The 144,179-nt window shown below is 37.5% G+C and overlaps 1 protein-coding gene across 3 annotated transcripts; it reads left to right on the top strand.

The window, feature by feature from the left end:
* Positions 1 to 48,859: 48,859 nt before the first annotated feature.
* Positions 48,860 to 131,547, top strand: UHRF2 (ubiquitin like with PHD and ring finger domains 2). 3 transcript variants are annotated; one of them, XM_036021655.1, is made up of 16 exons: positions 48,860 to 49,344; positions 55,300 to 55,533; positions 66,745 to 67,004; positions 91,811 to 92,029; positions 99,795 to 99,904; positions 103,194 to 103,380; positions 107,518 to 107,641; positions 108,169 to 108,276; positions 110,731 to 110,835; positions 114,983 to 115,089; positions 118,572 to 118,734; positions 119,415 to 119,555; positions 121,788 to 121,890; positions 122,246 to 122,403; positions 128,906 to 129,004; positions 130,520 to 131,547. In XM_036021655.1, exons 1-16 carry the CDS (start codon positions 49,192 to 49,194, stop codon positions 130,664 to 130,666), a joined length of 2,418 nt encoding a protein of 805 aa, XP_035877548.1. In that variant the 5' UTR covers positions 48,860 to 49,191; the 3' UTR covers positions 130,667 to 131,547. The 3 variants fall into 3 exon arrangements, with proteins under 3 accessions (XP_035877548.1, XP_028384786.1, XP_035877549.1); XM_028528985.2 differs by having other exon boundaries at positions 121,788 to 121,899; positions 130,520 to 131,532; XM_036021656.1 differs by having other exon boundaries at positions 48,861 to 49,344; positions 121,788 to 121,887.
* Positions 131,548 to 144,179: the final 12,632 nt, after the last annotated feature.

Raw genomic sequence — 144,179 nt, 5'->3', positions numbered from 1 at the left:
CTCAACGCATTGAGAGCAGTAAAGAACATATCTATTTTTGTACACCATTGTATTCTCATGCCTGGCTTAGGGTAGATATTCAATAAATACTTGTTGAATTAATAAATCTATATCATATACTTCAGATATCAAGTGTTTGATCCAAAAGATTATCAACAGCATGAACTGGTTGGCAAATTTAAAATGCCTTTAAAGAAAGCATTTACTTCTCTATTCAAAGACAATATAAGACCCTACTATGTGTCAGGCATTGTGCCAGGCTCTGAGGGACAGAAATTAATTAGACATTGGGCATGCTCTCTAAAAACAGATTTTCAAATTGTTACAATTCACTTCAGTAGGTGCTAAAACAGAGAAAGTCTGTGGGAAAAGGGGTTCATCTCTGTCTTAGTAGGTTCAAAAAAATTCATAGAGACAGAAAATCTTAGGGGATTAGTAGGAATTTGCTAGACAGATAAAAGTAGAACATTCCAGATAATAGCCAGAGGAAGTAAGTCATGAAGGAATGTAATACAATGTCATGTTTCAAGTAATACCTAAATAAACCATTGTGGTTAGAGAGAAAAGGGTAAGTGGTGAAAGATAAGGATGGAGAAATAAGCAAGATCACAAATAATCTTATGTGCTAAATCATATATTAGTGTTAATCCTGTAGGAAATGGGAAGGAATTGAACATATTTAAATCAAATTTGTGTTTTTGATAGATCACTCTGGTCACCATAGAAATAGATTCAGACCTAAAATTTAAGAGGTAGAATCTCCAAGACTTAGTTAGAAAACAACTGCATGGGCAAGAGGGATGGATAGATTTGTGAGTTGATAAGGGTATAGAATTGAAAAGACTTGATACTAACAATGCTGGAGCTGCACTTCTTTTTTTTTTTGGCTCTTTTACTGGGTTCCAGCATACCTGCATCAATAGCAATGGACAGCAAATAAATGCCTCCATGAGCAGGTGGACTCTGAATTAAAGATTTCCTCCAGATCTCCTTTCTTTCACTTGCTTCTACCTTTCTGATGCATTGCTTACTCTCATTCTGCAGTCTATCTACCTTCACACTTAGATCACCTCTGCTCATCTAGCCCTATTTGCATTTTGTAGCCTAACTTCAGTCTATTTAACTTTAACTTTGCCACATCAGGATACAATTTCCAATAATTCTTGGAATATGTGAGCCCCTCAAAGATGCTCCATACCCAGGTCTGGCTCAACCCATGAGAACCACTGGCTGGGAGGGATATTGGAAAAATATTACCTGAATCTCCCAATTTTCTTTGTCTTCTATCACCCAGATGAGTGAAGGAGTAAAGATGGAAGGTAGAGACAAGGACTGAAAATTCTAATTCCCACAGAGACACTCCCAGGCAGCTGACAAGGAAAGGAGCAGAGTATCAAGCCCTTGTTTATTAGCATCATAACAATACCCCGTCATGTTGCTATCATCACCCCCAAAGAAATTCACCAGCAATTTCTGGAGGCTACCTTACTTCTAAGCTCTAGACTTGGGAGAAACTATATTATATACCTGCTTGCATAGACTGAAAAGAGGTAAGAAGTGATCAGTGATCCAGAACTATATAGCTCTTCTTACAGTGCTATGCAATGTGCTTGATAGCCCTACCCATGAAGGGGACAATGACGCCACTTGTTGATACTGTTAGGGAATGAGGTCAGTTACACCTGTGCCATGGAAATTCAGTTCTTGACCATAAAGTCCAATATAAGAAAAAAAATGAGCTCTGACTAGTGTTGCTCAGTGGAATGAGCATGTGCTGTGAACCTAAGGGTCACTGGTTCAATTCCCAGTCAGGACACATGCCTGGGTTGCGAGCCAGGTCCCCAGTGGGGGCCACGTGAGAGGCAACCACACATTGATGTTTCTCTCCCTCTTTTTCTCCCTCCCTCTATCTCTCTCTAAAAATAAATAAATAAAACCTTTTTAAAAACTTCAAAAAAAAGAAAAAAATGAGTGTCACTCTATGAAAACTATGGGGCCTCAATACAGTCATCATTTGAGACCATGTCCCATTCATACTGACCAGATCCATTGATAGGAGGCTCGGTGATGGCACGACTTCCAGTGCCTACAGGTTTATTCAAATAAGCCAAATGATAAGTGAAAGAATGCCTTCCAGATGATGCTGGAATGGCTAGCCAGTATGAACATATATTATGCCACTCATCTCCCAAAAATTACTAAGCAAGTCACTAAGACAGTCAAAAATGTCTGACAATTCCTGAGAGTTCACCAGGTAGTTTAAAAGTTCATTCTCTTTTTATCTATACTACTACTCAAATAATTGACCACCTCAACAAGGGAAGTGGATTCTTCTGGAATATAAGGTTTTGGTCACCTCAACCCAAGTCATTGCTACCTGGCCTCACCCCCATAAGATCCACACTGATGAATCCAATATGGTGCCACATCTCCAAGGAGACCTTTCTCTTCTTTCTCCTACTTCCAATAACTTGCAGCTAATTGGAAAAGACAAGGTTATCTAACTTAGAGGAAAAATTTATACACTTGGCTAAGCCAAACTTTCTTTCTAGAATATAAGAACTAAGAGATGAAAAAAAAATCAGATGGGAACTGGCCTATACAGCCATATAGATGGGGATTTTGTTGTTGTTGTTGCTGTTTTTGGAACATACCCAAGCACAGAAGATGATCTACTGAAAGGAGACCAGAGCAGACATGCAGAGTTGCCATGGACCACCTAGACTCTACCCCTAGCCAGGGCTGAGAGCAGGATACAATTTCAAAGAAGTGAAGGTGAGCTGGTTGTTGATACCAAAACTTAACCACCACATAAATTCTCTCTAATACTCCTCAAGTCTCATATCCATGCCAAAAAAGAAAATAATCACCCTGGTTTTTAAGGTGACAGAAATCACTTATTCCCACTAATAAAGTTATGGGTCAGAGTGACAGTCTGGGGAAACATTGGGCAAATTAAGGAATCACTGGCACCCTGGCCAGAGAAGAAAAGGAAACTCTATTCCTAAAATGTTGTTAATCTTTTTAATCGTGAAAGAGTTTATTTGCTTACTCAACAAATATTAAGCATCTATTATGTTCCAGGCACATTTTAGATGCTAAGAGTTTGGCAGTGAGCAAAATAGACAAAAAAAAATCCTTGCCTTCATGGGGCTTAATTCAAAATTAAATGATAACAAAACAAACACCCATGCATCCACCACACAACTTAAGACCTAGCATAGCTATTTACCAGTGACTATGAACACTTCATAAAAAGTCCTGGTGAAACTGATTCCTTCTTAATTACAAAAGTTTGGCTTCATATCATAATTAGCTTCTCCTTTGTTTCACATTTTAACTTGGTAGTGTGGCTTCAAACATCCTCATATTGACTTAGAAACTGTGTTGTAACCCAGGCTGCCATACTCCTGACCAACTGCCTACAAAACTTTAGGGGCTCTTACAACCTTTTCAGATTCCATAATTCACTGAAATGACTTGCAGAACTCAGGAAAGCACTATACTTATGATTATAGTTTTATTATAAAGGATATAAATCAAGACTAGCCAAATGAAGAGACACAGGATGAGACCTGGGAGAAAATCTGAAGTTTCCACGTCTTCAGCACACATTGCTATCCCAGAACATCAATATATGATTACCAACCTAAGAAGCTCACTCAAGCTTCAGGTGTCTAGAGTTTCTATTGGGATTTCATTAGATAGGTATGATTGATTGAATCACTGGCCACATAATTGCCTCTACAGAGGTTGGGAGGTGAGGTTGATATCATGTGGCTCACATCCCCAAACCTCTAATCACATAGCCAGATCTTTCTAGCATGACCAGCTCTCACCTACCCAGGGCCCCATCATGAATAACAAAGAAACTCCTATTATTCAGGGAATTCCAAAGGTTTAGAAGCTTCCTCCAAGGAAGCAAGACAAAGACCAGCCAAATTCTTTATTATACAACAAAATCAGGCAATAGAAAGCTGCTTTAACAATAGAAAATGGTCCCCTAAGCTGCACAAACAAGCAAAGGGTACAGTGCCTACAAGCCACCTATTAAATACTTCTTATAATTTAGCTAGCCAACATTCCTCACCACCACAAAAATATCATGTAATAATTCACTGAATTGCTCTACCACCCAAAATACACTATTCTATGGCTCTTCTAACTTTCAGGCCATCATTAACTCCAAATTCCCAAAATACAGGGTCCAGAACAAATAACACCCTTTTTTATTACAAAATCTTTTATTACAAAATCATAAGTATGTAATTCTGTAACATAACAATACCACATTGAAGCATACCATATGACATTTTAGGTGAAATGTTCAAATTAAAACTATAAATTATGACACCCATATTATTACCCTACCAACCACATTCAAGAAGGCATTACTTCTGCTGGTCCTTGTATATGCTAATCATTAACAACACCTTCATTGTTGGCACCCAGAAAAGCCATAGACTACAAATGGAGATATAAAATACCTTCAGATGCACCAATGACCATTAGGTTGAGACAGCACTAGAGATGGAACATCTTCTCCATTCAGCACTGCACAAAACTGGACAATGTCTCTCTTAGCATATTCAAAATCTTTACCTTATGAAAGCTCACATCAAATTATTCCAGTCCCTGCATATTCATCTTGCCTTCCACTAATCCTTGCTGAGCCTGGTCCATCTAGGCTTTATCCACCTTCATGTGTTACCTTCCAGTCCCAAAAACCAGGGCTAGGAAGCCAGAGCATATAGAAGTAGTAGACACCTCCAGGTTGATACCTGGGCTGCTTCTACACTTAATACCAGGGAGAAGTTATGAAGTCCAAAAAATGGTGATGGGTGGCCATAAAAAAGTAGAAAATTTTACCCTTTGTGACAGTATGGATGGACTTACCAGTTTGAGTTGATTATGCTAAGTGAAATAAGCCTGTCAGAGAAATACAAATACCATGATTTTACTCATATGTGGAATCTAATGAACAAACTGAACTAACAAGCAAAATAAAAAGACTCAGAGAGCAGGATGACAGCTAAGGTGAGGGGTAGTGGGTGGAGGGATTGAGCGAAAAGGAAAAAGGACTCATGGACATGGACAACAGTGTGGTGATTGTGGTAGGGAGGGGTATATAAGGGGACTAAATGGTAATGAAAAAAATACAATAAAAATAAAATAAAATAAAATAAAAACATAATAATAATTAAATTAAATTTTTAAAAAAGGGAAGAAAAATGGTGGTGTAAATCAGCTTCCCATGGAGGTATCCTGATGGCATTGGGGAGTTAAGGAAAGTGGGATGAACATTTGCATCAGCCATTCTGGACACTCCCCAATTTATTCCTGGCCTGTTGTTAGTCTGAATTCTCCTTCTTCCTCTGAACTCTACTCAGACTCCATCTGACTCCAAACCCTTAGTTCTCTATACACCAAATTTTGAGTCTACCTCTGGCCCTGTGGATCTGGTATTCATACCAAGTGTTCTGATCAAATGGCTCATGTCTTTTCCTACTGGACTTTTTAAAATGTCGTTTTCCTTTTGATCTTGGACTCTGATGTTGTCTATGAAAGCTTGATAAACTCATCTGAACCATACAGGAAAGGAGATGGGTGAGCCACACATTTGGAGTCACCCAAGACTGGCTACTTTACAATGTGTATAGTTGCCAAAAAGGCAAACATTTATAGAAATAAGAGCTAACAGTGAGATGTCACTTACTATGAACCAGAAATTACTCTAATGCATTATATGCTTTAATTCATTTAATCTTCACTGTAGCTCTTTAATGTAGGCTCTTTATTATTCTAATTTCATAGATTAGGAAAGCAAGATTCAAAGAGATAGAGTAACTTTCCCCAAAATGTACAGTTAGTAAGTGTAGAGCCATCTACAAGTCAGGAAAAGAGATCTCACCAAAAACTAACCTTACCAGCACTTTGAACTTAAGAAATCCAGCCTCCAGGACTGTGAGAAAATAAATGTCTGCTGTCTGAGCCCCTCAATCTGTGCTATCTTTTTATAAAATTTCCTCAAATTTTTACTCAAAAGCCACCCCTTTTAACAAACTTACATACAGTCTTAACCACCATATCCCCATTTTTGGCTTTAACACTATATATCATGGATTATATTTTTGCTATTTACCTTTCTTATTGTCTGCCTCTTCCACCAGAAATGTAAATTCCACAGAGGCAGAAATTTTTCAGTCACATTTGTTCACTATTATACCCAGTTTCTAATGCAGTGTCTGGCACATAGTAAGTGTTCAATAAATAAATGACATGAGGGAAGGAAGTCCAGGAACTATCTGGGTCCTCCTCATATCTCATCCAACTCCATATGACAAAAAGGAGGCAGAGCAGAGCCAGTAAGTGAAACCTGACTTAAAATGGAGTCAGCATGATGACAAATATCAACTTCAACAAAAGATCTGGGTAGCCAGAGTCAGAAAGGCAAACTAAGTCCAAACCAAAAAAGCATACGAAGTCATTAAAAACTTAAGGGCATTTAGGCAGACAGTGACTAACCCTGTCACATACCTGGTTGTTAAGCCTTGTGGCTTTTACTTATGCTTGGTTCACCAGATCATGTATCTGTTTAACAGGCTTCTCACTCCTATTTTTGCACTCTTGTCCTCAGCCCAGGCAGGACTGGTGATCTTAGGAATGATAGGAGAGTTTACTCAGTGCGTTCCAAAGTTACCTTCCCTCTCTAGTGCTTGAGAAACCTAGAAAAGGAAATGGTTATAGCACTCCCCCAGGTAGCACCTGGTAGTGTCTCCAGGCTCCTCTGGGAATCTCTTGCTCTGGCCTAGCTTTCCCCACTGTCTATTCTAGCCTAGCACTTGGATTTCACCTCTTTCCCTGGATCCTTTTCGTGGCATCATAGTTGTAGTATAATTCCTGAATGTGACCTCTTGAATTCCCTCTAGCATTTAGAAGTCTCTGAGCAGTCAAACCTAGCATCTGAGGATTCTGTTGTTGTAGGAGTGTTTAGAGCAAAGGAATAGAGACAGAAAGATTAAGACAAACTGTTACACACCACTTCTCACAGCCATCTCCTCCCACTCACAGCTTCTCCTCAGCACTAGGGATACTACTCACACAGTCATTTTACCCACTACTGTCTTTCTTTTCACTCCTAAACCTCCACTATCCATATCACTTGATGAAATGCTTATCATTACAACCTAACTCTATGATCCCCTATGAAATATGGGTAAACCTTGCACCAGTTCCTTAATTGTTCCTTAACTATTAACTAGGATTTTGACCTTAACTTGTAGAACCTACCTGCAATATTGAGAAGGGAGTCAGGAGACTTTTTTGTTCTTTACTCTATAGAGTACCTGACAAAGTTCATGTATATGCTTCAGGACCAGGCAAGTATAGAGAACTCCTTGTTCTTATCCAAAATGAGAAGAGACAAATTCTTCTTGGAAGAAAAAAATTATCTGTGTCAGTGAAGGGAGAAAGAAGAAGATAAATTATTATGGTCAGTGGATGAAAACGTAAGGAAATGTACCAGGAGCTGCTCTGAAGATGATCAAGAAAGAATTCTCAGCTTCTCACAACCCATCATCTCCTAGCTCCCAAACTCTGAAATCCTCCAGCTCCACATCTTATGTTATGGGAATTGCATGTTCAACTCTCTTTTTTCTTTTCCTTTTTAAATTGATTTTGAGAAAGAGAGAGAAACATCCATTTGTTGTTCCATTTATTTATGCATTCATTGGTTTATTCTTTTTTTTAATATTTTATTTATTTATTTTTAGAGAGGGAAGGGAGGGAGATAGAAAGAGAGAGAGAAACATCAATGTGCGGTTGCTGGGGGTTATGGCCTGCAACCCAGGCATGTACCCTGGCTGGGAATCGAACCTGGGACACTTTGGTTCCCAGCCCGCACTCAATCCACTGAGCTACGCCAGCCAGGGCTCATTGGTTTATTCTTGTATGTACCCTGATTGGGAACAGAACTCGCAACCTTAGCATATTGGGACAATGTTCTAACTGTTGGGCCATCTAGGCAGAGTTGCCTGTGCAAATCTCAAATCAGAGGAAGATATATTGATGTCTTTGAGTACTGTTAGGTCTATAGGACAAAGAGAGATTACATGTCCTTTTTGCTTGAGAGCTTTTGTGTATTGCCTTTTGATCATTCTAGAGATAAAGAAACATGTTCCCTTCCTTCTGGCTAGGTCTCAAAGGATTCTGAGGTCATTGACCAAAAATTCCATTGATTCCTGTAGAGCCAAAGCAGAAGTGTTGCTTCGAAATCTAAGAGAAAAAGTAAAAGTAAGAAGGAAGTCTAATTTTAGCTTCTTTTTTGCATTTTGGTCATGAGAAACACTAAAGCATGCCTGATAAAAGTATACTTCTTTACCAAAGCTCAGAGATTTTAAGTTTATCTAAATTCAAATTATTAAACTGTATTTTAGCCACAGGGTTGGTGTGAGGGGATGACTCATGCAGCCTTCTCAGTGAAGCTGAAAGTCTAGTTACTAAGTGAGCTATAGCTTATTGTTTATATGCAAACTAGCCAACAAATCATATTTATCCTTTTTGGGAGATAGACACAATGCACTTAACTTTTAATACATGGAAATATTTCCAAGAGAAAATATACATGATTTGAAAATAGCAAGAGATGAAACAGGCTTTTTCATTTGATGCTTGGGTAATAGATATTGTTACATGTAAGAACTGTCCTGCAAGTATTTAAAGAGCATTCATAAGTGTGAAGACAGTGACAAAGTCCAATAAACCTTGATATCATGCATTTGAGGATATACTATGTGCTAAGGAGTTTACATCTATTATTTTCTATAATGCTCACTAAAGCTCTTTGGGGAAGAAATTAACACTCCTATTTCACAAATGAGAACATTAAAGCAGAAAGATTAAGGAATTTGCTCGTCTTAGCAGCTTGCAAATGGCAGAGTGGACATCTGAATCCAGGTGCATTTGACTCAGAGCCAGGCTCTCAGCTAAGTTGCTGCCTACCAAATGGCAAAGGTCCTGCTGCCACTATTAAACATTAGCCACTATTGCCAAGGATTGCTCAGGGGCATCTTTATAGCATAAACATCAAAGTGCAAAACATTGCCAAAGGTTTTCTCCATAGGAAAGAGAGCACTTGCAAGAAGAAGGTGATCTTGAATATTATTGCTAATAACAAATCATTAAAATTAATCCATACTTTTGTGCAGGAGATGGTCTTTAAGCAAGTATCTTTTAGAAGTAGAATATGAATAATGTAATCTGCATAAAAACAGGCATAGCCCTGACTGCCATGACTTAGTGGGTTGGGCATCATACCACAAACTGAAAGGTCCCTGGTTTGATTCCTCGTCCAGGTACATGCCTGGGTTGGAGGCCAGGTCCCTGGTTGGGGACACGTAAAAGGAAACTGATTAATGTTTCTCTCCCTTTCTCCCTCCCATCCCCTTTCTCTAAAAATGAATAAAATCTTTTAAAAAACAGGTATAATGTATTGTAGAGCTATAGGTGCCCTGCTTGGGGGAGCTGGCAGACAAAGGGGCACAGGCATGCACATATGCACATATACACACACATACATGCAACTTGGAGAGGGGCCTTGCTACCATGCCACAGAAAGAAAGAGGCAAGGTATGTGTGTGTATGATAATTCCATCTCTAGCCTTGTTCAGAGGCTTGCCACCATATTTTTTGGACCATGAGATGCACCTAGGTTTTAGAGGAGGAAAATATGAAAAAAAATTTGAAGCAAAATATGTGGTAAAATATTTAATAACATAAATAACATAATATTTCACCAATGTAAACAGAACTCAATAGCAGCATTAACAACCATTATTCCTCCCAAATTTTGCAGGGGGAGTACGTCTTATAGTCCAAAAAATATGATAATATTGGGAGGTTCAAGCCTGGTGACCTGAGCTTGCTCACTGCATAATACTCTCTTGAGGCTATGGTTAAACTGTGGGTAGAAGTTTAGGTCACTTCTCATTTTCCCAGGATAGCCCATGAAGCTTTAGAGGTATAGTCCTTCCTCCTGGCAGGTGAGCAATGTCTATCAGTTCTTGTGGGCAGACTTTTGTTGCTCTCCATTTGAACATGTGAACAGCCATTTGAACATGGCTGTTGGGATTCAGAAGCAGAGCTATAACCCTCTATGTCTCCTAAAATTCAATATGTTAGAAATGCAATCAGTTTGTACCCACCAAAACCTCATCCATCCCAATTTCCAACCAAAGCTCTGGATATTCATGAATCATTATGACTGCATAATTTCAGTTCTGTTGAATTGCCTCTAAATTTCTCTGGATGAGTGAATAGGGGTGGGTTTAACTGCCCAGAGAAGAAGCTGCTAGCTCCAGTATCTGTGAAAGCAGATTTGTACCTACATCCCAACCTCCACTGGCTGGGTGGACCCAGCAGGAGCTTGTCCTCAGGGCTCTGCATTTTCTTTCTGTAGTGTCATATTCCCCAGGCCCAGGGACTAAAGAAAAGCAGAGCCATTGCCCTGTTGCTAGGACAACCAAGCAGGTGCTCTGAATCCAGTGGTTCATAACAAAACACTAAGTTGTTCTTGGCTGGGAGGCAGAGGTTGTTCCAGTTAGGGTAGAAGTTAGATTCCAAGTGGTCAGAACTGGAACAGTGTTTGCCATGTGCCATCAGGAGGTCAGACAAGCCAGCTAAATAAGCTTACATTGGGGAGCTGGCAAGACAAAGAGTTAATATGTAACCCAAAGGCCAGAGGTTGGGATTACAGAACCAGGACTTGAGAATCAGGCAAACTGGAATTCAGTTTACAAAAAGGTAAGGAGCAAAGAAAGGTGTCCAAGGGCACTGCTGCAAAGAACATCAGAGTGTTTAAAAGTGAAATCAAGACACTATGAAACATCAAAGGATACATGGGTAGATTTGTTAGCTTCACAGCAAAATTTGCAGCCTTCTACCTCCTGCCCAGTTTGGGGTAGAGTTGGAACATCTCCATCCATTTGTCTCCATTCACTTACAGGGCCAGGGGTATACATCAGTGAATCATACTATAGAAAAGCTCCTTCCTCAGAGCTGTTCACCTCGGCTCCAGTCTGGTGACTTCGGTCTACTTTAATCCCTGCTTGACCACAAATTAGTTGAAATCTCATGTCTTCTTTCAGAAGGTCTCCTGTCCCAAAACTTTCAAATAAGTCTCAGACAAGATTCCAATCAGCTCCCACTTAAGACACTACCAAGTGCATTCTGTCTAACAAACCAACATACCAACAACAACAACAAAAAAATCCAAATACATTGTCATGGTTTTCCAGGCTTACCTCATCAATTTCATCTTATTATTACAGCCTCCCATGCTTACCTCGTTCCAGCTTCACCAGTATTTTTGGTCCTTGACCATGCCAAACTCCCATACCACCCCTAGACCCAGGGTCTGTTCTGAGTCCTGCACATTATGTCCCGTCTAGCTTTCTTTCATACGTGCCCCTCCCTAAGGTGAGGTCCACAGACCAAAAGACAGACACCCAGTACTTACCACCCTTCTAGATCACACTTGGGATTCCTGGGACCTCAAAAGGCCCTGTCCAAACAGCCTCAAGCCTGATCCTAGAGTCTGTAGATCCATCCTCCTAATGGGACCATTCCCATTGGTATGTACATCTCTAGACTTCATGTTGCATATCACAGGATACAGTGACATAGAAAATAATTATTGAACAAAGAAATAAAATTATTCATCATGTTTGGTTAGGTCTGCCTAGAAAAAAGAGGGGAGTTTAACTTAAAACAGTGCTTTCAGATGTGTCCTGAAGGTCAACTCATTAAGGCTTTGCTAAACCTGAAAGCCAGGGAACCTCAGAGCTGAAGTTTCCCCAAAGACAGGTTTAGTTCTTGCTTCTTTTGATGAAAATCTGGGAAATTGGTCCTACTCTTCCAGTATACTCAGTGCCTCAGAGGTTTTATGATTAAACCCAAAATTTCACAAGTCCACTGATAAACTAGTGCTACAATACAAATTTTATCATTGATGGTCAAGACAGTTTCCTTAAAATATTTTCCAAGTCAGAATGTCAATTATATTTGGATTCCAGTGCAGGGATTAGAATATGTAGCACTTGCAATCTTGAGAGAGTCATTCATAGACACTGGCTTTCTGACACAAACTAAATGATAAATGTAAATAAAAATGACCAGATGATATATGGCTGTCAAAAGGTCTACAACTCTAAGCAATACTCATTTTATTAAGGAATAGTAAGTTAATTTATAGTCTAAGATAGCTGGCTGGTTATTACAGAGGTAAACAGAACTTAGGTTTCTATTGTGCAAATATTTTTAAGTGCAATCTGTAGTTATCTTTTAAAAGTAATCTATTTAACTTTGACTTTATCTTCTCCATTAATGTTCATAGAAATAGTAAAGAGCAGCTGTCTTTCAAAACTTACAGCTGCTTACCTATGTATTTATTTCCCTTTCTAAATTCAACCATGTGTTGTTGGGTATAAGAGAATATGGAAGGTCATTTTCTTAGCTCAGATTTCTTAGGAAGCAACATGAAGCAAAACTCTGTGCCAATTCTTTATTGAAGAATCAGTCCCAAGGAGGCAAGAGTCAGGGGTAGGGGGAATACAAGTGAGACAAAGAAGGAGAAAGAGGTAATACAATCTTTTGCGTATTTATGGAGCTGGCCATACTTTTAAAAGAGACTTAACAAGTTGTTTGGTAATGTGGGATATCTCCAAAAAGAAATTTGGAATTACTACATCTTGGAATCTTCGAAAGGCAAGAATTTATCTTTCGGCTTTTTTCCAGCTCCTCTTTCCCATTGGTAAAAATTTGACACATAGGACATTAAATATTCCATGATGTTTCTGCCATGTAAAGGCAAACAAATATTGATTCCCCTAGAAGAAAAGCTTTCATTAAGCTGATACCTGCATTGTAAATGCCAGACAATAAATTGCACACTTCTTTAAAGATAACCATATCCAACTAACAGGGAGTTCTAGCTAAAATGGAGGCATAGGTAGAAACACTTCGCTTCCTCGCACAACCAAAAGAAGGACAACAACAAATTTAAAAACAAACAACAACCAGAACTGACAGAAAATCAAACTGTGTGGAACTCTGACAACCAAGGAGATAACGAAACATTCATCCAGACCAGTAGGAGGGTCAAAGACAGGCTGGGCGGAGAGGAGGTGTGGCAAGGCAGTGGACCACACAGGTGAGTCAGGGGCTGGTGGATCGAGTGCTCATACATTCATGGGAAGATAAGCCAGGAGGAACAACTGGGGAGCAACAAACCAAGAAACCTAGAGTTTCAGAGAAGGAAACGGAAGACTCAAAACCTCTGGCTGTAAATTTCTGTGAGGGTTGTGGAGGCAGGAAAAACTCCAAGTCTCTCAGGAGAGTTCATTGGAGAGACCCATAGGGTCCTAGAACATACACAAACCCATTCACCTAGAAGGGCACAATATGCTTGTGGGAAGTGAAGAAAGGGACAGAAAGTGGGGCAAGAGCTGAGCAAGTGACATTATTCCCTCTCTGACCCCTCCCTCACAGACAATGCCACAATGCAGCACAGAGGGTTACCCACCCTGAGGAATACTTAAGGCTTTGCCCCTTACAATGTAACAGGTGTGCAGAGACAAAGAAATACAGCCCAAATGAAAGGACAGATCAAAACTACAGAGAAAGGACTAAGCAATGAGGAGAGAGACAACCTATGAGATGCAGAGTTCAAAACACTGGTAATCAGGATGCTCACAGAAATGATAGAGTTCAGTTATTAAACAAAGGAAGAAATGAAGGCTACACAAAGTGAAATAAAGGAAAACATATAGGGAAACAACAATTAAGGGAAGGACACCTGGACTCAAGTCAATGAACAAAAGGAAGAAACAAACACTCAACTGGAACAGAATGAAGAAACAAGAATTCACAAAACGAGGAGGCTTAGGAACCTCTGAGACAACTTTAAACATTCCAACATCCAAATCATAGGGGTGCCAGAAGGAAAAGAGGAAGAGCAAGAAGTTAAAACCTTATTTGAACAGCCAAAGGGTCTTCCTGCCCCTATGACAGCTGCTTGGAGGCAGCTCCTATATCATAGGGCCATGCTTCCACGAACTAACAATGGCAGCAGAGAAAGGCAGAAGAAACCAGCTGACTGGCAGGTGTAACCCAGTGTGGGAGGAGTCAGAAATGGGGTTACAGGGGAAGATCCATGCCAGGATTTAAACTCAGGTAAATCTGCAAAGACTCTGATTCAGACCTATGTCAGACACTGCCTGTGACTGGCCCTGGTAAACCTGTTAGGAGCTATCCACAGTTTGTGACTCCCTCTACTGGGCTTGAGGTGCGCAGAAAGAGACAAGCTGTATGCCAAGGCTGGCTTTTACCAGTACCCTTGCCATTTCTTTCTCTACTTCCCCAACTGAACTGTTTCCTTTGGAAGGAGTGGACAGTGCTATGCTTCAGCTTCCCCTGGACCTCAGAAGTTCCTTGTATATTGAGGCTCTATTAATCTTGTAAATTATTAAGTTCCAGCCAAGATGGAGGCATAGGTAGAAATCCTTCGCTTCCTTGCACAACCAAAAGGAGGATAACAACAAATCTAAAATCAATAAACAACCAAAAGTGCTCGAAAATCAAACTGCATGGGACTCCGACAACCAAGGAATTAAAGGAAAAATCAACCAGAACAACCAGACTGATAAGGAGGACTGCGCTGGTGGACTCAGAAAAATTGCTGGGAGGTAGCTGGAGGGCAGGACTGACTGCCGGGCTCGGAAGAGCTGCATGGGAGAGACTGACTTAAGGGGGAAACTGAGACTCAGGGCTGACTATGGGCTAAGGTGAGGGCTGCTACGGCAGGAGATTCCCCCAGTCTGACAGGAGAGTCTGTTGGAAAGTGTGCTAGAGACTAGCAGGCAAGCTACATTGTTCTCTCTCTGGCCCCTCCCACACAGGCAATGCAGCAAAGAGGATTCCCCTGCCTTGGTGAATACCTAAGGCCCGGCCTCCTTACAACTTATCAGCCGCACCAAGACAAAGAAATATGGCCCAAATGAAAGAACACAGCAAAACCTCAGAATTAAGCGATGAGGAGATTGCCAACCTATCTGATGGAGAATTTAAAGCCCTGGTAATCAAAATGTTCACACAACTGATTGAGCTTGGTAAAAAAATGAAAGAACAAATAAAAGATACCCAAGATGAAATAAAGCAAAATATTCAGAGAACCAACAGTGACAAGAAGGAAACCAAGATTCAGAGCAACAATTTGAAACAAAAGGAAGAAATAAACATCCAACTGGATCCGAATGAAGAAACAAGAATCCAAAAAAATCAAGAGAGGCTGAGGATTCTCTGGGACAACATGAAATGTTCCAATATCCAAATTATAGAGGGGCCAGAAGGAGAACAACAGCAAGAAATTGAAAACTTATTTGAACAAATAATGAAGGAAAACTTCCCCAATCTGGCAAAGGAAATAGATTTCCAAGAAGTCCAGGAAGCCCAGAGAGTCCCAAAAAAGTTGAACTCAAAGAGGAACACACCAAGGCACATCATCATTAAGTTACCCAAGATTAAAGACAAAATGAAAATCCTAAAAGCAGCAACAGGAAAGGAGAGAGTTACCTACAGAAAAGTTCCCATAAGGCTATCAGCTGATTTCTCAAAAAACAAAAACAAAAACAAAAACCCTTACAGGCAAGAAGGGGCTGGAAAGAAGTATTTGAAGTCATGAAAGGCAAGGACCTACATCCAAGATTACTCTATCCAGAAAAGCTGTCATTTAGAATGGAAGGGCAGATAAAGATAGGGTCAAGTAAAAAGAGTTCATCATCATTAAGCCCTGGCTGGTGTAGCTCAGTGGATTGAGCGCGGGCTGGGAACCAAAGTGTCCCAGGTTCGATTCCCAGCCAGGGTACATGCCTGGGTTGCAGGCCATAACCCCCAGCAACCGCACATTGATGTTTCTCTCTCTCTCTCTCTCTCTCTCTCTCTCTCTCTCTCTCTCTCTCTCTCCCTCCCTTCCCTCCCTAAGAATAAATAAATAAAATCTTAAAAAAAAAAAAAGAGTTCATCATCACCTAGCCCTTGTTATATGAAATGTTAAAGGGATTTATATAAGAAAAAGAAGATAAAAATGTGAACAATAAAATGACAACAAACTCATAACTATTAACAAATGAACCTAAAAAAAAGAAAAATAATGAAAACAAAAACCAAGCAAACAACAAGAACAGGAACAGAATCAGAGAAATGGACATCAGGCAGAGACAGTTCAGTGGGGAGAGGAAAGGGAGGAATGCGGGGGAAAGGTACAGGGAAAAGGAAGCATAATTAGTGGACATAAAATAGATGGGGAGAGATAAAAACAGTATGGGAAACAGAGGACTCAAAGAACCTATATGTATAACCCATGGACATGAACTAAGGAGGGGAATGCTGAAGGGGTGGGGGGGGGCAGGATGGAAGGGGGATAAGGCAGGAAAATTGGGAAAACTGTAATACTATAATCAATAAAAAATACTTAAAAATAAATAAATAAATAAATTTAATTTTCTTAAAAATACTTATTTGAACAAATACTGAAGGAAAATTTCCCCAATCTGGCAAAGGAAATAGACTTGCAGAAAGTCCAGGAAGCTCAGAGAGCCCCAAAGAAATTGGATCCAAGAAGAAACACATCAAGGCACATGACCATTAAGTTATCCAAGATTAAAGATAAGGAGAGAATCATAAAAGCAACAAGAGAAAAGAGAGAGTTACATACAAAGGAGTGCCCATAAGACCATAACTTGATTTCTGCAAAGACCTTACAGTCAAGGAGGGGCTGGAAAGAAGTATTTGAAGTCATGAAAGGCAAGGACCTACATCAAAGATTACTCTACTCAGCCAAGCTATCATTTGGAATGGAAGGGCAGATAAAGTGCTTCCCAGATAAGGCCAAGTTAAAGGAGTTCATCATCACCAGTCCCTTACTATATGAAATATTAAAGAGACTTACCTAAGAAAAAGATGATCAAAAATATAAACAGTAAAATGACAACAAACTCACAAATATCAACAACTGAACCTAAAAAAAAAAACTAAGCAAACAACTAGAAAAGGAACAGAATTACAGAAATTGAGATCACAGGGAGGGTTATCAGTGGGGAGGGGGAGAACAGAGGAAAAGGTACAGGAAATAAAAAGCACAAATGGTAGGTAGAAAATAGACAGGGGGAGGTTAAGAATAGTGTAGGAAATGGAGAAGCCAAAGAACTTATATGTATGACCCATTTGCATGAACTAGGGGGGGAATGCTATGGGGAATGGGTGCAGGGTGGAGGGGGATAAAAAATTGGGACAACTGTAATAGCATAATCAATAAAATGTACTTAAGAAAAAGAGATCCGTATCTTACCCACCAGCCATGACTAGGACTGTCACCAGACTGAAGGTATGGTGGCCCACCATCATCTGGTTTTGAGAGAATGGAGAGGTAAATTGAGAGTAAATACAATGGGGACCACCCTGCCCACAAACACATCCTTCAAGTCCGATAGTGGCACAAATTGCTGCAATCCCTTCTGGGGTGAGGCATTTTTTTCTAATTTACAATCTTGATAGTGGAACAGGGTGTCAGTTTCTGGCCCTTCCATTTGGCCTTTCTGAAAACAATGGCTTTTAATCCACACAGTGCAGGTAACCTGTATAAGAGTTCTGGTATCTACTCCTGCTGATACCTATTCCCCGTATATTCAAGGAGGAAGGAGATAACTATAGGCATGCCTGCTGACTTGTGGATCTTACTGTGAATTGGACTTGGGCTAGCACCCCATTTATCATATAATACCATAATTCTCATTCTAACCAGAGACCGAGATGGCATTTTGGGTCTCCTCAATACCAATGTGAGTGCCAGCTCAGATCTCGTAAGTAACGGATTTGAAAATCCTAAGTATTGTCCTTTCCCCTGGCACACTCTAGTAAATTACTAAAGGTTCCCTTAGGGGAGGATCAGAGAAAACATTTATTATATACACTATGGTGGCATTTCCAGGTTTTTTCTTAAGAGGACCCGGTCTCCCTTTTAGTCAATGAACTCTGGGTTTATATACCAAATTAGTTCTAGAAACTGGGTGACTTTTTCATTGCACTACTGATGTCAGCTATCAAGCTCTCAACTTTTTATTATACAAATCAAACAGCACCCTGATCAGAGCTCCATCTATCTTGCCCCTAAAGTTACCATAGATCTATGTAGGCCAATGGGCTTTAATTGCTACTCTGATTTTGATGTCCTTCACAGTAATTCTGTCCATTTTTCCTCTGAGAGTTAAGATTTGCCACTGGCCTTTCATTCTGAAACCTCATCGTCCTCATTTATATGAAGCAGCCTAATTTACATATCACATCTGCAGGCATGGCCTGCAGAGAACAGGCATCACCGAGCTTCCTGAAGAAATGGATATACCCCCCTGACTGGTGTGGCTCAGTGGATTGAGCTCTGACCTGTGAACCAAAGGGTTGATGGTTCAATTCTCAGTCGGGGCACATGCCTGGGTTGTAGGCCAGGTTCTCCAGTGTGGGGTGTGTGAGAGGCAACCAAACATTGATGTTTCTCTCCCTCCTATTTGCCCTCTCTTTTCCTCTGTCTAAAAATAAATAAATAAAATATTTTTTTAAAAAAAAGAAACGGATATACCCAGCACTAACATTTTCTATTGCCTCAGAGATGGGAGTGAGCTCTGGGTCTGCACAGAACATAATCAGTGATAGGTTCTCAGGTTGTACAATAGCAAATCCATTCTAACATTTCTGCTTCCCTGACTCATAGTTCTCTTTGCTCAACAAAATGTCAAGATGACTGCCAACTTTACCTCACATATTCTAGACTATTGTCATGAATAAGTTCCAAGGAGGCAAGCTGACAGTGTGTTTAGACCAGCTCTAGGTACCAAAACATAGAATCCTGAGTCATGGGAGAATACCCCCATACCAGTGAATTTTTCCAGCCTTATATTCCCCTGATCTATCATCAAAATCCACTCCTACATATATTCCATTGCCTGCTAGTACACAGTAGCCAGATTCTGCCATTTGTGTGATAGGTAGTCTAAGCAGACACTGCTCCTTCCCTCTCAGGCTGTGCCAAAACATGATCCTGGTTACTGTCTTGAAGGCAGTGAGGTATGGTGGAGGCAGGTTTGAGGAGAATAAGTATCACCTTGTTAGACACCTGTTTCAGGGAAGGCCATTGCACAGCCTTTAGGGAAAAGGAGGCTGATTTCACTTGGCAAAAGAAGCAGGTGGATTCCACTGGCCCAGGAACATTCCAGGGAATTTTCCAGTTCAGGATTCTTAGGTTGATCCACTCAAATATCTGCATCTCTTTGCAGATATTTGTGCCCTCTTCCCCATCCAGGTCCTGGTTTTAATATAATATATTCATGAATGCTACACATTTAATTTCCTTCATATCTCTATTGTCCTTACAGTTATAATCTAGATCTGATTTTCAACCCATCCCATCCTGAGGCTAGGCTGCCATGGACAACTGTGGTTTGCAGAGGATCCCTTAAATTAGCAATTTGCTGCCCTGTATCAATCATTTTCTTTTTATAAGACTTCTACTGCCACCAAAAGCAGCTACAAGTCTTATAATGATCATTTTCTTTTTTTTTTCTCCATTCTTTTTTTTTATTTAAATCATTGTTCAAGTACAGTTTTCTCCCCCCTACTCCCGTTCCAGCCCCTCCACCCAACCCTCCCCCCTTACCCCCATTACCCCCCACCCCTACTTTTTGCCCATGTGTCCTCCAAATTTGTTCCTGTAATCCCTACCCATTCCCCCCTGAAATTCCCTCTTCTCTCCCCTCTGGCCACTGTGAGACTATCCCCTATTGCAGTGTCTTTGGTTATATTTTGCTAGTTTTTTGTTTTGTTTTGTTTTGTTGTTTAGATTCCTGTTAAAGGTGATATCATGTGGTATTTGTCTTTCACTGCCTGGCTTGTTTCACTTAGCATAATGCTTTCCAGCTCCATCCATGCTGTTGCAAAGGGTATGAGCTCCTTCTTTCTTTCTGCTGCATAGAATTCCATTGTGTAAATGTACCATAGTTTTTTGATCCATTCATTTACTGATGGGCATCTAGATTGCTTCCAGCACCTAGCTATTGTAAATTGTGCTGCTATGAACATCGGGGTGCAAAGGTTCTTTTGTATTGGTGTTTTAGTGTTCTTAGGATAGAGTCCCAGCAATGGAATTGCTGGGTCATAAGGCAGATCCATTTTTAGTTTTCTGAGGAAGTTCCAAACTGCTTTCCATAATGGTTGTACCAGTCTGCAGTCCCACCATCAGTGCACTAGGGACCCCCCTTTCTCCACATCCTCTCCAACACTTGTTGTTTGTTGCTTTGTTTATGATGGCCATTCTGACTGGTGTGAAGTGGTATCTCATTGTGGTTTTAATCTGCATCTCTCTGATGGCTAGCGATATTGAGCATCGCTTCATGTGTCTTTGGATTTTCTGTATGTCCTCCTTGGAGAAGTGTCTGTTCAAGTCCTTTGCCCATTTTTAATTGGGTTACTTGTCTTCTTAGAGTGGAGTCGTGTAAGTTCTTTATATATTTTGGAGATTAAACCCTTGTCTGAGGTATCATTAGCAAATATGTTTTCCCATACAGTTGGTTCTCTTTTTATTTTGATACTGTTTTCCTTAGCTGTGCAAAAGCTTTTAATTTTGATGAGGTCCCATTTGTTTATTCTTTCCTTTATGTCCCTTGCTCTAGGAGACAAGTCAGTAAAAAAGTTTCTGCGTGAAATATCTGAGATTTTCCTACCTACGTTCTCTTCTAGGACTTTAATGGTGTCACGCTTTATATTTAAGTCTTTTATCCACCTTGAATCTATTTTTGTATAAGGTGTAAGTTGGTGCTCGAGTTTCATTTTTTTGCACGTAGCTGTCCAGTTCTCCCAACACCATTTGTTGAAGAGGCTATTTTTATTCCATTTTATGTTGCTGCTTCCTTTGTCAAATATTAATTGACCGTAGAGGCTTGGGTTTATTTCTGGGCTCTCTGTTCTGTTCCATTGGTCCATGTGCCTGTTTTTATGCCAGTACCAGGCTGTTTTGATTACAGTGGCCTTGTAGTATAGTTTAGTGTCAGGTATTGTGATTCCTCCTACTTTACTCTTCTTTCTCAAAATTGCAGCAGCTATTCGGGGTCGTTTATGGTTCCATATAAATTGTTGAAGTGTTTGTTCTATGTCTGTGAAATATGCCATTGGTACTTTAATAGGTATTGCATTGAATGTGTAGATTGCTTTTGGTAGTATGGACATTTTAATGATATTAATTCTTCCAATCCATGAACACGGTATATGTTTCCATTTGTTTGTGTCTTCCTTGATTTCTCTCCTCAGTGTTATGTAGTTTTTCTGAATACAGGTCTTTTACCTCTTTGGTTAGGTTTATTCCTAGGTATTTTATTTTCCTTTTTGCTATTTCAAATGGGATTTTTTTCTTGATTTCTGCTTCTGCTGTTTCCTAGTTGGTGTACAGAAATGCCTTTGATTTCTGGATATTGACTTTGTATCCCGCTGGTTTACCAAATTCATTTATTAGGTCAAGCAGTTTTTTGGTGGAGTCTATAGGATTTTCTATGTACACTATCATGTCATCTGCAAACAGTGACAGTTTTGTTTCCTCCTTTCCGATTTGGATGCCTTTTATTTCTTTTTCTTGTCTGATTGCTGTGGCTAGAACCTCCAGTACTATATTGAATAGAAGTGGTGAAAGTGGACATCCTTGTCTTGTTCCTGTTCTTAGTGGAAAAGATTTTAATTTTTGCCCATTGAGTATAATGTTGGCTGTAGGTTTCTCATATATGGCCTTTATTATGTTGAGGAATGCTCCCTCTATTCCCACTTTACTGAGTGTTTTATCATAAATGGGTGCTGTACCTTATCAAATGCTTTTTCTGCATCTATTGATATGATCATGTGGTTTTTGTCTTTGCTTTTGTTTATGTGATGTATTACATTTACTGATTTGCGTATATTGTACCATCCTTGCATACCTGGAATGAATCCAACTTGGTCATGGTGTATGATCTTCTTAATGTACTGTTGGATGCGGTTTGCCAGTATCTTGTTGAGGATTTTAGCATCAATGTTCATCAGCGATATTGGCCTGTAGTTTTCTTTCTTTGTTGTGTCTTTATCTGGTTTTGGGATTAAGATGATGTTGGCCTCATAAAAAGAGTTTGGTAGTCTTCCATCTTTTTGGATTTTTTGAAATAGTCTGTGAAGGATAGGTGTTAGTTCTTCCTTAAATGCTTTGTAGAATTCTCCTGTGAAACCATCTGGTCCAGGGCTTTTGTGTGTTGGGAGTTTTGGGATTACTGCTTCAATTTCTTTTGCTGTTATTGGTTTGTTCAGGCTTTCTGCTTCCATTTTATTGAGTTTTGGAAGGTTATATTTTTCTAGAAATTTGTCCATTTCATCTAGGTTTTCAAATTTCTTGGCATACAGCTCTTTGTAGTAATTTGTTACAATCCTTTGTATTTCTGTGGTATCTGTTGTAATCTCTCCTCTTTCATTTCTGATTGTGTTTATTTGGGTTTTCTCTCTTTTTTTCTTGATGAGTCTGCTTAAAGGCTTGTCGATTTTGTTTACCTTTTCAAAGAACCAACTCTTGGATTCATTGATCTTTAGAATTGTGCTTTTAGTGTCTATGTCATTTCATTCTGCTCTGATCTTGGTTATTTCCTTCCTTCTGCTTGCTCTGGGCTGTCTTTGTTGTTGTTCCTCGAGTTCTTGTAGACGTAGGGTTAGGTTGTTTGTTTGAAATGTTTCTAACTTTTTTAGGTGGGCCTGTATTGCTATGATCTTCCCTCTCAGGACTGCTTTGGCTGTGTCCCATAAGTTTTGGGTTGTTGTGAGTTCGTTTTCATTTGTTTCCAAAAACTGTTTGATTTCTTCCCTAATATCATTCTTGACCCATTCATTGTTTAATAGCATGCTGTTTAATCTCCATGAATTTGAGTGTTTTGGGTTTTTTTCCTTGTGGTTGGTTTCTAGTTTCAGTCCCTTGTGATCCGAGAAATTGCTTGGTATGATTTCAATTTTTTTGAAATTGTTGAGGCTTGTTTTGTGTCCTATCATGTGGTCAATCTTTGAAAATGTTCCATGTACATTAGAAAAAAATGTGTATTTAGCTTCTTTGGGATGGAGGGTTCTGTAAATATCAGTAAAGCCCAGTTCGTCTAGGGTATTGTTCAATGCCACAATATCTTTGTTGATGTTTTGTTTGGAAGATCTGTCCATTTTTGATAGAGGGGTGTTAAAATCCCCCACAATAATTGTGTTGCTGTCCATATCTTTCTTGAAGTCCTCTAAGATTTTCTTTATGTATTTAGGTGCTCCTATGTTGGGTGCATATATATTTACTATATTTATGTCTTCTTGGTGAATTCTTCCCTTGAGTATTATGAAATGACCTTCTGGGTCTCTCTTTATGGATCTTCTTTGGAAGTCTATTTTGTCAGATATGAGTATTGCTACCCCGGCTTTTTTCTCCTGTCCATTTGCTTGGAAAATTTGTTTCCAGCCCTTCACTTTCAACCTGTGCAGATCTTTTATCCTGAGGTGGGTCTCTTGTAGACAGCATATGTGTGGGTCATGTTTTCTTATCCAATCAGCTATTCTATGTCTTTTGATTGGAGCGTTTAGTCCATTTACGTTTAAGGTTATTATTGATAGGTACTTATTCATTGCCTTTTATGTACGTGTGATCCTCTCTCACTCTCTCTTTTCCTTTCTTTCCTTAAAGCAGTCCCTTCAGCATCTCTTGCAGAGCTGGTTTAGTGGAGGTGTATTCTTTTAGACTTCTTTTGTCTGAGAAGCTTCTTATTTGGCCTTCTATCTTAATTGAGAGCCTTGCTGGGTAAAGTAGTCGTTGCAGGCCTCTGGTTCTCATTACTTGGATTATTTCTTGCCATTCTCTTCTGGCTTGGAGTGTTTCCATTGAGAAGTCAGCTGTTAGCCTTATTGGGGCCCCCTTGTATGTTACTTCCTTCTTCTCCATTGCTGCCTTTAAGATTCTCTCTTTGTCTTGAAATTTTGCCATTTTAATTATGATGTGTCTTGAGGTGGGCCTCCTTGGGTTCCTCTTGATTGGGACTCTCTGTGTTTCCTGTATTTGTGTGACTTTTTGTCTCATCAAATTAGGGAAGTTTTCCATCATCACTTGTTCAACTAGGTTTTCTATCCCTTGTTCTTCTTCTTCTCCTTCTGGTATCCCTATTATACAGATATTATTACGTTTCATATTGTCTTGCATTTCTCTTAATCCCTCTTCATTCTTTCTGAGCCTCTTTTCCCTTTCTTGCTCTTTCTGGGTGTTTTCTTCTATTTTGTCCTCTAGCTCGCTGATCTGATCTTCTGCTTCATCGATCCTGCTTTTCATTCCTTCTATTGTGTTCTTCATTTCAGAGATTGTATTCTTCATTTCCTCTTGGCCCTTGTTGAGAGTTTCTATTTCCTTTTTTATGCTGATGTAGTTTTCATTGAGTTCATTGTAGCTTCCCTGTAGTTTCCCGTAGCTCATTGTGAGCTCATTGAGCTTCCTGACAATCACTGCTTTGAATTCAATATCTGATAGTTGAATTGCCTCTGTTTCATTTAGCATTCTTTTTGAGGCTTCCTCCTTTCCTTTCATTTGGGGAGTATTTCTTTGTCTTCCCATTGTTTGTGAGACTCTTCTTGTTCACCTCAGCTTCTTATATTGATCTGTTCTGGCTCCCTCGGTTTATGATGTGAACTTCTTTAGTGGAGTAGCAGTGAGTTTCAGTGGTGCTGTTTCCTTGACCCCCCAAGCTCGCTGGTCTTGGGCTGTCGTTTAAGTTGGCTTTGTGTTTGCCTTTGGGTTTTGATTGTTGTTGAGTCTTTCTTTGGTGGTTCCTTCCCGCCAGCTGGTTAAATGTGGGTCACTCTGTCCACCACCTTCTGTATTTTGTTGTGCTGGTGAGGGCAGGTTGTGTTGAGGCTGGTTCTTCTTGATGCAGCACTCCTCCTAGGATCCGTTCTTTGTTCTTTCGGTTCTGCCACAATCCTTGGTCCTCCATTCTCAAAAATGCTGAAATATGTTGGTTGCTTGCCTTTCCACTCCAAAGATCGGTCAGGACTCTCTCCCCTGAGCAGAGGAAAGCCAAATCTGCTCCTTCCTACTCCGACGCCATCTTAGATCCCCGAATCGATCATTTTCTACATAACAATCTCTTCTGCCTTGCAGTCTGCCTTGTACCTCCTCCCACTTAACCACAGGTAAACCTTCATTAATGTGATCTCACTCTTAGAGGTTATTATTGCTCCACTTACCACCAGCAATGTGGTCTCTATTGCCTATAGTCAAGTAGGCAATCCAACTCCAAAATTCTATCCTGAGAGTCTGCTTTTTAGGACTAATTCTGGAATCCATATTTATAGCCTCTGTTCCCTAAAAAAACAGAGCTGAGGCAAAGTTTTTGTGCTAATATTTTATTGGGGAGTGCAATCCCAGGAAAGTAACAGTGAGAATAAAAAGAAGTCAGTCAGGGAAGGAGAGAAGGCAAATACTAAGCTGGCCATAGCTTCATAAGGCACATAATGAATTAGTTTTTCTGTGTCATGGGACCTCTCTAGAAAGACACTGTTTTGAAATTATCTGTTAGGGAGAAGAAGGGTGGAAAATTTATCTGCTGATTCCTTCTTGATTCCTGTTTCTCTTTGTTCAAGTTTATGCCATATGGAATTGATGCCCTTGTATTTCCACATTTCCTCTGACCATCCACTGGTTCCAGACAGAACAGACAAGGCCCTAGAGGGACTGTGATAAACAGCTAAGAACCTTGGAATCCATGGGGTTGAATGGATCTAGAAAGCACAGAAGCTAGGTCTGGTATAGCTATAGAATAAATGTGGTGGGGAGTATCGCACAATAAGAGCCATTCAAACTTAATATGAAGACTGTCAAAAAAGAACTTTGACATTAGTTAAATTTTTGGCCAGACATTAATTAAGGCAATAAAGGCAGTTTTACTCAGTAGCTTCTGCAGCACAGAAGAGAGTCCAGTGTAAAATAAGCTCAACATTGATTTGTGTAGAAGTGACTATGTGTCTTGAAGGGGGAATGTGGGGATAGGAAGAGAGAATAAGTAATTCAACAGAGTTAAGGAAGTGAAAAACTACAAAAAGTATGTAGGGAGGTTGGTCAATGTGATTAAGCCATTGGAGTTTTCCAACTGGTGTTTATCAAAGTTATGCTCCTGCCCTCATGCAGACACTGGGATACAAGTGTTAACTGAAACAAACAGTAAATTCTTTGAGCAGACTTGAGACCCCAGACAGGAACTTAAATGGTGCTTGATCATCCCAGGCATATGTACTTGAGTTGTTAGGAACAGGAGGAGGAGGCAGGCATGTAATGAAATTGTTTGTGCTGAGAGTCTGCAGTCTTTATAGGCCAAGGTTGAGGTCTAGGCAAAAAGAGCATTCAGAAGAGCTTGCATTTGGTCAAGAAAAGAGTCTTTGTGAGTTTATCCATGAACTAAGGACTATGGCGCCTGATACATATCACTATCTGATATCAGCCAATTCTCTAGTCTAGAATATTGCATACTATTGATGCAAAAGCAAGCTTTATAAAACTGTTGCCTTCTACTGCAACCCTTTTGTCTTTTAGTTGACCCATTTTTTATCTGTTTGGAGGGATGATGATAATGTTAAATAAGAAGATGTATTGAAGTATATAAGAAAGCATTCCATAAATGTTAGTTCCCTTACCTGTTAAATTTTACTAAAACACCATCTGATTACCAGCTCTTTGTTCCCACAGGTGATTCCCTCAACAAATGTGCTCTTCAGTGGAGCCCTGGACTTTCAGAATAATGCTTATATATATTTAACCCCACAAGTCTCTGATAAGGCTGGGTTTTTTAATAGTTCCTGCCTTACTTACCAATGGAAGCCTCAGATACCTTAAAATAAGAACCCTGGTTCAGTCAGCCTCCTAGAGACACAGGAAGTCTCTCCAGATTTCAACTTCACACTGACATCTGGGCATTTTCATCCTAATATCCATTGGATCTAGCAAGCCAGCCCTTGCTGTCCAGGCTAACTCAGTGTTCAGAAGGAAAGTTCAGAAACATTCATGCTAGTAAGAAAACCATCTTCCTTTGCACCTGAGTACCATTTCGTCAACCCTGACAAAATAACAAGAAAACCCGATGAATATCCCCTCATCCCCAGTGTTCTGTGCAAGACACTGGGTAGCTAAACTACAGTTTAGTCAGAATTAATTAAGTCCCTAAACCTTTAAAGGTATTAACAAATTAACTCTGGTTTTCTATTATGCAAAAGAAATAAGTATTTTGCAGCTACTGCTGCTGCTGTTACTGTTCCTACTGTTGTTGTTGTTCTTTGGGGGACAATAAGTATTACTCCTGCTTATTAAAACTTCAAGTTTTAGTACCATTGACTTATTAGAGACATGATATTTAGAGAACAAATTCCTTCATTTACCTGTCTGTGAGTTTATTTAAATTCAGCTTAATAGCAAAGTGACTAGCATAAAAACTAAGTTGCCCCTCTGAAATTGTTTAATACAGTGTATAGCCAAAAATCTGAGTTACCTCTGAATTCTAATCCAACTCTGTTAAAAACCCACTTGGCATGCTTAATAGGATCAGCCCCCTACTGCTAAAATATATCAGGACTTTTCAAATAGTTAGCTTCATTTTTAAAAAGAAATCTGACTATTTCACTGTCAAAATCTCTATCATAGAAAAGCTGAACCAACAGAATTCTGAAAGAGAGAGAGAAAAGAAAGAGAGAGAGAGAGAATTGTTTTCCTAAGAGTTGTTTTTCTAAAAGTAATAGGTTGGATCAAAGAAAAGAAATGACCTATATGGGTTTTCTGTTATCTTAACCAAAGTTTGTTAGAAGACTGTGGACAAATGAGAATCTAGAATCTCACCTTTGAGTTAAATATTTTGAATGATCTCTGCCCAAGAAATACTTGGTAGATATTTTTCAGATTCTTTGGATGTGCCCCAGATCAGAATCTATTAGAATGGTGTGTCAAGAACCTGCCTTTTAAACAAGCTCTCCTAGTGATTCTTATAGCCACTGAAGTTTGAAAACTAGGATGGAAGGAGATGAGAACTTATATACACTGGAGATCAGAGAGCAAGTCAATAGTACTTTATTGGAAGGCAGTCTGGTAGGAACTCTCTCAATCAACCCTGAATTAAGTAAATTTATAGATAAACTGGCAATATTCCTTCTACGAAACACTCTGCTGGCCAGGACCCATCAAGTCCTTGATACCAGTAGGTTAGTGTTTGATCTGCTCTCCATTTTTTAAATATCTCCTCACCAGAAGTCAGAGCTTTCTAAAAAAATTTTTATGATCTGGGCATCAATCCCTCCCATTGAATTGCCAACAGCAGTCAAGGCTCAACTACAACAGGAGAGTGCACACAGCCTACATGGGTAGGGGGTACCTGGAACACACCACTCAGGTGACTGGAGAAGCTTCACCACTAGGCCCCACAGGACACACACTACATATGGCCAAAGCTGGGAGATGCAGCAGCTCTACTTAATACATAGAAACAAACACAGGGAAGCAGCCAAAATGAGGAGACAAAGAAACATTCCCAAATGAAAGAATAGCACAAAAACTCACAGAAAAGAACTAAATAAAATGGAGATAAACAATCTACCAGATGCAGAGTTCAAAACACTGATTATAAGGTTGCTCAAAAAACTTAGGGGAAGAATAGATGAACTCAATGAGAATTTTAACAAAGAGATAGGGAACATAAAAATAGAGATAAAAAAAAAAGAAAGAACCAGTCAGAAATGAAGAATACAATAACTGAAAGGAAGAATACACAAGAAGAAATCAATAGTAGATTAGATGAAGCAGACGATCAGATCAGCTATTTGGAAGATAAGGTAGCAAAAACAATCAATCAGAAAAGAAAAAAGAATCCAAAAAATTCAGGATAGTTTAAGGGGCCTCTGAGACAACATCATGCGTATCAACATTTGCATCATGGGGGTATGGGAAGGAGAAGAGAGAGAACAAAAAATGGAAAACCTATTTGAAAAAATAATGGCAGAAAATGTCCCTAACTTGGTAAAGGAAATAGACACACAAGTCCAGAAAGTGCAGAGAGTCCCAAACAAGGTAAACCTGAAGAGGCCCATACCAAGACATATCATAATTAAGATGCCAAAGGTTAAAGATAAAGAGAGAATCTTAAAAGTAGCAAGAGAAAAGCAGTTAGTTACCTACAGAGGACTTCCCATAAGACTGTCGGCTGATTTCTCAAAAGAAACTTTGCAGGCTAGAAGGGATTGGTAAGAAGTATTCAAAGTCATGAAAAGTAGAGACCTATAGCCAAGACTGTACCGAGCTGGGATAAATTTTAAATTTCTAAATTATTTCTGGGGGACCTTCTGATAGTAATTTATCCTTTACTTAAGGTATTTTGCTATTTATAATCAGTAGTAAGTTGTAATCTTAAAAGTAAAGAGGGTGATGAGAGGATTTCAAGTTCATGAGTATAGCAATATCCTGTGAACTGTATTGTGTTTCCCTCTTCCCAAAATTCATTATGTTGAAGTCTGAGATAATAAAAGAGAACTCAACCAACATTGGAGTCATGATGGTCAGAAGGGAGAGGTCTCTTGCCCTATCAGTCATTGTGGGCTATGTCAAACAAAAAGAGTGGTTCCTTGCATCTCTCCAACAGGAAAATGTTTTCTATTCTACTACCCCAGCAGTAGAAAGGAAGTTTTCTCCTCCACTGGAACCACTGCCCAGCCAATGAAAAGCCATTACATTTCAAACTCCCTGTTTCCTCTAATGAACACTTTGTAACAGCTTCTCCCAACTTCTCCTTCCCTCTATAAAATAATGCACCTCTCATTTTTTCTCTAGATTTGTGTATGGTTTTGTCCCAAATTGCAGCTCTCTGCTATTCCTGAACAAACTGTTTAATTTTTTAGGTCAAGAATCCTAGCCCACAATGTCACTATGTTTAGACATAGGGCTTTTAAAGAGGTAATTAAGGTTAACTAGGCCATAAAGGTGAGACTCTGATCCAATATGACTGATGTCCTTGTAAGAAGAGGGAGAGACATCAGAAATGCACACATACAGATAGAAAACATCATGTGAGGACACAGCGAGAAGGCAGCCATCTGCAAAGACAAGAAGATGGGCACCAGGATATAAGGAACCTGCTAATACCTTGATCTTAGACTTCTAGCCTCCAAACTGTGAGAAAATAAATTTCTCTTGTTTAAGCCACCCAGTTTACGGTATTTTGTTATGGCAACCCTAGCAAACTAATACAATATCAAAAGCATTTAAATCACCATGTATTTTTAAGCCACAGATAAACAAATGTCCAGCAATGAGAATACAAAATAATCACTTAAAGAATCTCCCAAATTATTTACTAGAAAATAATCACTGTTTCTAAACATAGGATCAAGTAATATAGAATGACCACATGAGCCTAGATATTTTAATGACTACACCATAGTCTGCTACATTGCAGCTACATTGGAAGTGACTGCTCCCAAACTGGGCCACATTCAGAGTTACCATCTTAATCACTAGGTATAGATTAGAACGAAGCCCAGAAAAGATACAGGGAAGTCATATTTTCTCTGTGTACTACACTACCTCCAGTATTGTTCTCATTGGACTGTCTACTTCAAAAGAGACATTCAGTGACATTTATTCTATTTCTACCTAAAATCCAAGACTACAGGATGTATAAAAATCTTCTAGCAATATTGTGAGAGTTGCTTTGTTGAAGTTATTGGATACAAAATCTGACAAGAGTATGCCCTTGACTCAATTACATTTACTCCACTTGAGTTCATTTTGACCTTTTTAACAATCAAAATTCATTTAGCACATTTGCTGATTTTGGATAAGGTTGTTGAAGATATACACAATTTTAACCACATTCATTTCTAATCCACAGTTTTTCCCCATTGATCTATGAATAATTCAGAATAATTGAAATCTTCAAGCAATATATTTTAAATAAAACCTCACTTTTTAATTTGTATCTCACTTCAATTTGTCCCCATAATCTCATGATATCAAGAAGCTAAATGAAAATGAATTTTAGCTTCCGGCAAGATGGAGGAATAGGTGGACGCACCGTATCTCCTCGCACAACCAAGAACAGAACCACAATAATTTACAACAATGATTTGCAGTCATAATATCAGAACTGTCAGAGGATTTATCTAAATGGAAGTTGGACAGCCAAGAAGTTGAAGTAGACCCGTGCATACAGACTGGTAGGGGACGACAAGCCGAGCGGGCGGGGGGCTGGCACGGGTCGCAGGCGCGCATAGGTCGGGGGAAATTTGGCGCAAAATCGGCGTGACAGCAATCCGGGGCGCAGGAGCGCAGCGGTGCAGCAGTGATCCCTGAGTACGCAAGCAGCGGCTGGGGGAATCAGTAGGGCAGCGATTGTGGACCAGGGCAGAGCTCACGGCCCAGAAGCCCAGGGAAGTGTCTGGCTCCAGGAGAACGGAACTGTCGCCATTGATCCCTCCTGTCCCCGCTCCCGCCCCTGCCCCCACGTATAACGTCACAATCTAGCAACTGGGGTGCCCAGCCCCAGTGAACACCTAAGGCTCCGCCCCCTACCATAACAAGAGTGACCAGACCGGAGAAGAAATAAATAAATAAATAAAATAATAGGAGAGACAGGGAAAGACAGAAGACATGTTTCCAGCAGAACAAATCAGTCCCCCAGGACTCATCCTTTTGAGTGACCAAGAAATAGCCAATCTATCAGATGCACAGTTCAAAACACTGGTGATCAGGAAGCTCACGGAACTGGTGGATTTTGGATGCAAATTACATGAAAAAATGCAGATTACCATAAAAGGGATGCAGGAAGATATACGGAGGAGAGCCAATAGTGAAAGGAAGGAATCTGAGTCTCAAAATAAAACAGTGGACCAGAAGGAAGATAGAATCAACCAAGCAGGAAAGCATGATGAAATAAGAATTCAAAAAATCAAAGAAAAGCTTAAGACCATCGAGGACACCTTTAAACGCTCCAACATCCGAATTATAGGGGTACCAGAAGGGGAGGACCAACAAGTGGAAAAGTTATTTGAACAAATAATAAAGGAGAACTTCCCCAAACTGGCAAAGGGAACAGTCTTCCAAGAAATCCAAGGAGTGCAGAGAGCCCCAAAGAAGTTGGACCCAAAAAGAAACACACCAAGGTACATCATAATTACTTTAGCCAAGGTAAAAACGAAGGAGAGAATCCTAGAAGCAGCAAGAGATAAGGGGACAGTCACCTACAAAGGAGTTCCCATCAGACTGTCAGCTGATTTCTCAAAAGAGACCTTACAGGCAAGAAGGGGCTGGAAAGAAATATTCCAAGTCATGAAAGACAAGGACCTACATCCCAGATTGCTCTATCCAGCAAAGCTCTCATTTAGAATGGAAGAGAAGATAAAGTGCTTTTCAGATAAGGTCAAATTAAAGGAGTTCATCATCACCAAGCCCTTATTATATGAAATGTTAAAGGGACTTATCTAAGAAAAGAAGATAAAGAAAAGACATGTATAGTAAAAGGACAGCAAACTCACAATTATTAACAACCACACCTAAAGCAAAACCAAAAGAAACTAAGCAAACAACTAGAATAGGAACAGAACCACAGAAATGGAGGGCACAGGGGGGGCTAGCAGTAGGGGTGGGAGGAGGAGAGAGGGGGAAAAGGTATAGAGAATAAGTAGCATAGAATGTAGGTTGAAAATAGATAGGGGGAGGGCAAGAATAGTACGGGAAATGTAGAAGCTAAAGAACTCATAAGTATGACACATGGACATGGACTAAAGGGGGGGAACGTGGGTGGGAGAGGGGGTACAGGGTGGAGGGGAGTGAAGGGGGAAATGGGACAACTATAATAGCATAATCAATAAAATATATTTAAAAAATGAATTTTAGCTCTTTATTTTGGATTTTAAAAATTATACACATGAGGTATTTCAACAAATGAAAAAAATCCAATAGGTCTCATTCTTTTCTATCTTCTCACTTATGTGTCATTCCAGTGTCTTTATCAAAGACACTAAACCACACTGTAAGCCAAGGGTCTGCTCACTCTCCCTCACCTTTCCCACCCCTGCCACACTTCAGAAGTTGGTATGCCTTCCCCTCCTGCATTTGTCCATGTTACAGCAGCTTCTATGTTGTTACACAGCCCCTAACCACCTCTACCACGGTGGGGTTGGGTTCACTTCACTTCTGATGGCCTTGAGAATTCTAGGATCACTACCCTCCTCCTCTTTAGACCCAGTGGTTACACTTACATTGGCTTCAGGGAAAGATAAGGTGGAAAGGCTGCTCTTCCAGTTTTTCTGCCTTATCTCTTAATTCAGTGCCCATTGATCCCACAACACTACTAATATAAAGCTGAAGAATGGCTAGTATGCTTTTCTGAAGGATTGGGAGAGACACAGCATGAATTACAATGTAGGAAAAAATAAGGAATGGGATGTTAAAGGTCCAAAGGAACAAAAATAAGGGTCCCCTTAGGCAAGTACCACACTTTCTAGACTTGCTTCCACCACCCTTCTCCAAAGTTCACTTTGCCCCAGAGAGCCCTTCCTTTCCCTTCCACAGGGAAGGGGTATTTCTAACCCTACTTTAGAAACATCCTACTCCCTAAAACAGGAGTAATGATCTAGTCCTAGGCTCTGTGCTCCATCTAGAGCAATTCATCTAAAACTGAACATCTCCCCATATGCATTTATATCCACAATAATAGCACTTGGGATCTTCAGCAAAATTTTAGTACTCAAAGCAATATATCCTTTCATTGAAATATTTGCTAATTTAGAGGGGAGTTATACCTCCTTGCTTCTCCTATAGAAATCTAGTAGAAAAAGCACATGCACATATATTATCACCACATACGCTCACAAAGCATATACATATACATGGTCACACACATACGTACATATTCACACACATGCATGTGCATGCACACACACTACCATACCTTTCAAACAACGAAAGAAAACAACCAACCAACCTCTTATCAATATCTTTAATGCAAGAACCTGAAGAAGCTTTTAAATTTAGCTTTACTTTCAATGAGACCAAATTCTTAACAGGCTTTCTCCCTAATTAATCTCTGAAAGAAGAGAAAGAAGAGCAGAAAGCTTTGTATTTCTCTACACAGATCAACCCTGAGGCCAGATATAGGATTTATGTTTTCATTTATATCATTCATATATATATATATATATATATATATATATACATATATATATATATATAAAGTCTACTTTTTCTAAGAACATCTATATAATTATGAGTATAGACATATACAAACATTTAATATACACAGTAAAGTGTACATAGGTGTATAGTTCACTATTTTCACATGTATAAACTCTCTTGTGTCCACTATCCAGATTGTAATATAGAACAGCAGTCCCCAACCATTTTGGCACTAGGAAGACAGTGCCATGGAAGTGGCAATCAGTTTCATGGAAGACAATTTTTCCATGGACTCAGACCAGGAGACGGCATTATAGCTTGCCACCAGACGCAGCATAACTGGCACTTTGCCACTCACTGATAGGCTTTTTTTTTTAAGATTTTAAAAATTAATTAATTTACTTATTTTTTAGAGAGGGGAAGGGAGGGAGAAAGAGAGGGAGTGAAACATCAATGTGTGGTTGCCTCTCGCATGCCCCCTTACTGGGAACCTGGCCTGAAACCCAGGCATGTGCCCTAGACTAGGAATCAAACCAGTGACTCTTTGGTTCACAGGCTGGCACTCAATCCATTGAGCCACACCAGCCAGGGCTCACTGATAGGGTTTTGATATGAGCCTGCAAGCAATTGATTTATCATGATCTCTGTGCAGTCAAACCTCTCTGCTAATGATAATCTGTATTTGCAGCTATTCCCCAGCACTAGCATCACCACCTCAGCTCCACCTCAGATCATCAGGCATTAGATTCTCATATGGAGCATGCATCCTAGATCCCTCTCATGCACAGTTCACAGTAGGGTTTGTGCTCCTATTAGAATCTAATGCCCCCACAGATCTGACAGGAGGTGGAGCTTAGGCAGTAATGAAAGCGTGGGGAGCAGCTGTAAATACAGATGAAGCTTAGCTTGCTCACCCACCACTCACCTCCTGCTGTGGGGACCTCTGATATAGAATATTTACTATCAACCAAAAGTCCCTTTTTTTGCTTTCCCCAGTCAACACTACCAATTCCTCCACTCCCCAAAATTTTGACTTCTAATAATATAAATTAGCATTTTGTTGAACTTTATATAAAGGGAACCATACTGTATGTGCTTTTTGTGCCTGGCTTCATTTACTCAGCATAATTATTTTGAGATACATTCTAGTTGTGGCATATATTAGTAGTTCAATCCTTTTTTTATCGCTGTGTAGTATTCCATTGTATGTCTGTACTGAACTTGTCCCTCCATTTTCCTATTTTTAACATTTAGGTGGCTTCTAATTTGGAGCTATTATAACTAAAGCTACTATGAACATTCTTGTATATACTTTGTTGTACATATACACTAGTTTCCATTGCATACATACCTATAAGTACAATTGATCCTAGGGTAATGGGTATGTAAAAACTTCACAGCTTTCCAGTTTGATTGAATCAATTTGCACTTTCACCAGTGATATATGAAAGTCCCATGTGCTCTACAGTCTTGCTAATACTCAATATTATTAGTTCCTAAATCTTTAGTACATTCTACTATAACTTGTAATAAATTTTAAGAAATTAAATATTACTGTGATATTCTTAAAAGCAATTTTATTGTTATGGATTTAAAAGAAACAAAGTAATAATTTCTAATGTCTTATAGATTGCACCATGGTATATTCTGATGGGTCATCAAAAAACTATATAATTTTTCCTTAGCTGGGATTAAATAAAATTATAGTAGGTCACAAGTTTGAGGTAGACCAAAGTTTACTAGCATCAACTGGACGTGTGACAAAAAATCCAGCCTGAACCAGCAAATACATGAAGCACAATTACAGCAATAATATGTGGTCAACTGAGAGATTAGAAGAGTATAAGAAATATAGTAACAATATCACTAATGCCATAAAAGGTCACCAATGGGTAATCTATTACAAGTAAGGTTAGTAGGAGATTATGTTTTAGATTACCTACAAAATGGCCATAATTATTTCCCTTTCTACCTCTTTACAATGAGTCTGCAGCTCCTTCTTTTAAGAACGAGAGCTGGGACTTCTGGCCAAGATGGAGGTGTACATAGATGCATTGTGCCTCCTCGCACAACCAAAACTGAGGACAACAAAAATTTAGAAACAAAAAAACAACCAGAACAGAGAGAAATGGACCAAACGGAAGTCTGACAACTGTTCATCCAGACCAGTAAGGAGGGACAGAGTCAGAGGCCTATGGAAAGGGGTCGAGGGGTCCTGGCAGGAAAAAGTGGTGGCTGGCAGACACAGGTGCGCAGGGTGCAGACGTCAGTTGGCGGACCCCAGAAGTGCAGGGGCAGCTGACAGACCCTGTGGCAGACCCTGGGCATGGGAGGCAACGAGTAGACCCAGTGAGGTGCGCAAGGCAGCTGGCTGTCCACAGTCACACATTCACATGCAGATAAACTAGGGAAAAACCGGCAGCGACACAGACCGCCCAACCCAGGGACCCAGCGCCAGGAAACAAAGCCTAAAAGCACCGATTGAAAACATCTGTGGGGGTTGAGGCCAGGAGAATCTCTCAGCCTCACAGGAGAGCTCCTTGGGGAGACCCACAGAGTCCTAGAATGTATACAAGCCCACCCACCCGGGAGCCAGCACCAGAAGGGCTCAATCTGCTGGTGGAAAGTGGCAGAGGGGACTGAAGTCCTAGAGAGAGCGGAGCAGGTGCCACTGTTCCCTCTCAGACTCTGCCCCCACATACAATGTCACAACCCAGCAACTGGGGTGCCCTGCCCTGGTGAACACCTAAGGCTCTGCCCCTCATATGTAACAGGTGCGACCAGACCAAAGGGGGGTGGGAAAGATGGCTCAAACAGAACTGAAAGCCCCTCATCCAGTACTTTTAAGCAAACAAGAGTTAGCCAACCTACCAGGTGCACAGTTCAAAGCACTGGTGATCAGGATGCTCACAGAATTGGTTGATTTTGGTCACAAATTAGATGAACAAATGAAGGCTACAATAAGTGAAATGAAGAAAAAAGGCACACGGAATGAATAGTGATGGAAAGAAAACTAGGTCTCGAATCAATGAAGTGCACCACAAGGAAGAAAGGAACAACCGAACAGAAAAGAATGAAGAAACAAGAATTCAAAAACATGAGGAGAGGCTTAGGAACCTCCAGGACATCTTTAAATGTTCCAACATCCAAATTATAGGGGTACCAAAAAGGGAAGAGGAAAAACAACAAGTGGAAAAGTTATTTGAACAAATAACAAAGGAGAACTTCCCCAATCTGGCAAGGGAAATAGACTTCCAGGAAGTCCAGGAAGCTCAGAGAGTCCCAAAGAGGTTAGACCCAAGGAGGAACACGCCAAGGCACGTCATAATTACATTGCCCAAGGTAAAAATGAAGGAAAGAATTCTAGAAGCAGCAAGAGATAAGGAGACAGTCACCTACAAAGGAGTTCCCATCAGAATGTCAGCTGACTTCTCAAAAGAGACCTTGCAGGCAAGAAGGGGCTGGAAAGAAGTATTTCAAGTCATGAAAGGCAAAGACCTACATCCAAGATTGCTCTATCCAACTAAGCTTTCATTTAGACTGAAAGGGCAAATCAAGTGCTTCCCAGATAAGGCCAAGTTAAAGGAGTTCATCATCACCAAGCCCTTATTATATGAAATGTTAAAGGGACTTATCTAAGAAAAAGAAGATAACAAATATGAAGAGTAAAAAAAGACAGCAAACTCACAGTTAGTAACAACCACACTCAAACAAAAGCAAACTAAGCAAACAAATAGAACAGGAACAGAACCACAGAAATGTAGATCACATGGAGGGTTAGCAACAGGGAAGTGGGAGGGGGAGAGAGGGGAAATGGTACAGAGAATAAGTAGCATAGACAATAGGTAGAAAATATACAGGGGGAGGGCAAGAACAGTATGGGAAATGTAGAAGCTAAAGAACTTATGACACATGGACATGAACTAAAGGGGGGAATGTGGGTGGGAGGGAGTGGGTGGGAGGGGAGTGAAGGGGGAAAATGGGACAGCTGTAATAGCATAATCAATAAAATATATTTTTTAAAAAAAGAACCAGAGCTGGCTCAGGCCAGAGTGGTTCAGTTGGTTGGGCATCATTTGGCAAATTAAAAGGTTGCTGGTTTGATTGCTAGTCAGGGTACATGCCTGGGCTACAGGCTTGGTCCCCAGTCGAGGTGCATGCAAGAGGCAACTGATTGAGGTTTCTCTCTAACATCACTGTTTTTCTCCTTGTCTTTCTCCCTCCCTTTCCCACTCTAGAATCAATTTTAAAAAAGAAGGGGAGGTGGTTTTCTCTCTTCTTGAATTTGGACTAGGCTTATAACTGGTGAATCAACACTGTGCCAATTCCAGGTCTAGGCCTCAGAGAGGCCTTTAGGCTCCACCGGCTGTCTTAGAGCCCTGCACATCCACCATGTGAATAAGTCTAGGCTAGACCTATGAGGAACAGTGACAGATCATCTCAGGTGAGACCGTTCTAGACCATCCCATTATAATTTGAGAGCTTAAGAACTGCTCAGTGGAGACCAGCCCAAATTGTTAACATATAATATAATGAGATAAATAAATGGTTGTTGTTTTAAGCCTCTAAGTTTTAAGGTGCCTTGTTATGCGGCAAAAACTAACACATACAAGTATAGCACAAGTACTTGATGGAGACAGAATTCTTAATTATTATTATGAAAAACTCACACATAAATTGCTTGAGTCTTGCCAATAGCTGCTGCTGATAATGACAGTCACTATTCACTAAATGACATTAAGTAATTACATGTAATATCTCATTAATTCTGACAACAAACTTATTAGATACCTAATAGATTACAATTGAGCAAACTGAAGTTTGCTTTACACAGTTGACTCCAAAGCTAACTCCAAAGCTTAAGCTCTCAACCATTGCATCACCAGTTAAGAGCTAGTGGTTTACTCTAATCCAGTACAGGCATTCCTTGTTTGATTGCACTTCGCTTTATTGCGCTTTGCTGTATTGTGCTTCACAGATGTTGCATATTTTTTTACAAATTGAAGGCAAGACTCTCCATGAGCAAAATGATTACAACTCACTTTATTGCTATAATTGCTTTATTGCTATACTTGCTTTATTGCAGTAATCTAGAACTGAACTTGTCTCTGAGGCATACCTGTCCCACCTTTCCTGCATATCTCTATTTACAGATAGACAATTGATAGCCACAAAAGCTACAATTTGCCCAAAACAGTGCCTTATAATTCTCAGTCTAATGTAGTCATTTGCTAAAGTGCTTTGTAGTTTATAAAAGCTCATGATAAAAAATCTCTATGGCAGTTTGTAATTTTAACTGGAGTAGGGAGGGTCTGTAAGGGGATCTCTGGTGCCCTGCCACTCATTGTCAAATACAGTAAACAGAAAGAGAGGGACTTTCCACTTCCAACAGAAAGATGTATTTCTACTCTACCACTAAATATCTTAGACAAATTCTCTTTCAACAACCTAGAAGGGATAACAAAATTTCCTCACTGTATGAAAACCTTATAAAATGCAATTTTAATATGTAATTTTGGAAAGAGTGCATTAGATGAATTTGGTTTATTTGCATTGTGTAAATTTCATCTCAGGTAACAGAGAAAATGAGACCTATGTTGTTATAAATATTTTTTGCCATTGGATTGCGACTATTATTATTTTGGGCTTTATAAAGTTGTTTTAGGTGTTAAATTTGGGGTCTGGGAGTGGGCAGAGAGAAGGCAGACAGAAGATCTTCAGAGTTTTGGAAATCCTCTGGGATTTTATAAAAAGATAGAAAGCTGTTTAAAGTGCCTTAAAACATTATGATTTGCCTGTTGAACTAATAAAACACCAAAATAATTTAGATATGTAAGTTTGCCAAGCAGAAATTAGCACTTTATAATGTATGTCCATCTTGAGCTGAGCTGATTGGACCCTATAAGAAAAAGCTTCCTCAAACTCATAAACCCAAAGCCATAATAAGATACTTTTTTAAAATGACAACAATGCTTCCCATTTGAAATTCTTTATTGTCTCAAATCACCAACAGAAAACCAGAATAAGTTCTATTGATTGAATGCACTAAGATATTGCAACAAAAATGGAGAAAAGTATGCATTATTGAGTGGCTATGCAATGAGATTTGGTCTTATTTAGTTCTTGTGGCACTATGAGAGGTATTATTATACCCATTTCAGATACAGAAGTCAAGCCTCAGAGAAATTAAATAAGTTGCACAATGACATAATGCTGATAATTAGCAGATCCAAATTAAATTCAGGTCTGACTCTAAAGCCCATGTTTTTTCCATTGAGCTACACATTTTCACTAAATCTTCATTAAACAAATGAATTAGTAAATGGATGTAGATAAGTTATATAGGATTTCTTGTTTGTGCAAATCAGCAAAATAACATCAACATGGGTTTTCAACAGAAAAACCTAGAGAAAATACCTTTCTATAGAATGTATTTTAATATCAGTAGCCTTTCGTCTTCATAGGCAATAATCATAGTAGCAAACTAAATATTATACTGGTGAAACTGGAAGATTAATTAAACAGAAACCTAATTTTAATTGGAGTTGGGAGGGCATGTAGGGGGATCTCTCATGCCCTACTATTCACTGTCAATTACCCTAAACAAGAGGAGACAGACTTTCCACTTCCCACAGGAAGATGTTTTTCTACTCTATTAGTCCAGCAAGAAGAATGAGGATCTTCTCTTCTCTCTACCAGCACTTTGAACCAATGGAAGACTGTTACAACTCAGCCAATGGAGAGCTACTGTATTTCAAATTCTGTTTCCTCCAGTGGACCCTTTGTTTATAGTAGTTCCACTGAACTTCCCCTTTCCTCTACAAAAGAATGTTCTTTTACCAGAGACAGGGAAATAAAGAACAGACTGACAGTGACCAGAGGCAAAAGGAGAGGAGGATAACAGGGTAAAGAAGGGGAAGGGTCAAGTCAAAGAACTTGTACAAAGGACCCATGGACAAGGACAATGGGGTGAGGATTGTCTTTGGGAATGGGGATTGGATGGAGCAGGGGAGAGCAATGGGGAAAAAAATGGGGACACCTGTAACTGAAAAACAATTAAATAAATAAACAAATAAATAAACATCCTTTTGTTCTTTGAACTTGTTCATGGTTCCCTATTAGACCACAGGCCCTGATTGCAATTCTTTGTTGTTCCCAAATAACCCTATTCTGTTGGAGAAATATTTGACCATTTGTTTAAAGTCAACAGACTAAAACATTATATTTTCCCTTTAAGCTGGTCTGGAAAAAAATCTATTTTTAATTACCTCAGTTTTCTTATCCTTCTTCATAAATAGTAATAGCTTTGAATGTGTTCAACCCCTTAGAATCTGGGGATTGAGATTATAAGAAAATGTACAGGGAAGTGTTTTCTATGCAATAATCATGGTTATCTGTATAAAAGAAGATGTGATTTATCTGACTCCATGAAAAGAGGAGGTGGGAGGGCATGGTGAAATGCTCTAAAGTAAGAATGATGAACAGAGTGCCCTCTCCACCTTTAGAGGCCTGCAGAGGCCTTCCATCCCACATTTGTTTCTTGTTCCAAGTAGACACCTGAATAGATTCTAGTTCCTCCCTCCCTCTCTTCTATCCTTCAACACCATTTATTAAATGTATCTAAGTACCAAACTCTGAGGCTTGCATTGGAAAGAAAGATAAATAGAACACATCTCTGTCCTCTAGAGAACCAAAAATGTAATGGGGAAGACAGTCATGTCAACAAATAATTATAGCTCAACATAAGTGTTACAGTGGAGCTATGGACTAAGTAGGGAAATACAGAGGAAGCATTTCCTTCACCTGGGAGGTATCAGAAAAAGCATTCTGCAGAAAGTGGCATTTGAAGGAAATCTTGACATTTGAGTTGAAGTTTCTACGCTGAGACGGCATGGTAAGAGAGAACCAGCCCAAGTTCAAAAGACAGTGGCTACAGGGGTCTAAAGGCAGGAGTTACTCTTACCCTCAAGAATAAAAGATAGAAACTGGAATCCAATGAAGCTTTTCACAAATCAAAATCTAGAAAATCTTTCAATTTTACTTTTAAATCAGCGTTTCTCAAAATTTCTTCTTAAGGCAGAGGAGCATGATAAGGATGGGGTTAGGGATGGGTTATAATCTAAAGTACCTTTCAGAGAACATAATATATCTGAAATGTGATAAATTTTCTACCAGAGGTGGGGTCAGTAAACTATGGTTCACAGGCCAAATTCTGTACTCTGCCACCTATTTTTGTTAATAAAATTTTATCAGAACACAGGCACACCCATTCATTTACATAGTGAATAGAGCTACTTTTGTACTTCAACTACAGAAAAGTAGTTGCAGCAGAGATTCTCTGCCCACAAAAACCTAACATATTTACCAACTGAGCCTTTATGAAAGTTTGTATTAGAGCTATATAGCAACATGAATATATCTCAAAAAATAATGTTGAGTTTAAAAAATAAGTTTCAATGTTATAAAAAATCATGTTAAATAAAGCTTTAAAAACACCCTAATTTCACATGTATTGAGATACATGTACATGTAGAGTATTGAAAGTATAAAAACAGGCATGCCAATAATAAATACCCAACTGAGGACAATGTTTATGTCTTTGGAAAAAGGAGAGAAAGAAGAACATATGCAAAGAGGGGTTTTAACTATTTGAAATGTTTCATTTCTAAAGAAAAGTGGTGAATAAAAAAGTGTTCATTATATTATGCTTCATACTTTTTTGTGTGACTAATATATTTCATAATTTAAAAACTCTTTGGTCACACAAAAAAATTACATAGAAAAAAATTAGATAAAGGAGTTGTGCTGCATATTCTATTTCCTAAAAAAAGGTTACAACAATATCTTCTATCCCACATACTCTTCTTACAATATGACTTTGGTACCCATCTAATTGAGAGGTAGGGTCTCTCTTCCTCCCCCTGAAACTGAGTGGGCTTTTGTGAATGTTTTGGTCAAAAGAATATGGTAGAAGTAACACTATATGACTTTCAAACTAGTCCATAAAAGGGAACACAGCTTACACTTTGTTCACTGGAATTATCACCCTCGAAGTCTTCAACTACTGTGTAAACAGCCTACTGAGGTAGCCATGCTGTGAGAAAGCCCAAACTAGTCCACAGTGAGAGACCATGAGACTTCTTAGGGAGAAATGCCTACCTAGTTCCCAACTGCCCTGGTCCCCCTTCTTCCAGTTTTAGCTGCACCCTACTGCAATGGGTTGACAGATTCTGAGCCAAACTCGGGATTTCCAAACTAAGCCATTTCAAAATTCCTGTCCCACTATGAACAAAACTGTGAGAAATAGGAAAGTGATGGTTGTTATTTTAAACCTCTAACCGCCTTCGTGGGAAATATGAGCTGAATTGATCCAAAGACCCTCAGAAAGGTTCAGCAATAGGAAGGACCAACATCAGAAGGCAGAAGAAGGCATGTGACTGAAAACAGAAATAAATTGTAAGTCTTTTTAAATTTAAAATATATTTTATTATTTATTCTATTACAGTTGTCCTAATTTTCCCCCCTTTGCATCCCTCTACCCATACAACCCCCCCCCCAAAACACACACACACACACACACACTCAGGTAAACCCTGCACTGTTGTCCATGTCCATGGGTCATGCACATATATTCTTTGGTTATAATGCCTATGCTATACTTTATATATTCATGACTATTCTGTAATTACCAATTTGTATTTCTTAATCCCTTTACCTTTTTCATCCATCCCCCTAACCCCACTCCCATGTGGCAACCATCAAAATGTTCTCTGTATCTATGATTCTGTTATGCTTGTTTCTTTTGGTTTTTAGATTCATTTATTGATAGATATGTATTTATTGCCATTTTATTATTCATATTTTTTATCTTCTTTGTAATAAAGAAGACCCTTTAACATTTCATAAAATACTGGTTTGATGAACTCCTTTAGCTTTTGTTTTTTCCTCTGGGAAACTCTTTATCCTTCAATTCTAAATGATAGCCTTACTGGGTAGAGTAATCTTGGTGGCATGTCCTTGCTTTTCATCACTTTGAATATTTCTTGCCAGTCTCTTCTAGCTTGCAAAATTTCTTTTAAGAAATAAGCTGACAGTTTCATGAAAGCTCCTTTTAGGTAACTAACTGCTTTTCTCTTGCTGCTTTTAAGATTCTCTCTTTGTCTTTAAACTTTGGCATTTCAATTATGATGTGTCTTGGCGTAGGCTTCTTTGAGTTCATCTTGTTTGGGACTCTCCTGGACTTGTGTGCCTATTTCCTTCACCTCCTTAAGGAAGAGTCCTTACATATCCTCATTTTTTTTTATTCTTATTTCTTCTTGCTGTTCTGATTGGGTGTTCTTTGCTTCCTTATAAGGAATAAACTACAAGCCTTTAACGAAAATCCTAGGTCCCAAGTCCTACCTGAGCCATCAGGTATTCCAAAGAACCAGGGGCATTTACCACAGGAAGGATGAGGATTATTTTCTGGAAGAAGTGAATGAGGAAGCCTCCAGAGAAACAAAAGAGGGGCAGCTGAAGGGTAAAAAACATTGGCTGGAGAGGAAGGACATGGGGGATTTAAGTTCTTATACTGTCACTCATTGATTGCATGTCTTTGTCTAATCATTTTTTCATTTAAAGAGAAGCTCAGATGAGAATGATCTTTAAAGTAGATGTCCAGAGTAAAAATCTGTGATTCTATTAAGAAGAAAGAGCACACACTTGAAAATGTTGCTAGTTTAAGTAATGAACCACAAGATGAAGTGCTTTTTAGTCCATAGACATTCTAATTTGCTTTTTATAACATGTAGTTTTTTAAAAAGTAGCATTACAGATTACAACAGAAAACTTCCAGTTAAGCTACTTTAAAGTTTCTACCTCCCTCTCCCAAGGGACCAATTAGAAGGGTGTGGGCCAAGTTATGGGGAACTGATGGATTATGCATGAATCTAGGAATATAAAGTTGGTACAGTGCCTAGACCCAAAGCAAGAAGAAGAGGAAGAGGTTTCCCAAACATGAACGAGTGAGTCATGTAAAGCAGGCAACTTTAAGAGGAATGAGTAGTGACAAGGCAACAGACAACCAGGAGTAACCTTTCAGGGAGAAAACCAGAAGAATAAATACACTGACCTCATTCTCTTCACATCCTGCATTTTTGTCTGTGCTTCCTCTCCTCCAGCCAAACTCAGTTGGAAGCCTTGCCCTTGGACTCAGGACAGAGAGCAGGTTGAGAGTGGCCCTAGAGGAGCAAAAGGAAGACAATCAGCATAGATGTTCTAGTGAAAAGTTGGTAATTACAGCTTTAGAGAGCAGATTAAAATTAATTTTATGTATATAGACACATACATATATGTGTATATGTGTGAATGTATATCACACACATACATATATGCACACATATACACACTGGAGATATTCTGAGGTGTGATAAGATTCTAGAATAATTAGTTCTACGATCAATCTTACCTTTCTGTTTTGCCTATTGTGACTTCAACAAATATTAGATCGTAACTGGTGGCATAAACTTTAGTATTTGCTCTGCATTCATGTAAATAATTTATTTTTTACTTCTCTGTTCACATCCAAATTGTTTCAGCTCCACATCTGGTAATAAGGCATGGCATATCTAACCTGTCAGAATTGTGGTTTTTGTCATAGAATTTTTATCTTGTTTCTACAACTGGGAAGTTTGCTAAGCAGACCACAACAGTCTTGGAGGGAAGGAGAGAAAAACGTTAGTTTGTCTTTGCTTAGTTACAATATGTACTGTGAGGGGAAACAGAGAGATGCATTTTGTTACATATAGAATCACTGTTTGCAATTACTTCTTTGTATCTTAAGTAAATTACTATATACCTGAGTTTATGTTTTCAGAAGTAATTAACTTGGTCTACACAGGACCAATGTGTCTTTTCTGAGTCTCACATCTCTAAACTCTGGCCTGCCATTCCTTTGAGATATATTTTGACTGGATTAACACAGATCCTATACAGTCCCCGTAGATACCTAATTTTTATAGTAGTCTCCCCTGTCCCCCTACCCAAAGAGTTCCCCATTAAAGACCCACCACGTTGGGAAGAAAAAAATGCCACATTTTTTTCAGAACTTTCCTACTTCATTTTAAAGCTTTGAGCTTATATTTTCATCTGTCAGATATCTCCATCTAGATATATTTTGAATGCATTTCAAATGCAACACAGCTCAAATGGGAATCACTGCATTTTCCCCAACTTGCTTTCTCTTCTAGGTCAGTTAAGAACATAACTATCTCCCTACCCAAGCCATTAATTTCAGTTTCCCAAACTAGAAACTTGGGGATTATTCTCAGCATTCCATTTTCCTTATCCCTCATATTCACACATTACAAGTGTGATAGGCTTGATTTTCTAGAATACTCTGCAATCTACCCTTTCTTCTCTTACCTTCTATCACAAATTTCACCAAAACTGACACAATCATTTCTTCTTTAAGCTTTTTGACATCTCCCCTGCCTCTCCTTCCCTTAGTTTTTCCCTAAGGCATCCTTCCACACTCTTCCACTGTCTTCCCAAAGGCTTATTTAATCTCATCAGTGAACTCCTTTAAAAGCCTTAGTTTCTCCCTGGGCCCACAAAATATTCTGCTTTGAATGCTAATCTTCCCATTCTGCCCTTTTAATTTAGTCAGTCAGCCTTTCTTGGATATGAAATCTCTTCTGATCTGCAAAAATGCATATCTTTTGTCTTTGCTTCAGCACTCTCCCCTTTGGACATTCTCTGCTAAATCCTTTCCATAATAATGGCCTGAAAATTTGTGTACTACCAAGGGATAGGCACTATGCTAAACACTTGACATTCATTATATTGTTATGAGTACTATTTTCCATTGAGGAAATGGAAGCAAATAACTTGTCCAAGATCACAGTTTAATTAAATAGTAAAACTGGGATTACAGTTCAGGTTCATCTCAATCCACAAACTGAACATTTAAATGCTGCCCCCATTTCGATATACCTTCTAACTCAGTTCAAGTTGTACCCTTATCCTTAAAACTTCCAGATCATTCTAGTCTTCCATCTCTCATCTCTAATTGCTGTTTTAACCAACAGCATACTTTTTAGCACTAAATTATTCCTTAATATTTTCATTTTTCTAAATCTTAGTATTGTAAATTCTTAGAATGTAAAATCATTGTGTACAGGGAATTACATTTTTAATATGCCTCCACAAGAGCATAGCATATCCTTTAATAGCAAATAGCTATCTCAGCTGGGCAGGCGAAAAGAATGCTTTACATATCTCTATCATTGCACTTACACGTGTAATAAATACTCAATGTTTGCTTTACTTACATAAGGGGAAGACAAAAGAAATTATATTTAGAGGATATAAGTGAATGCAAAATTTTTGGCAAAGGCAGAGACACGATATATCCTTTTTTCCCCGCCCTCCCCCCCGCCGCCCCGCCCCGCCCCGCCGCCATGTCAAGTCATCTTTCTTTCTTTCTTCTTTTTTTTTCTACAACTAGATTTCTCTGTACTTGAAATTACTTTAACTGTTTATTACAAAAATGATGCTCTATTACGGTAATAATTTCGCATTGGTCTCAAAATTCAAGTTATGTAAAGTCCCAGTATGTATGCGTGTGCGTGTGTGTGTGTGTGTATTTCTACTTTCATATGCTCGTTTCCTTGTTCTGAAAATATATTTTCATTTGAAAAAGCCAAGTTAGGTAATGCTGCGATGGACCTATTTCTGAAGATTTATTCCTAGTAGGACCTCTGGAGTTCTTTCTTTGGAGGTGTGTAATTTTTCATTCTTTAAAAGTGTTTTCCATGACCCTGCAACTCAGAAGCCAAAAGCGCACTAACACGAAAGGTCCACACGCGGAAACGTTGGCTTCTCAAGTGACCCTCCTGCTGGCGGCACTCGCACCACCGGGGCCCGAGGTCCGGGCGTGAGCGCCCAGGGCCAGGAAGGGCGATGGCAGCTGGACCCACGGCCTATGGGCCTGGAGCCCCCGTCTCCGCCCAGCGGCGGGAAACTCCCGGTAGCGGTTTCCGAGCGCAAGTAGCTTTTGGGCCAGGCGGTAAACGAGTTGACGAAGCAGAAGGGTCCAGAGAGCCTTTCCAGGGCGGCCAAACCCACCAGGCCGCATGGCGGACGGTGTCCTTGTGCGCGTGATAGAGCGAACTCATTTCCTTATGTGCTTTCTCAGAAATTTAGGCCGCGGCCACCCGCACTTCAGTTTTCATGATCATATATGTGCACCTCAGATTCTCTTATTTTTGGTGTGTTTTTGAAACCACAGAACTGTTGTTGCTCGCCCCCAGAGTGCCGAAACAAAGGCCAAAACGGCAACCAGTGTGGGTGGCCTCGTAACCGCTCAAAATCCGAAGGCGAGAGGGCGTGTCAAAAACCCAGGTGTAAGCGAACGAACGAGCAAGTAACGGCTCTGGGCAGCCCCGCCCCTCCGCCCCGCCCACCTCGACCCGCCCATTTAGCTCCCTCTGGTCTACAGTCACTTCCCCGGCCGCTTCCTCTTTAAGGCGGAGCCCGGTGTGAATCTCGCGAGATCCGGGTTGGCGCCGTGACCTCCATGTGGGAGCTAGAGCTCTATAAGTAAACACTCCGCGCGGTGCAGACAAGGTTTCTTCCTATTTGTGAGGCGGTGGCTGTAACAGCGGCGCCTCAAACTAGTTCCGGTTTCCTTTCGTTTGAGCTCCGCTGCGCGGGTGCGCGGTCTAGGAGTTGCGGCCGCCTATCGGGCCCGACGTCCGAGCGGTCTTCTTCGCTTGTGCACGCGCTCGCCCGCCTGCCGCGGAGAGCGGGGAAGCGGCGCGGGCCAGGCGGGGCGCGGCGCCTTAAGCGCAGGGGGAGACAAAGCAGAGCCGGCCCCCTTTCCCGGCGCCAAGATGTGGATCCAGGTTCGCACCATCGACGGCTCCCAGACGCGCACCATTGAGGACGTGTCTCGCAAAGCCACAATCGAAGAGCTGCGCGAGCGGGTGTGGGCTCTGTTCGACGTGCGGCCCGAGTGCCAGCGCCTCTTCTACCGGGGCAAGCAGGTGAGGCGTGCCCACCGCAGACCTCGGGAAGCCCGGGGCGAGGGCAGCGGGGCGCCCCTAGGACGCGTGGGCTGGGCGGGCCGGAGGGCTTGGTGCGCCGCGTGCGCAGAGCGCACCTGGCTCCACTTGGAGTGGGTAGCCCGCGAGCCTCAAAGTGTGGGCCTGGGCCCGCTGAGGGGGCGCAGCAGGGTTCCTGCCAGTGCCGAGTGCAGGTGCGCCTGGCAGGGTTGAAAGTGGGGGTGCCTAGAGCACTGAGACCTCGTCTCCCTTTTACAGCGGGGCTGCAGCCGCAGGCACAGTGGCCAGAGCGCGTGGGTTCTTTCGCTTCCCGCGCTCGTCCGGGTCTGGGGCCCCTGGAGGGCGGGGAGGGCAGCGGGCTGTGGCGGCCATGCCACAGTGCAGGTGGGGAGGGCCGGCGGCCCCAGCTAACGGCTCTCGTCGCTTCCGTGGCCCTTCCGCGCTCTGGTTCCCTAATAGAAGAGGAGGAAACTTACACACTGGTCACAAGAACCCTAGCCCTGCCTCCTCAGAGTGGAAAGGATTTGTAAACTGGGAAAGATTCGCAGGGTTTCTAGAACTTCCAGAGTTTCCCGTCTCTCACCCTCCTCTCTTTCCCAGAATTGAAATCTGTCTTGGGGAAGATTAGAGACCTGGGCTGAAGGAGCTATTGATGTAACCCAGGGCCGTGTTTAAACTGCCCAGTATAGGCCCTAGGGGTTATTCCTAGAAGGGAAAGGAATATAAAGGACTGTTTTGCTCCTCTTGCTAATAGTCCCCTCACCGAAGTTTTTTAACACGGCAACTGGAGCATAGCCAGCGGTACTTATTGAAGGCTGAAAGTGTTTTTGGCGGTGAAGGTATCTGTGGGCGTCTCCGGTAGTTGTATGGTATGGCCATGCACTGGCCCATTGTAGGTTTTTCCTATCCCACAAGTCTCTTGGTCTAGGCCCACAGACCCAGACCCACCCTATTTTTCTTGTCTTTTTTTAAAAATGTAATCCACTAAAAAAAAGTTGGCATCCTCCCGTTGATAGACCACAGTTTGGCTCCAATCTTGTGGTTTGAAATAAATGTAGCTCTCTTGGATTTGATGGTAGCCGTTTTCTACAACCACAAAGGATTTGAAAGGAATATTTTTCTGTCCTTAAGATGCTTACCCTTCTAAAACTGTCCAGACATTTCAGAGTAAGAAGATTACACTGAGAAGAAAGTGAGCCATGAGATGTTTTAATGTGTTTTTAAATAACTGTTATAACATCTTTGCTATGTTCTTGCAGCCAGTTTATATTGATCTTTTAGTGTTTGACTTGTAATAAAAACAGGTGTTCAAATTTAGTTGTAAACTTTGCTTTTGAAATGATTGCATAAAACACTACATAGATTTATATTGCTGTGCTGCCAGTGGCTGATACTTTTTATATTTTGGTCAAAGGTGAAAAGACTATAACCAGTCTTCTGAATTTCATTTTTACATGAATGCGTGGGGTACTTGGGTGACTTGAGCATCAGTAATAGAAATGAAACATGAGTACGTATTCCTGGGCAACACCCCTAAAGTCTTATTATCTTTGGTGTGCATCAGAATCACGTGTGAATATTTTAACTACAGATGCTCAGTTCACCCCAAAATTGCAAGTAGTTGAATTTAACAAGACCCCATGAGAAATTCTGATGAACACCAGAGTCTGAAAATGAAAGTTGAAGGATAGTCAGTTTCCTACTAGTTTCTTATTATTCAAAGTATGGTCCTTGTATTAGCAGGGACCAGCAGCATTAATTTCATCTGGGAGCCTCATGCCAGACCTACTGAACTAGAAATCTGTATGTTAACGAGCACCCCAGGTGATCTGTATGCAAATTAAATTTGAGAAGCGTTGTAATTGACACCACTTTTTTTTTTTTTTTTTTTTTTTGAGGGCCAAAATGGAGAGTAGCAATTCAGGGTTGTTAAGTTCTGGTTAGGGCAGGGTAACCTTATTTGGATATCCTTTTGTGGGGGGCAGTGAGTTTGAAGCACCCTGAACATTGTTTTGTTGTTTTTTTTTTTTTTTAAGAAGTTGTGTTGGTGGATATCTAAATATTTTGAGAATCCAGAGCTTTTCCTACTTTGAAAAGATTTTCTGCACTCCTTTCATTCTTTCCCCTATACCACTTAGAGATAACCTTAAAATAGATTGTACATATCAGAGCTGAAAAAAAAACTGACTAGTTAGTTACCTTTGCCTGTGGACTTTCTTTTTACACAGAAAACAAAAGTAAAAGTGTTTGCCTATTCTTAATTTTTATTTATTGAATTAAAGGGAGAAACATCAATATGTTCTACTTAGTTATGCATATAGGCTGAACCCACAACCTTGGCATATGGGGACTATGCTCTAACCAACTGAGTTACCCAGCCAGGGCAAAGTGTTTGCCTATTCAAAGGCGCGCACACGTGTGTGTGTGTGTGTGTGTGTGTGTGTGTGTGTTATGTATTGCACATATTATATATGAGAGTCACATGAAAGTTGCTAACTTAATCCTCTCCGTCTGTATGCTTACCATTAGCTTCTTGTTAATGACTTTCCCACTGCCTTCTCAGTCACTGCCACTTGTATTTGCTTTCTAGTTTCCCCTTGCATTACTCTTAATGATCCTTTCTGTTACCTCAGTTTCTTTTCTTCAACCCAGTAAAAATTCAAGAGTGTAGCCTGGCAAAACAGAAAATTCTGGGACCATTCTTGCCTCTCTAGCATTATAAATGTTGCGGCCCCATCTGCTAGGGTGGCAGTTCTCAAACATTTTCACCTGTGAGACATTGATGGCCTATATACCTGAAACTCATAGGTGTTTGTAATTTCTAAGTAATCCAATCTTTTTCTCCCCACTTGGAGCATAATTTAAGTGACAGGTAGCTTTATTTTTTGTAATGAAAATTTGCACTTCATTAAATTTGGGAGAACTTCAGTACTTTTCAAGTAACAAGTCATTCCAACATTCTTCACAACTCTTCACAATGGCTTAGCTGTGTGGAACTTGGTGTGCAGTGGACAATAATTGTTTTAGGAACACTGGACGGGCACCTATGAATTAGGGAAGGGAGTGGATAGTATGGGTAAAAGTGGCTATCATAATAAGCATGAGTAATTGGAAAGGTCATTACAATGTTAATGAGAGACTAACTTCTGTTTTAGAGCCTCATTCCTTGAAGTGCTTAGTGTTTAACTTTCACTCAGACACTGCTTTTCCTTTCAGACCAAATATCCTTTGAAGCAGCTTGAATTTACTGACAGTTGGTAGAAACTAGTCAGAGAGGTTGAGTATAAGAACACCCTCAAGTTTCCTTTAACTCTTATGCCTCAGAATTTCAGTGGAAAACTGTTTATGGGAACATGTTGGATTTCCACATTATTTTACCACTTTAACAGCTCTTTTCATTTTGGTGAATGCCCTACTAATTTGCATGCTCTATGCTATTAGAGAGTTTATTTTTATTTTCTACTTTAAACACTTCCATTTTCTATAATTGTCATAATATGCAACAGTTGTATGTTTAATCAAGTTGTGCTTTTTCACCTGCTGCAAAATTAGTGCATTCTGTTTCTTTTTTTGTGGGTGGGGAGTCTCTTGGAGAATGTCAAAATGAAGATGTGAAAGTATAGGGTTTTTTTGTTCCTTGAGATATCCCCCCCCGCCCCCCGGAGTCCAGGATTAGAAGGAGTTCTTGTTTATCTTTTAATAACATAAGTAAAACACACAAATTATCTTCTACAGGATGGGCCCCTTGTAGTACAGATTTCCCCCCACTAGATGAGTGTTTTAGGAACCCATCTGTATCAGTGCACCAACTGGCATTGTTGTGAGGGGCTGTGTTTGGCTTTAGTGAATTTTTTTTTTTTTTTTGAAGACTCAAAAGTGTACCTGCCCACAGTGAGCTGAGTGTTCAGCAGTTTTTGAGCAAAAACAGCATGACCCCTATCCCCCACCCTCCCTATTCACCTGACCTTGCCCTGAGCAACATTTTTTTGCTCAAAGGGAAACGTTTTGCTAATGTGGAAGAGGTGAAACAAAAAAATGGCAAAGGCACTAAAATTGACAAGTTCAAGAATTGTGTTGAGCAGTGGAAAAACTGTTTCGATAGGTGTATTGCATTAAATGGAGAGTACTTTGGGCCTGTAGCTCAGTGGATTGCGTGCTGGCCTGTGAACCAGAGGGCTGCCGGTTTGATTGGCAGTCACGGCAAGTGCCTGGGTTGCGGGCAAGGTCCACAGTAGGGGTCATATGAGAGGCAACCACACATTGATGTTTCTCTCCTTCCCTTCCTCTCTCTAAAAATAATAAAAATTTTAAAAGTAAATTTTTGAAAAATAGAGGGGATTTTGAAGGTGACTAAAGTTTAAACACATAAAAATAAATGCACATTTTAAATAAATTTCCATTTTTAGGGGGTGGGTCCCACCTTGTATTAACTTTGCCATCCCTATAAAGGCATATCTGTTTATTGACTTTTGGAAAATTCCTTAGGTTTATTTGGAATAAGCATATTAATTAACCTGTGAGATAGTGTGTAATTTAATTCATCCACTGAGAAATTTATGAATTTCTTGATTTCTTTTTTTAACAATTGCTAACACCTCCAAGGTGTAGGATTGTGCTAGGTGTGTTCTTGGACCACCATTCAAGGATAGACTTTCATTCTTTGACTTCTCAAACATGGTCTTATTGTGATAGAGAGTTGTTGGTGATGATATTACACACACAGAGGGGAAAAATGACTGAGTAAATTGGTAATGGTGCTGGGGAAATGACTGTTCTAATCTTGAAGTTTAGTTTTCTTATTGTAGCATAGTGAAATGGCCAACTGAATTTTATAAAGAAACAAAATGGAAACTTAGTTTCATAGGGCTTTGTAACAAAGTACCAAAACCTAGGTGGCTTAAAAACCACAGAAAATTTTGTCTCAGGTTCTGGAGGTCTAAGTCTGAAATCAAGAGGTCAGTAGGGCCCTGCTCTGTCTGATAGCTCTAGGGAAGAATCTTCTCTGTTTCCTTGAGTTTTTGTGTTTGCTGTCAATCTTTGGTGTTTGTTGGCTTGTCAACGCATCACTCCAATCACATAGCTGTTTCATCCCTGTATGCCTTTCCATCTGTCTGTCCAAATTTCAAATTTGTGTAGGAATACCTGTCACAGTAGATTAGGGCTTACTGGTGTGACCTAGTTTTAACTTAATTACCTCTGAAAAGACCCTGTTTACAAATGCCACATTCTGAGATACCTGGGATTAGGACATCAAATATTTGGGCAGAGTAGGAGGGGATGGATACCCTTCAGTGTATTATAGAGACCTTGCCAAACTATGGGTAAGTTGCAAGATAATTTATTCGCTATTCATCCTGAAAGACTTTTCATGGAACAACCAATAACCTTTAGAAATGGATGGAATCAGAAGTTTAGGCAAGTGGAATAGTATGAACAAGAATTGTAATTATTCTTGTTTGAGTGATTTTTTTCCTGCTTTATTTTTTTAAAAAAATTTCCGGCAGTCTTCAGAAAGATGAAATGCTTAAGTAAAGTCTTTATGAACACAAGGTCATAAACCAACTCATTTTCAAAATCCACCTTTTGTTTTTTGCAGTGGATTCAGGCACTGTTCATTGAAATAAAACTTTGTGAGAAATCTAGAGTTTTACTGCTTAAATGGTGAGGTAACAACAGCAGTGATGGTTTTTTGTTTTTGTTTTTTATTTCAGTGGCTATCAGTGTACCCTGTAGTTAATGTGGAATGATTTTTAATTTAATGACATTTTGAGAAGATATTGATAACAGAGGCCATAAAGCAGTAGGAATGGTTTCAGAATCACTACTAATTGCAGTGCTGTGAATTTTATTTTAATAATTTGGCTAGGACCTTTGGGTAACTAAAGATACAGAAAGATCAAGTTTTGAGAGAAATATTTTGATCTTTTTTATTTCTAGTTGGAAAATGGATATACTTTATTTGACTATGATGTTGGACTGAATGATATAATTCAGCTACTAGTTCGCCCAGACCCTGATCTTCCTAGCACATCTAAACAGACTGATGTACAGGCCAAACCCTCTTCTAATACTCCACCTAAAGTGAAGAAAGCACCAAGGGTGGGATCTTCCAGTCAGCCATCTACATCAGCTCGTGATTTTCTCATTGATCCTGGCATTGGACTATATAAGGTATGTTGTCTTCTTCAGAATTCTTGTTAGTTATGAGAGTACAGATATCTGTTCTCTCAGGATATTGTGAACAAGTACGTTGATTGCCATTTGAAAGTAAAGGGCTGTTGATACTTTATAAAGTCTTTTTTAAAATTGTAAAATATAGCCCTGGCTGGCGTAGCTCAGTGGATTGAGCACGGGCTGCGAACCAAAGTGTCGCAGGTTCGATTCCCAGTCAGGGTACATGCCTGGGTTGCAGGCCATGACCCCCAGCAACCGCACATTGATGTTTCTCTCTCTCTCTCTCTCTCTATCTCCCTCCCTTCCCTCTCTGAAAAATAAATAAAAAAAAAACTTTAAAAAAATTTGTAAAATATAGCCCTGGCTGGTGTGGCTCAGTGGATTGAGCACCAGCCTGTGAACCGAAGGGTCACTGGTTTGATTCCCAGTCAGGGCACATACCTGGATTGCAGGCCAGATACCTGGTTGGGGATGTGTGAGAGGCAACTGATCAATGTCTTGCCCTCTCTTCCTCCCTCCCTTCCTCTCTCTCTAAAAGTAAATAAATAAAATCTTTTAATAAAAAAAATTGTAAAATATATAGGTGAACGTGTAAAATGTATATGTACACTTTAGAACATAATACACCTGTGTAATTCCACCATGGTTAAGGAGTAGAATGATGCTAGTTCCTTTTTAAAACCTCCTCTCTGCCCCTACCAGAACACATCTCCCTCTTTTTCAGAACTAGAAAGGAACTTGTTCTTTTATGGTCATTTTCTTGTTTTTCTGTAGTGTTATTAATGTACATATCTCTAAACAATCATGTTTTGTTTTGCTTGTATTTGGGTTTTATATAATGGAATTCTACTTTTCCTCAACTTTGAGAGATTTCATGCATAAAGCTTTATTTTTCATTTTTGTTATTTCATTTTATTAACACGTCACAATATATTTAATCTGTTTATGAGCTATTTGAACTGTTCCATTTTCAGTTATTTTAAACAATTCTGCTTTGAACCTTCTATGTGTATCTTGATGCACATGTTCAAGAATTTCTTTAGGAATTTTTATCTATAAATGGAAGTGCAGGTCATTCACTCATAGGACAAACTGCTCTTTATGCCATTGGTGTGTTTGCCTGTCCCTGTGGCCATACTGTTCTAAGTACTGTAGCGCTGTTTTGTTACCTCCCTTTCCTTCATCTCCAAATTTAATATTCCTTCAAGGGTGTCTTGATTTGGGGATTTTAACACTTGCATGTAAAAATTTTAGAATTAGTTCGTCAAAACTCTACAGATAAATAATGTGGGGTTTTGATGGGGGTTGTATGCAGATCAGCTGAGAGAACTGACATCATTATAATGATAGTCCTTCATTCATGAACATAAACAATATCTCCATTAATCTAGATCTTTGATATCTTATTTTTCTCTTTATATATCTTGTTTTATTTCTAATAGCTTTCTTTTTTATGCTATTATAAATGGATATCTTTTAAAAGTGTGGTTTATCTTGATATATAAAAATAGAATTGATTTATTGACCTTTGTATTCAGGAACCTTTTCAAATTTTAATAAATTTGGTAGAAATAATCGAATGACAGTTTTGCTTCATCTTTCCTATCCTTATAACTTTTTTCTTAATTCTTATCAGTTGAGGTAAATTGAGACCAAGACTCAATTTTTGTGAGAATTTTCAAGGTTAAAAATTAAAAATTGGTAGATGAAGTGAATTGTTTAAGAAAATGAAGATGATTTTGGATCTATGAAAAAAAATGCAAACAGATCCATAAAAATGGAAAGAATCCAGAATACTGGCAAAGAGCTATATATACCTCAGAAGTACTTGATTTGGGTGGCTACATTGATGAATTGCTTTAAATCTATGAAGAATGGCTTATTATGTTACCTAATTTTTTTTTATTGTTCAAGTACAGTTGTGTACATTTTCACCCCACCTTGGAACCTACCTCCTTTGGTTTTGTCCATGTGTCCTTTATACATGTTCCTTGATGAACCTTCCCCTATTTTCCCTCTCTCCCCTCCCCTCTGGTTACTGTAAGTTTGTTCTTTAATTCAGTGTTTCTGGTTATATTAGTTTTCTTGTTTGTTTTGTTGGTTAGGTTCCACTTATAGGTGAGGTCATATGGTATTTGTCTTTCACCACCTGGTTTATTTCACCTAACATAATGCTCTCCAGTCCATCCTACAACATAAAAAAATGGGAAGCTCCCCCCTTTTAAAAAAAAAAAATAGTGTAACACTGATAACAAACACATGACAAAAAGCACACCAGTATTGCTACATATTGATGTAAAGCCTAAGTTATATTTAGCAAATAAAATTGTCACAGTATATTAAAAGAACATAATACCTTGATCATGTATGGTTTATTAAAGCAAGATAGTTTATTACTATAATGTATTTTAATATAATTCATCACATTAACAGACCAAAGAAAACAAATGGTCTAATCTGAAATGTTTTCTAAAAACATCTAAATATAAATTTGAATTCATTTCTGATTTTTAAAAATCTTTGGTAAGAGGAACAGATGGAATAAATGAATATTTTAAACCACGCCCAGCATTATGTTTAATGGTGGGAAAAAGCCAGAAGCATTTCCATTAAATGTGGGAACCAGACAAGGAAGCCAGTAAATGCTGCTATTATTTAACACCTTTCTAAAGTATTAGATAATACAGATACGCAGGAGAACAATAAAGTGTGAATATGGAGAAAGCAAAGTTACTACTTATGGATACCTGAAAAAGCTGAGAAAATCAACTTTGGAGCATTATGAGCAATCAGTAAGGTGGCTGTATAAAATACCAATAGCTTTCTTTGCTACAGTCATTTAATAAAAGAGAGAAATTTTGCAATAACAAAACAATTTGGGAATTAACTTACATGATATGGGCAAGACATACATTAAAACAATGCTTTATGTAATTCTCACAAAAATCAGACAGGGACGTTAATATTGAAAGCCCACTTGCCATATTGTTTTCTATTACTCATTGATTTCATCCCTCTTCAGTTATCAGATACTTTCTACATTGATATTTTTTCACATTGTTACTTTTAAATAACTTGTTAGTTTAGAAAAATTTAGATTTATAGCATAGTTGGAAAGATACTAGTTTCCATGTTTTCTATGCCCAGTTTGCCCTTTTATTAACATCTTACATTAATATGGTACATTTGTTAAAATTAATGAACCATATCTCCTTAGCTTTTACCTAATATCCCTTTTCTGTTCCAGAATTCCATCTAGGATACCACATTACATTTACATTAGTGTTATACTAAATAGTTGTCACATCTCCATAGGCTCCTCTTGACTGTGACAGTTTGTCAGACTTTGATTTTGATGGATGACACTGACAGTTTTGAGGTGTACTGGTCAGGCATTTTGTAAAATGTCCATCTGTTAATATTTGTCCATTGTTTTCCTCATCATTAGACTGGATTTGAATATTTTTGGGAGGAAGAACATAAAGTGATGTTTTCATTGTATCATACTAGGGGCATGTACTATCAATATTCTATTTACTAATTATAACTTAGGTTTACATCAGTAGTAACTTATCACTGTGAACTTTAGTTACCTGGCTGAGGTAGTGTTTGTCAGGTTTCTTCACTGTGAAGTTACTCTCCCACTCCCATCCCCTGCACCCCTTTTCATACTATATGTAACCTTTGAGATGAAGTCTCTATATATTCGTAGCCCACAAAATGGATAGATTAGTACTTCACTTCCTTGAGGGCAAATTATCTACAAAAATTATTGGGAATTCTTCCACATGGGAGACTGATCTCTTCTGCTTTATTTATTTAGTCAGCCATTTATTTACATTAGTATGGACCTTTTTTCCTGTGTCCCTATGACAAACCCTCATTATTGTGGGTTTTTTGTTTTGTTTCTTGTTTTTTTGTTAAAGCACTTTCTGGTGCTAGAAGGACCACCAGGCTCATATTGTGTATTTCATGCTCCAGTCCTGGAATCAACCCTATCTCCAAGGAGCCTTGGCTCCTTAATTGGAGAATGGTATTAGAAACCAAGCCAGACTCCAGGGTGTGCTCCTTGCTACGGGAGTCGTCACTTAGCTGACAGAGCAAGGAAATATATGTATGTATAGTAACTCTTGTATATCCATATGTCAATATTTATGTAACCATCTGTTTATATTAATCTTTAAATTTTTAATCTTACACTATTTTTAACTTTGGTTAAGGGCAGCAGTTTAGAAGCTGATACTTTTGAGTTGTTTTGGACAGTGAAGATATGAATTTGTTCTCATAGGAAGACCAGTTTATGTATATATCTACAGATCAGGGATTAATCAAGGTTAACCAGTTTTGGTCAATTTAAATTCTTTAACACACTTCTCAACACCCTGTCATATCCCCTCCCCCAAATCTAATTTAGAAGTGCATTATGAAAAACTACTTCCCTCACCACATCCTTGCTCTTTATTTTCAGTGTTAGTTCTTTGGCTATCAACTACTTCTGGCACCTTTTCTTTTTAACATCTCTTATATTTTGTATTAATAAGTAGCAAAGATGTTAAGGACCTTAGCTTTGTCATTAGACTTGGTTTCAAATCCCAATACAGTGGTTTCTGAGTTTTACAAAGTTGGTTGGTAAATTTTACATTGTCTCTCCTTCTTCATTTAGAAACATTTGTGAACCCAGCACTTAAATTCTCAAAAGGCTACTATGTTTTGTAAACACATTTAGCCAAAGGTGCATTTAACCTTTTTTGTTAGTTCAAGAGTCTAACACAGATTTACGGATTGCTTTTTTTTTTTTTTTTTTTTTTTTTTGTGAAGCTCAGTAATTGTCATAGGTATTTGAAATTTGGACTAGTGACCTTCTTTCTGGATACTTTATTCATTGAATGAATATTTGAATATGTAGTATATATGTGTACTAGGTATTAGAAATAGAGAGGTAAGCAAATGATATTGCCCCCTGCCTTTGTGGAATTTTATTAGATATTTATTTTTAGCTAACCTGAAAATGCTGAGAAGCTGCTACTTTAAAAAAATTGGTTTTAGAGAGAGAAGAATTGCAGGGGGGGGGGGGAGGAAGAAACATTGATTTGTTCTTCCATTTATTTATGCATTCATTGGTTGATTCTCGTCTATGCCCTGACTGGGTATCATACCTGCAACCTTGGCATATCCAGATGATGCTATAACCAACTGAGCTACCTGGCCAGTATAAGCTGCTACTTTTTAATTGATTTATTTTGAATTTGCTTTAATTTTGTCTATTATCCTTAGAGTAGGTCTCTATAGTAAACATATTAAAATTTCATTTAGTTGTTTCTAGCACTTAAAAATTGGGAGGCTTTTTCCCACCTTTATCTTGAATTCTTATGTGTGTCACTTTTGCTTTGCAAAGATTTTCCTTTTATAGACATAAGAGCTCTCTGTAAGTAAAAAATTTTTATGGTTGAGCCAATAAGTTTTGGGGCTTTTCCTTCCTTTTGTATAAAATTGTCTTTGGACCTCATAATAGGTAGGTACAAAAAGAGAATTTTCAAGTCAGCATTAGGTAAACACTAAACTTAATACATTAAAATGAAATTTTAATCTGAAATTATAATCCAGTATCATTGTTCTTTTTCTATTTGGTGACTTAGAGCAATATTTGGTCAGTTTCAAATATCTTTTCATATGTAGTAAGAAACTAAGTATCACTTCACCTTTGGAGATGCTGTGGAAGATTGTGCAGAGGCTGGGTCCACTCATTCCCATTGTATAACACAAATTGGATGACACTGACTTTAGAAAGTAATTTATTTTTCTGAAACAAGGTGGACTTTTGAGATGTTAATTTTGGCTTTTGGGTGTAGAGAGCTTTGTATGACTCACATTAGATCCTACTTTGAGATGACTATCATCATTGCCTAAATAATATCTATTTATACTGATGGTAGTAAGCTTTTAGGATAGTAAGCTTTTTTTCCTAGCTATGTGTCTGTCACTGCTAAACATCTTATGTGTTTTCTTACACTCATACAAAACAGAAAGGAAAATTACTAATAATTAGCACTAAGTAAAAAATCACGATATCTTAGTATTTCCTGACTTTTATCTGCAAAACAACTCTGCTTGATATTTAACCTTTTTTAGTATGAAACTTAATTGATAATTTTTTTTAAAAAAGGGGCTTAATGAAATATGAAATCAATGTCCATAAACACCACACAAACTAAGAAATAGAGTAATTTTCCCCAGGAACTTCATATGTGCCCTCTATTGATTATAACTCCTTCTTCCCTATTATAACTATCCAAACTTCTAATCATTTCTTTGCTTTTTATTAACTTTATCCTATTAACCCTTTAAAAACTTCTTAAGAAACTTTAACTTGTGTGTGCATCCTGATTTTCCTCTTTCTGAACTTCATGTAAATGGAACATATTGCATTTTGATTTGTAACTGAAGAAATATGGTATATAATCAGAAAATCAAGGTCAGAGTTGGAGAAACCTTTATCATCTTAGCCCCCACTTTTAGATGTGTTATCTCCTGAGGGCAAGTATATTCCACTTATGAATCTCATTGGAAAATAAGAATAACTTTATATTGTAATTTTAAAGGAGGTAATGTACATAACAGTAAACTGCTAGTATGTTTACTAAGCAGAGTATGGCAATGAGATGATATTCTTGAGTTTTAATGAGTCTTAGCATTGAACATAATTGATACTTCATGGAAGGAGGTGGTTGTTCATTTGTGCCTACTATGTGCTGCTAAATTGGTACGTCATTTGCATTTTGTCACCTAAAATAACCCTGCTAACTGTTAAGTAGCTGAGGTGGTTAAGAAAGGACCCAGAGCCAGAAAACTCCAATTAAGGGCTTTTATTCCAGGTGGGACACTGTGATGGCAGACCCAAGGGAGAGGGTACAAGGGCTTTTAAGGTTGTAGAAGACCCCTGGGGGAGGGTGAGTCACCCCAGGGTGATCTGCTGATCTGCTACAGGTATCCTGGGTATCTGATCAGGAGGGCCGATTCTTTAGAAAGCTTGCAGGAGAGGGGAGGGCGCGGTGTGGATTCAACTGGCTTCCAGCAGGATGCCACTGGCTGTGCTTCAGTTGCTTCTGATACGAGGATTCTCGTGGTCAGGTGTTTAGTGGGTGACGTATACCTTCTTTGTTCCAGCATAGGTGGTGGCTTAGGTCCACATCCCCATACTTTCTAACACTAAGTATGTTATTTTATAAAAAAGGTGAGGTTGAGACAGCTTAAGTAACTTGTCCAAGGTTATACCTAGTAGGTAATAGACAAGGAGTTACACCTGTGTTTATTTGTAGAGCTGGTGTGTTTTCCACAGGACATAAAAAGTGTCTAGAAGTATTATCCTCCCTTTCCATCCCCCAAAAAACAGTATACCAGCATATATAGTACATCCTCAAATATTTGCTATTGGTATTGTTTTATTTTTTAATGATTTCTGTTTGTGTTCCATACTTAGATTATCTACAGATATATATCTGTAGATGTATCTGTCAAATACTTGGACATGGAAGACTCTTCTCTAAATGGCTACATTTTTGACATTGATAAATTCAGATCTTAGGCTTAGATTGATATGATTGGGCTTTCTTTTTAAACTTAGGACTTGTCAGCTCAAACACCTTTTGAGGTGACCCATGAATTGTGTGAGTTGGGGTTTTTTTTGTTGTTCTCTCTTACGATGTTTTAACATCTTCTGGAGTGTTTGGCTTGTTAGCTAAGGATAGACTTTATTTTGGGGCTAGGTGGGAAGAAACAGTAAGCAACTATGAACCAATCCAGACTCTACAACCCCAGCTATCTTCTTTATCTAACTCTTTCATACCAACCAATATTCCTGTGCTCTAACCACCCAGGGTCAACTACCAGGCAACTAGAGATCACCCCTATAGCCCAGAGCCTGACAGCATTATTCAGGTTAGCCAATCATAAACCATTTTCTCTATCCTGCCTTGCCTTTTACATGGAAGACAGCAATAGTCTCTGGACAATGCTTTCCATGCTCCTTCTGACCAAACCTGGTGCTTTCCCTTTTTGACCCTGCCTGGAATGCTGCATTCTCTTTGGAAATGCAGGTAATTCTTCAAGTGGCATTAGCCTCTCCATGCTTGTCAGTTACCTCCACAAATTAAAGTCCATAGGTGCAATTGAGGCCCCCCCACACACAAACATATTATTCTCCTCTTTATCATTTTGTCTGTCTCTTTTATTGCTCTTTTCTGACTACTTTTAGATTTTTTTCCTTTTCCTTTTTTTAAAAATAGACTTTACATTTTAGAAGTCCTAGGTTCACAGCAAAATTAAATGAGAAGTACAGAGATTTCACCTACTGACACATGCATATCCTTCCTCATTATCAACCTTACCCACCAGAGTGGTGCATTTGTTAGAACTGATTGACACAGCATCACCCAAAGAACATAGTTTACATTAGGGTTCACTCTTGAGGTGAACCCTACGTATGTATTGTGGCTTTGGACATACTTTTTAGTTCTTAATTTCAACTGGATACTAAGAAAGTTACCGTGGCGGTATCCTCTGTTTTCAAGTTAATCATACAAGTTTAAGTATTCTCTTCTGAACCATCTCTTCAATCCCCAGGCTTTACAGAAGAACTTAAACCTCTTGTAGGCACTTTGACCCATTCAAATTTGGCATACATATGTCTGTGTAATGTGCAGAAACTTGATTTTTGAATTTAAAAGCCTTTTTCCCCACCGTTTATATGCATATCATGAATGGTTATACTTAATAGAAGAATTTGTAGTTCTTGTTTCCAGTTATAAATCTAGGGTTACTCAAAAGAATGCCTTATCTTTATGAGCTGATAAGTTCTCTGAGGTGTGATATTTAAGTGGTAGCAGTATTTTTAGATTGACTTAGGTTTCAGTTAACTCTAACTGTATTGTCAAATACTAAGGTATCCAGACACTAGATTTGCATGCTAGTTTCTTTCTGGTTTTAATTTACTGATTTTTAGAGAGAAACATTGTGATTTGTTACTCCACCTATCCATGCTTTCATTGGTTGCTTCCCATAGGTGCCCTGAGTGGGGATCAAACCCACAATCTTGGTATATCAGGACAACACACTAACCAACTGAGCTGCCCAGCCAGGGCTACATGCTAGTTTCTTATTTTTAATATTCAGATTAAATATTTCATCTGTACCTTAAACTGTTCCCCAATGAGGTTTACGTTGTTAAATGTATTTTTGCTATGACTGTTTTCATACCAAATGTGCTCCATTCTCTTCTAGAATAATAATGTGTAGTGCTATATGAAACGTCTTACATCTTGCTGTGAAAGAGTAGTAGCCTCAGTTTATTCTCCTAAGTATGATAGACCTTAACATTATTTTTTGTTTTAGCTAGTGTTGCCTGTAAGAAATTAAAGTCTTTAAACTGGACAATAGCTGTTAACAAACAAAAGACGCTGTGTCTGTTTAATGCATGAGTTAATTTATGCAATATATACCATGTTCCATCTCTAATCTTTGCAGTGTTTAGCCTAGTTGGCCCTTAGGTCTTTTCCTTTTCTTCTAAATTCTTCATTCTTAATGTTATATTAAACTATGTCTTTCATAGTTTAATATAACTATGAAATATAACTATAAAGATGTTTCACTGCTACTGTGTTCACAACATTCAATTGTTTTGGTCAAATGTGGTACCTTTTCTGATAGTGATAGTTAATAATTTTTTGTTTTGTCTGTATTCCCTCTACTTTCTATATTAGTTTGATGGTTTGAAACCTTTTTATATTTTTAATATGTTTCTTAGTTCACCACTTAACCTTTGAAGTTCCTATTTACCTGCTTTTCATCTTGTGGCAAAAACATAAACTTCAAGGTCAAAATGTCTTCAAATCATAGCTTTACATTTTAGTAGCTTTCACTGGATGGAACAAGTTAACTTGTAAGCCTTTGTTTCCTTATCTTGTAAAATAGCAATTATTAATTATTAAGGTTGCTAGAGTTATCCAAGCCTAAATAAAGGAGCCTTGCATAATATCCAACAATGGGTATTTTTAGTATATACTCTGCCCCCTTACCCCTACCCCATCTGTCACAATTCTTTTGGATACCTTAAGTAGTCTCTTACACCCTCAGGAGGACCTAGCTTGACTTGGTGATGATCTAGTATTAGTGATGCCATTTTCTTTCTTTTTAATAGGCTTTTTAAAAAAGTTAAAGGGATGTCTTTTGATTATTGCTCCTGAAAGGACTTTGATCTTTACATCAATTTCCTCGGATTTTTTACAAGAGTTTTGTTTTGTTTGTTTGTTTGTTTTTTAAACCAGTTTCCATATTGTAACTCTTCTGGTATACTGCTTTTCCTTTTATTACATTGCATAGTGTAATTCTGGATTACCCACTAAACTTAACTATATCTCTTTTACATCTTACAGCTCTGTTCTTTTTATATTTTACCTTTGTTTGGGGGGTGTACTAAATAATGCATTTACTAGTGAGTTACTAGTAGAACTTACCCATTTTTTTATAAGGATTTACTAAGTTCTTCCATTTGTACATGTGCGCAGTTCCCTCATTTTTTTTTAGTTTTCTGCTTAATACCTTACTGTAAGTTATCTTTAAGATTCAGAAGAAATTAATGGGACAGATTAATAACACAATCATAACACTTTGAAGTCCTGGTTTTTTGTTGGTGACATTCTTAACTGAATGACGTTGCAGAACACCCTTGGGTACATAAGAATTATATTTTTTTAAAGTCAAATGTAGAGCCCTGGCCAGTGGCTCAGTTGGTTGGAGCATCCTCCGCTGCACCAAAAGGTTGCAGGTTTGATTCCCCATTTGGGGCATGTACAGGAGGCAACCAATCGATATTTCTCTCTTACATCATCAGTGTTTCTTCCTCCTCCCCTTCCTCTGTCTCTAAAGTCAATAAACATATCCTTGGGTGAGGATTAAAAAAGAAAAAAGTCAATGTAGACATGGGAGTAGTAAAAAAAACAACCATTTCATTAAAGAAAATTTGGAGTAAAGTTAATTTTTGTATTAGTATATAACAGATTTACAGTATAATACGAAAAGAATAGTTTTGATCTAATCTTTGAAATTAGTTTAAACCTGAGTAGCTGCTAATATTGTTAACCACGATAACCATAAAATAACCTGAGTTATATATTAAAGTTTTTGAAGCACTAACTAATTTTAAACTCTTTTTAGGTAAATGAATTGGTGGATGCCAGAGATGTCGGCCTTGGTGCTTGGTTCGAAGCACGTATACATAGTGTTACCAGAGCTACTAATGGACATTCACGTGGCAAAACTCCACTGAAGAGTAGCAGTTCTTATAAAAGGACTAAAGGAAATGTAAATCATAATTCCAAAGAGAACACAAATAAATTGGACAGTGTACCCTCTACTTCTAATTCAGACTCTGTTGCTGCTGATGAAGACGTTATTTATCATATCGAGTATGATGAGTAAGTGCTCATGCTATTGAGGAATTCATTCATATTTTTGTTTATAGAAGCAAAGCCTTCCATTTCAAGATTGCTTTCAAACAATAGTCTTTTTGAATAAATCATTTGGGGGTCTATTTGTTTTGTTTAGTGGTTGTAATATAAGGGCTTCGTAACACTCAGTTATCTCTGACTTCTAGGTGATTTGTTGTTTTTGGTATCCTAATACCTGGTTTAATATAGTAAGGGTTTCTCTTTGTTTCTTCCTCTATAATCTTTTTTTATCTATATTTTAATATTTTAGAAAGCATATAGTAACATTAGTATAATACCTGTTAGAGTGAGATTGAAGTATTTTTAAACAGCTTATTGTTGAGATAATTCACAATTTATTCATTTAAAGGGTACAATCCATTGATTTTTAGTATATTCACAGGGTAGTGCATTACCACATGCTAATTTTAGAACATATTTATCTCCTCCACGTCTCCAAAAACATATGCATCAGTAACTACTCAGTTTCTCTCCCCCAATGAAATATTTTTAAATGCTTGTATGAAGACAGTATTAAGAACTTACCTTGATTCTACACTGAATTTTCTTTACCTATTTGCAAAATCTTAATATAAAAGTTACTATTGTGACAGATTTAGTATTTATTTGACACACTAAATGGACTTAAGTCCTCAGTCAAGTGACACCTTAATATGTATGCAAAATACTATGCTACCAAATCCTTATCACATATAAGAGTTCAAGATCCTAAAGTGGTTGTGATTTTTCCTACCACAAAAATGGTATAAAAGTCTTTGGCGTTCACTCAGATTTTCAGGATACCTGAAAAGGGATCAAAAGTAGGTTCCTTTTAATATTAACTTTTCTGATATTTCTTGAATGATTGTGGCTAACTTGACAACAAGGCTTGTTTCAAATGAGCTATCCTGCTTTTTACCATAGTAGATGGTAATAGAACTAATAACCAGATGACTGTTAAGATCTGAGATTGGCCAGGACTGACAATATTGGTAAATCGAGGCTGGAATAATTTGTTCATTATTAGCAATTAGTCTCTGGGTTACTGAACACCATTGCAAAGAGTCAAGAAACTATAGTATGGGGGCCTTTAGCTATCTGTATATTTGCTCTCAACAAGTAGAGTTCTTGATTTGAGTTTTATTTCTTGAATAGAATAAATAATTAGGAAGACTACTACCGAGGGTCTGATTCTGGTCAATAAAGAAGTTATTCTTTGGCAAGAAGTATTGTACAGAATGGCACAGCATATAAATAGGGTAAAAAGCTTGAAACACTAAATGAACTAAGGTTTATTAAATTTTTACAGTTTCAGAGGCCCTTAGTTTTGGAGTAAGACCTTCCAAGGTGTAGGCCTGAGTTTCATGTAACAGAGCTCAAATCACAGTACCTAAGTGATTTTTTAAAATCACTTTATGTTTGTTGTTTTTTAAAATGAGAAAGTTGTCTTGATTAGAATGAATGTTGGTAAAAGAGTCTAAGTCCAGTATTCATGAGGACTGAAATTATCTGTCCTACATAATTTTTCATGATGGAATTAAATGTATTATTCAGTGCTGGCAACTTAAAGAGAATGATGGTTGAACTTTCTTTAAGAAATAAAAGATAACAGAAACTTAATGGTAGGTAAATATTATTCTCTTATTTTCATTATTTTTAATATATTTTATTATGCTATTACAGTTGTCCCATTTACCCCTCTTCACTCCCCTTCACCTTGCACACTTCGTCCCACCCACATTCTCTCCTTTAGTTCATGTCTATGCATCATACATACAAGTTTTCTGGTTTCTACATTTCCTATACTATTCTTGCCCTCCCCCTTCCTATTTTCTACCTACCATCTATGCTACTTATTCTCTGTACCTTTTCCCCCTCTCTCCCCCTCCCACTCCCCTGTTGCTATCCCTCCATGTGATCTCCATTTCTGTGAGTCTGTTCCTGTTCTACTTGTTTGCTTAGTTTGTTTTTGTTTTTCTTTTAGGTGTGGTTGTTAATAACTGTGAGTTTGATATCTTCTTACTGTTCACATTTTTTATCTTCTTTTTCTTATAGATAAGTACCTTTAATATTTCATTTAATAAGGGGCAGGTGATGATGAACTCCTTTAACCTGGCCTTCTCTGGGAAGCACTTGATTTGCCCTTCCATTCTAAATGAAAGCTTTGCTGGATAGAGTAATCTTGGATGTAGGTCCTTGCCTTTCATGACCTGGAATACTTCTTTCCAGCCCCTTCTTGCCTACAAGGTCTCTTTTGAGAAATCAGCTGACAGTCTGATGGGAATTCCTTTGTAGGTGACTGTCCCCTTATCTCTTGCTGCTTCTAGGATTCTCTCCTTCATTTTAATCTTGGGTAATGTAATTATGATGTGCCTTGATGTGTTCCTCCTTGGGTCTAAGTTCTTTGGGACTCTCTGAGCTTCTTGGACTTCCTGGAAGTCTATTTCCTTTTCGAGATTGGGGAAGTTCTCCTTTATTATTTGTTCAAATAACTTTTCCACTTGTTGCTCTTTCTCTTCTTCTTCTGGTACCTCTGTAATTTGGATGTTGGAACATTTAAAGATACCTTGGAGGTTAGGTTCCTAAGCCTCTCCTTATGTTTTTGAATTCTTGTTTCTTCATTCTTTTCTGACTCTGTTTTTTTTTTCTTCCTTGTGGTGCACTTCATTGATTTGAGACCCAGTTTTCTTTCCATCACTATTGGTTCCATGTGCCTTTTTCTTCATTTCACTTATTGTAGCCTTCATTTGTTCATCTAATTTGTGACCAAAATCAACCAGTTCCGTGGGCATGCTGATCACCTGTGTTTTGAACTGTGCGTCTGATAGGTTGGCTATCTCTTGGTCGCTTAAAAGTTTTGGCTCTGAGGCTTTGATTTGTTATTCCGTTTGAGCCTTTTTGGGAGGTGGGGGCCTGGTTGCACCTCTGTCGTAGTGAGGCGGAGCCTTAGGTGTTCACCAGGGTGGGTCAACCCAGTTGCTGGGTTGTGATGCTGTATGTGGAGGCGGGGTCAGAGAGGGAACAATGGCACCTGCTCTGCTCTCTGTGGGATGTCAGTCCCCTCTGCCCCAAAAGCAAATTGGGCACTTCTGGTGCTGATTCCTGGGTTGGTGGGCTTGTGTACATTCTAGGACCCCCTGGGTCTCTCCAGTGAACTCGCCTGTGAGGCTGGGAGTCTCTCCTGGCACCTCAACCTCCACAAGTGTTTTCAATCAGTGCTTTTAAGCTTTATTTCCTGGCGCTGGGGCCCTGGGTTGCGCAGTCTGTCTTGCTGTCCACTTTCACCTGGTTTATCTGCGTGTGAATGTGTGACTGTGGACAGCCAGCTGCCTTGTGCACCTCACTGGGTCTGCTCATTGCCTCCCCATGCCCTCCCCACGCCTGGGGTCTGCCACCGGGGTCTGCTAGCCACCACCTTCACGCTCCGGGGTCTGTCAGCCACAGCTTTTTCCTGCCGCAACCCCTCTCCACTGGCTGCCGACTCCACCCCTCTTACTGGTCTGGATGAATGGTTGTTCAGACCTCCGTACAGTTCAATTTTCTGTCTGTTCTGGTTGGTTTTTTTTTGTTTGTTTGTTTCTAAATTTTCTTAATTTTGGTTGTGTGAGGAGGCACAGTGTGTCCACCTATGCCTCCATCTTGGCCAGAAGCCCTCATTATTTTTTTATTATTCATTCTTTTCTTTAAAAAGAGAAAGGAGTCCCCTGGCTGGTATGACTTAGTGGGTTGAGCACCAGCCTTGGAACCAAAGGTCACTGGTTCAGTTCCCAGTCAGGTCACTTGCCTGGGTTGGGGGCCATGTCCCCAATTAAGGGCATGCAAGAGGCAACCAATCGTTGTTTCTCTTATATGTCAATGTTTCTCTCCCTTTTGTTGCCTCCCTCCTTACCCTCCCTCTAAAAATAAATAAATAAAATCTTTTAAAAAGTAAAAAGAGAAAAGAACTTTATGAAGTTAAGTATAAAATAAATAAAATAGATGAACTAGATAAGAGTCTCAAATTTAAAAAAAAAAAAAAAAAGCCTGGTGTAAGCACCTAGAAAGAAACATAGTGACCCAGTATGGATGTGATAACAAATCGTGTTCAAGTTTCATTCTTTGTGGTTATTAGAAAAGTAAGTTAGAAACTACTGTAAAGTACATACTCATTTCAACGAGTTATTAAACAAGTTCTTACTTCCTTGACTGGAGGATGCATTGAAAAGAGCTTTTGGAGTGTATGGCTTAAGCAGTAGAATTAGAGATTTTTATTCAGTAGTAAGCTCCAAGTGGGTCAATAGAATGTGGCTATCAAATAGTTCTATTGTAAGGATATTTTATCAGAAATAGGGTATTTAGAACAATCCCAGTGATTCTGCTATTTTATGAGGCTGGTTATTCCCTACTTGGAATGTTTTTCTTCTTCCGTGCTTTAAGAACAATATTGACCACAACATGGTGCATCCTTAGAATAGAACCAAAAATGTGATCATGTAAAACCATCATGAAGAGTAGCTTAAGGAACTCTAAATATGTAGCTTGAAAAGATTTGGATCCTGATAGATTTCATATTTTAAAAGCTCTGTTTAGTGAGTTTCAGGATAACCTAAACTTTCTACCAGTCAGATCTCTAAAGACAGAAAATAGTCTGCCCTGAGAAGTAGTCAATAAATATACATTGGCCATCTTTAACCATAGGCTGGGAGAATCAGTAGAGATGTTATATTGCAAAGAGAGCTTTTTAAAGTTGGAGTGATTGGATTAGGTGACCTCTTAGTTCAGTATAACTTTTGCTTCCAAGGTAGTATCTCTTAGGTAATTTTTTTGTGCTTTAACTTAATGAATAGGCTTTAGGTACTTATAGGGTATCATACCATTCTGTTTACAATACCAATTAAGTATTATTTTGCTCAGTGAAATAACTTCATTTTTCTTCTACCTTAAGCTGAAAGTAACCTTTGAACATAAATTGAAAATTAATCTGCTTCATTAATAATCATATCACCAAATCTCAGAGTACAGTAGTGCAATTTGAACACGTCATTGAACCAAAGCAGAGAAGTATCGGATATGGTACCAGGGAACTTGCCTCAGGAATTCTTTTAGGATATACAGTGTTTGTCAGTTTAAAATGGCATGGTTTAAAAAGCTATTTCATAGTGACCTATAGAGCTAACATATTACCAGACCAGATGAATTCTCAATCTTTGTAATGAGCTTGTTGCTGGCCCAGAGCAAAATAATTAGGTACATACACTCCTGTATCTTCAGCCCCTACTGTAGATAGATCAGACAGTTGAAAACACTTTTTAATCTGAGGAATGGTAGGTATTACAGATTTATGATATATTATTCCTAGGTAGAGGGGTTTCAAAAACAACCCCCCAAAAGTCCAAAATCTAGTAGTGGACATTGTTCTAAAATGTAAATGAAATAATTTCATCATTTTTCTCCATTTTTTTCCTTTCAGAATCAGATACAAACATTGTTGAGCTCATAAAAAGAGATTTGTTTGAAATGTTTTATGATTGAGTTCTATTGTTTGCAAGGGTCACTGTAGATTCCTTGATGAACATGGACTAAATTATTGAGTGCTTCTTATGAAGATTTTGTAGTTTGTCAATCATAAGGCCTAGATTAAGCTTGTCAACTTTGATTCACATCTTGATGCAAAAAATATCTATATAAAGCAGACATGGAGTTAATATCAAAGTTCCTGGGACAAAGATATTTGTGGGATTTTCTTTCTGATTGCTATTCCGTAACCATGCATCTTTTGTCACCTTTGTCTTAGCAGACTCTTGTAGTTTTTAGAACTCAGCCAGCCAAGGAAGTACTTGGGGAGAAAGAGTTGACAGTAGGAATGTTATATTTAGACTTTAGAGATTTAGATTCCAAATGATTCCTAAATCCTCTTTAAGTTTTTTTTGAAAGCACCCCATTAGAGGGCATTCGCAACTTGGCTGGGGGGAGAGCTTTTTTCCTCCCAGAGTTGTCATTACAGGGGAGAGACTGTGCTTGATTGAAACCTGTGTTTTTAGTGGTATTTTGGACAGAAACAAGGGACAGGGAATTCAGAAATGGCAAATGTCAAGGTGTAATACAGGCATTTAGAAATCACGCAGTGGTTAAATGATCAATTTAAAAAGAGTGAGAAAACATAGAATTTTACCTTATTTCATAGTAAGCTTATACTGTGAAAGTTTAAAAATTTTCTTCCTGGCTGGTGTGGTGCAGTAGATTGAGCACCGTCCTATGGATGGAAGGGTTGCTGATTCTATTCTTGGTAGGGGCACATGCCTGGATTACGGGCCAGGTCCTCAGTTGGGGGTGTGCGAGGGGCAACCGATTGGTGTTTCTCTTTCTCCCTTCCTTCCCCTCTATCAAAATAAAAATTTTTTGAGGACTCTGTGACTGGTCTTGTAAGAGGAGAGATCTTGAAGACATTTTGATGGAGACACAGTGTTGACCAAAGGGAAGAAATAGAGTGGGAAAAAGACATTGATTTCCTTAGTGTTTCTCATAGTTTCTATATCTGTGGCATGGCTTATAGCAATTAGATCACATTAAATCTTGTGTGCCAGACTCTGAGCTTTTACATGGATGTTCATGTAATCTTTAGCGTAAATATAGTGTTAATTATATTCCTACATGAAGAAGCCATGTTTAATTAAGTTTCCAAAGATCACATCTATTAAATGATCTGACTTCAGAGCCTGATAGTTAACCAATATGCAAAATTGCCACTCAGCATAAACATGGTACGTGTGATTGGTAGCAGCCCACAGTTATGTTGCCTTCAAAGGTCAACCATTTTGTATGACCTCTCAAGACTTGCTTTAGACTTTTGAGATTTAAAGACAGCAGCACACCTACAACTTCTTCTCTTGAGTTAAACTAGGGTTTTGTAGAACAGCTGAGTCTACCCTATTGAATAATCCTTTTCCTGCTTTTGTACTAAGAAACTTCTGTTTTTAAGGGATTTAGATGCATTTGAATTAACTAGTTTTCAACACTGACTATACAGAGTCTGGCAGAAGTAAGACCTGCTTGAGTGTGGTTGGTAGGGCAGTAATATGGGTGTAATAATTTATAGTTTTAATTTGAACATTGCATTTAAAATGTCATATGGTGTGCTTGAGTGTGCTATTGTTATGTTACAGAATCACATGCTTATGATTTTGTAATAGATTTTTGTGATAAAAGGGGGGGTGTATTTTTGCCGGACCCTGTATATCAGTTTTCTAGGAAGCTTTAAAAAATATCAGTGCCTATAGAACCTACCCTCAGAACTTCTGGTATGATTGATCTGAGGGACCTCCAAGGCACTGGTGTTTTGAAAAGTTCCCCTGTGCTTCTAGTGTGCAGCCATGATTGAGAGCCATGTAAAAGCTCAGAGTCTGGCACAGTGGTTTGGAACCACTGCCTTAGACCAGTGGTTCCAAAAATAATCCTTGGCTAGGACCATCTGTATCACTTATTATAAATGCAAGTTCTTGGGCTTGCTTCAGACATAATTAACCAATCTATGTGGTGGCCCAGATCATCTGTGTTTTAGTAAGTCCTCTGGGCAGTTGTGATGCACACTCAAGTTTGAGAACCATTCATTGAGATTGTCTTTGGCCCAGCTTTATCAGGCACATGCTATTAAAGCACAAAATGGCGAAAGGGGGTTGATAGTTTAACTAAATACAGTAAATATATTAAAGGCCAAAGACGATATGTACCTGACAAATCTGAGTGTCCATCCTTACTTTAGTACATGTCTGGGTGGTTTATGGTTTGTTCATTTTTCTGTTTTGCTTCCATATAGACAAAATTATTTGAATTAAGTCTTTTTCAAAAAGAAATTATATTTCATTGAAGCTAAATGATCTGTATGTGACTTTAAAAGAGGGGTCCGTTTTACACTGTGTAGCCTTCATCTGTACTAACTTTGCATAGAAAGTAATGTCCATAATGAGTTTATGGGGAATTTATCTATTGTGATGTATTGGTATATCCTTGAATGGGGGGAAATACTCTGTAATAGATGCATATTTGTTCTGAGATCTAGTCCTGATTTTCCTGTTAAAATACGCTCTTAAATATACCAGTCATTCTAAGGCAAACTTTCTGAATTTGACATAGTGTTGAACAAAAATCTTTCCTGATACTTTCATGCATGTAAGGATTCAGCATGTACCTTTAGTTAGTCTTACAGGCCAGTTAAAAAGGTGAATTTGAGAATGCTATTCTTGTTAATGATTTGCTTTCTTTAATTACTTTATTAAATTTAGTGGTCTAATTTAGAGATCTTGATTTACAAATTTTAGCTGATTTCTATTAAAGAGACATAAGCTAGAAAACACCTGATAGTATGTACATGGAAATACATATTTAAAGAAGAAAATGTTTGTGGAAGTTTACCATATCTTCAGAATGAATAATTATTGTCTGTAGCTAAGCAAAGCTGATATCCTTTAAACATGAATAAATGATTGCTAAGAGTTTTCATGTCATGAAAATTACTATGTGATCTTCTATGCTCCATAGTTTCACATTAAAATAGAACTGTCAGTTTACCTCAGAAACAAAGATTCGTTTTGTTTTGACTTTTTAGTAAATTATTCCAAAGTACCCTTTTAAAAGTGGAGTAGCTTAATCCAATAATTGTTAAAATAACACTATGTGCTAGGCACTGTACAAGTACAGTACCATACCTGAATTACCTCATACAGTCTTCATAAAAATTCAGTGATGTACCATAGATGCTTTTTATGTGTACATTGGGAATAACTGAAATTAGAGAGGTTAAATACTAACTTGCCCAATGTTGGATAGGTAATAAGTGGTGGATCTGGATTCAGAAAAATACATATTTGCAACCACTATACCACAGTATCTCTCATTATGGGAGAAGCATGCTTCCAAATATTATGAAATGGTTATATAGCATATAATGTTGTTTATATAATTTGGAAATTTTCTGTCAAGCTTTCTAGTTATGCTTTTGTAGAACAGATAACCTTAAACCAAATTTTTTTTTTACTTGGCCATAAACACCTGTGTGCCTTTTTCTGTGGGGAGAATCCATAGTTTATTAATATTAAAAGGATTTTTAAACCAAATAGGTTAAAGTGCCTTTGTGTCACGGGAGTGATATCAAATGCAAATGTTATAGCATCACTTAAGAACTTGGGGGGTAACTTATGCTAGGCTATAATGAGAAGCTCATCTGGCAAATATCTTAAAACAATGTTGTCATTGCTTCCAGCATTCTTTAAGATTTTTTGAGCTATTCTCAGTGTGTGGTGCATGTTTTTGGGTAGCTTTAATTATGACTACTGCAAATAGAAGTCAGTGAGCCAATTCTGAATAAAATCAAGTGGTATTTTTAGATAAAAGTAGTTTTTCTATAAAGCAACAAAACTCATTTTCTTGAATGTATCAATATAGCAATCTATTTCTAAAGGAGTCCCAAAAATGTTCTGAGCAATGTCAAAATAATGATTTCTAGGTTTTGGTCAGTGTGGGGAGTGGGGAGTAATAGGAAATTTTCCTGTAAGCAAGCCAAAATGTTCTGTTGGTCTTGAATATGAAGACCTAGAAGATGAGGTTTAGTTCTGGAACCCTGGTGCAGTGACCAGTTTGCTCTCATTCTTTCTTGGTTGCAGCTTGCCCTCATTCTTTCTTGGTTGTTACTAATATATTTACCGAAGTCTGAGAATAATGTCCTCTAACTTTGTATGACTTGCAGCATTCTGAATGGATGATAACCAAAGGAGGACTGAAGAAGTTAGGTCTTGTGACCTTAACCATTGCTCTTCTGTTGTGTTATAAGATCACTCAGTGCTTAGAAAAATGACTACAAATATCCATTGATTTTTATATTTTACCTTTTCATATATACACATCATCCCTTTACATTAATTAGTGTTTCTCAAAAAGATGGTCAACACTTGAAATTCACCCAGGTAAGGTGTTTAAAGTACAGATTCCTGAGAACCTCACCCTCACTCCCTGCATTGGGTGGGTCAGGGGTAGATGCCAGGGGCCTTTTAAGTACACTGAGTAGTGATTCTCTTACTGGCTGTAAACGAGTAGTTCAGGCATTAGAATTAGAATTTGGTTTGGATAATCTAGGGCTTTGGTTTATCGGTAATTTTTTTGTTTAGTTTGAACTCTTTCAGCTTTAATTTTCTCATCTGTAAATATGACTGACTTTTTTTCCCTAATAACCTTGAAATGTACTAATACTCAGATTTCTTGGATTTCATTTATTAATAAAGCCAGGTTATTTTGGTGAGTATTCTTAAGTAATAGGGATTTATCTTTGGTGTAGGTATTTTAATCTAATTATATTGTTTCCTAATCTAATTATATTGTTTCCATTATCAAAATAGTTATTGAACATTGTTATTATGTTCTACACATGAGATTTATTTCTATGTAAAATGCTACTGTAAGCAGTTGTAAGTAAGTTATTCTTGTCTGTGAGTGAGCTTTACATTTAAGGTGTGAAACTTAGTAATGTTATCTATTAGAATAAGAAATGCTTTCTTTTTGCATGTGGTATGATATTAAAGATTTGCCAAACTAGAACATGCCTCCAAATGAATGGTGTCCTTATTTAAGCATATTAACACCAGGAAGCCATGTTTTGAAGGAAGATTTCAATACTATTAATACTTAGTACAGTTTGAGTTTCAGCTAAGTGTAGGTGAAGTTGGTCCTACCTCTTTATGCTTCAGGTCTTTGAGGATATCTTGAGCCCTATTTTAGAAGTTGTTCAAGCTTCTAATATACTTCCCAAAATGTTTCATACAGTCTCCTGCACAGTTTTCTCCGGTACAAATGCTGGAAGGAATCAGCTGCTTAGGCTAGTTTTCCACTGGTTATCTTCAGCCATACATTAGACCTTAAGGGGATGAGGGAGAATGCTGTGTTGGAGAACTGCCCATACTTTTTTTTTAAAAAAAAGAGTACTGAACATACAATCTTTAACAAACCTTTTTCTTAGTGGCTCTGCATAAAATTCTGTGTTCCCATAGATTTGTAACTATTTAGATCAAGATTTCTCAAGTAAGAATAGGAGACACGGCATAATCGAGTAGATCTTTTTGAAATACAGTGATCATAGTTTATTATATTTAAGAGCTTTAGTTATATAAGACCTTTTTAATGGTTTGCGTGTTTCCAAATACTTGTAGGCCTAGTATACTGCAAACACACTAAAGTTTCAACGTATCTTCTCCTTGACAGAAACTTGCTGTTTTACAGTTAACTGTGATAGAAATACACATACCTACCTTTTAGGGGACCTAGAGCTCTAAGGGGACAGGTAGAAGAGATACTCTTGTATTTCTGAAGAATAGGATACCAGCATAAAGAAGTAGGAGGAAATATGGGGTTACCTGAGGGTGTAGGAGGTATATGGTGAGTAGTAAATGAAACTAAAGGTAAATAAAGACTTCCAGTTAAAATGATAGATTAAGATACATTTGTCTTCACTCCTTAAACCCTCCAGAAGACAGTAAAAGAAATAAATGCTTAAATCCCTACGGATAAAAAATGAGATAGAAATAAAAGACACAGAAGAGAAAACAACAAAATTTTTGGAAGGTAAGCTAATGGATAAATGACACCTTACTACCTAATTCAGCAGGCCAGAGAAAGCTGAACCATAAGGATGTGAAGCCAACAATAAGCAGGTAAATTGTCATAGAAGAATAATCCTTGGGAGGCTCAGACTTTGGACTTACCAGGTACCTTGGAGATAGGCATACAGAATAAAACTGAGAACAAGAGTATTGGTTAATTTGTATGAAAGCATTTAAACCACTCTCACCCCACTCAAGGTGGGGGAGGGGGAAGACATGTATTTAGGAAATAGGATTCGACATAGGAAGTATTGAAAGCAGATTCCAGCATAACAGCTGTGGAACAGGTCTAGTTCTACAGAGCAAGCTGTCTGGATTACTATAGGACACAGGTCTCTAAAAGATGTTTTGAAGCCCAAAGGGTAAGTAGAGTACCTGATATGTCTGAACGTTGAGTTTTACAACTGTGGCAGAATGGGAAAAATTTTATGATAGATACATAGAAAACTTAAGCAAGTTAAAACTAAAAGCAACTGTTAAGCATTCAACAGAAAACAAAGTTTTGGAAGGAAGGACATGTAATTAAAGCATACTTAATTATTTAGCTGTGAATACTATTCAGTCAACATGTAAAAAAATTTATAAAATACTGATTTTTACAACCAGCTTAGTTTGTATAATGTGCTTAAGAGCAAGAAAAGGTTTGTCAATCATTGTAAGAGTATGGGTCTAGAGCCAGATGATCGGGGTTTGAATTTAAATTTTGCCTCTCTGTCTAAAGAACTCACTTCACTTCTGTGCCTCATCTGTAAAACAGGGATACAGTAGCACCTACCTCTCTAAGAGTTAACTTGTGAACACTTGGAGCAGGGCCTTTTCTTAGCAATTACGAGGAGGAGGATGGAGGCAAAGGAACTGTACATGAGGGATGGGCTGAATAACAGTTTAAAGAAAAAGCAAAGTATAAGCATGTTACTTAAAAATAAAGTTAAATAAAAGAAATACCTATTGGAAAAGCGTGCATCTGAGAACAGAAGTCAGGAGTATAGTGGTCTGGGGCAGGAGGCCTTTTGTTTGGATTTTAACTTGAACCATAAAGCATTTTATTTTCTATGGTAGAAATCTTTAAACTTAAGGAGAGCTTGACAGAATAGTATAATGAACCCATCAGCCAGCTTCAACCATTGTGAACTCCTGGCTGTCTATACCAGCATTCCAAGCACTACTGGATTATTCTGAAGCAAGCCCCAAACCTTGTGTTATTTCAACCAGAAATGGCCTTATGTATGACTGTAGCTTCTATAATGGGAGCATTGCTCAGAACTCCATCAAAAAAGAACTTACTGGCCAGGTAGTTCAGTTGGTTACAACTTTGTCCTGATACACCAAGGTTGCGGGTTCTATCCCTGATTAGGGCACATACAAGAATCAACCATTGAATGCATAAATAAGTGGAATGACAAATTGATGTTTCTTTCTTTCTCTCTCTCCTCCTCCCTCCCTCCCTCTATTCCTATCTCTAAATCAATAAATAAAAATAATGAACTTGCTGACCAGCTGTAAGGAATGAATGCAGTTAGCTGATAACTTTTAGCTATAGTACTTTTGAGATCTGCCACAGTGTTTGATCAGAGTACACTGTTTTCCTTACATCCTCCAGCCATTGACTAAGTATGGCAGCAGTTCTAGGGTCTGACAGTATGGAACTGTATGGTCAGTCTCTGGACTATTGCTCACCTTTAGGCTGGTCAAGACTTTGTCAGACTTGTACCACATACACATTCATGCTTTTCATGCCTCACTCTTTCCTCTTTCAAAATGACAGACCAGAATCATAATAAGGGCTTTTGCTACCTAGTCCTATTCTTTCTCCCTAATTTTCATAGGTTCATTTTTATTTTGTCATCATTTCAGAGCATTCAACTGACAAAATCACTAAAAGCATACTTTTTGTTAAATATATTCTATTGATTATGTTATTACAGTTGTCCCATTTTTACCCTCCTTCATTCCCCTCCACCCTGCACACCTCCTCTCACCCACATTCCCCCCTTTAGTTCATGTCCAAGTGTAATCCTTACAAGTTTTTTGGCTTCTACATTTCATATACTATTCTTGCCCTCCCCCTTCCTATTTTCTACCTACCATCTATGCTACTTATTCTCTGTACCTTTTCTCCCTCTCGCCTCCTCCCACTCCCCTGTTGCTAACCCTCCATGTGATCTCCATTTCTGTTTCTGTTCTGTTCTATTTGCTTAGTTTGCTTTTATTTTTGTTTTTGTTTTAGGTGTGGTTATTAATAACTGAGTTTTCTGTCATTTTAGTGTACATGTTTTTTATCTTCTTTTATCTTTTTTTTTTTTTTTTAGATAAGTCCCTTTAACATTTCATAAAGTAAGGGCTTGGTGATGATGAACTCCTTTAACTTGACCTTATCTGGGAAGCACTTTATCTGCCCTTCCATTCTAAATGAAAGCTTTGCTGTATAGAGCAATCTTGGATGTAGGTCCTTGCCTTTCATGACTTGGAATACTTCTTTCCAGCTCCTTCTTGCCTGCAAGGTCTCTTTTGAGAAATCAGCTGACAGTCTGATGGGAATTCCTTTGTAGGTGACTGTTCCCTTATCTCTTGCTGCTTCTAGGATTCTCTCCCTCATTTTAATCTTGGGTAATGCAATTATGATGTGCCTTGATGTGTTCCTCCTTGGGTCCAAGTTCTTTGGGACTCTCTGAGCTTCCTGGATTTCCTGGAAGTCTATTTCCTTTTTGAGATTGGGGAAGTTTTTACTATTTGTTCAAATAACTTTTCCACTTGTTGTTCTTCCTCTTCCCCTTCTGGTACCCCTATAATTTGGATGTTGGAACATTTAAGGATGTCCTGGAGGTTCCTAAGCCTCTCCTCATGTTTTTGAATTCTTGTTTCTTCATTCTTTTCTATGTTTTTTTTTCTTCCTTGTGGTGCACTTCATTGATTTGAGACCCAGTTTCCTTCCCATCACTATTGCTTCCCAGTACATTTTCCTTTATTTCACTTAGCATAACCTTCATTTTTTATCTAATGTGTGACCAAATTCAACCAATTCTTGAGCATCCTGATCACCTGTGTTTTGAACTGTGAATCTGATAGGTTGGCAATTTTTGTTGCTTAGTTGCATTATTTCTGGAGCTGTGATCTGTTCTTTCATTTGGGCTATTTTTTTGTCTTGTCACACCTGTTATGTACTGAGGAGTGGAGCCTCAGGTGTTCCCCAGGGCAGGACAACCCATGTCGCTGTGTTGTGATGCTGTATGTGTGGCTGCGGTCAGAGAGGGAACAATGGTGCTTGCTCCGCTCTCTGTGGGATTTCAGTCCCCTCTGCCACTTCCCACAAGCAAACTGGGCCCTTCTGGTGCTGACTCCTGGGTGGGTGGGCGTATGCACATTTTAGGACCTCATTGGTCTCTCCAACGAATTCCCCTGTGAGGGTGGGAGTTTCTCCCGCTGCTTCAACCACCACAGGTGTTTTCAATCAGTGTTTTGAGGCTTTATTTCCCCCACTCTGGCACCCTGGGTTGCGCAGTCTGTCTCGCTCTCCAGTTTCACCTGGTTTATCTGTGGGCAAATGTGGGACCACCTGGGCTGCCAGCCACCTTGTGCACCACGCCCCTCCACAATCCTCTGCCTCACAGGGTCCGCCAGCCACCACTTTGCTGTGACCCTTCTCCGCCCAGCCGCCTGACTCCTCCCCTCCTACTGGTCTGAATGAATGTGTCTACTTTAACTCCTTGGTTGTCGGACTTCCATATGGTTCAATTTTCTGTTGGTACTGGTTGTTTTTTATTTCTAAATTGTTGTTGTCCTTATTTTGGTTGTACAAGGAGGCGTAGTGTGTCTACCTACGCCTCCATCTTGGCCAGAAGTCGAAAATCATACTTTTAAAGTGTGTATTCCACCTGAGACTGCTTTTTTTGAAAGGTCACTTTGTGTGGTTGACCTTTGGCTGGTGTTTGGGAACTTGGCATTTAGGAGGATTTTCATTCTTCCCTGAAAAAATGGTTCATGGTGCCTAAACTGTAACAATATGGTTTATGCCTAACGCTTGCTTCCAGGAGTCAGGAACTTTGGTATGTGCTGGGCAGTGAGTGCTTACATGACTACCCCCTAGTAAAAATCTTGGATACTCTTTACTGTACATCCCTGGTAGATGGTATTTCACATAGGTTGTTAAAACTTGTTGCTGGAGGAATTAAGCATGTTTTGTGTGACTTCACTGGGAGAGGACTCTTTGAATCTGCACCTGGTCTCCTCTGGACTTCACCCCATGTGCCTATTTCCTTTGCTGGTTTTGCCTTGTATCCTGTGTCTGCAGTAAATCATGTAGCTCCTACGAACAACTAAATGCCATCCTGTGGGAATGAGTCCTACGAGTTCCCCTAGCAACTCACTGAACCTGGGGATGGGCATGGGGACCCTAACACATTTAAAAAAAAAAAAGCCAACAAATCTCAAATGAAATTCATAATGATTCCTGAATATCAAGTAGCCAGCCAGTGTTTAGACTTCCTTAATTGTACTTTTTAAGAAATATATTTAGGTTGTTCAAATACGTATCAAAAAAAGATCTACCCATTACATTTACTTGATAGGCTGTCTCAAACTATAGATTCCCCTTTTTTTCCTTGCTATTTATTTGTACAAGTGACAAATTATTCAGTTTTCCCATTGCCTGGACTCACTAATTACATTTCTGTAATGGAATTTAATATGTTCCTCCGTTGATATTAGTTTCCTAAAAATGCTTATAGCTATATCTAGAAGTTTGATTTGGTTTAAATTATATTATTTGATGAGTTGTTGACAGGTGGTGTTTACTTATTGTATGTCATTGAGAGGCACATAATATCTGCTTTTCTTTTCTGTGGTAAGATTTCAGGTGTTTTCCATTTGACCATCCATTGTGCAATTTACTACCAACTTGTAATGGTTTTAGCAGCTATTAATCTTTACCTAGATCTATTCTTTTATTTAAAAAAAGTGTTGCAAAAATGATACCTTATTCTGTCTTTCCTTCATTTATTATCTAGCATTTTTTCATAAAGAACTTAACCAGTTGGTTCATACATGAAAGGTAGGATAAATTATTGATTCTTGAACTTTTTCAGTGTTCAGAGTTGTTCCTTAGCATCTTCTAGAATTTAGCCAGTGAGATTTTTGCTTTTAAGTATCATGAACTAATGAATTTTAATACTTGTTTTCATCTCAGTTTTTTTTGTTGTTGCATTATTATTTGCATGTGTGTGTGCCCAAATTGCCCCATCTCTTGTCTGTGACAGCTCCTTCATGTTGAACCTGACATAGTTTTTGAGGGCTTCTTTGCATTCTGGTACAAGAGGGTGTCCCAAACTGTTTTTCTATTTCCTTTCCAGGTTTGGATTCAGCTAGTTCTTCAAGGATTCCCTAGTTCTTTTTAGTTAAAGAAAGTATTTAGAGCACATAGTCTGGGCTGCTCATTTATTCTTGTTTGATCATGTTGCTGGGTCTTCTCTATAGACCCAGCTAGGAAATACTTAAGTATGTGGTAGGTTTTTATTGATATTTCCAATTAAATTTGGAGTTAAAGGTTTATAATTCAATCTCTTTAATTCCCTCTCTCTTTTTTTTTTTGCCTTGAAAATGAAGGTTTCTAATAATATCACCATTGATTTACTTCATCCCAGTGGTTCCCAACCTTTTTGGTACCAGAGACCATCTTCATGGAAGACAATTTTTCCATGGACTCTGGCTAAGGGATGGTTTTATAGCCTGCCACCAGATGCAGTTTGATTGGCACTTGCCACTCACTAATAGGGTCTTGATATGAGCCTGCAAACAATTGATTTATTATGGTCTCTGTGTAGTCAGAACCCTCTGCTAATGATAATCTGTATTTGCAGCTGCTCTCTAGCCCTAGCATCACCACCTCAGCTCCTCAGCCATTAGATTCTCATAAGGAGCGTGCATCCTAGATCCCTCTCATGCACAGTTCACAGTAGGGTTTGTGCTCCTATGAGAATCTAATCCCCCTGCTGATCTGATAGGAAGTGAAGCTCAGGCCGTAATGCAAGCATGGGGAGCAACTGTAAATACAGATGAAGCTTTGCTGTCTTGACCTCTGCTCACCTCTATGTCCTTAGGAAATAAGTCCACTAGGGATATACAGTTAATTTAGTATGTTTCAAGTATCTTGTAATAATTCCTCACTGGGTAGTTAAGTCATTAATTGCGTACTTTTGTTTCAATTTGCTTTTTTACTTTTTTATTGAATTTATTGAGGTGACGTTGTTAATAACACTATACAGGTTTCAGGTGTACAATTCTATATAATGCATCCTCTGTATATTGTATTGTGTTCTCACCACCTCAAGTCAAGTCTCTGTCCATCATGATTTAACACTCTATAAACCCTGCACTCTTTATCTCCCTAGCCCTCCTTTTCCTCTAGTAATCACCATACTATTGGCTGTGTCTTTGAGTTGTGGTGGGTTTTGGGTTTGGTTTTGTTTTGTTTTGTTTTTTGCTTAATCCCTTTACCATTTTCACCCGGCCCCACAACATTCCTCCCCTGTGACAACTGTCAATCTGTTTTCTGTCTGTCGATCTTTCTATTTTGTTAGTTTATATTATACATTATATTCCACATATGAGGGAAATCATATGGTACTTATCTTTCTCTGACTGGACTATTTCATGAAGCATAATGCTTTCCAGGTCCATCCATGCTGTTGGAAACTATAAGATATTCCTCCACCTCTTTTTTTTTAAAGCTGGGTATTCATTGTGTAAATGTGCCACAGATTTTTTTATCCACTCATATACTGATGAAAACCTGGGATTGTTTCATTTTGATTTTTAGGGACTTTTCTTGTTTTAGTTATATTTTATTGATTATACTATTACAGTTGTACCAATTTTATCCCCTTTGCCTCCCTTTACCCAGCACCCTCACTCTCCCCAGTTCTCCCCCATTCTCTCAGGCAATCCCCACACCATTGTTCATGTCCATCAGTCATGTGTATAAGTGGCTACTCCACTTACTATACTATACTTTACATCTCTGTGACTATTCTGTAACTGCCTATTTGTACTCACCTCTTCACCCATCCCCCCACACTCCCTTCCCATCTGACAACCATCAGAATGTTCTCTGTATCCATGATTCTGTTTCTGTTCTTGTTTGCTTAGTTTGTTTTTTAGATTCAATTGTTGATAGATATGTATTCATTGAAATTTTATTGTTCATACTTTTGATCTTTTTCTTAAATAAGTCTCTCTGATATTTCATATAGGCTTGGTGATGATGAACTCCTTTAGTTTTGTTCTCTGGGAAACTCTTTTTCTGCCCTTTGGTTATAAATAATAGCTTTGCTGGGTAGAACAATCATGGCTGTAGGTCTCTGCTTTTCGTCATTTTGAATACTTTTTGCCAGTCCCTTCTAGCCTGCAGTTTCTTTTGAGAAATCAGCAGTTGACAGTCTTATGGGAACTCCTCTGTAGATAATTAACTGCTTTTCTCTTGCTGCTTTCCCTCCCTATCTTTAAACTTTGGCTTTTTAATTATAATGTGTCTTGGAGTGGGCCTCTTTGCTTCTTGGACTTGCATGTCTATTTCTTTCACCTAATTAGAGATGTTTTCTTTCATTATTTTTTCAAATAGATTTACAGTTTCTTGCTCTTCCTCCTCTTCTGGCACCCATATGATGTGAATATTGGAACACTTGAAGTTGTCCCGTAGGCTGCTTACACTATCCTCATTTTTTTTTCTTGTTGTTATTCTGATTGGTTGTTTTTTACTCCCTTTTGTTCTATATCATTGATTTTATTCTTGGTTTCTTCCACTCTACTGTTGTTTCCCTGTAAATTGTTCATTTCAAATCGTGTATCCTTTGTTTCTAACTAGATCTTTTTTATGCTGTTGAGGTCCTCACTAAGTTTTCTGAGCATCTTTATAACCAATATTTTGAACTCTGCATCTGATGGATTACTTATCTCCATTTTGTTTAGTTTTTTTCTGGAGTTTTGATCTGTTCTTTCATTTGGGCCATGTATCTTTGTTCATTTTGGTAGCCTCGCTGTGTTGGTTTCTATGTGTTAGGTAGACACCTACTATGACTCCCTCCCTATCTTGGTAGCATGGTCTAATGTAGTAGGTGTCTTACAGAGTCCAATGGCACAGCCTTCCCTACCACCCTAGTTGGGTACTCAAAGTGTGCCCTTCATGCACCCTTCTTGTAAGCTAAATACACTCTCCTCTTGTAGTTGAGCCATGATTGCTTTTTACAGGTCAGTGGGAGGGATTTACCCAGGCCAATCAGCTGCAGTGATTGGCTGTGTACACTAACCACCAACCTGCACCCTCTGTGGAAGATCAACTGTGCAGGGGCAGGGTGGTGGTGCTCCAACATGGTCTGCAGCTATCCACGGATGCACAGACTCTAGGGTTTCTCAGGTGGTGCAGGCCAAGGTCAGTTCCCACCTGTGTTTTGCTCAGGGCCACCCTGCTGAAGCTATAAAGCAATCTGAGGTGGGCTTGGAGATTCCCAGGCAAAGCCAGGCTGTGAATCTAGGCTTGAAGCTGCTAGTGCCAGGCTGGAGACTACTTAGTAAGAGGGATGGAGGCTGGTGGCTCACTGAGGCTGACTGTTGCTTGTTTGAGAGGATTTTGTAAGTTGTGAAGCACAAGTCAAGACTAGCCATTTGTATGGAAAAGCCTCTTAACAGCTTGGGTGGACCTGTAATTTGGGTGGGTCAGAGCCTCAGGGGTCTCCAGAGTGGGGCAAACTGTGTGAGCCAGGTTAATGGAGTCTCTGATATGGCATCTGCCTTCTGGCTCTGTGGGTCTGTGGCTCTGTGCAGGGAGGCTTCAGAAAAGCAACAGTTGCCTATGCTCCTACCTTTCTGTCTGGAAGAAAGCTGTCACCCAGCTCTCATCCTGATGCCAGACACTTCAGTTCCTCCCTGTATGCCACTGGTGACTTTCAAGCTGCTACCCTGTTGCTGGATCTCAGTGAGTGAGTCTGAGTAAGTCTGTGTGTGGGTTCTTTAAGAGGAACTGCTTGGGACTCCTGAAGTTTCTTCCACCAATTCAGTTTGTGCTGGTTTTTGCAGACAGAAGTTACAGGGACTTATGTTCCTAGCACTGGATTCCTGGGCTTGGGGGGCCTGGTGCAGGACTGGGACTCGTTGCTCCCAAGATACCCCTCCTGAATTTTTATCCTCCACACATGGATGTGAGGCCAGGCTGTTCTGTGTCTCCATCTCTTCTACCAGTCAGGGCAAATGTTGTGTTGTAGTTGTCAGATTTCCATTCAACTCAATTTCTGATAGTTATGATTGATGATCTTTCTACAATTTAGTTGTTATTTTGGTGCAGTTGTACAAGGAGGCAAGCAATATTTACCTGTGCTGCCATCTTGGCCAGGAGTCCTGTAGATTTTATTTTTTAGAGGGAGAGAAACATCAATTGAATGAATGCCTCTTGTACACCCCCAGGTGGGGACTTAGCCCACAACCCAGGCATGTGCCCTAATTGGGAATTGAACCAGCAATCCCTGAGTTTGCAGGCCAGAAGTCCACTGAGCCACACCAGCCAGGTCTCATATTCCATTTTATTGGAGCATAATTCTTTATGTAATTGTACCATGTTATTTTAAGTGGTTTCCTATTGTGGAGATTATATTGCTTCTAATCCTTTTATGTATAATGCAGCTATAAATAGCCTTCTATGTGTGTCTTTTCATGGGGGTTTTTTTGTTATTTATATTTGGGACACATATCTAGAAGTGGAATTTCTGGATTTAAAAGATAAATATATGGGCAATTTCTCTGCCTGTGGCCAAATTTCCCTGTACAATGAGACAGTACCACTTAGTGTTCACATCAGTAATCTATGAGAATACTAATTTTCCCACAGCCTAAGAACATCCTGTTATCCAACTTCACAAAATATTTTAAGTAGATCTCTGTTGTAGAATCTTCGGCAAAAAGTACGATATGGACCACAAGGTGTGATTCTAACAAGGGGGATATTTTGGGCCTTAACAGTAAAATCAAAGAAATGTAGGTCTTCACTAAGAGGGTATAGTTAAATTAAAGAATTGTTAATGGTATAGCATAAGGAGGACCTAGTAACTGGATGGAGAAATTATGAAGAATTGGGAATAACTCCTAAATTTTTCTGGGAGTATGAAAGATTTCCTCTAGAGAATACTTAGTATCAGCAGATTATCGGATGTGGGAATTCTGTCTTGGACAACCTGAATTTCAGATGCTTCTGAGACATCTGTGTTGGAAATGTAGTTAGATATATGAATCTGAAGAGAAAAGTTCCGGTTAGAGTGGAGCTTCTGAGTCATCACTCTGTGTGGTGTTGTGTGTAGATGAAGATGCCCAAGAAAAGAATAATAGTAATGTTTGAGCACTTAGATGTTCTTGACTTTAGTAAGAGTAGTTTGTGTACTCTTTCCATGTTTGTTTTTTCATATAACAATTGACTTAACATCTCTTTTGCTAGAATTAGAAAAATATACTTTATTTTCATGACATTATTTAGACTATACACACACATACACACACACACCTATACCTTTAAATACAATTCTGTTCTGAAATCCTACAAATTTATTTCAGGGCAAACATAGCTTAAATTCTTGTGCTCTGAAATATGGATTTATTTTATCTTAGCTTCTATAAACATTTTGTATACAACTTTGAAGCATTGTTCAAATTCTCTACTTTGTTCAAAATATTTCCATTCTTGGCATCTAATTTTGACAAAATTACACATATAAATGGAGAATTTATTTCACCATTGCAGTGTTTTTTTACTGTATTATACAGAAATACATGATAATATGTTGAAATATAATTTTAACATTAAAGCTGAGAAAAGAGTTTTCTATTCTACGTGGCCTTAAAAATATTGAGGCAGGAAACAAATTCACGACTTTAGAATTAGGCCCTAAAAGATCTAGATTAACTTCTTTGTTTTATAGATTGGGAAAGTATTGGTTATTTTTCTGACCAAACTAGTGTGAAATGACATGAGTATATAAACTCCAAGTGTTAGACTAGAGACCTCTAAATTTAGCTTTTACCATTAAAATGAGAGGAGAGTAGAACTATACACATGACCTTGTACTTATCAGTTTCTTTAGAATTATTTGTGTGATAATGACAAAAAATTAACAACTGACATTTATTTACCCTATCATATACTGTTTTAAGCACTGTACAGATTTTCTTATTTTAGTTCTTAAAACAACCATATGAGTACAGTTAGTTACCATTAGGTAACATTTTACACATGAAAGATGGTCACAAGAGAGGTTTAGTAACTTTCCCAAGGATATGCAGCAGTAAGAAGCTAAACTCTGAGGGGTTTAAACCCAGGCAAACTGAAAATAAAGCATTCTGAGTGATGATAAAGGATTCAAAATCTTGCCATACAAGTTGAAGGGAATTCATTTAAAATGTTTGTATTTAGGAGAGAAGATTGGGGGCGGCAGGGATATTTTGACAGTTAAGACCTAACAATCTCTTGTGGAGAGAGTATATAGATTTCTTCATAGAATTTAGGTATACAATGAGTGAATTCCAAAGCTTGTCTTTGGTCCAGTGTCAGTATCTTCTCCTTTTAGTGTTAAAACTGACACTTCATCACTTACTCCCTGAGCAAAGGTTGCATGGTTATTTGGAAGGCTTGTGGTAGAAGGGAATTATGTCACTGAGAGGGTAAAATGGGCCCCTTGCTAATCCTGAGCTTTTTTTTTTTTTAATTAACTATTGCAGAATTTGAAGAGACTTGATAAAATTGGAAAATTAAAGATCCCACCAATGTTTAAAATCCATGTATTCTACATGAATTAGATATACTGTTTGATTCAGAACAACCAAGGCTAGCTGCCGCAGCTGCTCCCAACTTCAGACCCACTTATATTTTGAACAGGCCACTCAGTTGGTTAAGGGTTAATGGTCTCTTTGTAGTTTTGTCTGTTAATGCTGTCACACTAGGATGTGATATTTAATTATTTTGTTCCTATAGCACAATAAGTTATCAAACTTGAGCATGCTTTAGAATTTCTTAGAGGATTTATGAAAGTAGATTGCTGGGCCTCATTTCCAGAGTTTCTGACTCAGTAGATCCCAAGCAGAGTACAAGAGTTTGTCTTTCTACCATGTTTCCAGATGATGCTTTATGTTGCTGGTCTGAAGACCACACTTTGAGGACCACCGCTATGGTAGTTTAGCCTGCCCCAGTAGAATTTTCCAAGAGCACAAACCAGGTATTACTCGTTTCTTTTTCCTCCTACTACCAAACAATACACAAAGGCTACAGATCTTAATTTTATAGAAACCATTATGGACTGTTACATTGCTGTCTTTGATCTGTTGAAAATAGAAATTAGGCCTAAAATTGAGTAACTTTGTAAGCTTCAGGTTCAGGTCAGCTTTAGTTTTATGTTAAGCTTACATTTAGAAACACAAAAATCAAATTCTGCTGGAATTCTTTCACATGGTTCTACTTTATGATACTTAAAAAATCTAGTTATTTGTTTTTGCCATTACTAGGGAGTTAGCTACCTATAAGATCTACAATTTTACCTTTTCTTCCTGGAAAAATTGAGGCTATTGAAATGTACTGGGTTTATGTTCTTAGTATGTGTAAAGCAAATGGCGAGACTGAAACTGGTTCCAAATTCAAGAAGAGGTCAGCATCTACTCCTGTTAAAGTAGTTAGTTCTTAAACTTTGGTTGATAAAATGTGTAGGAGAAAGAACCCATGTTTTTTTTACCACTTCTTCCCCACCCCCACCAAGTTAGCAAAGAATGTCTCACTAAGATTTTAGCAAGAATTATTTATTCTGGCAGTTAATATCATGGATAAATATGTTACCTGTGCTATTAAGAATAATATGATTAGGCCCTGGCCCCTGTGGCTTAGTTGGTTGGAGCATCATCTCATAAACTGCAAGGTAGAGGGTTTGATTTCCCAGTAACCCCGGGCAGAGCATGTACAAGAGGCAACTGTTCAATGTTTCTCTCTCACACATTGATATTTCTCTCCCTCTTTCTCAAATAAGCATGTCCTTGGATGAGATTACAAAATAATAATAATAATAATAATATAATTAGGTTTTTATGTATGTTGCATACCTTTTTAGTCTTATTTGGCAGTTAATAAGCAATGTTCTGTGATTTTTTTTTCTTTCTTCTCAGATATCCGGAAAGTGGTACTGTAGAAATAAATGTGAAGGATCTTCGACCACGAGCTAGAACCACTTTGAAATGGAATGAACTAAATATCGGTGATGTGGTAATGGTTAATTACAATGTAGAAAGTCCTAGTAATAGGGGATTTTGGTTTGATGCAGAAATTGCTGCATTGAAGACAATCTCAAGGACCAAAAAAGAACTTCGTGTCAATATCTTCTTGGGGTAAGATTCTCTTCACTGATGTAATTTTTAGGTATTAAGCCCACTTTCTTTTTTTAAAAAAACTGGAATCTATGAAAGATGGAAATGTACACACTAAAGTAGACTTTTTAAAAAATGTTGAGAATTTTTAAATTAAGAATGGCCCTTAAATCTCCATAGCTACTTTATGGTTGGAGATATTTGAAAGCATCTTAGAATTAACAGTGTTTTATTAGAAAGATCCTTGCTTATCTCACAGAATTTTTATAGACTAATCCAAATAATATACAAGAGCATTTCAATGGCCATGTTTGCTATGTGGATCTATGTCAATATAACAGCTGTGACTGTCTACCTAACCAGCTGTCTGCTGGTCTTACAAGACAATCTGAAACTTTTCTTTCTAGTAATTTTCTTCAACTTAGAGAATTTTACAAGCTAATGAAGAGCATTCAAAAGGTAAAATGTCACCAAAATATCAAATCATTCAGATGTTTTTATCAATAGTTCTTTAAAAGAAGTATTTTTAGATATTTCCCTCAAGTGATGTAGTACTATGCATTGTTTCACAGCTACCTTTTTACACTTAGGAAAATATTATCACCATCTTTCTTAGTCCATTTCTTCTGAATAGAGTTTATTGGATGAATAGCCACTAATTTGCCTCGAAAGTTTGTTAAATGGTTTCCAGTTCTTTATTATAAATAATGTTTTATGTAAACAATTTTGTAAATGCATATTTGTGCTTTTTTTAAGAATGAGTTCTTAGATGTACATTTGCTGTTGTTAAGCACTGGAGATCCTAGGGTAACCCTGACAGTTTTCTTTTATATAAGGGAAACAGCCAGACTAATATTTCTTTCAAGTTCTAGTTGAATGGATTATTCCATAGTATTATAATATATACAGTGCATATATAACATGATGGAGTATATATTGTACATAATGGATATATCCGTGATAACATTTAGGTGACAAGTATGGATTGAAGCATCTATGTATGGTGAATAATAACAAAGCAGAGGTCTGTAAACTGTAGCCCACTGGCTGCCTGTTAATGAAAAGTTTTATTTGAACACAGCAGTACCCATCCATTTATTGTATTCTCTATGGCTATTTTTGTACTCAACAGCATTGTTGAATCATTGTAACAGACTATCTGGCTTGTAAAACCTAAACTACTTACTGTTACCCTTTGTGGAGAAAGTTTGCTGACTCGTAAGATAAAGAAAAGTAATGTTTTGTGAGGTGCTAAAAATAGCTTATATTTTAGAAAACAGTTGCAGGACTTTATACCAACACAAATTTGATTTTACTGCCAGAATAGGATGTTAAATCAATTACAGACTTCCAGGCCACTTGAAATTCTGATATGGATATAAAACATGAAGAAAAGGAGAAAGCATCTATATAAATCAATTATATAGGGAGCCTTATAAGGTACTTGAATTCAGGAAGTACAAAAAAAAACATTTGTATCCAGTAGGAGGGGCTAACAATACATCATGTTGAGCTAAAAAATAGCTCACCATTAAAAAAAAATTTCCCTGAGTGATTCTGAGGTAGAGTAGAACACCCTGGCTTTAGTGACTAGAACTAAGATTGGATGGAAATAGTCAAATATTGGCTCACTAGAGAGAAAAATTATATGATAGCTATCCCAACAGTAAAACATGCTATCCTATAAAGTATTGTGTTCTTTGTCATTTAACTTTCTATTAGACATATTAGGAACACAAAGCCAATAAGGAGCCAGTGTGGCTTGTGGATTGGAATTTTTTCATGGTTAGAAATCTTTATCCCCTCACTGGACATAATGGGTAAATAATTAGAGTGAAGGTATAGAGAGGTATTCATTCTGTTAATAGACAGTTTGGGACTGTTACAAACAGTGCTGCCATGACATTATACTGTGTCCTGGTGCTTATGTGCATTAGTTTTTGTAGTGCACATCTTGTGTAGAAGTAGAATTGCTGGGTTGTAAAAACCTGTACATCTTCAACTTTAATAGATAGGACCAAATATTTAAGTGGTTGTACTGGGTTATACTTACATAGCAGTATAAGAATTCCCACTGACCTGCATTCTCATTCACACGTTGTCAGACTTAAGTTTTTACTAATCAGGTGGGCTATATAATAAAATAGTATATCGTGTAGCTTTATTTTTCATTTCCCTGGCCACTAATGAGATTGAGAACCTTATGTTTATTGGCAATTTGGTTGTCTTTTGCAAGGACCCTGTTCCAAACATTGGCATTTGTTCTTGTTTAATTGGGTAGTCTGTTGTAATTGATTTTTAGGAGTTCTAATTGTGGAAACTTGACCATTTGAGTTATACGTGGAGAAAGTATCTTCTCCTTCTATGGCTTATCTTTTCTCCATATGTTTGAATAGTGTTCTTAATTTTGAATAGCCAAGTTTGTCAAAATCTTTTTCTTATGTTTATACTTTCTGTGAGAAACCTTCTTGTTTAAGAAACTTTCCAGGGTTGGGGAGTTAGGGTTGGGGGGAGAAATGGGTGGAAGTAGTCAAAAGGTACATACACTCTTCCAGTTATAAGACATAGAAGTTCCAGTAATGTAAAGTACAGCATGGTGACTGTACTGTATATTTGAAAGTTATTGAGAGAGTAGATCTTAAAAATTTTCATCACAAGAAAAAGAATGTAACTATGTAAGGTCATGGATGTTAACTAAACTTTTTGTGGAAATCACTTGTCAATACATACGTGTATCAGATTGTTATGTTATATACCTTAAACTTACACAGTAATTTGTCAGTTATATCTCAATAAAACATAGAATGGGAAGGGAGAAACTTTTCCCTACCCAGAGAGCATAAAGGTATTCTCCATTCTGACCTTTAAAAGCTTGTGTTTCTCTGCCTTTCTCTAGGTCTTTAATCTACTTGAAGTAGATTTTTATGTATAGTGTGAGGTAAGGGTTTAACTTACCTTGACATATAAATAATCATTTACCATTATTAAAAGCATACTTTTTCCCTCATTGATCTTAATAAATATCACCTCATAACAAGTATCTTTATATTTGATACATCTATCTGGTCACTGTCTTATGCATCCTGATATCAGTTCCACACTGATAGAAGTCCACACAGATGGAAGAAAATAGGTAGTGTTTTTGGCATATGATTTATTATTTCAAGAAAGTTAAAAACGCAACTGAAATGCAAAACAAGATTTATGCAATCTATGGAGAAGGTTCTGTGACTGATCAAAAGTGTCAAAAGTGGTTTGCGAACTTTCATGCTGGAGATTTCTCTCTGGACAATGCTCCACTGTCGAGTAGACCAGTTGAAGTTGACAGCAGTCAAATCAAGACATTAACTGAGAACAATCAACATTATATTATATGGGAGATAGCTGATATACTCAAAATATCCAGATCAATAAAGTTATTGGTGAAAATGAAAAATATGTCTTTATTTTATCGAGGGGAAAAAAAAACAGACTTTTTGGCCAACCCAATAGTTTGATTTGTCAGTTTTGCATGGTGCAATCGTAACCACTAAAAGTTACTAAACTGTTAGCAAATAAATAGAGTAGAAGGTTAATAATGAATATTAGAAATATCCAAAAGAAGGCAGTTAAAAAGAGTAAAATAAATGAAAAGGTAGATGAAATCAAACATATAATGGTAGAAAGAAACCTAAATATATCAGCCATTATATTAACTATATGAGAACTAAATATTACAATTAAAAAATCAGACTAGATTAAAATGAAAACAAAACTCATATGGTGCTTTCTAAAAAGACTCTCTACAAAGTTATAGAAGTTGAAAATACAAGAAGGAATGAACTCTAGGAAGATGACAACAGCAAGATTTTTTTCATCTCCCTAGATGTCCTTATAAAAACATAGAGCAAGTAAAATATCCCAAAAATCATGGACAACTATTTTGGATGATGTGGCATTCCACACAAACACCTAAATAGCTGGTGGGATAAACAGCTGAAAGCTATAAGACCTGTGTGGTGTCAGTGGCTGTATAAGAGGAAGAAGAAGCTAACTACTGGATATATGATGGACTCAAGAACTCTAAAATAATAAATTAACTAAGCAAGCAGTTTCAAGAATAGCAGTTTGGTTGCCACCTTTCAAAATGACCCTCAATAATTCCTGCTTCCTGATACACCTTGCATAGTTCCCTGTCACATTTTACTAGGGTTGCTTTGTGTGACCAACAGAATATGGCAGAAGTGATTGTATACAACTTCTGTGATTGGATTATAAAACCACTGAAGCTTCCATTTTGGGCTCTCAGATCACTTCCTCTGGGGGAAGCCAGCTGCTGTGTTGTGAGAATTCAGACAGCCTGTCGGTCTTTCCCTAGTTGAGCCTTTAGATGAGACTGCAACCCTGGTCAACAGCTTGACTGAAACCTCATGAAAGATCTTGAACCAGACCTACCCAGCTAAGCTGCTTCCAAATTCCTGATCCACAGAACTGTAAGGTAATTTTTGTTTTATGCTGCTAGTTTTAGGGTGATTGTTATGCAACAGTAGGTAAAATTAATATAGCAGCTGAAGCTAGAAGGGGTAGGCACCCCAGCTTGGGTAAGTACAAACAGTTTGCAGTGCGGTCTAAAGGGATTAGAACTCTATGAACTCTCAAAATTAGCTATAGCTCCATGCCAGGACAAAGCTCCATATTGAGAAGAAACAACTGTGGATGCAATTCAAATTGAACAGGACAGGGACAGTATAGACAAAGGAAAAAAAAGACCCTATTTATTGTTATAAATAAGGGAGGGGAATAGTGCCAGGAGATTTCAGAAAGTAAACTTCATAATGTCTTTTTAAAAATAATTTTTGAGGCATAATTTACAACATATTAGGTGAATATTAACAAGTGTATGTACCTGTGCCACCACTGTAATCCAGACATACATTTTGATCACCCCCAAAAAGTTCCTGTGGGCTTTGTCAAAGTCACCATTACCAACTTTAGCCTTGGCCCCAGACAGCTACTGATTTGATTTATGACCTATTAGATTTTAATTGCCATGGTGTTGAATGCTTCTCCAAAAAGCAGCAATGAAAATAGTGAGCTGTGTGGAACACTAGCTGTGAATTAGCAAAGCTAAGTGAAACTATACCTCTAAAGTTCCAAGAAAATAAGAGAAGAAAAGCATTGATGTCAAATACCATATAAAAGTAGAAGGAAGAAAAAAACAAGGAACTAGGATAACACCCTTACAAAGAAAGTATTCCAGAAAGACATACATGAGTCAAGAAAAATGTGGGCTAAAGATTTTAAGTCTAGCCAAACTGGCTGTCAGTATATTAAGGCTGGAAAACAACTCACTGACTTGTAAGAACTAGGGGAGGCATCGTTTTTCCTGAGCCTTCCAGAGGACTAGCTTCAGACCATTGAGATGACTAAAGAGAATTTGACGGAGTGGTTGTGAACTTTAAAATATTGCTACATTTACAACTAGGGCTACAGGAGATATAGAAAGGAGAGAATATAATATGTATAGCATTGTCATATGATCTGACACTGTAAATATAACTAAGATATGGAAAAGTACAGAGAAATTTTTTAGAAGACTTTATTTCTTTTTAGAGAGAGGGAAAGGGAGGGAGAAGAGGGGAAACACTGACATGTGAGAAAAGCACCAATTGACTGCCTCGTACACTACCCAGCCAGCGATAGAGCCAGTGACCTTTTGCTTTGTGGGATGATGCCAAACCAACTGAGCCATGCTGGTCAGAGCTGTACAGAGAAATTTTAAAGCATTCTCAGAAATCATAATGACAACTGGTGAGAGAATGTCTTGTGTGTACTTTCAGATAAAGCAAAGAAGTATTTGTAGCATTCTAATTTAGGCATCACTGGTGTCTTTTCTGGTTGAAGAAAAAGGAGAAACAGATAATTATTTTTTAAAAAGTAAATTCACCCATTAGTTCTGAATTTGAACAGAAAGTTTGTATTAACTCATGAGGTATTTTATACATGTGTTAATGTGTACATTTCAGTTCATATAGCTCTGTTTCTAAAAGCCTAGAAACACTGATCAGTCCAGTTTCGGTAAGCTTCTCTAGTGCCTGAATTCTGGTCTTGAAATACCATGTTTACCTAAAAGAAACCAGGCTTCCTTGAAGACAAGAATTCAGGCTGGAGGCAGCAAGTGTTTGAGGTGAACTTGGAGCATCTTGTGTTATAGGTAACACGGAAGCCCACAAAGACTGAGAGGTTTTGTCAGAAAAATTTGGCAGTCAGCTGGCCAGAGATCCCATTGGCCACAGATGAGAGAGTTTGAACATTGATAAGGAAAATAACTACAGTGGATTAAAACACTTCAAATATGTGCTTTCCTAGTAATATAGAAACTCATTGGTCATCTATATAGGATGTTAGGGGAATTATTCCTTTTAAAAACTGCAGATAATTTTACCCAAAAATGAACCTGGATTTGATTAAGCATTTAAAGCCAGGTCCAGACCTTTTAAAAAAAATTTTAAGGTCCAAATAATGAATAGTTTACCATTGGTGGCCAGATGGTCTCTGTCAAAACTACTGAACTCTGCCATTGAAGCAGGAAACCAGCCATAGAGAATACATACATAAGGTAGGTGTAGCTGCTCCAGGAAAACTTTACTTACAAAAACAGGCAGCAAACCAAGTTTTTTGACCTCTGCTCCAGATCCAACTACCAATTTACTGAAAATACAAACAACAATAAAAACTAAACTATACTTTGGGAATGCAAATATCAAAAATCAAGACTGAGAAACTATAGGACAAATGATAATGGTTCTTCAACAAATTGCAAGAAAGAGATCATGTGGAAATGTATAGATTAGAATCTTGGAAACACAGGCAAAAATGGTACATTTTTCTGTGCAGTTTCTGCACTTGTATATGTTTAACATTAACAGTTTTAAAAGAAAAGGTGAAAGGATGGGAAATGTCATTAAGCAAATGCTAATAAAAAGTATACTTTTGATACTGAATGTATTAGTAGATACACATTTTATAAGATTTAAGGATTTTTTTTAAAGATTTATTTATTTGTTTATTTATTTATTTATTTATTTTTAGAGAGGGAAGAGAGGGAGAAAGAGAGAGAGAAACATCAATGTGCAGTTGCTGGGGGCCGTGGCCTGCATGCAACCCAGGCATGTGCCCTGACTGGGAATCAAACCTACGATGCTTTGGTTCACAGCCCGTGCTCAATCCACTGAGCTATGCCAGCCAGGGCAAGATTTAAGAATCTTAAATTCATATACATCCAGTGACATAGCTTCGAAAATATAAGCAAAACTTGACAGATTAAAAGGAGAAATGTACAAATCCAAAGTCACAGCAGGAAACTTTGAAGAAGTTTATGCAAACAAGTATAGATTATATCTATGAAAAATATAGCTTAGTATTTGAAAGACTTTTTAGTGATGTCATCTTTTTACCTAGAAACTCACTGTATTTATTGAAAATATATTTTGATCTTTCATTTTAATAGAGTATCATTTTATCTGGTCTTTAAATTAAACTTGCAAGACAGCTGTCTTACCAGATAATCTAAGTGCTGTTTCTTATTTTTTTTTTCCCTAACATAACACTAAGGTTACACTTAACTTCGAATATTAGGTACTTAATATTGGACTTTTTTTTCTATTGGAAACAATAACTCAGAGTAATTGGAATAACTATAATCCCAATTTGTAAACAAAGTTTAGTGAGTTTTCACACTGACTTTATTATTTGCATATGGTTAGGTTTGCTGACAGAAGTTAACCTTTCTTCCTTTTTTAAACAGGGGTTCCGAAGGAAAAATTAATGATTGCCAGATAAAATTTGTAAATGAAATCTTCAAGATCGAGAAACCTGGAGCTCATCCTCTTTCATTAGCAGATGGAAAGTTTTTAAGTATGGCTATTTTTATGGGCTTAGACTATATATATTGTACATGATTGCCCTTTTAATTGGCCAGGGAATAACTTTTGAGAGAGGATAAGATTTAACCCATACAATTTTACTTTCAAGACACCATTTTTTTTTCCTTCTTTTTCCCCCCATTGATCAACTATCTCATGCTAGCCCGTTTAAAGGTCAGAAATTGCTTCAGTTTGGGCACCCTGTCTTTATTTATGTGTCCTTGAGGATCTCTGAGTTCCTGCAGGAGCTCCACATTGTCATTCTTATTGTGGTTATTGGGATATTGTTCACATCCTGTCATATTTTGTTTAACTAAATGTGAAGGTGATATCTGATTGTCACCTTGAGGATCTTTTAGAATGCATAATACAGAGGAGTTTCATGATGTCCATGGTAGCAGCCTACCCATGTCAAAACATTCTCAAAATGATGATCCACCTGTTCATTTGTCTGGTATTTAGTATAGTACAACATATCCTATACCGGCTTTTTACTATGTGAGCATTAGCCATGTCCTTTGTATCATGTGACTCTTCCCAACAACAGGTTGTATCCTGGGAATATCCCTTATCTCTCTGAGGCTCGGTTTGCTTATATACAAAGTGGGTGTTAGTAAGCAAACATTGTATTATTTTGGTAGAATCAATTGGATCAGCCATGGCAGGTGCTTACCTATTACCTGGTCTTGCAGTATATACTGCTGGATCTGCTGTCAGTTTTCATCTAAATAAAGTTTCACTCACTCATGAAAAGCTATCTGCCTTCTTTCTCACTGGTTTGTGGACCTTGTGAGTTTGAAAAAGAGGTAGAATGCAATTTTTCAAGGATTTTGAGATGGTTTCCATCTTGTCAAGACATCATTTTTGAACTAAGTTGCATTTTGGTCTGATGGTTTTTCTCATAATAAAATTTGTTTTCAAGGAAATATTTTCTCATAGTAGCATTTTATTGCCATTTTCTTGCTGTTTTCTCTACTATAGGTTCTGTCCAAATAAAAATCCCATTTCACTGCTTTTATGTCCATCCAAGATTTATTTTTTAAATATTTATTTATTTTTAGAGAGAAGGTAAGTGAAGGAGAAAGAAAGGGAGAGAAAAACATCAATGTATGGTTGCCTCTCATGCGTTCCCCACTGGGAACCTGGCCTGCAACCCAGGCATGTGCCCTGACTGAGAATCAAACCAGCAACCCCTTGATTCACAGGCCCATGCTCAACCCACTGAGCTACACCAGCCAGGGCCATCCAAGATTAATTTTTACTAATGAGACATTTTTATACTGGTAGAGCCTACGAATAATAGTGCTGACTGATCCTTGAATATCTGGGAGATAATAAAGGAGATTTATATATATCCCTACCTCTTCATTGTACATATTTTACTTGCTTAAGATCACACATCTAGTTGGTAACAAAGTTATGACTAGATTCTAGGTTTTTTCATTCATGATTCAATTGCTATCTTTTCAAATAGATTAGAGTATCTCACACTCTCAATTCTGAATTTTCTTGTGGAGAGCAACCCATTGACTTTATGCCACATGTCAATGTCTAGTATATTCTGGAAAAGCTATTCAAGACAAAAGGGGTCCTGCCTAACCTCTTCTTACCACAATTGTGCAAGATTATAAAACAGATCAAGAAACACTTTCATGTTACTGGTCTAGGCCATTCTCTCTTTTTTGAGGCTGCAGTGCTAATATATCTACATTTGAGTTAAGACCCTCAAGGCATAATTTGTATGACTACTTATAGGATTATATCTTAGGAATGAAGATAAGTTGACGAGTAAACCTATTTAATGTGCCTTAGTCTTTCTCAGTAAAACACAACAAAAGGCCAAGTTTGACTAGGTTTTTCTCACATGTTTCTGTTTTCTCCCACTCGGTACACTGCATATATTTTTTGTTCTATCTGATGCTAATCACATTATAGCTACAATTTTGAACTTGTATGTTAAAGAAACCATTTCAGAGCCACAGCTGGATTTCCATTGGTCAGATGACTCTCCAAACCAAAAATCTAAACGTGTCTTTTAGGTTTGTCATATTTCTATTACTTATATGTTGTCACAGCTACTTTAGTGCAAATGAACAAGATTATTAATCATTTTCATTAGCAACAATAGGCAGTGATCAATCAGAAAATTAGTATTAAAGTGAGTAGCCTTTTCCTTCCTCCATCTCATTTGAGAGATACTTTTTCCCATTTCCCTTATATGCTAGATTAGTTCTGTACCAGTAAATTTCTTCACAAATGTACTGTGTACAATTTGTAAGAAATTTAGAATGTAAAACTGTATAAATTCAAATAATATAGAACTCCTAGGAAGTAATTATTCTAACAGCATGTCATTCTAGACATCATCCTGTATCTATATAATTTATCTTTGTTGAAACAATTTTGTTTTTTAAAGCAATTATCCAATTTCTTTTTTGAATTTAATATACCTGACTTCCTCTGTATTAATAGTTCTTACGAATTTACCTGTGTTTTTTTCATGAAAATCTTTCCAACTGTTCCTCTTTCATTAACATTTAAGTTTAACTTTTGGTATATGAACATTACTATAAGACTTTTTGTACCTATGTATATTTTAAAATTTCAAGGGAACACTTTGTCAAAAGATGTTTGGATTTAGGTGGGGTAGGTGCAATAAATGGCACTCCTGAACTTGCCGGAGTTCTGAACCAGTTGACAAGTAAGATGAAAATCAACTGAATTAGAAGTGCCACTTACATTACTAATAAAGTGAATGTTGGGGGCATAGCTTGTACGGGAACTAAAATGAGCTTGCTGACTCCAAACAGCCCTCCCCCTCCTAGTTCAACCCAAAGAAAGGTTTGGATCTGTAGGACAGATGGTACTTAACAATTTCTTTTATCAAGTAATGAGGTCAAAACAACTTCGTTTGACAAAGTATTGTATTTCCCTTGAAATTTTAAGATAACTTTATGGTGCCCCAGTGAGTTCATCACAATGGTGCATATTTGGTTAACCATGAGTTGATATAAATTTAAAAAATTTTAAAACAAAAGTTCATTATCCTCATTGGCTGGTGTGATTTGATTTATTACTGACACATGCCTGGGCCCCATTCCTGAAAATTTGATTCATAAGTCTAGAATGAGGCTCAGGCATTTATTCTTAAAGTCCTATGCTTGAGGGTTTCTTTTTCTTCATTAAAAAAAGCTGTGATATTTTCATAGGCTTTTCTTTAGAAGATTTATAGATATAAAAATGATTTTAAGGCTAGGCTTACTGTATTTTGTTCTTAATAGGAAAAAATGACCCCGAATGTGACTTATGCCGTGGAGACCCAGACAAGAAATGCCATTCTTGCTCCTGTCATATATGTGGTGGAAAACAGGAACCCAACATGCAACTTCTATGTGATGAATGTAACATGGCCTATCATATTTACTGCCTGAATCCACCTTTGGATAAGGTCCCTGAAGAGGAATACTGGTATGATTATTAGGGTATTTTTGTTGTTGCTATGTTCAAAATTGAATGTGAAACAGGTATTTAAACCACCAAACATAGATTTCTAAAGATATATAATGTATATTAAAGTACTTAACATTTTATAGCCAATGGTTGTTATTAATACCTTTATTCAAGTATTACCACAGCCTCTGTACCAGTCTCTAACTCCATATTTAATCCCTCCAGTCTTTTCTCCAGTACAGAGTCTGTTCTTTGAAAAATGCAAATCCAATTGTGTTACTCCTTTGCTTCAGAGGCTTTATGTTGCCTTACAGGGTCCTGCACAAGTATTTTCAGTTGATTTCTCCAGTTGTATCTCTTACTACTTCCCCCTTCCATTTCTCCAAATATTCTGTGCTCTAGCCAGATTATATAATAATGTTTCTTTCTTATTTTATTTATTGTTTTTAGAGAGAGTAGAAGAGACAGACAGACATTGATTTGTTATTCCACTTAATGCATTCATTGGTTACTTCTTTCCCTAACCGGAGATCAAACCCACAACCTTGGCATATTGGGACAATGCTCTAACTGACCTACCCAGCCAGGGTTACTCTAACCAGATTAAATATCTTGTAGCTCTTTAGGTCTTTTTCTTTCTCACCTCTGGGCTTTTACACCTGACACATTTTCTCTTGGAAACATTTTCTTCTTTGCCTAACTTCAGGATGATATTAATTCTTCTGGTTTTTACTTAAATATGATGTAATTGGGGAAGCCTTTGTGGATGGTTCCCTCTAACCCCCAATTATTTTAGATGTACCTATTATGTTCTATAATAGTACTAAATAGTTATTAAGCACTTAATAAGTGCTAGATACTAACAAAGTGCTTTATATGGATTATTGTATCAATATTTAATCCTATGAGGTTAATAAGTAGACCTAGGCACCCAAGTCAAATACACTTGACAAACTATTTCTTCTGTTAGTTACAAAAAGAAATAATTAGGAGACTGGGAAAAACATGTCCAGAGTTATAATGAACTTTTTTCTCTTTACACTATGGGCCATATTGCTAGCATAGAGGGTTTTTAAGTTGGAAGAATGACTTACCCAGAAATATTAACATCACGATGAGGTAGCTGGTATCACTGTAAAGAATAGATTGTTCTCCATCCCTGTGATGCCCCCCACTCAACCCCCCACTTTTAGGGAGGTTTTTATTGTATTATAACAGAGGGTATAGGAGTGATAGAAGAAAGGAAGGGATATAAATTCTTTTTTTTACCCCCTACTTCTTATGGTCATATCCCTGAATTTTATCACCACCAGTAACTTATATTTTCTCCAAAGTCTCTTATTTTTCTTTTGTTTCCATGGGTGATATTTTCTTCTCTAAAATGCAAGCCCTTCTACTTTCCCTTACAGTTCCATATCCTTTGCATTTTCAGGAACTTTATTTCTATATTGAATTCCTCTCCTGAATTGCCATTACTAGGTTATTCTCATTAGTATCCTAGAATCTTGAGTTTTCAAAATGCACAGACACACACCTCTCCCTTGATCCCATTCCTCCTATCAGCTGCCTATCCCATTTCTCTGCTCCCTTCATGGCAAAGCTTCTCAAGAGCATTCGCCACTGATTATTTTTATTTCCTCTCCTCCCATTCATATCTCAACACTGCAGTCTGACTCTTCCACTACTCTACTCTATCAGCTTAGGTCAAGCTCACAAACACATTTCATTGTCAAACCTAGTGGTGACTTCTCAGTCCTCCTTACTGTTCTGCTCAGCTGCTGACTCTGTTTTTGTAGATTGTATGATATCGTATGATCTAATTTTTCTCCTACTTCACTTTCCTTCTTAATCTCTTATTGATCTTCTCTCACCTACCAGATTTCAGAGTTTCTGAAAGCACTACTTGTTTACTGTCTTCATACTTGCTTCCTAGATGACCTCATCCAGTCCTGAGACTCTATATACCAACCTAATGGTTCTGAACTTACACCATCAGATCTAATCTCCCCTGAGCTTTGTATTCCTATATTCAGCTACTTGCTTCCTGATATCACAAAATTAGTGGGTCCAAAATTAGTGAGGGAATCTTTGATTCTCTTTACCACCCCTTTTGTATACCCTACATCCAAGAATATATGAGCATATCTTGTCAGTTCTCCATAATCTTTTTCTCTTCTCATCCCCCAACACAAATCATCTTCTCTTTCCTGAACTGCTATAAAAAATGCCTAACTAGCCTCCTGGCTTTCACATTGCTCACAGCTTCCTTTCACCCATAGCAGCAGTGTGATCTTACAAAGTTCTAAATCAGGTTAAAACCATCTAATGTCTCCCTGCTGCACTTAGAATAAAATCTAAGCCCTTGCCATCCAAGACCTAGCCACAGCCTACTCTCTAACCTCATCACTTATCCATTTTATTTACTGAACTTAAACTCTATCCATGTTTATGTTCTATAAAGCATATTATTCCTTCCTTTCCTTTTCTTAGGACCTTTATACTTCATGTCTCTTTGCCTGAAATCCCTTCCCTGGCTTCTTATCACTGACTCTTCTGGTCTCAGCAGGAATACCACCCCAAAAGCTTTAATTATCTAAAGACACAAAGGGTTTCTAATCACTATTAGCACACCCAGAACACTAAAGTATTTCCTTTATAGCATGCACTTACCACTTTCTGAAATTGTTTCATTTATGTACTAGTTTTCTTTAACTACTGTGTACAGGCATTTTGATCACAAATATTTATCCCAAGCATCAAAATAGTACCTGGTATGAAGTTCTGAACAAACCTGATGAAGGAATAGATCCAGGGATGACTTTAGGATCGTATAATTAAGAGTCTTAGATTTCTCTGTGGAATACCTCTACATTCATATCGAAGTTTTTCATTTCACCTGGAACTCCTTAACCTAAATCTTTTCTTCTTCTCTAAATCATGTTGTCTGAGTATTTTCCCATCAGACAAAGATAATACCTGTTTTAATTATAAGATCTTTGATAAAATTATTGTTGTAAATGCTAGCACATCAGGTAAAATACTGTCTTACCAAATTGATTTTTGGAAGCCTTCCTGGTTTCTTCATCAGGGGAGATTTCACTTGATAGTATTTCTTGCCTTCTCATAGTTAATTTTGCCTTGGATTTGTGTCTGTATCTCACTGTCCAATTTTCTCAGAATCAGGGACTAAATTATTTACATTTGTCTTTCATAAAGCACTAAACAAGATATCTTGTAATTAGGCTGTTAAAATTATCTAGTTGGGTATAAGTGTCTTCTTCTATAAGCTAAATGGAATGGATAATTATGAAATGGAAAATAGAGACAAAAATGTTAAATTAATGGGGGAAGTGGCCAGCCAATCCTTGTTAAGATATTCCATTCATTGGTAACATAGAATAGCTCATTTCATTCTGTAGATACTCATACTTTGTTTTTTAGAAATGATTTAAGACCGCTTATAATAATATGTAGGCGTACCTCATTTTATTATACTTCATAGATGTCTTGTGAAGTATGTTTTTTTTACAAATTAAAGGCAAGACAGTCTACCAGCAAACAGATTATAACAATACTCACTTTATTGTGGTGGTCTGGAACCAAACCCACAGTATCTCCAAGATAGCCTGTACAGGTTATATCAGTGTGGCTAACTGCAAATAAGCTAAAGGAGAAACAAGTATAAGCAATTAAAATTGAGCTAGGGACAAGGCTAATATAAATAAACATCCTTGAAATTTTTTATTATAATAGACTGTACATTTCATACTTTGAGAATTCTAATAACCAATTTAGACAAGATGTGTGTGAGTCTCATATTTCAATGTTCAGTGTAGAAGAATCCTACAGTGTAGAATTCTTGTTCCTTTTGTTTTAATGATATGAACATGAAATGAATAATTCACATTTTCAGAGTTAATGATAAGATCATAGTACCATTTGAATTGGACAACTGTGTCTGGCTTTTCAGGTAAATTTGAGAATTTATATTAAAATATTGAGTTCCCTAAAAGAATGACGACTTCTTTAAGTACCAGCTGAAACTCTGTAATATATACTAATTACAACATCTTAAAATTTGTTCTGCCCTAGAACGGTCATTATTCTGTTACTGGCTTTAAGATGGTATTATCAGAATTTTTTTTTCTTTTAAAGGTATTGTCCTTCCTGTAAAACTGATTCCAGTGAAGTTGTAAAGGCTGGTGAAAGACTTAAAATGAGTAAAAAGAAAGCAAAGATGCCCTCAGCTAGTACTGAAAGTCGGAGAGACTGGGGCAGGGTAAAGATAAAAGTCTCCTTTTCTTCCTAGTTAAATGTTTATAATAACTATAGTGCAAGTTATAATTTTTCTTAAGATTTTATTTTATTTTTAAACAGAGGGGAGGGAGAGAAACATCAGTGTGTGAGACAAACATTGACTGGTTGCCTCTTGCATGCCCCCCGACTGGGAAACCTGGCCTGCAACTGAAGCATATGCCCTGGCTGGAAATCTAACCAGCAACCTTTTAGTTCATGGGCTAACACTCAATCTACTGAGCCACACCAGCCAGGGCCAAGTTATAATGTTTTAATAACAATAGTAGTAATGGTATAAATGGTACTTGAAGTATCAGAAATACTAACAAATAACTGTGTTGTTTAATGCTGTTAATTTATATTTGTTAATTGAATTTAATAATATAAATTGTTATGTATTGTTAATCATACAAATAGCCAGGTTTCTATTTTATTTACATATTATGGGATCTAAGGGCTTTAAGATGTAGCACAACTGATTTCTCAAACAGCTTGCTCTGTGACTTGTAGGGAATGGCCTGTGTTGGTCGAACTAAAGAATGTACTATTGTTCCTTCTAATCATTATGGACCTATTCCTGGAATTCCTGTTGGATCGACTTGGAGATTTAGAGTTCAGGTATTTTTAAAATTGACTTAGTTGAAAGAGTAGAATTGAGTATAGTTCAAATTGTGGCAAATATCAGTGTCTATTAATTATAAATGGACTAACCTGGCTAGGTAGTATCACATGGTGTTCAGTTAGAATGAAAGATTTTCTATTACAATGGTTAGGCTATTCCCCATAGCTTGACAGACAGAGGAACATGCATCATGAATAGGCACCAACTATGCCTTTTCATCATTTTGTTCTACTCTTCTGTTACTGTTATGGTAGTTAACATTATTGGTAAGTTTTCTAAAGAATTTTTTGCCAAGATAATATTTGCAATATTAATTTTTTATTTTTGTCATGTATTAGTAAGTTCTCATCTAGTGTCATTGAACTACAAGAAAGCTCACTTTAGGTGTTTTCTTTGAGTCTAAGCTTTCTGAATGATTATTAAGTCATTGGTCAGAGGAACTGCCAGATAATCCCAGGATAAAATTACTTCTTTTTTCCCCTCAAAGAAGGCTGTATTGTATTTACTCCTGATTTCTTCTTTAGAAAGGTAATTTTATCATTACGGACAACTTAATGTGAGGGAGGGGAAATCTTAGGTAGAACATTTTGCAATTAGAGGAGCTTGAATTTTAATAATATAGAATGGTAACATTTTAAAGTTAAAATAGTGTAATATATAGCTTGAAAAGTTAAATACTAGTATATGGTGTATTTTCAAAACCCACCCCTTTTATGTCCCCATTTTCTGTTCATCAGAGATAACTACTTTTTATACTGCCTTTGTCTTCATATATTAGTTTTATTAACCTCCTTCTATAGAAGATGAACAATTTAGTTTAACACATTCTATCCTCCCATTGCAAAATAAAATAATTTGGTTAAGTCACTATTCAAGGTTTGATATTATTATGACTGGATCTATAAATACAGTAAAAATACACTATTTTTAACTGTCTTTTTTGTTTGCTTTATTTTTTTGTATAGGTGTCACTAATTCATTTCTGAACTCTAAAAGTCCTATTAATACAGTCTAAGAATATTTTGAGGTTGTTGGCCTGAGCAACTGGAAAGATGGATTTGCCATTTAGGAAGTAGGGAAGATTTAAAACAGGTTTATTATTTTCAGGGTTGGAGAGTTTGGGAGTCAAGTGGTCCTGTCTTCTGAAATACCTGGTATTTCCAAGGACTAAATCCAGGTTCTGTTGTGCTTAACAGCTTCTTGTGGGCTTCCACTGTGCCTTCTTCCCTAGCCCCTCTATTCAGGCTGGGATTTTAGCTCCTTTTTCTCTGCTAAGAACAATTGTATATTTTGGGTTTTTTGTTTGTTTGTTTGTTTTTTAATTTTTTAAGTATTTATTTTTAAAGAGGGGGTGGGGGTAGTAAGAGAGGGAAGGGAACATCAATGTGAGAGAAACATCGATCAATTTCCTCTCACACATGCCCTAGCCAGGGATGAACCCACAACCTAGGCATGTGTTCTCACCCGGAATCAAACCGGTGACCTTTTGCTTGCAGGATGACACCCAGTCAACTGAGCCACACTGATCAAGGCAAACAATTGTATGTTAAGTAGATGAATTACATACAGTACTTAGGGAGTTTGAAGTACAGAAAAGAAGTGACACGTGTTTCAGTGAGCCAGATTTGATGATATATGGGAAAATAGTAGGCCACTGAAGTAGTAAAATAGCATGAGTAAACTAAGAAAATGGGTAGCATATTTGGGTAACAATGAATAGTTTTGGTTGAAACATAGAGGCTCCATGAAGGAGAAGCTGGAGATTGGACCTAGCCAGATTGAGAGGATAATGTGTAATACTTAACTTGGGCTCTGTAGAGTGACTATTAGGCCATTTATTTTGAGCCCTTGAAAATTAAAAGCTCATTCTGTTAAAGGATCATTCTGTTTGTGATGGGTAGAATGGAATTGAAGAAACAAAATTGGAGGCAGTGAAAGAGGGTCTAGTTTAAGCATTAATCACTCAAACTAACATTACAGCAGTGGAAGGAGGAAAGAAAATGAATTTGGGAGATCAGGTCAGCAATATTTGTGGCCAAATAAATGGGTTTGGACATTGAAGGAGAAGAATGAGGCTAGAATGACTCTTGCCTATCTGACATGCCTAGGAACAGTGCCGTAATCAAAGACAAGACATAAGAAGAGAAGAGATGTGTAGCACTGATAGTATATCCTTGTTTACCCAGATTGAGCTGTTATTAGCAATAGATATAAGATGATTATTATTTCAAAACTCAGAATTCCAAGCCTGAGCACTTTTAAGAGTCATCAGCTCAGTGCTTAAGAGTTACATAGTTGGAGAAAAGTAGAGTCAATGAGCAAAAAGGTAGAACTCTGGGTGACCTGCAGTTCTTAGTTGGAGGCTTTTAGGTCCAATGATATATGTGAAAGCATTTTGTAAATGTAACTTCACTATTTAAAGGTATTTTGAGACCCTATTTATTTTATAGGTGAGCGAAGCTGGTGTACATAGGCCCCATGTTGGTGGAATTCATGGCCGAAGTAATGATGGGGCTTACTCTCTTGTCCTGGCTGGTGGATTTGCAGATGAAGTAGTAAGTCATAACTTTGTACTTTAGAACCTGTTTTGATTATTCAGTAAAATACAGAAGTTTTGTCTAGGGTATATCTAGTCCTATCTCTTTTTAGCATAGAGTTTATGTTAAAATAGCCAGCTCTGTACAAGTTACAAGGTAAATCAATTGGCAGTATTTAATCTTTGTGTGTACTGTTTTGATTTACATATATGTGGTACTGATTATTGCAATGAAAATACATATTCTATAGAGCTCATTTTTTAAATTAAACTTACAATTATGGAATAATTTTAGATTGGCATGTAGCATTAGAAACAGTACAAGATTTTTGTGCCCTTGTCTTCTTCCCTCAGTGGTATATTTTACAAAATTACAGAACAGTATCACAGCTGGGATATTGACATGCTACATTGAGGACACTGAACATTTATTTTCCTTACCACAGGGATCTCTTGTGTTGCCCTTTTATAGCTACATGTACTATATCTGCTCTCCACGCCCCCCTTCTTAACCCCTGATCTCCACTAATCCATTCTCCATTTCTAAAATTTTGTCACTTCAAAAATCTTTATAAGTGGAATCACGTAGTGTATAACCTTTGGAAATTCTGGGTTTGCTCAGCATAATTCTCAAATTATGCCATGTATTACCAGTTCATTCCTTTTTATTGCTGAGTAGTCCATGGAATAGGTGTACCATGGTTTGTTTAATCATTCACCTGTGGAAGAACATCTGGGTTATTCCCAGTTTTTGTCTACTATGAATAAAGCTTCAATAAACATTTGTGTGCAGGTTGTTTGTTTGTTTTTCCTCAACAAAGGTCTTCAATGCTCTGAGATAAATGACCAGAGTATAATTGCTGGGCTCTGTGGTAGTTGACATGAATATTTTGAAGCTGTATGTTTTAAGTATTTTTCAGAAATACAAAAATGTTATATAGCTTATTGAAATCAGCACTTACTTTTTTTAAGGCTTTGTTAGAAAACAAACCAACTGAAGTGGAGTCTCTAACATGTTTTTAGTGGCTAGCCAATTGTATTTTATCTGGGCTCTGACATTTGTGTGTGAGACCTTGACCAAATTATTTAACTCCACTAAACTTCAGTTTCCCCATGTATAAAATTAAAAAAAAATAGTATTGTAATTTTATATCAGAAAGTAATATAACTGATTTTAAATGAATTAATTTATGTAGTCCTGGGCATATAATAAGGACTCAGACAGTTCTATAATATGGATCAGAAGCTTATCTTAAATATATGAAACATATAGACATATATTTGTAGAGCTAAAAAGTACCAAGTTGAAGTAAGATGGGTGTTATTACTTCATTTTTTCCCATCTTTTGAATATAGTTATTAGACATTAAACATTTGTGGAGAAAAATACTGGTGCAGTGTCATAAGCTCTTAATTCTGTTATATAATGTAAAGAATAATTTTTTTTAGTAAATACTTTTTTCTTTTTTTTTTTAATTTTAATCATTGTTCAAGTACAGTTTTCTCCCTTTTACTCCCATTCCAGCCCACCCACTCAGTCCTCCCCACTTCCCTCCCATTACCACCTTCCCCCTAGCTTTTGTCCATGTGTCCTTTAAATTTGTTCCTGTAAACCCTACCCATTCTCCCCTGAAACTCCCTGTTGTCTCCCCTCTGGTCACTGTCAGTCTGTCCTCTATTTCAGTGTCTTTGGTTATATTTTGCTTGTTTCTTTGTTTTGTTGTTTAGGTTCCTGTTAAAGGTGAGATCATGTGGTATTTGTCTTTCACTGCCTGGCTTATTTCGCTTAGCATATTGCTTTCCAGCTCCATCCAAGCTGTTGCAAAGGGTAGGAGCTCCTTCTTTCTTTCTGCTGCATAGAATTCCAATGTGTAAATGTACCATAGTTTTTTGATCCATTCATTTACTGATGAGCATCTAGGTTGCTTCCAGCTCCTAGCTATTGTAAATTGTGCTGCTATGAACATTGGGGTGCATAGGTTCTTTTGGATTGGTGTTTCAGGGAAGAATAACTTCTTTTAGGACTAAAATACTTAGGCTTAATTGCCAACTAAGACGTAACTGGAGATGTTCTATTTTGTAAGCATTTTTAATCTTTTGATCTTAATCATACCTACAGAAAAAGGTAGAGGAAGCCTTAATAAACTTTTCTCATTCAAGAAAAAATTTGTTCTGAAGCCTTTAATTTGGTATGATATTCATGGAGCCAATGATTTCTTTTTGTTTAGATGATTGGACATGAAGCTATTGAATACCTGCTGATAAAGCAGTTAACATTTTAGTCTAGTAACTTGAATTAATCACATGCTAGCTTAGTGCCTTGATTTTGGTGACCTCGCTTGAGAAAGAAGGTGATCTGTCTCTTAGAATTGTCATGAGAAGTAGTTTACTTAGTGATCAGAAACAGACTGAAGCCAAGCTGTGTGGGTTTGTGTCCTGGTGCCATCTGTTACTAGCCGTGTGATCTTAAGCAAGTGACTGCACCCTCTGCCTCATCTATAAAATAGGGTTTATAAGACCTACCTCATAGGGTCGATGTGAGGGTTAAATGAACTAATCATATGTGAAAGGCTTAGTCTAACCCTCATATGTAGTAAGTGTTAGGTTGGTATTATCAGTGGTAGTGGTAGTACCCAGTTTTACGGACATGGAGGGGGTACTATGAGAGAGAAACTGGCAAAAACTGAGACTATATTCTAGATAGCCTTGAATTAAGGAATCATTAAGGGTGTCTGGGAAAAGTTTAATAATTTTAATTGTGCTGTAGGATATTTTTCTGGTAGTCTTTTGGGTTGAGGGGCCAGTGAGAAGACTGAGATAAAGGTCTTTTACCTGATAAGGGTGATGGCAGGACTGGGAGCTCCTGGCTTATTGTAGTAGGGAGCTGCTTTCTAGCTTGGAGAAGAGTAGAGATTGGAAAATCTTGGGAAGTTTAGTCATTTTGGGGCAGACTATATCCCCTGTGTAAATGATAGCTTCTTTATGTGAGCTTTCCCCAGGCAGCAATCTTGCATTTAAGCTACTGCTTTACAGGAGTACAGCTTAGTAGAGCATGAAGTAGAAAATGCAACAAATTGAGGCTGATCATTTTTCATGGGGAAAATAGTCTGAAATCATATTGACAGTTCTGATAGTCTGGCAGTTTTTTCCCCACAAGTGATGATAATTAAAAGTTTTTATTGTTATAAAGATTAAAGTATAGAAGAGTTAATGACAGGATTTTAATCTTTTTTACTTGATTATTAGCTGCTTAAAGAATAATCCGAAGTGCTTTTGTTCTGTCTTAAACATTGTTTAGCTTAGTTTGTCCCTCTTATGTACTCCTTCCTGGTTTCCACTACTTTTTCTCTTATAGAACTACCACAGTTATAATTTCAAAGTTGACAGGATTATGAATAATGAAGTCAATCCAGACATCATTTGGAAAACTTTCTCATCACTTGAAGTGTTCTGGGCTATACTAGTTGTACTTATTAGAATTACTTCAATAATATCTATATAAATTTATAGCTACTACAGAAATATTTTTGGAGCTAGTTCATGTAGCATCCACTTCTTTTGGCTTTTTTTAATTTGTCACATGAGGTAGACACTTTATGCAACTTAATGATAGGTAATTATTTTACCTTAATGTAATTTGAGTTAACTCATAGAATGTGAAATGTGGGAACTTAACATGCTGTTAGGATTTTAAAGTTGAAATACAGCAGCAAATGCGGGTGTGGTGTAGATTGCTCTTGAGAAGTCAGTTATGATGTATTTATTAAAATGGTACTCCATAAAGACGCTAGAAGCTAATGTTGATAAGTTTATTTTAATAACACTGAATTAAGTGAAACAATATTAAGTGAAATCAACCCATCAGAGCTAATTTTGTAACATTCTGTAGAATATTTGATTTTATATCTATTTATATATATATATATCATGAGAATAGCAGTGCTTGGAGGTATATAACTTCAAAATGAAATCTTTAAATCAAGTGATATAACTTGACAGTATACTACACATAAGATTACATTTGAATTGGGCCTAATTTCGGTAGATACCTTGAGAAATTATGTTAATGTACAACATCCTAACCAAATGTTCTGACTCTAAAACAAGACTTGATGAAATTATACTTGGGTTTAGGTGTCTTAATGATGAAAAATCTTCTGCTACAGGACCGAGGTGATGAATTCACATACACTGGGAGTGGTGGTAAAAACCTTGCTGGCAATAAAAGAATTGGTGCACCATCGGCTGATCAAACATTAACAAACATGAACAGGTACTCTTTATTGTTAGAGTTTGTAAAGACTATTTAGAATATGGATTTTGTATAAATGTTTGGTTATAGGACTATATAACTTAGACTGTAGAGAAAAATCTTAAATTGAAAGTTAAAGATCTAAAATTAAAATCCTGTTACCTGATAATATAATTTTTTGCAAGCATCTTATTTCTTTGAATTATTATTTCTAAAATGACAAACACATGTGCTTTGCATTTGAAAACATGTTGAAACCTTTGAAGGAAAGGAGCCTATATAAGTGAAGTTGAGGATAAGGTGGCTTATCTACTACCCTATAGGTCAAAGTTATATTCTACTCAACACAGATTTAAAGTGACAAAGTTCTTTTTAGAAGAGACGCACTAATGAGGAACACAGTTATGTTTGGGAGCCACATTTAAACACATCAAATAGCTAAATCAGAACTACACTCAAGGTGTTTTTAGGATTTATAGTAATCAGATTCTTTAAATGTTATAAGCGAGAATCTTTAGTGACAAAAGTGACCTTTTTTAATTAAATGCTTGTAAGGCGTTTACGAAAGAGCCACCTTGTGTTGACCTTAATTCTATGGAAGTATCGATGACATCCAGCTTCCATGGGAAAGAAAATTTAATAATTTCAAAGTTATTTTACTTCATAAATGCATGCTAATATCAAAAATAAAGTAACCCAAGCAAACAATCCAGTAGCAATGACTACATTATAACCTATACTGATAGTTTTGTAATCATTTCATAAAGTTTAAATTTTTGTATAAGGGTACATTATTAATAAGGGTATTTCATGGGTTATTGAGTAAAAATGAGTATTTTTAACTTTCTTGAGATTAAATCACGTGGTTTTAAGTAGTGTGCCCATAATTTCTGATTAATGTGTGAAGTAAAGAATATAGCAGTATGATTTCAAGACTTTGTTGCATACCAAGTTATACAGAATCTGTTTTCATGTCTTCCTTCTATATTATTTCTGACAGTAGGATTATTTTACTGAACCAGCAGAGGAGACAGGTCAGATTTGCTGGTGAAAACATTCCTGAGGCAGGAGTCCAGTCACTAACTAGTCTTTCAAGCAAGAGAGCAGCTCTTTAGGAGGAATGATCTTAAAAGTAGTTAGAAATATTTTGATATGTTTTTGTCAGTGAGAATGTGACTTGAATTTGCAAAAGGCTTTTCTAGGTTGTCAGATATGAAAATTATATTTTCCCCTTTAATAATAATAGAGTTTTTTGCTTGAATGAAATTTCTTTCATAACTACCTGCACTTGAAATATACACAGTAGATTCTTTTCAACCTTTTGAAAAACCTAGTAAGTGTACCTGGTTAACCATGTTATAATCTTATTACAAAATAATTGTCAAGTAGTAAAAATGTTTTAAAAGGAAAGTAGTGAAAATGAGTATTAACTCAAAATACTTTAGGACTGATATATCATAGAGATGCTAACATCCATTTAGTTAATTTGTACATTAAGCTGTGAGTATCCCTTGTGATTGATTGTAATGACCTCTTGGGCAAAGGTACTATAATGTTTTATAAACATGAAAACTGAAGTGAAAGGTCCTTAGCTCTGACCTACAGTATACTCTTTCCTGACTAGTATATAGTCCGATTCATTTTTGCTACTCTGCTAAGAGGTAGCTTGATACCTGCTTTTTGCTTTTGAAAAGTTTGTTCCTATTTTTTCTCTGCCCTTCCACTTTATGAAACTGAAATGGGCAGCAAGGTAACCTAGCCGTCCTTTATCAGAGCAGTTAGAGGCAACCAGTTGAGCTGGGGATAGAGTAATGGAAGAGCCTTGTTGTTTTGACTAGTTTCATCCTCTTGGACTCTTCACATACTTGAACAGCCTGAATATTTATATGAAGCTAGAAGTGAATTAATGCCATTTAGTGGTGGCAGTCATTGTGACTGAAGGTAACTGTGAGCACCACAGCATTCCACTCATGAAGATAATATTTATCCTATGTTAGCTCTTTAAGAAGATGATGTATTGAGATAACTATTCCATAAATAAGATATAATACTAGCTCTAGAGTTGATGGCTGCATTTTCTTCTACCTCCTAGAATTTTAATGCGTTTTCCTTTGAGATAACAGATAACTTGGTAAGCTTTAACTCTTTGGCCACATCTATAAAAGGTTTTGTTTTTTGTTTTTATTTTTGTGTGGGTTTTTTTTTTTTAAGAAACACTTAAGTTCATTTACTTTAACAATATAACACGGTCAAGATATTTTTTTATCCAGGTATTTTAGTGGATTAGTCATTTACTCTTAAGGCCTATTTTTTGAGCCTGCAAAAAGAGAACTATACTCTGAACAAGTATTTTGTATCATTACAAGATTGTGTGTATCTACATAATTTTTTAAAAGATTTTCAAGAGAGAGGAAGAGAGGGAGAAAGAGAAGGAGAGAAACATTGATGGGTTGCCTCTTGCATGCCCCTAACCCAGCCCAGGCATGTGCCCTCACCAGGATTCAAACTAGTGACCTTTCCATTCACAGGCCAGTGCTCATCCACTGAGCCAACGCCATTCAGGGTGTGTCTGTGTATTTTTTACTTCGTGTGTTCCCAGTGGTTTCTTTTCACCTAAGTTAGGAATTTGGTATCTTAGAGGAAAAATACTAATTTTAAGTAGATTTTAGTTTGGTGGGGTTTTTTGGTTATGCTTTTGTTTTTTGAGGGGGGAAAACTAAGTCCCCCAAGAAAGGTCTTCTGACATCTAATAACCTTACTGATTAATTACTACTGAGTATGAATACTGAGGAAGCTTTAGCTAAATCAAGCGTTGCTTCCAGCTCACTGTTCCTCCTTGTTTATTTGTCTTCAGCAAAATGCAGTGATCTTGAGAAGCCAAGCAGTCTTCATTATGATTTAGCACAGACCTTTGAATGCTTCATTTTTATTTAAACTTACGTTTTTTACCAGAGGTCTTTAAAGGATATTCTCATATTGAATTTGTTCTTAATATCTTCTAAACTTTAAGGAATCTCTGTTGTCTGGAATGTGGAAAGTGGACCTAGAGAGGTCATTCATACCTTGCTGCCAAATTTATTTTTCTGAATTTCTTTCTACATTATTCCAGCAATTTACCTCACTCCCTATCAAAAATAACTATTACAACAGTCGGTTGCTTTAGTTTTCCAACTTTTTCCCTTTCCTCAACAAACGTTATTTAAAGAAAATTCCATGTATTTCTAGTTGTTTTCTATTATACGTGGCACAGATGTTATTACTTTCAGAAGAACCCTACAGGCTATCTGAGAACCAATCCCCTGGCTTGGGGGTGACATCAGAAAACTGATTTGTCTTCTCTGCTGGTGGGGGAAAGCATAATCCTATTATCTGGAATAATATGGAAAGAATCATAGAATCTTAACCATCAGGTAAGGCATAATTCACCTTATAATTGAGCTAATGATGCGATTATATACTTGAAGAAAGATTACTTGGTATAAAGACTTTGCTTTATTTTTTAGGGCATTGGCCCTAAACTGTGATGCTCCATTGGATGATAAAATTGGAGCAGAATCTCGGAATTGGAGAGCTGGTAAGCCAGTCAGAGTGATACGCAGTTTTAAAGGGAGGAAGATCAGCAAATATGCTCCTGAAGAAGGCAACAGATATGATGGCATTTATAAGGTGCTCTATCTGGCATGACCTCTTGTTAGTCATTCTTCCCGGGCTTTCAGGACAGGGTTACTACCACAGGGAAATCCTCTGCTATGGGTGGGCTGGAGGAAACATTAGACCATCCTAGTTGGTATTTCTACTTTTTCTGAAACTATAACAGATACACAAAGAGAGCTCTTAACTTTGATACTTTTCTTTTAAGGCTAATTTCAAGTCCATAAGGGCAAAGCAATATTTTGGGTTAAGCTTTTTATAAGTTTATTCTCTGTGATAAAACCTTTAAATAACTTGGCCATTATAGACCTTGATTCTTATATATCTTTCAGAATGATTTTAACTACAATAGATTTTCAAGCACAGCATATTATAATTTTTAAAATAGGTTATAGTCTTTGTTTAGAAAACAGGCATCTACTGCTGCCATTTCTACTTACTATTATGCAAAATTATATTAATAGACATAATCTTGTAAGTATTTCAAATTTGTAGTAATCTATACATATAAAGGAACTATCTTAATAAGAAATAAGGTCAAAATAATATTTTGGTAATATTCTTAATTCATTTACTGTTGCAAAACAAATACCTTTTGAAGTTAGATTTAGTTTTGGCAAGTTTAAACCACTAATATGATGACATTATAAGTTTTGACTTTAAATCTCAAAGCAGTACTGAATACTATGATTTAGGTGGTGAAATATTGGCCAGAGATTTCATCAAGCCATGGATTCCTGGTGTGGCGCTATCTTTTAAGAAGAGATGATGTTGAACCTGCTCCTTGGACTTCAGAAGGAATAGAACGATCAAGGAGATTATGCCTACGTTTACAGGTTAGATTACATTTGTCTAGGCTACTTGTATATTCATAAAAATGTACACCTCTACTATCAACGTGCTTTAATACTGGATATAACTCACAGCAGTTGATCAGTGGATGGTAAGGGGTGAAAATGAGATCATGCAAGGATACAGAAAGAGAAACAGTAAAAAGGTAGTATCCTAGATGTCGAACTGCCCTCAGACCAAGATTGTGCTTGGGAAAAGTTGGGCTGGTCAATGAAAACTATTTTCAATTCAATATGGAGATCACTTGAAGTATGAGGGAAAGGGATATAAAATTTAGGTGTAGGAGACCTCAAGAAGGGAATTTTATCCTGGATGGCACAGGGGGTGTCTCTCTAGTAGGGGAAGGGGGGAGGTGGCTTGTAAGAGTGGTCTGCTTCCTACCCTTCTCACTTTTCCTCACCCCTTTTCTCTCTTCCCCCTCAAAGCTGCTTCCCTGTCCTGTCACCACCTTTAGTGTTGTGCCTTTTTTTTCCCTTTGCCCATGCTCAGCTGTTAAACCATATAAGACTTCGTTGGTTTTGTGTGCATAGTGGATGGTGTGGCTGCATTCCCCCTCCACTGCCTATACACCCTAGACTTTGTCCCTGACACTGACTTGCATGGTTTGAGTTCATCCTCCATCATTCCCCATTGTTGTGCTTTCCGTAAAGACTGCCAGCTTGTCATTTTCCCTGGCTCTGCCCACACTGCATGTGTAGGGGCTGAACTATGGGCAAGTGTCTGACCACCCAGGCAGGTGAGTGTGTGTCTTTTAGTGCAAGTCTGTTTCTATTTTTGTTTTCTTTTTAAATTCATAGATTTATTGTTTAAATGAGACCCATCAGCTGCTAAAATAACTACCAAAATACAGTTGACCCTTGAACAACATGGGGGCTAGGGGCATCAACCCCTACACAGTCAAAAGCCATGTATAACTTTGATAACAGAAAAAAACTTAAGTACTAATAACCTACTGTTTTCCAAAAGCCTTACTAATAACAGACTATTGACACACATTTTGTATATGTTCTTACAATAATGTAAGCTAAAGAAAATGTTATTAAGAAAAAAAGAAAATATATTTACAGTATTGGATTTATTGATACTGTAAATTTGTCATCTGTTTACAAGATGAATTGTCTATCAGTACCTACTGACAGACATTGATATTATCTTACATGATACAAAACACTGTCAATATTAATACATGTTATAACAACAGGCATGAAAAATAAAAAGATAATATGAAAAAAATTAATTTATAGGTATAGAAATTCATGTAATGAAATCTCCAAAAAAAATTCCAGTATCTTTATTGAAAAGAATTCACACATAATTGGATCCACACTTGTCAAACCTTTGTTCTTCAAGAGTCAGCTCTAAGTCTTTTGTAACTGATATTTTTTTTAAAACTTTTTTTGTTAAATCCATTTTTTAAAGACTTTCTGATCCACTGTTCATCAAAGAATGTTCTAGAAAGGTTAGACATGAAACTGAACAGAAGCATATAATCCCATCTAATGTGATGAGTTAATGTATCATTGATGAAGATGGAAACATACTGAGCTTTAAACAAGAGTGTATCACAAAGCATATCCCAAAGGAAAAAAAGATAGCCAGTAAAATCCAAAGATAATAGATAGAATTTATTCCTTAAAGCTGTACCTTTGGCTGATAAAGAATTCAGTAATTTAGTGGCTTTCGGTCTTCTAAAAGCTTTTATTATCCACTCACCCCCAATTTTTAAGAGATAAGAAATTTGGCCCTTAATGTTTTGGTGGGGTTTTCTTTTATTTTTTTAGATTAGCCCCACAATTTAGTGTAATCCCATCTATGTGAGTACCATCTGTTGTGCTCTGTGGTTGATCTTCACTTGTCTTCATATCAAGATTCTACTTTCCTTTCTTCCTCCAAATTCTCAAGCCACCTAGTCACAACTCCTATAAAACTTAGTCTTTCCTGTTTTAGATCTGAAACTAAGATCATTGTATTATAAAATGGAATTTCTTAACAATCAAAACTACATGGTTTTACACTGAATTTGGGATTGTAATAATAGTCTTCTGTCATTTGAATTTTGTTTTTTTTTTTTTAATGTCTGCTTCCTTTATATAAATTGTTCAGTTAGGGAAAAAATGGATTCCTCCTCTCTCCCCTTTTTAAATTTCTCACCAGGATCTAGAAACCCCCCTTCTCTGTGAAGTTTAAGTCTACATTGTACTTTTCCCCCCCATCAGTATCCAGTAGGTTACCCTTCAGATAAGGAAGGGAAGAAGACTAAAGGACAGTCAAAGAAGCAGGCCAGTGGAGCCTCAAAGAGGCCAACTCCAGATGATGATGATGATGATGGTAGGTAATGATTGCAACAAGTAAATCCTAATAACATAATTTCTAAAAAAGAGAAATATTAACAGGATAAATTGAGAAACTCATAAGAAATCAAACAAAGCAAAGGGGTTATAAGAAATCAAATAAAGCAAGGGGGTTTGGGTGTGGGGTTACTTTTTTTGTATTTTAATGGTGTCAGGATCAAAACAGCAGTATATATAATATCCTGAACTCCAGGGGAAGTTAGATACTACTTTATGCAGGTTATATTCATGCTAAACATTACTGGTGCCAGTTAACTCTTTTGTGTCATAGTTCTGCTTAGAACTACTTGCAGGTTTTCTGATGTATTTTTAAATAAATCTAGATGATTGTCCAAGTGCCTCAAAAGTATTCAAAGCATCAGATTCAGCAGAAGCAGTTGAAGCTTTCCAGCTAACCCCTCAACAGCAACATCTAATTCGAGAAGATCATCAAAACCAGAAACTATGGGATGAAGTGCTTGTACATCTTGTGGAAGGACCAGTAAGTAAAGACTTTTTTGTTTTTCATATAATTACATACCTTTATTTTCTAATTTTAAGTATAGTTGACATTCAATATTATATTTATGTCAGATGTACAACACAGTGATTAGACATTTATATACCTGGCCACCATAGGCCTAGTAATTGTCTGTCACCATACATAGTTATTATAAGATTTTTTAAATAATAATGTCCTGATATTAATAAATGGTGGAAAGTAATTTCCCTATGAAGTATCATTTTCACAAGCCAGTCAAAACTTGATCCTTTAATCTTTTCAGTCAGTGCCTGCAGCTTTCAGAAACAATCTGAGGCAGAACTTAAATGCTTTTAAATTTGTTTTAGACCTCTTAGATATTGGTTTCTGACTTCTCTGTGCCTAAACTTAATAATTAATGTTGAGGTACTATTCATGGGAAAAATTTTCAGTGTGGAACATACTCAAGTTAATCTAAAACTCTTTAGGAGAGTGTTTTGGTTTTATTTTTTTATTGTTCTGTTACAGTTGTTTTCATTTTTCCCCCAGTTGCTCTCCCCTGCCCTGTCTAACCCCTGCTCCCAAAGACAATCCCTACCCCATTGTTCTTCCATGGGTCCTTTGTACATGTTCCCCTTTTTTTCCCTGTTGTCCTCCTCTCCCCTCCTCTCTGGTCATTGTCAGTTTGTTCTTTTATTTCCATGCCTGTGATTCTTTTTTTCTTGTTTGTTTTATTGATTCTGTTCCATTTAGAGGTGAGATCATATGGTATTTGTCTTTCACCACCTGTCTTGTTTCACTTAGCATAATGCTCTCCAGATCCAGCCATGCTGTTGGGAAGGGTAGGAGCTCCCTCTTTCTGCTGCATAGGATTCCATTGTGTAAATGTACCACCAACATTTTTTTTTTGATCCACTCATTTACTGATGGGTACTTCAGCTGTTTCCAGCACTTGGCTATTATAAATTGTGCTGCTATGAACATAGGGGTACATAGGTTCTTTTGAATTGGTGTTTTAGGATTCTTAGGGTATAATCCCAGCAGTGGAATCTCTGGATCAAAAGTAGTTCCATTTTTAGTTTTTAGAGGAAATGCTATACTGTTTTACACAGTGGCTGCACCAGTCTGCATTCCCACCAACAGTGTACTAGGGTTCCCTTTTCTCCACATCCTCACCAGCACTTGTTTGATTTGTTTATGATGGCCATTCTGAACTGTGAGGTGGTATCTCATTATGGTTTTAATTTGCATCTCTCCAATGGCTAGTGATGTTGAACATCCTTTCATATGCCAATGGGCCTCTGTATGTCCTCCTTGAAGTGTCTGTTCAGGTCCTTTGCACATTTTTTAATTAAAGTGTTTGTCTTCCAGGTGTGGAATCACGTGAGTTCTTGATATATTTTGGAGATCAGACTCTTGTCAGAGGAATCATTGGCAAATATGTTTTCCCATGCGACTTGTTCCCTTTTCATTTTGCTAATGTTTTCTTTAGCCATGCAGTAGCTTTTAATTTGATATAGTCCCCTTTGTTTATTCTTTCTTTTATATCCCTTGCCCTAGGATATATATTATCGAAAATATTGCTGCATGGGATATCTGAAATTTTACTGCCTATGTTTTCCTCTAGGACTTTTATGGTAGTTTTTTTATCCAGCTTAAGTTTATTCTGGTGTATGGTATAAGTTCGTGGTGTAGTTTCATTTTTTTGGCATGTACTTGTCCAGATCTCCCAACACCATTTTCAAAGAAGCTATTTTTACTCCACTCTATGCTCCTGCCCCCTTTGTCAAATATTAATTGGCCTTAGAGATGTGGCTTTATTTCTGGGCTCTCTATTCTGTTCCATTGATCTATGTGTCTGTTCTTATGCCAACACCAGAGTGTTTTGATTACAGTGGCTTTGTATTATAGTTTGATATCAGGTATTGTGATCCCTCCTACTTTGTTCTTCTTTCTCAAAGTTGCTGAGGCTCTTCAGGGTCATTTATGGTTCCATATAAATTTCTGAAATATTTGTTCTATATCTGTGAAATATGTCATTGGTATTTTAATAGGGATTGTGTTGAATCTATAGATTGCTTTGGGTAGTATGGACATTTTAATGTTCAGTCTTCAAATCTGTGAACATGGTATATACTTGCATTTGTTTGTGTCTTCCTTAATTTCTTCAGTGTTGTATAGTTTTCTGAGTACAGGTCTTTTACCTCCTTGGTTAAGTTTAGTCCTAGGTACTTTATTTTTCTTGTTGCTCTGGTAAACGGGATTTTCTTGCCTAATTTTTGTTTCTGATATTTCATTGTTGGTGTACAAAATACCTTCATTTCTTGATATTGACTTTGAATCCCACTGTTTTGCCAAATTCACTTATTAGGTTGAATAATTTTTTGGTGGAATCTATAAGGTTTTCTATGTACACTATCATGTCATCTGCAAACAATGACAGCTTTACTTCTCCTTTCCTATTTGGATGCCTTTTATTTCCTTTTATTTTCTGATCCCTATGGCTAGAACTTCCAGCATTGTGTTGAATAGAAGTGGTGAAAGCAGATACGCTTGTCTTGTTCCTGCTTTTAGGGGGAAAGCTTTTAATTTTTACCCATTTGAGTCTGATATTGGCTGTAGGTCTCTCATATATGGCCTTTATTATGTTGAGGAATGCTCCCTCTGCTCCCACTTTGGTGAGTGTTTTTATCATAAGTGGGTGCTATTCTTTATCAAATGCTTTTCAGCATCTATTGATATGATCTTGTGATTTTTGTTTTTTATTTTGTTTACATGATGTATTACGTTTATTGATTTGTGAATATTGTACCATGCCTGCATCCCTGGGATGAATCCCACTTGATTGTGGTGTATGATCTTTTTAATGTATTGCTGGTTTGCCAATATTTTGTTGAGAATTTTAGCGTGTATGTTCATCAACGGTATTTGGCCTGTAGTTTTCTTTCTTTGTTGCGTCTTTATCTGGTTTTGGAATTAGGATGATGCCAACCTTGTAAAGAGTTTGGGAGTCTTCCCTCTTCTTGGATTTCTTGGAATAAGGAGAGTTTTTGTTATATTTCAAAGTTACCTGATAGCATTAAGTCTTACGCAATTCAGCACAATTTTAATGCCTACATGTTCAACCTAGAGGTAAATAAACCAGCATTGATCTGTTTAAATACTTCATATGTTTTGGATTTTTTGCAGGGGGCAGGGGGGGGGGGGCGGGTAATCATAAAATTTGAAAGTGAAAAGGACTTAGAGTTAACTGATGTGTAGATTTTGTATTAAGCTGTTTTGCAGAGGTTTCTTATCAGATCCCCAAAGCTTAGAGGTTTCGAATATAAATTGTTCATTCCTTGCTTGCTCACTTGCTTTTTATTGTCTTAAATTTGCTTACAAATTCAAATAGTCTGTTTTATTACATATTAACCTCTTGTCATGTGAAATATAGTTACTTTTCTGCTTTTTCTCCAAAGTATTGTGATGTGCAGCTATTGTTGGTGACCTCTAGTATTCTCTCTTGAAATTCCAAATTATCTCATCATCTTTTAGTCATTTCTTCTTTCCAGATTTCTTTTTATTTCTCTCTGCATTAGCCAGAACTTCTGTGTGTCTGATATGGGATATTAATGAATATCTATCTGCTTTGTATCTATATTTAAAGGGAATTCTCATAGAGTTTTTGCATTGCTTTCTGTTTCAGAAATAGTCATTATATTAAGGAAGAATCTTCCTGGTATAATTGTTAAACTTTTAAAAATGGGTAAGGTTTATCACATACCCTTTGGATTTATATTGCAATCATTATTTCCTTTGCCTAAAGATGTGATATGTTGAGTTATCCTTGGTAGAATGAGGCTTACATGTGTGGCAGACAGAAGTAGAGTGATTTAGCTCTGTGAGAAGTGTTATTTGATTTTTTAGCCAAGAAACCCAGGCATAAAAAAAAGCCAGACTCTGACAGTAAGATACAGCAAGCAATTGATCATGGTCTAATTACACTCTGGTTAGAGGGGATACAGCTGGTTAGTGATAAGTCAGGTGAGTTCTGGCTGTGGGTGGGCAAGGGACAAAGTGACAGGTATCAGTGAAGAGTCACCTGAGTACAGACAGAAGTTTTCTGCACATCTGTTTTCTTGGTTGGACATGTGTATTATGCCTCAATGTGAGGCTTTTAATGTGTATAGTCTATTATCAATAAAAAAAAATTATTAAAGTGGTTGAATCCTGTGAGACTTGGCAAGGATGTAAAAATCAACTATACTTTTCAATCTCTTCTTTCAATATAACTTCTATATGAAATTAAGTCATCAGTTGACAATTCTCAAACCAAAAACAAGGGCTCCTCCACAAAAAAAAGTACTGCCTGCTGGTGGAAGTATCATACATGCATGAGTCAGATGACTGTGATGTAGCTTCTAGTGATTACTTTGGACATTTATGTACTATTATTGAATGCACTGGGCAGGTTTTATGCACATTCTCTTCACATAAGCCAGGAACACATTTATTAAGCCACAAAATCAGGTGTTGGCCATGGCGACTTTCAGATAAATGATCATATATATAATATATGCATTTATATCCAGACACCTTCCCAAGGCCCTACATGATCTGTCATCCCTACCTACCTCAGCAGTCCCCTCATGCTACTCTCTCAGGCCCAACTTGCTTTGGCTACAGTGATCTGTGTCTTTTAACACCCTGAGCCCATTCTGGCTGCTAGGCCTTTATAAACTGGAATTCTCTCTCTACATCTTCATGTGGCCTACTCCTTCAGGCCTTGTAAGTCTCTGCAGTAGTATCACACTTCTTAGAGAGGTCTTCGCTGATGGCCCAGAGTAAAGAGGTAGTCTTTACTCTGTTGCTTTAATTTGCCGTGTTTCCTTAGTTATTACTATCTGAAATTGAATGTTTTTAGTTTGCTCTCCTAGAGGAATATAAAATTCCATAAGAGCAGGGATTTGGCCTTTTTGTTACTGCTATGTAGCACATTATGGCAACTCAAAATACCTCTAGTACATATACTCATATTGTAGGCACTACAATATGGAGGGGAAATACCAATCATTAACAAAGGCATTTGTCAGGGAGAAGGTACCTGGTACGAAATTTATAATTTTTGCCATGTCTCCCCTAATTGGTATATTCTTTTAATGTGTTGCATACTACTTTGCTGATAATTCACTTGACTTTTATAATCCACATTTATAAATAGTATCAAAACATAACTTTGAAATGGGATCTTTGATTTTTTTTGAGATATAATTAACATACAACATTAGTAGTTTCAGTGTACACAACCAAAATGATTCAATATTTGTATTTTTGCAAAATTATCACTGTAATAAGTCTAGTTAACATCTGTGACCATACATAGTTACAAATTTTTTCTTGTGATGAGAACTTCTAAGATTTACTTTCTTAGCAACTTTCAGCTATGCAGTACAGTATTACTATAGTCACTTTGCTGCATATTAATATCACCAGGAGTTATTTTTATAATAGGAAGTTTGTACCTTCTGGCTGTCTTCAACAATTTTGCCTATCCCAACCCACCCCTGGCAACCACTAATTTGTTCTCTGTATCTATGAAGTTAGGTTTGTTTAGATTCCACATATAAATGAGATCATCTGGTATTTGTTTGTACTTTGGGATCTTTGTTGTTTTTTGTTTTTTATTATGTTACGTTCTTGTTTTTTTAGTTTTACTTGAAATTATAAATACTACTTTTTCTATTAACATAAAATAAGAATATAAAATATACTCCCTTACTACCAAAAATAACAGAATAGAGGATTATCCTTTCAAATATTCAAAAAACTGCTAATCCTCCTAGTTTAAAGGGTTTTTTTTTCTTTTAATTTTTATTCTTAGAAATGGGAAGCAGAGAAACACAAATGTGTGAGAGATACATCAATTGGTTGCATCTCGCATGCCCCCAACTAGGGTACCTGGCCTGCAACCCAGGCATTGGCCCTGACTAGGGATTGAACTGGAGACCATTTGGTTCGCAAGCCAGCACTAGTCCACTGAGCCACACCAGCCAGGGCTTATCTTTCTAGTTTAAAAGTAACAAACAGCTTGGGTAAAATGGAACTAATAATGGTTTTGAAGAGTAAAGAATACCCATATTCAAGTTTTGTAGCAAAAGATTGAACAAATAATGCATATCCATGTATTGGAATACCATGCAGCTTTTTGAAAAATGTATGTAATGACCTTGAGACAAGTTGTAATTTTTTTAACAGTGAAAAAATAATCTCTGGAATGTGATGTTGGGGGCAGGGCACTTATATTTTAATGTTGTATATCTGCCTTTGCAACCTTTCCAACCCAATCCTAAATTTGAAACTAATATGTATAGCTAATGAAATGGATTTTTTTCAGTTTCCATTATATATTTGCTAGTCATCACAATCACTACTTGGTTTTTTTGATAGAAAACATATTGAATGTGATGAAGACACTTTTTGAATTTTATTAACATATTATGAAATGCTAACCTCTTTTTCTTCCCTTTTGGGCACCATCTAGAATTTTCTAAAAAAATTGGAACAGTCTTTTATGTGTGTGTGCTGCCAGGAGCTAGTTTACCAGCCTGTGACAACAGACTGCCTCCACAATGTCTGTAAAGTAAGTAGAATTTCTTTATCATTTTCCCTTATTAGGCCTGAAGGCACATTAACCTCCAAACCTGCTTTTAGCATGTGAAGAAGCACTTTTCCATAGAACAGAATAGTAATAGAACTTTGCTCACAAGCACTAAATTATATCTTGGTGGTAAATGCATGTTTTATTAGACAGTAATAGTAATTCAAAAATATATATATAGTTGTGGTAATCTGTCATTTTTGCCATTGTGGGGAGGGTTGAAATGGAGAGGAAAAAGTGAGATGTCATTGCTGTTTTCTCTTAGAGCTTTTATATGTTTCCTATAGCATAGTGCAAACTGAACTGAAATAGTGCCATGTACTTATGCAATCTTAAAAACAGATTATATCTGGCAGCATGCCCAAGAAGTTGAATATTGTGTTATCAGTGTGGTGTGAAAGGAAAATTTGAGTTATAGTAAAAATAAGGTGGGAATCTTGCTCTACTGCTTGGTGGTTTTTTGCCCTGACCTAACTTCACACTTAAGTTTCTTCTGTAAAATGGAAACAACCCATCCACCTATGTGTTTGCGCCTGGCCTTGAGTTAGTTAACTGTGTAATATACTTAGTACTTTTTAAATATATTTTTGGAAGACACATTATATGTTAGGTGATTTGATAAAATGTATAACTTAGTTCTAAGCAGAGGAATCCTGAATTTTTTTTTTCTTTAGTGCTTAATCAGAAAAGAACAGTATTAAAATCCAGCCTAGAAGATGAGGCTAGTGAGAACCATAATCTCTAACACCCTAATTCCATTGGATGAGTAGATTAAAGCATACAAAAGTTATTTACCTGAAGTCTCACAGTATGTATTAGAATAGCAATTTTCAACAGGTATGCCCCACAAGATTTGTAAACATGCAATACCTTACTACTTAGTCAAGGCCACTGACCTCTTTTCCCATAAATTGTCAAATTAAAAAATGACAACAACCAACACAGCAATACCTGTCTGGTGTGAATGCCCTGTCCTGAACCATAAATATATATAGGTCATATTATAGAGTTGCATCTGATTGTTTAATTCTTGGTACCAGAAATTCTTTTATTATACAAGTACAGGCACCTTTTTTTTTTTAAGTCACTTTGGAGCAAAAGGGATAGGTAACTGCTTTTGGGGGGGGTATAAAATCAATCAAAATTATACCTATGTACTGATCAGCAAAAATAGTAATTTTTGGCGTGTCACAGAATTTTAGTAATTAGCTTAGGTGTACCACAAAATGAAAAAGGTTGAAAAATCACTGTGCTAGAGATAGAATTAAAGCTATGTCTTTAGACTAGTGTTCATAGGTATTATGGATTTAGGCCTTTATAGTTATTCATCTTTTGGGGGGTTCTTTTTGTGGCCAAACAATAAGTTTCTATTCAATAAGTGCCTATTTAAATTTAAAAGCATAAGTTGTTGAGTACTTTTCTACATGCTTTACCCTCAGATGCAATTGGGTGTATGTTTTGATTTTTTTGTGTTTTTTTTGTTGTATTTTGCCTTAGGATTGTTTACAGCGTTCCTTTAAGGCTCAAGTTTTCTCCTGCCCTGCTTGTCGGCATGATCTTGGCCAGAATTACATCATGATTCCCAATGAGATTCTGCAGACTCTACTTGACCTGTTCTTCCCTGGCTACAGCAAAGGACGATGATCTGTCTACTTCCACTGTGTTGCTCCTGGTGAATTTTTTGGACAATAAAGAATCTAAAATGGTTGGGGGTGGGTGGGGGTGGAAGCAATGGTGGACCATATCTCATGTTCTGAAGCAGCTAATCCTCTTTCCTACATAGCCATCATCTTGTATGTGTAGTAAGAGGCCCATTTCTCAACTGTCTTTTAAATATCAAAAGGTAGTTCCTGTCAGTAACAACTAGTTGTAATGAGTTAAAGTCAAAGCCTCAGCTCTAGTTGTATCCAAGTTATGATTTATTTTGCAACTACCTCAGGACAGAAAAGATTTATGGGGGTTTTTTAAATCATTGAATAATTAGTTAAATGAAATTTTAGCTACACACTGCCTCCCAAATATTAGTTGTGCCTCGTTCATGTAATTTGATTTTACAGAAAAGGAAATGACACTTGAGATCATTGGAATGAACACAGCTTCTGTAGTGTGTGTAACACAAGTTTAATATCTTCCATTACAATGTGTGTTTTGCAAGGGCAGGTTCATTTTTTAGCCCATTTTGTGAGCTCCATTGTGCTTTTTTCTGGTGTTTTATGCAAGTTGACTACTAATGATTAATGAGAACAATATGAATGCATTGTTGCTGCATTAGTGTAATGTGGTGTGGTTTTGCACTTAAAAGAGGTATTCGGATGCTCTAATTGTAAATGTTTATGAAAAGCCTCTTCTGTACTAGTCAAACTGCTTTTAGTGAGTCTCACCGGTGGGTTTACAGCTGCAGAGCATTGAGGACTGGGCTGACTTTTGAGAGGGCTGAAATTGCTTCATATTGTGATCCTAAATTTTATATTCACTATATCCCCTAAAGTATACCTTAATAAATATTTTATGACTAGCAAAATAAATAGCTCATCTTGCTTCACTGTTTTACATTTGTCTGGCTTATAGTATGTTCTTTGAAGAATCAGTCATTTCCAGAGTATTTCATTGTATGTTTTTATTGAAACAGACATCTCACACAATTTTTCACTCTTGATTTTTTTGGCAATGAGAACTAATACAAAATCTTAAGCACTAAGGACAGATTTCATCCTACATATGTTTTCTTTTTTTAATTTCACTAAATTGGAAATTTTTTTAATGTAACAACATAGTGTGTTTATAACAACTTTAGTCTTATGTCAATTTTAGCATAATCAATGCTACTACTTATTTCACAGACACAAAAATATTCTAAAACATAGTTCTCATCTCTGTACCTGTATTGTTATGTTTTAATCAGTTTTAGTTTTATTGAATCTGTTTTCCTACCCCTGAATTTAGAGCCATGTATATAGCCAATATTTACTGAATATTTGCTTTGCACTAGTCACTCGTATGTTTTTATGTGTATGCATTTAACCCTACTTATAATCCTCAAAGGCAGATGCTATTGTCCCCATCTTGTGGATGAGTATCAAAGGCAAAGAAAGTTTAAGAAACTTGCCAAAGTTCATACACCAAGGAAGTGGCAGAGCTGTAAATTTAGGCAATCTGAGTCTAGACCTGGCAGTCTTTACTTTTGGACTATATAGGCTGTCTCACATTTCAATATAAGCCAAACTAATTTCAGTGCTTTTCCTGTATTCAATTAAATTCAAACCAGGTTCTGGTTTATAGTATAGTGATTGGAGCTGTTGTCACTTAGGACTGCTTATAAACATTGGAATCATTTTTTATTCTGAAGAATCAAATTTAAGTCAAATTGAAAATGGAACATTAAATTGCATCATCTGGTGTCATAATTACCTCCTGCATTGGCCACATCTCTGCATGAAGGGTGGGGAATGTCTCCCAGATTCAGCTGCTTGCACTGGTTTGTTTCTACCACCTATGTTAGTAAGATAAATGATTCCCTCACTCTATATATTGTCTTAACTCTGCTTATAACATGATAGACTAGGAAACAAAGCTGATGACAGCTTAACATGTTCAGAAGTGTCAAGTATGGTCCGAAACTAAGCACTTTTATGGTGCTTCTAAACTTTTTTAAAGACTTTGTTTTTTTTACATAAATATTTTAGTTTCTATCTGAAAGATACAGACTTTTAGAAAGTGTAACCACAATACCATTGCCATACATGTATGAGAAGATTAATCCTAAAAAAAAAAGATTAATGCTAATTATACGAAATACCTAGTAAATGTTCAAATGTCCATCGTCTCAAATGTCATACATAGGTATTTTAAGTCAGTTTCCAAAGAATCCAAATCAGGATCCAAATCAGGATCCAAATAAGGACTTGCCCTGTTATTAATCACTATATCTTAAGTGTCTTTTAATCTGTATATAGTCCCTCAATCTTTGTTTTCTTTTCCCTGTTACAATTTATGTGATGAAATTGTTCTGAAGTCTTTCTGACAGAATAGATTTTTCTGTTTATGACCATGTGGAATGGTTTAGCCTGTTTCTCTTTATTTTCTGTAAATTGGTAGTTAGCATGACCAGATTCAGATTTGATTTTTTTTTTCAAGACTTAGTAAATTGTGTGGTTGTCCTTCAGGGGGTTCATCATATCTGGTTGTCTCTTTAGCTTAAGTTTGAAAGATGAGCGTTTCACTGGACTCTGTTACATTTTAGTAGGCTACAGTGATTACTATTAAGTACTCAGCCACTTTAATATGGGCAGGATTGTTTTCATTAATTTTTTCTAGTATATATAGGCCAGACCTCTAGTTTTAGAGCTCACTTCTAAATAACATGGTTTATTCAACAAATATGTGCATGCTGGTATGTTTAAGGATAGTAGATAATCTTTCAGAAGCTGACAATCTAAAATATCCTTAGTTCTCTCACAGCCCTGTTGTGACAGTTTGGCTAACAGGTAGGGGCCCTCTCTATAACCTAAAGCTTTGGGTTTAAAGGTAGATCCTACTTACAGAAGCTGGGTAGAGATGTGCTCTGACTTTCCTACTGTCTGCTATTTCTGTCTTTGTCCATTGGGGATCAAATCTTGCCCCATTCTTCTTCAGAACACCCTAAAAGACAGAGTTCATGGCCATCTACCTAATTTGAAGGAATTGAGTTTGATGGCCTGCTTGCTACCAGCTCACATTGGGAAGACTTCTTCTAGCTTGTTCAGCGTCTGCTGACTGGACCCCATACCAGACCTTTAAATCCCTGAAGGAACTGATATTTAGTAACTTAGATTAATCAGGCACTACAAGGAAGGGGGTGGGGGGAAGATTAAAACACCAGTCACTTGACACGAGGAAATAACAGCCAGCTAGAGGAACCAAACAGGATGACCAAACCACTACTATTGAAAAAAAATGAATGAAAGAATAGAGTTTTACAGCTATATCCATAAGTGTGAAATTGCGTTGCATTGATAGAAGAACAAGCTGCCCTGTGAAGAATAATTTGAGATTAAAATTTTTAGAAATAAACATGATTTTGAAAAGAAATGTAATGGACAAAACAGAATGAATACTGCCAAGGTTTGAACATACTGCTGAGTAATCCATTATATATGAATATCCTACAATGTTTTATCTATTCATCTGCTGACAGTTATTTGGGTTGTTTCCAGGATTTTGCTATTATAAATAAAGCTCCTATGAACCTTTGTGTATAAGTCTTTGAGAAACAGTTTGACAGTTTCTTACAAAATTAAATATATGCTTACCATACATATCAATTTCATATATAAAAAAAAGATGTATTTCCAAAGTAGTTCATATCATTTTATATTCCTGCCAGTAGTTTTGAGAGTTATGGTTGCCCCACATACTAACACTTCATTTTGTTTTTTCTTTTCATTGTAACCATTCTAGAGGGTTTCTGTGGGAGATGAAAGCTGAATATTTACTGACCAGAATGCCTATGGTCGTCACTTGTACTGTTCACCAGCTATTTCTGGGTCTCATGTGCATGTATTAGGACTGCACATCCTAGCCTCCTTGTGGTTGGCTAGGTTATGTGATCAGTTGGTCACTTAGTTGTGACAGAAAGGCTATGTCACTTCTAGGCAAAGCATTTCATTCCCTCCAGAATTTTATTTCCCCTCCCATGGAGACCAGTAGCATCATCCAGGTAGAACTTTCATACCAGCCTGGGTTCCAGTATAAGAATGATTCAGAGCCCCCAGCCAACTTGGCATGACCATACAACATGAGTGAGAAGTAAATCTTTAAGACCCTAAGGTTTTTGAGTTGTTAATACATGACCTAGCCTCTCTTGTGGATTGAAGCATTCCTAAATTCTTCAACCTACCAGTAGCCAAGGATTGAATTTTTTAATTGGTCTTTTAATAATAGAGAACTAGAACTAACACTATTGATAAACTTGTTAATAGTGCTATAGGCATCCTCTAAGATGGTCTCCAGTGATCTCTACCCCTTGGTTCTTCATGCCCTGTTGTGATCTCCTCCCTTTGAGTGTGGGCTGGACTTGTAATTCCGTTGTAATGAATAGAATGCAGCAGAAATGATAGGATGTCACTTTGAAAGTTAGGTTATGAAATTACTGTCTTTATGTTGGACAACTTCTCTTGCTCACTCTGAGAGAAGACAACTACCACGCACTACTTTATGGAGAAGCCTGTGTCGCAAGAAGCTACACAGCCAACAGCCAGCAAGGTCCTGAATCCACAGGAATGGAACTGGACTCAGTCAAACCTTGAACCTCTGTGGTTTCTGATAAATCTGCTGTTATTCATATTATAGCCCCTTATGGGTAGTGGATAATTTTTCTGGGTTTTTTTTTTTTTTTCCCAAGACTGTTGTCTTTAATTTTCAGAAATTTAATGATGTGTTTGAGCATGGATTTCTTTGAAGTCATCTTCTTTTGGGTTCATTTGAATTCTTGAATCTAGAGTATATCTTCTGTCAAATTTGGAAAGTGTCCATTCATTTTTAAAAATATGATTCAGTCCTGTATTCTTGCTCCTCTCTTTCTGGAACTCCAGTAGCATGAATGAATATTAGCTCTTCATTATTGTCCCACAAGACTGAGGTTCTGTTCCTTTTTCTTCGATTTATATTCTCTATTCAGATTAGATAATTCTCAGGCTGCAGTTTTAGTGACGCTTTGTCACCTACAAGGGGGGGACCCAAAAAACTTTTATTTATTAAAAAATATGTATTCCATGTTTATATTTCAGCCACCTTCAATCCACTCTCCATTTGATTCAGTATACCTACTAAGACCTTTCTCCACTGCTCAAAAGTTTTTGAACAGTGCCTTTTAGTGGTTCTGCCATTTTTTGTTTCACCTCTTACACATGGGCAAAAGGTTTCCCTTTGAGGATTTTTTTCATCCAGGGAAGCAAAAAGTTACTCAGGCAGTGAATAGGGTGGGTGGGACAGGATCATGCCATTTTTGGCCAAAAACTACTGAACGTTCAGTGTGGGTAGGTATGCTCGTAAATCCCCCATCATGAAATGGGCAAACACTTTGAAAGAGTCTTCAAAAAAATTTCACTGAAGCCAAACATGGCCTCTCACAACACCAGCTGGTACACCGATGCACTCACCTTGCAAGGGAAGCCTGTACTACAAGGGGCCTGCCCTGCAGAAGATAATTCTGGGCTTCTAGAGGTACCCCCTCATACAGTCTGCTATTGAGCAGAATGTAAGTTTTTTTGTTTGTATTGTTTTAGTTATTGTATTTTTCTGTTCTAAAATTTCCATTTTGGTCTAGTATCTCTTATTCAAGGTGAGATTTTCCTGGTTATCAATAGGAATAATTTTGTGTTGAATCCTGGACCTTTTGAGTATTATGACAATATTGTTTCTATTTAAGCCTGTTTGGTAAGAGAAATTCTGTTCATTTTTATCTTTTAGTTCGTAATTCATGTCCTAACCCAGTTTTATGCTTTAATGTCAATTTAATTTTCAAAGTCTTGGCAATGTTATTCTGATCTGCCCCCACCTGGATGCTAAACCAGGAACCAGTCTGAAACCTGGACAGTCCACTCATAGTTCATTTTGCTGTATTGATTATGGTCAGTTTCCTGTATGGTATGCTTAGGGGTCTGTTCAGGACAACATACACAGATTTCCAACTCCCTTCTCTTCATAATCCTCCCTCAGTCTCTAGCTGGGACTGTTAAGATGCTGCCTCTTTGCAGCTTAGGGTAGGGATGGTTCACAGGGCTCTTCCCAGTCTCGGTGCCAGGGGAATGGGTGTTTACTTGGAGTGGAGCAGATATAATCAAATGGGTTTTTTCCTACAGGTCTCCTTTTTCTAATATCTTCGGCTTGTGAGAGTAGGCCTTTCTTTGGGTACAATGATGTTTTGAAGCTGTAGGTTTCCTTTGCACCTACACCAAAAGAACGCAAAAGAAATACTCCAGGAAACTTCCAGGTCAGCCCTCAAATTCAAAATGCATACCCAAGCCATCTTTTTTCACCTTTCCAAGTCTTTTGCTAGCTACTTTGCATGTTTCATTGAGGGTTTTTAGTTGTACAGTACCCACCCCCTCCCCACCATTCATGGTTTTACTTTCTGTGATTTGTTACCTGAGGTCAATTGTGATCCAAAAATATTGAATGGAAAATTTCAAAAATAATTCATAAGTTTTTAATTGCACACCATTCTGAGTGGCATAATGAAGTCTCTTGCAGTCTGGGACTTGAGTTGTCCCTTCGTCCACCCTATCCCTGTTTACACATCCTGCCCTTTAGTCACTTGGTAGCCACCATCTTGGTTTTCAGATCAGCTGTAGCAGTATCACAGTGCTTGTGTTCAAGTAACAGTTATTTTACTTAATAACTGCCCCAAAGTGCAAGTGTAGTGATGCTATTTATTTGGATATGCCAAAGAGAAGTCATAAAGTCCTTCCCTTAAATGAAAAAGTATATATGTTTAGGAAAAGCCATAGTATATGTAGGTACTTTCTATATTTTCAGGCATCCACTGGGCAACTTGGAACATCTACCCCTCAAATAAGGGAGAGTTTTTGTGTTTAGCAACTAAGGAATAGGGTGGAATGTATTTGCTGCATCTGTATTTGTGTGGAACTCGAAGTCTCCCAAGTAGCTTTTCAAAGACAGGTTTAACAACAAAGAAACTATTTGAGAGGAAGTGAACATTTATTAAGCACTTAAGTGTCAGATATTACACCAAATGAAACAAACTTTCCAGCATTTCACTGCTAGTAAGGAGGTCTGTGTTGAGCAGACTGTAACTACCATGTCTTCAGGGCTCTGAAAAAAAGGTGCATGGCCATGTGGCCAAGCGTCTGCAATTTCATACTGTCGGAGCTGTCAGTGTACCCTGGGGTGTGCAGCTTTCTGTAAGTTTGCTGTGCCTGAGCCAAGAAAGAAGGCAGACACAGGTTTCTGCAGAAATTATGATTCCATGGAAGATTTTGAGGAGATGGGGAAGGCTGGTGGTATCTTTCAGAGTGCAAAGTGATTTTGGAATGCAAAGAATTTCTTTGGGTTGAGTTCCATGAAAGTTTGTCACTGATCCGTACTTCTGAATTATGAAACATGACTATGTGAATTAAGGTAAGGATAGTTTGTTTCTCTTAATAAATAAGCAATTAAGAAATACTGTGGAGAGTAAGTGTGCTCAGTTTTTCTTCATGCTATTAATTCTGGGCACTTGCATCAGAATTGGTAAGGGATTTTAACTGTTTATGAACCTTACAAAGATAACAGTTTCAGTATTAAAAATTTTCATTATTTTAGGGGAAAAACTTTCCAGCAATACAACAAAGAAAAATTTCCCTTTTATAATAAAGAAACACAAGCCAGAGAAAGAAAGTAACATCTATACCATACTCTATGTTTATTGGGCTTTTTGTTTTTCAGTGTAAAAAATTACAAAGAACCTAGTGAACACCATGCATACAGACTAGCCAGTATTGGTCACTGTCAACATTTGTTCTTAAATAAAGGGAAAAAAATACTACAAACAAAGCTGACATGCTATCTTCACCTCCCCACCTAAGAAATTACGAATTTAATGATGCCTTTTTGCTTGATATTTTAAAATTATTTTATTGTTCAAGTACAGTTATCTGCATTTACCCCCCCACCACTCCCTCTGCACCCCAGCCATCCCTACCTCCCTCCCCTGCTTCCACCCGCCCTTGGTTTTGTCCATGTGTCCTTTATAGTTGTTCCTGAAAACCTTTCCCCCCCATTATCTTCTCCTACCTCCTCTCTGGTTATTGTCAGATTGTTCTTAATTTCTATGTCTCTGGTTATATTTTGCTTGCTTGCTTGTTTTGTTGATTAGGTTCTACTTTTCACTTGATTTTTATAAAAGTTTTCACGTATAGGTATTCATAAAATACAATATTTCGAGTGTTAATTTATACAAGTAGTGATGTATAAATTCTGCAAATTTTTTCAAGTTTTATGTTTTGGCGTAGTCTGATAGCTAAATTGGTTCTCTTTAGATTTGTACTGAGATTTTAGATTTGTTACTATCCTTGCATTTTGTTCTCTCATAAAGAGGGCAAGGGTATTTTTTTTTTCTTTTTCTCCTTGTTCTTATATAGGCTGTGGCACAAACAATGCCCATTTTTATTACAAAATCTTTTATTACAAAATCATAAGAATGTAGTTCTGTAATGTAACAATATCACACTCAAACACACCATATGACATTTAAGGTGAAATGTTCAAATTAAAACTATAAATTATTACATCCATATTAATTGCCCTACCAGTCACACTCAAGCATGCATTCGTTTCTGTCAGATCCTGTATTTAAAGAGAATCAGATCCACCCCAATTGCACTGAAAGTTACTCAATTCAATCAGTTTCTTTTATTTTTGTAGTCATTCTTAAGCTTTTGACATACCTATGCATTAGAGCATATTGATATTTATAAAATGATCAACACATCAGTTTTTTTCCTGGTTAAAACAGATAGCTTACTATATTTTTATTCCCTTCCTATTATCTTTTCTGACCTATTTTCCATATCAATGTTTACTATTTTGGTTATACCTATTTTTTAAGATTATAACGGTGTATTTTGTTATGCCATTACAACTGTCCCAATTTTTTTCCCTTTGCCCCCTCTCCCCAGTACTCCCCTTCCCTCCAGCAATCCCCACCCCTAAGTTCATGTCCATGAGTCTTGCTTATAATTTCTTTGGCTTCTACATTTCCTATATTATGCTTAACATCCCCCTGTCTATTTTATATCTACCGTTTATGCTTCATATTCCCTGCACCTTTTCTCCCATTCTCCACCTTCCCCCTCCCTGTGATAATCCTCCATGTGATCTCCATTTCTGTGATTCTGTTCCTGTTCTACTTGTTTGCTTAGTTTGTTTTTCTTTGCTTTTGGGGGGGGGGGGGGCGCTCAGTTTTTAATAGTTGTGAGATTGTTGTCATTTTAGTGTTCATAGTTTTGATCATTTTCTTAAATAAGTCCCTTTAACATTTCATGTAGTAATGACTTGGTAATGATGAACTCCTTTAGCCTTACTTTGTCTAGGAAGCACTTTATCTGCCCCTTCATTCCAAATGAGAGCTTTGCTGCATAGAGTAGTCTAGATTGTAAGTTCTTAACCTTTAATGATTTTGAATATTCTTTCCAACCCATTCTTGCCTGTCAACTTTCTTTTGAGAAATCAGGTGAACTCCTTTGTAGTCTTCTGGGAACTCCTTTGTAGGTAACTGTCTGCTTTTCACTTGCTGCTTTTAAAATTCACTCTTTAACCTTTGGCATTTTAATTGTGATGTGTTTGGGTGTGGGCCTCTTTTTGTCCAACTTGTCTGGGACTCTCTGTGCTTCCTGAACTTGTATGTCTATTTCTTTCACCAGCTTGGGGAAGTTATCTTTCATTATTTTTTCAAATAAATTTTTGATTTCTTGCTCTTTCTCTTCTAGCATTTTTATGATTTGGATGTTGGCACGTTTGGAGAAGTCCCAGAGTCTTCTTATTCTCCTCATTTTTTTGAATTCTTATTTCTTCATTCTGTACTGGTTAACTGTTTCTTCCTTATGTTCTAAATTTTTCATTTGAACCCCAGCTTCCTTCCTTTCAGTATTGGTTCCTTGTGGATTTTTCTGCTTGCTTCTCGCCCTGTTTCCAGTCACTTCTCCCACTTTCCGTATGCAACTGGCACCCTTCTAGCTGCTGCCTTGGTGCTGAATCCCAGCAAGGGTGTGTTTACATGGGTTCTAGGACTGTACAGGTCCTTCAAATGGACTCTCATGAAACACCAGCAGTTTTCTTCCACTCCCCCAACCCCTACTTGTTTTTACAGCCAGAAGTTATGAGGCTTTATTTCCCTGGTGCTGGAACCCTGGGCTGCATGGTGTGGCCTGGTGCTAGGATCACTTACTCCCCACCTGGTCCCTCTCTGTTTTTATCTGCCAGATGTGAATGTAGGGCCAGACCACCCAGAACGACAGCCCCTACCACTGCCTCGCCACCAACCACACCACATCCTCTCTGCCACACCTACCCATCTGAATATTTCTTTAAATCCTTAGTTGTCAGACTTCCATACAGTTCAATTTTCTGGAAGTTCTGATTGCTTTTTGTTTTGAGTTTAATTATGATCATTCTTATGGTTGTGAGAGGAGGCAAAGCATGTCTACCTGCACCTCCCCATCTTGGCCAGAAGTCTCTAGTTATAACTTTTTTTAAAACCCAAGTTGTTTTTGCCCTGACTGGTGTGGCTCCGTGGATTGCGTGTCATCCTACAGACCAAAAGCTCCTGGTCAGGACACATGCCTGGGTTGTGGGCCAGGTCCCCAATCTGGGGCATGCAAGAGGCAACCAATCGATGTTTCTTTCGCACATCAGTATTTCTTTATATCTCTTTCTCCCTCCCTTCTCCTCTCTCTAAAAATAAATAAAGTCCTTTTTTTTTAATCCACATTTTTTAAATGTTTGAGTTCCTGATTTACTGACAAGATTCATCTCCCTTTTTTTGGCTATTTCATGTTGAATACTTCAAGATGCTTTTGTATCATTGACCTTTCAATGAAGGTCTAGGAACAGTAAGTTTTCTCAATCTTTGCAAGTCTGAAAATGACTGTCACACTGATTTTTAGATAGATAAATTGACTGGGTTTAGAATCTAGATCCCTAGTTATCTTTATTTAGCATCTTGTAGGTATTCCATTGTGTTCTGCCGTCTATTGACCAAAAAAAAATTGAATGTCAACTTGATAGTTCTTTGTGTTTTCCCTCCATTGAGTTTTACTGAAATTTTTGTAGGTGTGGATTAATTACTATTTGCTTTGTTTGGGATTCATTGTACTCCTTTAAATTAAAAATATATGATTCAGTTCTAAAATTTTTTGTTTTCTTTTAGAAATATTGCTCCTCTCCCAAATTCTCTGTCTCCAATCTCCTAGAACTTTTCACAGCCTAACCTCCATACCTCAATGTCTCTGAAATCATTCATCTCTACCCCTCTGTGCTAGGTTCTAGGTGATTTCCTCACATCATTCTTCCACTTCATTGAATTTTCTTTTTGAGTCTAGTCAAAGTTCAACCCATCTAAATAAGTTATTTTAAGAACTATATTTCCTGATTTTGTTTACGACTTTATCTCTTCTAGTTTCATAATCTCTTGTATTCATTTATGAATCTTAGTGTTTCCAATATGTCTTTGGGCATTTAAAAACTTGTTTCAAAGTCCCTTTAATCTTCCTCATTTCTGGTTCTTAAAGTAAGAATTCTGCCAGTAATTGTTGTTTAACATTGAATTTCATTGTGTTTGTAAACTTGTGAGTTCATTTTCTGGGGAATTTTCTTCTCAGAGTGTTTTCTTTAGAGCTTTGTTTTGTGTAGACACTATTGCCTCCTTTGGAAAAATTTTTAGATGGTTTCTTCTAGGGTGGAATATGTTGTCCTGAAATTGAACTGTTTGTTATGTTAATTTTGTTGAATGGGAGTCCAAGATGTAACTGGTATGAATCTGGCTTCTGCATTCACATGTAGCAAAGCCTCTTGTGAGTGACCATGGTCTGGGACGGAAAGCTTGTTTCCTACCGTGACCCTGGGTTTAGTAGATACTGATTCTTTGGTCCTCATTGGAACAGGGCTTTCCCAGTTCTGAAAATGCCCCATTTCTGCTCCTTACTGTCCATTCTTGAGAACATACATTCGTTTTCTTAATGGGGGTAAGAGGACTGTTTTACCATCAAATCCATGTCTTTGGAGCAGGGATGGCAGTATTTCCTACACCTGTTCAGTTTCTCCAGAAAGAAGAGTGCTGTCAGTATTTCTGTATATCATTTCACTTACTACTCTCACCACCTGTGGAGTAAATGGCATTATCTCCATTTTGCAAACAAGGGAGTGGTTTCAGAGAGTTAGTTACTCACCCTAAATCACAGGTGCAGACCTGTGCTGTCAGTGCAGACCTAGAATTTCAACTCAAGACTGTGTTACTTTCCGCTACGTTTTCTGCTTCACTGTGTTATTTAATTTTATTTTATATTATGTCCTCTTGCCTTTTGAAAACTAGGTTTGGTCACTATTTTAAAGAGAACCAATGTGCAACGTGCGTGAATTTCATTTAAAAATATATGAAAGGTTGTAGTATGGCACATCCTTCTTTCACAACTCTTCTCATTTTCATACTTTAAAAAACCATGGGCGGCATTCTGAAATGCACCTGTGACACCTTTCAGCCTCTCCTCCCAGAACTGCCTCATGCTTACTGGCATTGAACTTCAGATTGACAACGCTTCTCTCATGGTGGACACTGTCCAAGACAAAAAGCTTCCTTTTTTACTAAATGCAAAAATAGTGCTAACCCTCCACACTCCTCCCCCGCCCCCCCCCCCCAACATGGCTGGCATCACACACTACACTCACTTCTTTGCTATTTGCAAGTTTATTTAACAGCCAACCCCACTGTCTCCTTCTATGGAAAGTATTTTCCTCATTGTCTTTTGGAATGTTTCTGAAGCAGCTTCTTTTAACCAATAAAAACATTTAGTTCTTCTATTTTGGGAAAGTTAATATTCCTGTGTATTTCATGTTGGATAAAATATGTTGAATGCAAGCGACTTACCTTCTTTTCACCCCATTCTTCATGCCATTCTTTTAAGAAAGAATGCTTGCATCTCATTCTACTTTGGTCACTCCTGCAGCAGTGAGAAACACTTTTGGATCAAGTTTCCAGTGGCAGCACCGTTGGGGGAAAGTCTGCATTTTTTTTTTTAGGATGACTGGCATTGCTCCTAGTGCCATTGGATCTCACCCTGCTTCCGGGAGTGGGGCTGTTATTTTAAAACACTTAAATCTTCTGAGTCTCACCAAGTGTTTTCTGTTTTGTTTTGTTTTTTTCAAATGATCTTCAGAAGTGCTTTTAGAGAAAATTTTAAATGTCACACTTGAACTATGTACATTTTTACTAGTGACGTTAAAGCACAATGCGGTAATCAGATCAAAAGCACACTAAAATTTCTCTTGCATTGCTTCTGAAAACCCCAACCTCTACAAGAGAGAGGTCTAGACACCCAGAAAGTCCTGTAGGGCCATTAAAAAAATAACTTAGATTTTCTTCAAACCTCCATCAATTCTACTGAATTCAGAAAAATCGCAGGCAATC

The sequence above is a fragment of the Phyllostomus discolor genome, chromosome 3 (genome assembly GCF_004126475.2).
Source record: "Phyllostomus discolor isolate MPI-MPIP mPhyDis1 chromosome 3, mPhyDis1.pri.v3, whole genome shotgun sequence".
NCBI classification, from domain to species: Eukaryota; Metazoa; Chordata; class Mammalia; order Chiroptera; family Phyllostomidae; genus Phyllostomus; species Phyllostomus discolor.
The sequence above is the reverse complement of the archived record's forward strand: the minus strand, read 5'-3'. Positions and strand labels throughout refer to the sequence as shown.

What these genes read in the sequence shown, in the direction of transcription:
- UHRF2 (XM_028528985.2), top strand. Translation starts at nt 49,192, where the DNA reads ATGTGGATCCAGGTTCGCACCATCGACGGCTCCCAGACGCGCACCATT. An exon ending in CTGGCATTGGACTATATAAG is followed by an intron (nt 55,534 to 66,744) that starts GTATGTTGTCTT and finishes AACTCTTTTTAG; the next exon opens with GTAAATGAATTGGTGGATGC. An exon ending in AGATGATGATGATGATGATG is followed by an intron (nt 121,900 to 122,245) that starts GTAGGTAATGAT and finishes AAATAAATCTAG; the next exon opens with ATGATTGTCCAAGTGCCTCA.